General features: G+C 38.6%; 3 protein-coding genes, 1 non-coding gene and 1 pseudogene across 8 annotated transcripts; 2 read left to right on the top strand and 3 right to left on the bottom strand.

The window, feature by feature from the left end:
- Nucleotides 1-1,594: 1,594 nt before the first annotated feature.
- Nucleotides 1,595-54,475, bottom strand: DPP8 (dipeptidyl peptidase 8). Of its 5 annotated transcripts, XM_054565274.1 has the most exons (22): nt 54,242-54,475; nt 52,241-52,373; nt 49,766-49,964; nt 48,990-49,259; nt 44,711-44,823; nt 42,523-42,696; nt 41,545-41,713; nt 34,412-34,522; nt 33,000-33,128; nt 32,167-32,228; nt 27,805-27,905; nt 26,983-27,160; nt 25,961-26,120; nt 22,044-22,123; nt 19,363-19,515; nt 18,955-19,090; nt 17,159-17,304; nt 12,082-12,228; nt 10,696-10,848; nt 9,183-9,325; nt 8,519-8,630; nt 1,595-5,792 (listed from the first exon to the last, which is right to left on the bottom strand). In XM_054565274.1, the coding sequence occupies exons 4-22, from the start codon at nt 49,246-49,248 to the stop codon at nt 5,670-5,672; spliced, it is 2,649 nt and encodes an 882-aa protein (XP_054421249.1). In that variant the 5' UTR covers nt 49,249-49,259; nt 49,766-49,964; nt 52,241-52,373; nt 54,242-54,475; the 3' UTR covers nt 1,595-5,669. The 5 variants fall into 5 exon arrangements, with proteins under 5 accessions (XP_054421249.1, XP_054421247.1, XP_054421248.1 ...); XM_054565272.1 differs by lacking the exon at nt 49,766-49,964; XM_054565273.1 differs by lacking the exons at nt 49,766-49,964; nt 54,242-54,475 and adding an exon at nt 53,856-53,935.
- Nucleotides 12,581-12,709, bottom strand: LOC129064467 (small nucleolar RNA SNORA38). The gene has a single exon (XR_008528455.1). It is a non-coding gene; the product is annotated as a small nucleolar RNA SNORA38 (small nucleolar RNA).
- LOC129064413 (40S ribosomal protein S20-like) lies at nt 37,707-38,064 on the top strand (annotated as a pseudogene).
- Nucleotides 54,476-61,280: 6,805 nt separating the features above from the next.
- HACD3 (3-hydroxyacyl-CoA dehydratase 3) lies at nt 61,281-92,741 on the top strand. Its single transcript, XM_054565269.1, has 11 exons — nt 61,281-61,526; nt 73,584-73,626; nt 75,678-75,751; nt 76,155-76,319; nt 77,761-77,812; nt 80,032-80,142; nt 84,728-84,855; nt 86,289-86,401; nt 87,374-87,480; nt 88,265-88,396; nt 91,073-92,741. The coding sequence occupies exons 1-11, from the start codon at nt 61,440-61,442 to the stop codon at nt 91,147-91,149; spliced, it is 1,089 nt and encodes a 362-aa protein (XP_054421244.1). The 5' UTR covers nt 61,281-61,439; the 3' UTR covers nt 91,150-92,741.
- A 433-nt stretch (nt 92,742-93,174) lies between these two features.
- INTS14 (integrator complex subunit 14) lies at nt 93,175-124,391 on the bottom strand. The gene is made up of 12 exons (XM_054565268.1): nt 124,347-124,391; nt 120,715-120,994; nt 119,233-119,340; nt 113,940-114,095; nt 113,030-113,148; nt 112,460-112,602; nt 110,210-110,302; nt 108,088-108,232; nt 106,607-106,740; nt 98,177-98,295; nt 96,118-96,183; nt 93,175-94,035 (listed from the first exon to the last, which is right to left on the bottom strand). The coding sequence occupies exons 2-12, from the start codon at nt 120,934-120,936 to the stop codon at nt 93,784-93,786; spliced, it is 1,557 nt and encodes a 518-aa protein (XP_054421243.1). The 5' UTR covers nt 120,937-120,994; nt 124,347-124,391; the 3' UTR covers nt 93,175-93,783.
- Nucleotides 124,392-124,944: the final 553 nt, after the last annotated feature.

Genomic DNA, 124,944 nt, shown 5'->3' with positions numbered 1-124,944 from the left:
AGGGCAGGGCTTTCCAGAAACTAAATGCACAGAGGACCTTTCTGCAAAGAGGTATCACCCGTGAATAGAATGTTAAAAAACTATGCCATTTCTGTAGGGTGCTTTTCCAGAAAAGGTGGGAAGGGGTGGGAGGAATTAACTATCCTGTTTCCCAAACTTTGATTTCAAGAACCCAAGTCTGGGAGCCATTTAGAGAGCATTTTTCATTAGGAAGCACACAACAAACTCAACAATTTCATTGCCTGTGTCAAAGCTCAATCTCATCCAATCCATTTCAATGGGGGCTCCACGTTCTCCAGCACGGCAGTGCCAGGACACCAGATCTGTGGACAGAACTAGGCTGATGGACACTTGAATCCTGGTACTTCCCCTAACCACTCAAAACCCTATGTAAAGTTATGGTCGTGCATCTCATAATGCAGCTGTTTCAAATCTGCTCACTCAAATAATACTGTGGGATCGAACAGTTTCCTCATAACCACTGAGTGGGTGAGGTTGGGCCAAACCGAAGTCCCTTCAAGGCCGCAGCTCTTGCTCTGGTCTGACTGGGGCACTGGAGTCCTAAAGACACTGAAAAGTCTGCACCTCAGGAGTCTTTGCAGAATGCTTATAGCCAGGTTGAAAGCTGATTTTTGATTAGCATTAAATCCATTCATGAGACCAAGGTAGCTAAGTTTCTCAGAATGCCATAAATGGATTATGGGTATGCTGAGATATTAATCTCTTTAGAGCTTGCGTGGGCCTGGCTGGTCACTTCTGGCTGTCTCAGGAGGTTAATAGGTTAAGCCAGTGTACCTCAGCTTAACCCAGAGTGCCATACAAACGTTTTTGTTTTTTTTTGTCATGAGGTGAAAAGGTTAGGAAGCATTGCTCTACAGCATTACTGTTTAAAGATCATCTTTATTCCTAATAATTTTTGTATACAAATTAAAAGTTGGAGACCCAAATACATAATACAGCAGTGGTTTTAAGATTATCCATTTGAGACTCTGATAAAGCCAAAGCCCTTCTTCCCAGAATGCACCTCCACTCATTCATGAAATATTTTGCATACAAATTCAGAAGGTTATAGAATCCCAATTGTGTCTGTTCTGGAAGGACTTCCAGATGAGTCCAAATTTATTAATTTTGTAAGATTTCTTCTGCTTCTTTCCCCCCACGCTTTCTCTAGTACAGCTTCAAAAGACCAGAGAATTGTCAAAGAAGAATCTGAAGAAATGATTACACTGAACTTCCTTAAAATCTCCTGGGGAACATGCAGAAACCACTATCTACTAAGTGGTATTCCCAAGAAATGCCCAGCTGTTCAGGGAGGATATGCTAATTACTGGCTCCAAGCACTGGCTCTCCTTGCTGTACCAACTGCTGGGTGCTGGGAACCACTCGCAGGTATAAGGAGTTCTCTGCATACCTCCCTTTGGATTGGATGCATTTTCGGTTAGTGTGTATAGTACTAGAAGCCCCATGTAACCACTTTACAGTCTCCCTTCTCCACTGCAAGCACATGATCTTGTTCATGTGTATCCACCACTCCACACTTGCCACTAATCAAGGCAAGACTGTACAAATGGAGAATACGGGAAAAAAGAACATTTACATCAATTAATTTTAGCAGCATCTTTATTGCAACAAAGAACCTGTAATAAAATGCAACAAAACTAAAGTTTTGCTTTACATGATTAAAAGCTATGTAGCTGAAAATGAGAAAACCCATAAACTTACTGGTGTGAGACATGCAATTCTTTTTATACAAGTCAATGCTTAAAACAGCAGGCACTTTATGTTCTAAAATTAAAAACCTGAAATCCAATTGTGCTGAATACAACATAAATTTGTATTTGGGTTATTTAAAAACAAACATACAAACACTACTTTTTCTGTCTGCAAGGGACTTCTGAAATGATTATCTAAAGCTGTCTCTTGACAAAATAAGCAGGAGCCAGCACCTTGCACTAACATGTCTCCATATTTTAGGTTGCATGATGGACAGGTGAGGCTGGGAGAGGCCGGGGAGGTGGAGGTTAGGGAAGTTTCCTTATTCCTTTATGTCTGCTGGGAATGAACACTAACATATCTTAGTTCAGGTAGGGCCATGTCTCTTCTTACTTCAAACAGCTCTAAGTTAAGCTCCCAGGCTTAAGCAAGCACTCTATGTCCCAATCTCCCCCCTACACCAAGGAGGACACATTTAGTACAATTTTAATTAACTTCAGAATGTCATATACTAATGAGAAGTACTGCTTCATTAATAAGCATGCTTAGCATTTACTTTAGAATGGAAAAATTAACCATTTTATGCTATCTTTAAAATGTTTCATAGGAATATATTAATAAATATTTCTTTAAAAATTTGCCTTTTCTACATATTTAACTACCATGAGTCAGGACATCTGAATGGAGTCTAGTACCAACTGAACACTGGCCATGGGTATATATTCTTCTTTCTATATATGTAAGTTCCTCTTCTAACAAAGAATATTAGATTATATCAAAGATATAATAGCTTGAAAAATGTATGATTCTATAATAAGGAGATATCTTATAGGAATCATTCCACCTAAAGATAGAATGATGTTACAGAGAGGTGGGATACACCTTCTGTAAGGAATAAAAAAAGTGAAAAAAAAAGTTAAGCATTATTATCTATATCTCACTCTTTTAAAAAGTAATGCATGCATTGTGATTTCATCCTCTTGTATGAGGCTCTGGAAACAACCCAGGGATGGCATACAGGGGAACACCTTCATTCCAAAAGGACTCTCCAGACAAAGGGGATATACAGTTAACGATACCTTCTGTTTCTTTTAGAGTGAGATGGGACCAATAGTTATCACAGATGAGCAGCTGCCTTGACTGTTGTTTTAGGTTCTTGTAAATCAGTCCAGTGGAAACATCGTCTATTATTTTCTTAATCCAACTCCATTATCTATAGAAAAGTTTCTTAAAGCAGCTCACAAATGACTCGCTTTAGAACCACCTGGAAAGTGTCTTAGAAATAGATTCCTGGACTCCATCCAATAAACCAAATCCAGATTTCTAAGAGTGAGGCTCAAGACTGTATCTCTTTTAGTTAAGTGTCCCAGGTGAATCTTAGATTTTGAGTCCCACTGGCTCAACAATGCACAAGCAACTATACCTGCCAATGTTTGATCAAGTGCACCCATTTATCAAGCCTAGAAAAACACCGTTTGGTGTTTAACCTAGTTCTTTTTGGCTCTCATCAAGATTGCTGATACTTTTCTATACTCTTGCCTTGTAAATTATTACTTGTAGCCAGGGGACCTACAGTTTTTGTGATAGTTCTACTGATTGCCTGAATTGACTATGTTTTCCACATAAGTTTAAAAAAATCAAATTCAGTCAAGCTGTATTTCTGCAAGGGAATTCAGTCAGGTATTTTTCCCCCTACAGAAGGAGACTGGCATTTAAGTGACTGGGAATTATAACAGAAGTATTCCTTGGGGAAGGAGAAGGCAAGATTGAAAAGGAAAACCTGTGAATTCCAGAGTGAATGAGGTTTTTTTAAGGTTTGTTTTCGTAAAATAGGAGATGCTATTTTAAAAAAACAGCCTTAATGGGTAAGAGGCTTCAAATGAGTAGCTGTCTAAAAGCCACTGTCCTTACCATTTCTACTCAGCATATGATAAAAGGATGAGATCTTTGGAGGCCAATCAGGCCACCAAAAAAAAAAAACCCAACCCATTTTCAACCACCAGATATATACTTAATTCATGTGGGAAAATACTTTCTTGGGGAAGAAAAGTTACCCAAATCAATTTAATTTAACATTGAAAAAATATAAACAAATCTTGGCATGGGAAAATATCATAAACAAGGAAATCAATACATATACAGACCAAAGGGAAAAATGTGGCACCTATTATACAGGATAAATACACAAAACAGCAAAACCCAAGCCCCTTCCCGAGGACAGAACCACCAGGTCACCCTGCCATTTCTGGCTGCCCTCCCACCCCACACCTGGCCCTCAATGAGGAAGTCCACCTCTAACGCACAGTCGCCACTCTTACTAAACGAGGCTGTGCCCTCAGTGGGAGAAATCTGCTCTGCGTAGTGGTGAGAGGGGGAAAAAAAAGCAATTTTTTCCCAGAGCATTGTTTAAAAGTACTAGTAACAACTTTCCAAACACCGAGACTTGTGATAAAAAGAGTGAAATTCGCAGGTGTGTTCTCTGCCCCTGACTCCAATGTGACCCATCTAGCTCCCCAAGACTCTAAGGGGACAGATCCCAATCAGCACCTGAAAGCCTATGAGCTCCCTTAATAGCCAAATGCTAAGGCTAACCCAGGAAATGCCACGGCCATTCAACAAATTGTTTATGGGCTCTGAACACTGAAAAAGAGAGACATGGCTTGTCGGGATCAATTTATGGTAAAGAGGTTGTTCTGGAAACCTCTTTAAGCTCACAATATCTAAATTATGCTCAAACAATTTAAAAAGGATGAAGGCAGTTTAAATTTGTAATGTTTACAAAACTAAAAGAAAATAACAAGAAATTAGAACTTAGAATTATGAAAGTAACTCTTAAGAACTTTTCCTCTCCTGAATAACACTCGTCTGTAACTGTGTTGGCAAGAGAGTAATTTCTAAATTCTGGTTTCCGTAACATTCTAGGAATTTAAATTTCACTTTGCGAACTTTTCGTGAGCACGTCTGACCAAATTATACCTCTGCTTAGCCCTCAGGCAGGCCCTGGCCTTCCCCTCCGCCTGTCACTCCCCATGGCCTGGTCTGTCCCACCTGACCGCAGTTCCCGCTCATCTCCTTGACACGCTGGGACATTTTAAGAAAATACCCAATGGAAACTGGCACCACTATTTTCTGAAGAATATGAGTGGATGTGTACTTTTTCCTTTTCCTAAAGGAAAAGAAATTGCCTGTAAATATTCAAGCTCTAATAGTTTGATTAAAATTTTTCTGCCTGTAATTATCAATATTATAAGACTAAATCCATGCTACATATAGTTACTCGCCTTTATGCGAAAGTAAAAACTCACTCTGTCGTATCGTTGAAGAGAACTATTTATACTAGATACAGTTAAAATTGGCTAAAAACCGGTCAGAGCTTGAAACAATTTAAGTGTCTTTAGGAGGCCACTACATTTTCCTTGAAAAATCATTAATGACTGGTTAAGTCATAGGTTTAATAGTGATTAATTCATAACATGCTGGATACACCCCAAGCAATGAAGCATAAGCTATTCAATTACACTTAAGTGCTATCAAATCTGTAACTAGTCATAGATTCTGGAATTGAACCAAACCAATCACTAATATCATTATATTTTAACAAACTCAGAAGTATATTGTAAAAATACACTAATTAAGTCCATGGGGTTTATAATGCTATTAAAAGTGAAAATAAGGTAACAGGGATACATAGTGCTAATGTCTTACTTCTGTCAGTAATTCTCAAGGTATTGCTGGATCCCTCAGAAATATGTCATTCAATTTTCTGTGTGTATGGTTAAGATATTAGATTACTATCCACAAGCTGGAGATGTCTGCATGGCACCAAATATACTTCCGGAAGTAGATGTTACATGTCAGGAATCAAAATGTGATGATCGATTCTATATTCTCTATTGATTAAACCTTCTCATTTGGTTAAACAGCCAGTGTACACCACAGTTCTACACAGGTCAAAATTATATCACTTTCAGAGCAGCAATGCGTGATCCAAGGTTTTCTTGAAGGTAGTGCAAAAGATGCAGTTCATAATGTTCTCCAGATTCCGGAACCCTTATGCTGTGTCTCTCCTGAGGATAGATCTTAACAACAAAAAAATTAAAATACAAAAAATAAGAATTTAGTAATACACCTTCTTCCAAAGCTTTCTAGAGATTTTCCACAGGATTAGTAACATAAAGCATACCACCTCAAAGACATTACACACATATATCCTATCTAAAGGCCCATCTCCTCTTTTTAATTTTTTAATTGCATGTTATTTTGTGTTAGTTTCAGAAGTACAGCACAGTCGTTAGACAATCATATACGTTATGAAGTGGTTCCCTCAGTATTTCAAGAACCCACCTGGCACCTTACATCATATCACATCTCCATGACTATTTTGTGACTACTGATTTGTACTCCTCACTCCCTTCACCTTCCTCACCCAGCCCGGCAACCCCCCTTCCCTCTGACAACCATCAGTCTGATTTCTGTATCTATGAGCGTGCTTCTATTTTGCTCTTTAGATTCCACATACAGATGAAATCATATGGTACTCTGTCTGTCTGACTTATTTCACTTAGCCTAATATCCTCTAGGTCCATCCATAGTGTTCCAAGTAGTACTACTTCATTCTTTCTAATGGCCAAGTATATCTCACTGTATATATGTACCACAGCTTTTTTATCTACTTGTCTCTTGATGGCACTTGGGTTGCTTCCATATATTTGTTATTGTAAATAACGCTGCAAGTGGGGTAAAGACAGTCTATACAATAAATGGTGCTGGAAAAACTAGACAGATACATGCAAAAAAATTAAACTAGACCACCTTACACCATACAAGAATAAACTCAAAATGGATTAAAGACTTAAATGTAAGACCGTCTCCTCTTTTTATAATTCCCTATATACTATTAAGCTTATAGAAGGATTTATGTGTAGACCAATGGTTCTTCAAGTGTGGTCTGCAGACTTCTGGGGGCCTAAGGAACCCTTTCAAAGGATACACAAGGTCAAACTGCTTTCCGGACAATACTAAAACATTATTTGCCTATCCTCCCTGCGTTGGCATTTGTACTGATGATGTAAAAGTAATGGTGAGTAACGGTGCTGGTGCCTTAGCGTGAGTCAAGGCAATGACATTAAATTGTAGAAGTCACAGTATTCTTCACCACCAAATACTTGCAGTAAAAAGAAAAATGCCAATTTCACTTAAGTCTCAGTAAAAATAAGAATTTAATTTTATTACATTGCAACTCTTGAGGAGATGTCTTTTTAATATTCTGTGGTGATAAAATGGAAGAGAATGCATATAGTACTTCTGCTATAGGATGTCTCAAGAAAAACTTGTGCAACTGAGTTGCAAGCTGAACTATCACTTTCTAAATGGAACTTCATTTTTAACTTGAGTGGCTGACAATTAATGGTGATTCAGAAGTGGGTATCTGGAAAACATTTTCTCAAAAATGAATGAAATGAGCTGGTCACTTCAAGGACAACACTGATAGTATTTGTTGCCAATGGTAAATTTTGAGCTTTTTAGGGAAAATTAGAATTCTGGAAAACTTGCATCTACCCCTATTGGTTCATGAGCTTCTCAATATGAACTTAAGAGATTCTTCTGATGAGATCAGTGGAATTTTCATGTGAATTTTAAAACATCGTATAATGAAATGAGTCACCATTTAGAAGACTGGAACATAACATAGTGAACCAGTAATTTCCAGATGACCAATGCATGGATAAAAGATCCATTTGAAATACAAGATCCAATAGATTATAAGGTAACATAGTATGAAAAACATAAATATGGCTCAGGTTCCACACAAACTATCCTTTAAGAAACTAACATTTGTCCAGTTTTGTAGTATCAAAGAAGGATATTCACAATTATCTGAAAAGGCTAAACCCTCCTTTCTTAAATACATATTCTGTGAGGCTGAATTTTCTTCATATACTTTAGCCAAAACTGCAATTCACAACAGACAGCATCTGGAAGTAGCTATGAGAATGCAGGTGTCTTTCTGGTTAAGCCAGACATTAAGGAGGTTTACAAAAATGTAAAGCAGTGCTATTTTTCTAAGTAAGTTTTGTTTTGCTTTGGAAAATAGTCTCCCGTCCCCATAAAAATATGATTTTTGTTAGCATGTAGTAGTTTCTTATTGCTATTTTTAAATAAATATTTTAAAAGTTTCAATAGTTGTAATGTTTATATATGAGAAATATGATAGACATAACCCACATAAACAAAAGCTGTTTGGTATGTAAAGGGGATCAAAATGCTTGGTGACTGCTGCTTTAGACAAATATCTCATAGTTTACCTACAAAAATGCCAAATTAAAACACAAAAAAGGAAAAAGTAACACTTGTCATTTCTTATGAGCATATAATCTATGTAAGAAGTAAAAAGGAGAAAGAGTTTCTCTTAAAATTTTTTTATGTGAATAATGGAGCAATATAATCAGGATCTAAAATTTTTTTTTACAACAATGAAATCAGGTAACATTTTGTCACCCTTCCAGCGGAAGAAGAAAAGCAAAGGAGGACAGTAAATGGACTCCTGACATCTTTTTCCATGATTACAAACTGAAAGAAAATACCAATACACAAGTCATGGAATCCAATAGGCCAGGTTGCAGCCTAACTTCAACAGAATCTTAATTTTTATCCAACTAGAGGCACTACTCATTATGCCTATCACTTTAGTTCTCTTAAGCAAAGAATGGCCACAGCTGAAAATTCAGCCTTACTCCATAGTTTATTGTATTTCTAAGTAATCAATCATTAATCATTACCTATTTTAAAATGTAGGAAACCTCACCTGTAAATCATATGGCTTTCCAGCCCTCACTAAAAAACTCAGTAATATACTGGTGTGTGCAAAGTGGACATTCTCATCCAAGAATCCATGTAAGAGCAGTAAACGATTTGGTCTGGAGAAACAGAAATATTACAGGATTAGGCAAGAGAGAGTATTTGGGACAACCACTTAATTCATTTAAATTAATCACAATTAACTGTGTTACCTTCCTTATTCTCTAATATTAGAATGAGGATTCAAAATTTTCAATATTATATTTGTAATGTATTAACCAGATACTACATGTATCAAAGATTAAATAAAAAGATCATGTGTATAATTTCCTATTAAAATATGAGCACACATCAATAATGATAGCATGTCCCCAGAAAAAGAATAATCATAAACACTATTTGTAAAATAATGCAGAAATAATTTTTTTCCACCTTACATAGTAGTGCACTTAAAATTCTTTTAGCACAAGCAAATTGTTTCAAATATAACTTGTAGAAAAAAACAGATGAACTGTCCTATAATTCAGCTTTGAGAAACACCCATGCCATTCTAGTATTCTATAAAATATTAGTCTTGGTTATATATTTGTAGTTTTCATTATTACTATTAAAGGCAACTTTCAAAAATACGATTTTTAATTTATAATCTTAATTTTAAAGCCTGAACTTACTCAGAGGGGAACTTTTCTGCTTGCATGGCCACAGATCCTAAATAATAGCCCTGTTCATTCTGGTCTGGGTGACCCATATAACGTTCCGTGTAGCCTGTATCATAGAAGATCCACAGAGTGACTGGGGCCCCAGCAATAGCAACCTGCATAAGGCAACAGTGATAGTCAAGTGTGGTCCAGAAAAGAATGGCTAGCAACGAGAATTTGTAACTGCAAATTCACAGGCTAAAATTATCCTTAGGCTTTAGCCCCAGGACTAGAGCTACATGGCCTCAGGCCACTGAAAAATCAAAGTGGAGTGCCAAGGTCAAGAACTCGATACTTTGTGAGTTAGTTAACATTTTGTACAGGCATGCTGTACACCAAACCCCTAACCTCGCCTAGTTGAAATATAAACATGTTTGTTAAAGGGATACACTGAACTAGAACATATGAATGCTTCAGTGTAAACTCATTCCTGCTACTGGGGGAAAAATGTGCAAGAAGGGTCTGTCAGCTTTATATACATAGGAAAAGCAGTCATTTTTTTTTAAAGCTTCTGTTGACAGTACAGGATTTAAAACAATGAAACATATTTAAGCACCAAACCTCATTTTAAGGGTCCCACACAGTTTTATACTTAAATGTTATAAATACATTCTCGACAGCTGTAGGCCTAGACAAATTATGACAGTTTTCAGAGTTCATGTTATGTTTATTTTATTAAAGGTTATCTGAATATAACGAAAGAACAAAAACCCTATCATTTTTATTCTTAACAATAATTTTTCACTGCATAAAATAAAATCATGTTATTGAAATACAGGGTGGGGAAAAGGTAGGTTTACAGTTATGAGTACACAGAAGTTTATTCTTGTATTTTTATTTATGAATTACTGTATTATTTTCCATACAAACAACTGTAAACCTACTTTCCCCCATCCTATATAAAAAAGAAAACCACTACTCATAATTTCCACTCCCTTAACAACTGTTAGCATTTTTATATATTTTCTTCTAGCACATTTTGCTAAGAAGTTGCTTACAGAATTGTAGCTATCATTTATGTTTAATAATTTGTTCATTTAATACAGATTTAATTCAGACCTATAGATGTGTCAAGCATCATGCTTAGCTGTTGAGGATACAGTGATACAGTGCATCTGAGTGACAGATAGGTACCTCAGAGCTTGCAGTCCAATAATTAAGCTAGTAACTACAATCCAATATGTATATGTATATGTTTTTACTAGTCATAACTAAATCTCATAATCTTTGGCATATGTCTACAAATAACCAGTAACTGGTCACCAAGTTGACAAGGAGTTTTTTTGTAAAATAGATAGATATGTAAATATATAGCTCACACGGATTTCACAAGTTGACAGATATTTCTATTATCTCACATTGCTATTAAACAAAGAAACCCTAATATTCCATAATACTACCAACTCTGTACACATTTAGAAAAATCAGCATTTTTCTCATATCTTCACTTTATCAAAAATCCTATAGTACAATGTAAGTCACATACCCTGAAGATATCTGATCTCTGGATTAATGCCATCAGGGAAAGGTATCCTCCATAGGACCAGCCGTGGATGCCCACACGATCTAAGTCAATGAAATCATACCGAGAAGCCAGATACTGGAGTCCTTCTACCTGGTCGTCAATTTCTATTTGTCCCTGTCAAAAAAGGGAGAACATTTCACTGATTCTGATGAATCAAAGTCTCATTATAAGAGTGCTTTTAAAACTAATAAAGATTTTTACTAAAAATACCTGTTTTTTTAAGATTATAATTCATTATCAATTGAGATTCTGTTGCCCCCCAAACTTTTTTTAAAAAACTATTTAGAGATAGGAGCCTATAGCTTCTGTTGCTAGCCTGTCCTAGAATTTAGTTATCCATTAGTCATAAAGTTCTTTCCTGTTGTAACCCAAACTGCCCCTTGCCATATGGGTATTTCCCATTTCCGTTTGTTCTGTTGTCTGCTAAGAGCCAGCATCTTCCTTGTAACAAGCCTTCCCATACCCAAAGATGAAAAATTAGCCCCTTCGAGAGGGTGACTAATTTCATTTCTCCTTTTTAAAATGTAATGCAATATAGCAGAAGGAATTACTCTTGAGGCCTGATCCTCCTATTTTCCCGTAGTCTACCTCTAGGAACTGAACACACTATTTCTTTGAAGTCCTATTAAGTTTTAATTCCTACCACCACCACCCTGACTGTATTACTAGGCCTGCCAGTGCACACAATCTCACTTCACTGAGCAAAAACAAAAATAAAAACAAAAAAAAACTTACATGATAATACAACATAAGTTCAAAGAACTGGCTGTGGGAGAAAATCCCCATGTCTTACTCAGCATGTCCAATACACTGGCAAACACAGTAACTGCCTTACTGTGCAAAAGGAACATCGGATTCTCATCATTTCCCAAAGCAGCAGAAAGGACATGGGGCATCTCTAAAAGGTAGCATTTAAAGCTTCCTGTAGAGAGAAAGAGGCTTGTCACAAGGAAGGCACTAACCAGTTGGTTTCTCTCTTCACAGAGGACAGAACAAATCTCAATTATCCCTCTCAATAGTGTAAAGGATGCTGAAAGCTAAATGGTGCTGCTGTCTGCCTAAGCGAGACATACAAGAAACAAAGAGAGGCTATTTCTATGTAAAAGTTGTTCTATCTCAGTTCCTCAGAGTTACATACAAGTAAACATGAGTTAGCCTAGTGAGTATTAAGTTGTATCTTCCCTCCTACCCCCAAACTTTAACACACACACACACTCTCTCTCTCTCTTTCTTTCACTCAGAGCCCCCCCGCCCCCCCTCCCCCGCCGCCTTTCTCTGGGATTTCACACCAACCAATGCACCAGAAAATGTGTCTTTAAGAGAAAATATGTTTGTATGTTCACACACCATTTTATATTTAAAGGCGCCTTCAAATTTAAGCCCTCGGTGACAGGATCCTCTGTTGTCTATCACTACAACCACATAACCCAGAGAGGCTAGAGTATTCAAACGGAAATACTTGACTCCTTTAAACCGATTATTCACCAACTGCACCTGAGGAAGAAATACAACTTCAGTGAAATTTATTACATGGTAGCATACAAAAGCATAGGAGAGGCAGGACACTGTGAAAAGCAGAAAGCTTAAATTTTTAATATCATGTTTGCCGTTAAAAAGACATTTTATTTTCTTGTGGGCAAAAACACTTAACATGAGATCTACCCTCTTAACAAAAATTTAAGTACACAATATGGTATTAGTTATAAGACAATGCTGTACAGCAGAATTCTAGAACTTAATTCGTCTTGTGTAACAGACTTTATGCCCACTGATGAGTAACTACCCCCTCATTTATTTTTAAATTAACTTCATTTTTTTCATGTTTATGGTGCTTTTTTTCCCCTTTCTATGCAGCATGGTTGATCTTGAGCCTGCAAGGAGCAAGCTGACCACGGATTCTCCAAGTCCACATTTCTTTCCTCCAATTCTTACGTGCCCAAAGGAAGGGAACCACTGACACCCCTTGAAAAGAAGGGAGGCACTTCTTTTATTTTTTTTAATTTTACTTTTTACTGTATTTCTTCCATTACCATTTATCACCCTTTTCTTTCTTAACTTCACACTTAATTTAGGGCAATTACCTAACAACTAATGACTTTAAAACTATAACCTACGTATTAATTATATACAAGTGATTTAATCTGTCCCATAGAAAAAGTTACTAAAATGATTGCTTCTGCCCTGAAGAACTGTGTCATTCAAATGACTTAGACAAGAATAAATAGATTGTTTTTCTTCCCTACCCATCTCTTCTGGGACTGTCTCTGACCAGCAGCAGGAAAATTTAGTATTTTAGTAACCAGTCCAGCTTCTTTTTTCCTGTCACACAAACCAGTATAAAAGGTAGAATAATTCTTAAATACCTTTATCTCCCTAGAAACTATACTTCAAAGTGGCTGGGAAATTAAATGTAATTTAGTGTTTCACCAGAAATAAACTACCTAGTGAAAAGATTAGTGGGCAGAAACTTACAGAAGTTCAAGTTTGGTGGACACTAAGGCAGATATTAAACAATAACAAAATAAACATTCTGGTAAATGAGAAAGAAGTTTTCTCCGATTGAAACCAATGGAAAAACCAAGTCAGCCAGGAATTAAAGAAGAATCAAACTTGGTCTTGATCAGATAGCTTAGATGGTTAGAGTATCACTAAGGTTGTGGGTTTGATCCCCGGTGAGGGTACATTCAGGAATCAACCAATGAATGCATAAATAAGTGGAACAACAAATCGATGTTTCTGTCTCCCTTCCTCTCTCTTTAAAAAAAAAATCAACCAATAAAAATTAAAATAAATAAATAAACATTAAGAATCAATACTATCCTTACTCAATAGCTACTGAGCATTTATTGGCTTAGATTTGAGGAAAAGTGTAGAGAATCTTCTCTTTTTGAACATTTGGATGTTAGTACCACTGGTCTTCCTGTTTCTATTCTTGTCCTCCTACAGTCTGTTCACACAGTAGCAGAGTAATGTTTTAAAAATGTAAATCAGATATGAATTCGTAGCTTTGCTCCCTCCGTTGGTAAAGAGTTTAGATTTATACTCCTTACCACTGCCTTTTGAGACCTTTCATTATGTGGCCTTCGGCAATTTCTCTGACTTCATCTCACACCATTTCCTTCCTTATGCACTATCTTTGAACTGTGTTATCAACTACTGATTCTAACCCCAGGACCTTGCCCTTGAAACTTACTATTCCCTGTTTGGAACTGCTCTTCCCTCAGGTCTCTAATGTGGCTCATTCCTTCTCATCCTCTGTAGAGACCTTTCATGTATCAGAACTTACATTTCAGTCACTTTGCCATCCTCTTTTTGAACAATTATTCATAGCACTTCCATTTATGAATCTATATATTTTTTATCTACTTATTTTCTTAATTAAGCTCTATAAGGGTGGAGCATTAGTCTAACTTGTACACTGTGATATCCTCATTGCCTAGAATAGTTCCTGGTGCATAATGGGAATTTAATAACTATTTAGAGAGATAGAACTGTATCTTCCCTTCCTATCACAAGAGAAGTTTGGTAGGTAAAGGTTTTTCTTTTTCTTTTCTTCCCTCTCTCTCCTCCTGTTAGGAAGTAGGTTAAAATAAGAAGTACTATGTATAGAAGAACATAAATACAAGGATTTAAAGAGAACTACCTTATTTATTTGCCTATTGTCATAGGAAGATGGCCTCAACTGCCTGATTTTAAAAAACAAAAAAACAAAAAAAAACTTCACCAAAGCTGGTGTTTCTGCCTTGCAGCCTGGAGACCTGCTACTTCTGGAAGGAGGTATTTAAACATTGTGCTCTTTGTCATTGAGAATTCGCAAGTTTCTTCAGAATCAATTCTTCAAAATCTGTGTCCTGCTATCACTTAGTCTGATCTTTTGTGCATTTACATTTGCAGAACAGTGTCTGGCACTTAGGAAGTGTGGCTCAGTGTTTATTAAAACAGACATTTTTAAACATAGAGCTGTTACCAATGAAGAGTTTAAAGAACTAAGCCTTGATGACCTTAATGGGAAATATTTGTTGCTTTACTTTAGATTTCACCTTTGACTACAGACATTGTTGTATTTAGTGACAAAGTAATTTAACTCATGTTATGAATTGTGACATTTTGACCTGAATATACACCAAGAAAGAACATGGACCACTGATATGATTTAATGAAATTTCATAAGGCCATTTAAAAGACTTGTCTCACATTAAGGAACCTCTTCATAACTATCTCAAATGGAGTGATCCAACAAGAGGATGAACTGCGGGGTGAGGTGCCAGAGGCATTCTATCATGCAAAGTCCTCTAGGGAAATCTCCCTGTAAACTGAATGCCAGGTTCTCCCAAGGCCTCACCAAATGTTAATGTTTCCAAAAAACACTTTGAGAAAGGAACTGTTTCTACAAGTACAAGAAAGCACAGTTATGTTCATAAAGTACTCCAAACAATTAAACAATTTTCTTTTAATTGCAGTGACTAAGATACTTTCATTATGGTAAAATATACATGACATAAAATTTATCATTTCAACCATTTTAAGTTCAGGGGCATTAAGTATAGTCACACTGTTGTGCAACCATTACCACTATCCATTTCCAGAATTTTTTTAATCATCCCAGAGACTCCATACCTATTAAATGGTAACTTCATATTTCTCCCTCAATCCCTGGCAACTTCTATCCTACTTTCAGTTTCTATGAATTTGCTTATTCTAGGTACCTCATACAAATAGAATAATACAATATTTGTCTTTTTATGTCTGGCTTATTTCACTTAGCACAATGTCCTCAAGGTCATCCATGTTGTATTTCCTCCTTTTTTAAGGCTACATAACATTTCTTTATATACCACACTTTGTTTACCCATTTATCTGTCAATACACACTTGATTTGCTTCTACATTTTGGCTACTATGAGTAATACTGCAATGAACATTGGAGTAAAAGTGTCTGTTCAACTCTCTGCTTTGGGTATACACTCAGAAATGGAACTGTTAGATTGAATTGTAATTCTGTTTAACTTTTTAAAAACTGCCATATTGCTTCCCATAGCAGAGTTCTAATTTCTCCACACCCTTGCCAATATTTATTCCCCCTCCCTTTCTTTTTTTTTTCTCCCTGAAAATGACTCTCCAAATAGGTATAATGTGGTATCTCACTGTGGTTTTGATTTGCATTTCCCTAATGACTAAGTGATATTGTGTATCTTTTCATCTGGCTTAGATTTTTAAAACTTAATTATTAATATAAGGTGTCTCTTAGTCTTAAAATCTTGATAACCAGATAGTTTTTATAGTGTGTTTTTCACATATTTCACATATAATTTCTTCATTGGAAATGAAAAATGTGCTTCTTACTTAGCCTTAATATCAATAATATAGCAAAACATATAAAGCTTCTGAGAGTGTCCTGTAATTTTCTTTTGAACTTCTTTGTATTAAACCTTTTTTTAAAGTTTACAAAGACTTGGCTTCAAGTTTTTAACAGAAGTTTAATTGAACTTTTTCATGATTTATGTGTAGATAACTATTAATACAAATGCAAATCATGTTTGTTTGTAAAACATACTTAATGACTGCAAAGTGATTTAACTTGACATATCAAATAGCTTACCACTGAGATTTTATGGCTTATGTAGTTATTTTACTTTTATATTTTGGATAGGTTAAAATCTAGATATATTTCCAGATACTAAATAACAAGGTATAATTATAAGGGATATTTACTGTGTCTAAGAGTTACAGTGTAAAACCAGTGCAATTATATTCTAATTTCTTCAATGGCTCAATGTACGATATATAATCAACAATAAACATTTTAAAAAATTTCTAATTAACAAATTCACCTACCCCAAATACTTTACTCTGATAAACAAATTTACTTAATACTTGCATGCTATTATTTTAATAAATAAAAGAGAAAATAAAGGTTAAATTTCTAAATAGTAGTGTAACAGTTGCCTTAACTAGCTAGTAAAAGTATTCTAATTTTCTTAAGAGATACAGCCTTAGAATGAAGGGTAGGGGAGAATTCATCAGGCTACCACAGCATTCTAAAAACAGCTGTTAAGACTCTTTATTTACCAAGAAATTTAATTATTTAATTTCATTTCCCAAATTTCTTTAGATAGAAAACATATTTACCTACTGACATGAATATCCCATTCCCCATGACAGTTACAGTTCTTGTAAATTAAGAAAATGACAATGAGTTACAAATTACATATCTAAAAAAACCCAGCTTCCTGAACTCCTAAACTGGATAATTAGAACATAAGCCAGAGTCAGTAACAGTAGAGGCTCAACAATGCTCAAATCTTAACTTAAACAATTGACATTCAAAAAATAAATAACCTAAAAAATTATATATACATATGTGAGTGTGTGTGTGTGTGTGTGTGTGTGTGTGTGTGTGTATGTGTGTGATAAAATATACCCACCTGAGGACCACCATATATGAATAACACAGTTGGGTATTTCTTTCCAGGTTGTAGATCATGAGGTTTGTAAAGCATACCATATAATGTAAATCCAGTAGTGCTTTCAAAAGAGAAAATTTCTGGAGGGGTATAGTCAGGAAGAGGACCTGCAAGGAAGTTACATACAGAGTCTGTAAGAGAAGTTGTTATTGGGAGCTCTAAATCTGAGAGCAAGGAAAAGATAAATCTACAACCTCACAAATAACTGGCCATCTCTCTTTCAGGTGATAGGCAAAAAATTAAGCAGCAATATTTATATTTTAAAAAGAAAACCTAATGAACGTATCAAATTATCTATTTCAGAAATAAACACAGTATTCTGATAATCCTTGGAGCCTAGGAGGTATTTATATGCAGAACTATCCAAATACTTTGTGCTCAGTTCAGTGTAACTTACTGATGGTTAATACATATATCTGATTAGAAACTGGAAACATAAATTTAACTTAGTCAATTTAAATTGCTCAAGGCAGGTGCTTAATAAAATTTGTTCCTGATTATTAAAGAATAAGCCTAACCAGAAGCCAGAAAAAAAGAAAAATCATTGCCCTAGCCAGGCAGCTCAGTGGGGTGGAGCACCATTCCTGTACACCAAAAGGTTGCGGGTTTGATTCCCGCTCAGGTCGAGCATGGGAGGCAACTGATTTATGTTTCTCTCTTACATTGATGTTTCTTTCTCTCCCCCTTCCTCTAAAATCAATAAACATATCCTCAGGTGAAGAGAGACATATGTATGTGTGCGCTTGCGTGCGCACACACATGCGTGCGCGCACACATCATGGCCAGTCTTTGGTTTCCCAAAGCTGTACAGGCCTATCCTAAGTCAGTGTGTATTGGATGATATTACAGTTTAAGCAGAAACCATCATCATATTATAAATTCTACTTGTGCCCGTTAAAACACACCTATAACCCTGTGGTTTTATACTAATTCTTAATCCCTTGCAAATATTAATGAATGAAAATATCTAACAGGAAAAAATTGGGGATATAGTGGATTAAACGATACATAAAATCAGTTGATTTTTTTAAAGAAATTAAGCATTTTAAAAATAAATAATTCACAGTGCTCTTCACTCTCATACAGGACAAATGTTCTTTCTACCTTTTGTTAAGATGGCCACTGCAAGTGTTTTAAAAGTTTAAGAAAGCTACTAGCTGGTTATTCCCTAAAGCTGCAGTTTCACTGCTCAAAGAGTATGACTAGTTCAGGGTACATTGTCCACAGTCATTTGTTCATCTGGAAATTCATCCAAATGTGTGAATAAATGGTTTCCTGACTGATATACTAATTTAACCCTACTTTCAAAAAGGCCTGCCAGCCCTGGCTGGTATGGTTCAACTGATTGGGAAACACTCCACAAAACAAAGCGTTGATGGTTTGATTCCTGGTCAGGGCACATACCTAGGTTTTGGGTTTGGTCCTCAGTCAGGGCACATAAAAAGGCAACCAATCAATGTTTCTCTCCATCTCTTTCTCCCTCCCCCACCAACCAACTAACCAACCAATGAATATAAAATGGGCACCCAGCCAGGCTGAGGATCCTCACATAAAAAAATAGAAATTAAAATAAAAAAACCCACCCATAGTACTTGGTAGTTGATAGGAGGGGTGGGGTCAATCAGAAATCCAGCAGCTCAGGAATAGGTAGTGCTGAGAGGTAGGAAGCCTCTGTCCAGGAAATGTGGACATACACATAGGCTCTATGGTACTAATGTACTAATCTTATTTACAATCAGGTTTAGAGAAATAAGTACCTGCTGAATCCAAAATGGTGGCCCAAAATTCCTTTGTTTTGCAAGTTGGGTCATCTTCAGGACTTGATAGCTTGTAAAGGGACACAGAGTGTGGATTCTTCTGGTTACTGAACTTACTTATAAAGAAGTCACAATGCTAAAGAAAGGAGAAACAGTTACTTTTTCCCTAGGGAAAACTAACAAAGGTTATCTGCTACTACATTTGCACTGATACCATGGAAGAAGTATTAGAGTATTTGTGTACATACAGAATGCTGAAGTTAAGGCTAAACTTTTCAAAGTTTTTCCTAAGAGAATCATACTTCCGCAGGCCAATTTGCCAATTTTCACATTACTCCAAAGGAGTATTAACACGAGTAGATGTTTTTTCATATGACACTAAAAACTTTTCAAACAGGGACTTAATACCCGGCTGATGCAGCAAGAGTGGGAATAGCCACGGTCGGTCAGCCTTGTCACTTCTCCAGGATTTACATAACTGACCACATACAGGTGATGTTCTAAAGGAGAATCTTTGGTGCCTTCAAAATATACCAGTTTTCTGACTTCATCAACCTGGATCTGCCAAAATGACAACAACATAAAAATCAGTGCTAGCAAGACCTTGGCAAGGTCAGTGATTCAACCAACAATCCCCAGTTTTATTTAGAATTATTTGAGCCACCCTTTGATTTGTGCCTCTTAAAAAAAAAATATTTCCACAAATGTTAATAAACTTGTTGGTTTTGTTTACGACTTATAGCTAAGAACAGAATTTATCCAGAAGAACAAAGGATACAAGATTTGCACACTATTGGTATAGTTTCCTATATGGTCAGAATGTGTGCTTTTCTTAAAATACAAAAATTATTCCATTAAAATGACAACCCTCTACAGAAAAAATAATAGCTATATTTCAGCTCAGGTTGGCCATTCATGCACACTTAACAGAATCTAGTTTCAGCATCTTATATATTCCTTAGTTAGTGCAGTATTATCTTAGTACTTTTTGGTCTTTTGTATAAATCTGCAAAAGTGTTTTATCTGTTGGGTTGGGGAATAATTGAACTCAATCACAATTTCAGTACTGGTATAGTTTATAAATAAGTATCGACAACATCTTTTAAGTCTTCATTCAGAACTCAAAAAAAATTTCAAGTAAATTCATAAGATGAATTCATTCAATATTTTCCCCAAATCACAAGATTCTAAATACATAACTTTTATTGTTTCTTTTAAAAGTTTTTTACCAGCCCACTCAAACAAGTTTAATAAAATTCAAAAAAACATTTTTTTTTTAACAAACCAAAGAAAACATAGATATATTTCTAAAAGCAAATATTTTTAAATGTCACTTTCTCCAGGAAGCTTCTTCTTCAATAAATACAATTGAGATTCTGTATATAACATATACAGAAAGGATATGAGTGATAGGAGATGGAAGAACAAATATTCATGAAGCTTCACATGTATCTGTTAATCTGTGCAAAAGGTTGGGACTAGTTCTGCCTGTCCTAGCAGCTGGGAGTCAGGCCTTTCAAAAGTGAAGAAACTGATTAATACCTCACTCCCTGACTTTATTCAATGGAAGTATCAGAATCACCTGAGGGGTTGTTAAACCACTTGCTGAGTCCCACTACCTGAGGCTCTGGTTTAGGAGGTCTGGGGTCAGGCACCAATAATTTGCATTTCTAAAAAAAGTTCCCAGGTGATGCTGACAGCCTGATGCTGACAGCCTGCTGCTGGTCCAGGGACCACACTTTGAGAATCACCGCTCAAAAATTAAGGGGCACACAGGCTTAAAAGTCTCAAATCTTTACTCAATTATAGCCATTAGGAATCTTTGCGCAGGGGCAAGGACACTGGCAAAAGTAGAGGAAAAAAGATAACTTAAAAAAATAAAGTAAAAATAGAGGAAAAATGCAGAAAAGTAAGAGAGGCACAAGCACATCACATAAAAAAGCATGACATAAACAAAGAAGAAAGTTGATGCACATAATGGTAAGTAGTAGAAAGACATTTAGTTGCCTAAATAAGGTTCAGGTCAATGTAAATACAATTTGGGGGGTTCCTTAGGTATTACCCAACCATTATATTGCATGAAGTTTACATTAGTGTGATTTTTTTGTTATCAGAACTTAGAATTCCACAAAAAAGATTTTTCTCATTTGACAGTTAACATCCAAGGTCCCTAAACGGGGAAAAATGGATATATAACCAGAAAGCCGTAAGAGGCTCTCAGTGAAAATTAGACTTTAAAGGTTGCCTATGATATTCTATAGCTTTTACCAACAAAAACAAACCTGAGACCTGGATCTTCATTCTCTTTCCTTAGTAACCTTGTGGCCTGTGAGTGATTTCTCTGAGTAGCCAGTATACACAATCCTTCAATAAATCTCCAAATCAATTTGAGGAAATCACAGGCCTTCACTAAATCCTGGTATTATACATCAACTTAACTGTGTTACTTTGTATGTGTAGCACACATATAAAGGATGGAGTTCTTAGAGATCTCATGAAACTGACACCTAACTGAAAGTCAAAACAAATATAAAGTACTATGAAAGGCAAAAGAAAAAAATTACAATTCATTAAATAACCACAGAAAGCTATATGCTAAGAAGGTGGGTGGATTTCCCTCCTTTTCCCTATCAATCTGTGCTCTCTGTTAAACATCACTCTTTGCAAATGGTGGATGAAACTTAAAATTTGTGAGATAAGATAAACAGGTGAATGAAAGATAATCACTAACTCAAAAGTGGTAATGTAATTGCTAATGTAGAAATGACACGAGTAGTTTATAAAAGATTTAAAAGTAATTTTTAAACATCTTAATTTACAATTTCAGCTAGACTTGAGAAGTATGTAGCCCTTCCCTTATTAAGTAACAACACTATATTTGAAAATAGTGATCTATAATAACCAGTACACATCTAATACCAGGGCTATAAAATGGGTGAGATTTATAATTTAAGATTCTTCTTTTCCAACAACTTAAGTTCTTTGAAGCCTGAACTTAATTTTTCAAAACACTGGAGTGATGTGAAGTTGTTAGTACTGATTTTCAGTAGCAGAGTTTGACCAACCGTCAGCAGAATAAAGGAACATACATTAGATCCATGCCGGCCAAGAACTTCCCATTCACCACTGGTAATTGCTATTTCCTCTTTGATAGGACACTTGAAATCACCTAAAGATAAATACAGTTATAATTCAGCACTTTATATTAGACTATAAGCAAGTGAAACAATAAAGAATAGTATACTCCAAACTTTTTGTCCAAAAATGTACATTGAAAATTTCAATTTATGTTTGGGGTAATGAAAATGTTTTGAAACTAGCCCTGGACAGGTGGCTCAGTTGGCTAGCATGTCATCCTGATACTCCAAAGTTGTGGGTTCGACCCCTGGGTCAGGGCACATACAGGAGTCAACTGGTGAATGCATGGATGGGTGGAACAACTAACTGATGTTGACCTCTTTCTCTCTCTCCACCCCTCTAAAACCAATAAATAAAAATTTTAAAAAAAGAAAAATGTTTTGGAAACAGTTACAGGTGGTGGTTGCGCAATACTGTGAATATACTAAATGTCACTGTTCATTTTAAAATGGTTATAATGTTATGAGAATTTCACCTTAATTAAAAAAAGATCTACACTTAAAAAAATTCCAAATCATGAGTTTCACAATACTTTGAAATAATAATGGAATGATCCATGTAAATAAAGTGAAAACAGCAAAACAGATTCTCATGGCAAAGCCAGGAAAGAAGTCAAAAGCACCCGCATTTGTAGACCTTTGGTTAGACAAACAAAGTCTAATGGGTCAACAAGTCATTTTTTCTAGAAATGCTACAAACTACTTTAAAAGCCACAGGAGGAAAATTTTAATGAAATTGTTTGTCACTTGCCAAAAACAAACTGGGTATTACCATATTAAATGCCAACATGTCCCACTTGTCTTTACAAAATTCTGTCCTGGCAGATGAGGCTCTCTCAGTGACTTAAGGAGGTTAAGAAATGGAAATTATTTCTCACTGCCTAGCTGCTGCCAACTAGGGCCGAGGAAGTGACAGCTGTGGGAGGGCGGAGATGATGAGCTGGTACAGGGTCTTAACTAGCACCACTCAAGTTGGGCACAAAAATTCAACCTAGTACTTTAAATCTGATGGCCAGAAAATAAATATTATTTTATATACACATATATAAAACAAGTACTAATTGTTTTCACATTATAGCCACTTAAGAAAAGAGAAAGGAGGAGGAAAATAAAGTGGACATTAAAGAAAAGGAGAAAGACTTGGAGCAAGCAAGACTAAGAAAAAAGGAGGGACTGGGAAAGTAGACAAATTGAAGGGCCCAGAAATAAATGCTGGGAGGGAACAGTGCCTAGGTATTCTGAGATGAATATTAACTGAGGTAACAGATTTTTTTTTTTAAATTATCATCTTTTTGTTATTGTTCTCTAAGTACTTTAGTTAATTAACTATTCACAGCTCTCTGATGAGTCTTCATCACTACACTATCTGGAATTTACACTATCTGGAATTCCATACATGGATTTCATTTCTGAAAAACAGATTTGGTAGTACCATTTCACACTAAGGGCCACATTAAACTAAGGCTCTCAGGGAAGAAATTCTCCATCTTAGATACATAAGACCTTGCCAGTTTGTAAAAGAAATTAGGCTAAGAAAAGGAACAGCGTCATAGGTAGTATTTACTATGCTAGCCCTAGGGTGTAGCTGTTTCCCAAATAAGAATATTTAAAAGGCCATGCTGAGTGCTGGCTGGTATGGCTCAATGGATTGAGTGCCGACCTGTAAACCAAAAGGTCACCGGTTCAATTCCTGGTCAGGGCACATGCCTGGGTTGCAGGGCCCAGGGTCCAGTTGGAGGTGTGCAAGAGGTGTGCTACCGATGTTTCTCTCCCTCCCCTCTCTCTAAAAATAAATAAATAAAACCTTAAAACAAGTTCCTTTGTCCTCTTAAAAAAAAAAAGGCCACATTTAAAAAACAAACAACCCACACTTCTCCAAAGATGATACTCAAATAGCCCATAAGCACATAAGAAGATGCACAATGTCCCTAGTCATTAGGGAAATGCAAATCAAAACCATAATGACATACTTTACACCCACTATGACAGCTCTTAAAAAAACAAAACACAACAAAAAAACCCTCCAGAAACTAACAAGTGTTGGCAAGATGTGAAAAACTGGAACACTTGTTCACTGCTAATAGGAATTGAAAATGGTGTAGGCACTACAGAAAAGAGTATGATGGTTTCTCAAAAAATTACAAATAGAATTACCATAAGATCCAGCAACTTCCCTTCTGGGTACATACCCAAAAGAATTTAAAGCAGGGTCTCAAACAGATATCTGTACACCAATATTCACAGCAGCATCATTCACAGTAGCCATAAGGAGGAGGCAACCCACGTGTCCATGGACAGATGAATGGATAAATAAAATGTGGTATATATGTACAATGGAATTTTATTCAGCCTTAAAAAGACTACTTTCTGACACATGCTACATGGATGAAGCTTGAGAACATTATGCTAAGTAAAATAAGCCAATCATAAAAGGATAAATACTATATGATTCCACTCAAATGAGGTATCTAGAATAGATGAAAATGCAGATACAGAAAGTAGTTGCCAGGGGCTGAGAGGAAGGAAAGAATGAGGAGTTATTTTTCACTAAATTGCGTCTTTATTGGGTAGTTTCAGTTTTGGAAGATGAAAAAAAGCTCTGGAGATAGATGGTGGTGGTGATTTCATAGAAATATTAATATACTTAATGCCATTAAACTGTACACTTAAAAATGGTTAAAATAATATATATTTTAAAAGATTTTATTTATTTATTTTTTAGAGACATGGGAAGTGAGGGAGGAAGAGAGGAAGAGAAACATCGAGGTACAAGAGAAACATCAACTGGTTGCCACTCACACACGCCCCCAGTAGGGGACCAAACCTGCAAACCAGGTATGTGCCCTGACCAGGAATTGAAGCAGCCGCCATCTTTCGCTTTGTGATATGATACCCCACCAACTGAGCCACACCAGTCAGGGAAAAAGAGTAAATTTTGTTATGTATATTTTACCACAATTTTTTCTTTCCTTTTCTTTTTTAAAAAGATTTTATTATCTATATTTAGAGAGAGGGGAAGGGAGGGAGAACCACAATTTCTTTTTAAATGGATATGTTGAGCCTGTTAAGTTACACGTAACAGTTAAGCATATAACATAACATCATAAAGTGCCCACTATTTTAAAACAAACTATTATTAAAGTAGAAAACTATATCTCAATTTTTTAAAAGCAAAGAAGGATTCAATGTACCATTTCATTATTCCTAGGCTTACACATCTACTCTGTATCACATTTCCCAGAATGAAAACCATCACTCTTTAAAGACGAGTGACAGTTAACTTCAGCTGACACAATATTTAATTTCACTTTGGGTAACATTAATAATACCAATCTGAAGGGCTCTAACTATACATAAAGTTCAGTGTAGATGACAACAGTATGAAAAAAATCTAGTATGTAAAAATATCTAATAACTATATATTTTAAAAGTAGCTTTTTAAATCTAAAAATGATATGGGCTCACTGTAAGTAAATTAAAAATTACAGTTAAGGCAAAAGTAGAAAGTAAAAATAAGTAATCCCACTACCCAGAGATTATCTACTATTAATTGTTTAGTATATATCTATCAAGAACTTTGTCCTATGGGACACAGTTAAGATGGTAGAAAGGATGCCAACTCAACTTCTGGAATGTAATTTTCCAATTAGGTTTTGCAAATATTAGAATGAACCTATTTTAAAAACAGAGCAAAATGCCTTTGTCCTATATGTTTTTACACATGCATGTATTTATATTTTAGTTTATATTGAGTTTAATGAGGCAGTATTGATGCTTATAAAGTATATAAAAGAGACCATATATTACCCTACCCCTCCCACCTTCTGCCCCTAACATTTTTCTTTTTAAATAATAAAAGGATTTCTTACTTGGGGCAGGCAGCCCACCACTGGATCGTTTATATTTGCTCTCCTTTAAAATGGATGTAATTTTATATAAATGACGAAAACCTGTTTTGCATTCAGAGGCAAAAATAAATTCAATTTCATCTTCATGACTTTGGGGAAAAACATGAAAGATGTCATGGATCTGTAAAATGAATAGCTTAGTTTACTATACACATTAATGATATACTACATAAACAATTCAATTAAGCCAGAGAGAGACTTGATAAACACATTCTGAAGTATAAATAACTGTTGGTGCTAGGGGCTATGATATATTTACAATTAGAGATTTTGCCTGGGACTTTCAAGATTTATCTTACTTTAGTTAAAGACTTCATCCATTGAGAAATAAATGTTTCCAAATGGAGAAGAAAATGCCAGAAACTTTTTCTTACTCGCCATTTCTGTAATCCTTTGAAACATGGCAGGAGGCTTATTTAAGGACATAAATATTATTATAGAAATGATGAGGGAAAAAATTTTTTTTACATTTTTTTTCCCCGAAGGGAATAGTCTAACAGTTGAAAGGAAAACAGATGTTTGTTTTAGGTGAATCTTATAAAGCCTATATTCAGCAAGGGAGTGAGCCGGCTTTATTTCTTTTGTATCTTAACCTTTTCCTACTAAATTGGAAAATACAAAATTCAACCCCAAAGTGGTATATTTTGATGTAGTTTGCCAACAAAAAGAGAAACTCTTTTTTAGACAGGACTCTTATGGTCCTCTAAGGGTACTGATGAGTCTGTGTTTTCAATATCTGACGTGTAGAGGAAAACGGGTAAACCTGCAGCCACAGAGATGTTATTTCAATGGCATCTGCTATCTACCTACACCCTTTCATTATTCTAAATAGAATCATCACTCCAATTTGAAATGTCAGAACTAAGCAAATAATATTCATAGTTACTTTGAACTTAAACATTCATTTTGATAGTCTGCTATAAACTTCATTTGCTTTAGCACCCCGAGAAAACATTTAACCAAGCACAGGAGAACAGGCATACATTTATCCAGATGTCTGTTGTTTCTTCATAGATAATCAGTGGTGTCACAGAGTCAGGCACTGACTCAATGAGTCTCTGTCTTTCCATGGCATCATCTTCTACTGGGATAAATAATTCAGGTGAGATCAACACTATCTGTAGGCGAGTTTGGGAGCGATCTAGCAGGATGGACCAAGCACTATTTAAACAAATAAAAGAAAAGCACCAAAAATAAAGCAAGCTCTCAGAAAATGAAAATTCCCCTACTCTTTCCCCTAGCACCCACCAGTTATTTCTATAATCATAATGAAAATATGGCTAATTAAAAGCATTAACTTATTCTATATTTATTTTTGAAAGTCAAGCTTGAATAGAGGTTTTAAAGTGCTTTTCTTTAAATTTCCAAAATCACAAATGGCCTTTGAAGTTTTCTCCCTTTAGTGTTAACAAATGCCAGCCTTGTCAAACTCCTGATGTCTACACTAGACACAAAACTATATGTAATCATCTTCACATAAGGCTCTACAAATATTTCTGCTTAAATTATACAATTAAAAAATACACGCTTACATCTGAGCATTAAAGTCATATTACTTTTAATCACAAATAACAGAAATCATGACTGATTAAGTAAAAGTCAATTAAAATGCAATGCATCTATGCTTAGAGGATTACAAATCCAAAAGTCCATTTAGTTTAAAAAAATTCTTTGTGTATAAATGACCACAATACAAATTTACATGTGAAGGCAGCTCCAACTGAAAGGCAAACCTGAGAGCACAGACATTTCTGAAGTTCTGGATCCTAATTATATGTAAAGAAGTGACAATTTAACATACGTACTATTTTCCCTCTGGAGTCCAGCCAGCTCTGGCAATATATTCAACACCTTCAAACAGAATCTCAAAAGGCTGAATTAGTTCCTTATCTATGACATCTATAATCTATTAAAAAAGAAAATAAAATCCAGTTATAAAAGACTCAGATGAATAATTAGCTTACTAGTCTACTTAAATCATTATCTTTATTAGCACGATACTTTTTCAGACTTAAGGCATTTAAAAAACACACAGGGTATGGCAAAACCAGCAGTTATGGGTTACCTATGCAGGCGCTCTTTATGCCTAAAAAAGTTCTAATCACAAGAATTACCAGTCTATGATGGTTTCTGGAGGGGAGTGGGAAAGGTTGGGGAGCGGGGTGAAAAAGGAGAAGGAATTAACAAGTACAGATTGGTATTGACAAAGTTGTCACAGGGATGTAAAGTACAGCATAGGGAATATAATCAATAACATTTTAATAACTATATATAGTGCCAGGTGGGTACTTGAAAAATCAGGGGAACCACTTTGTAAAGTATGATTGTCTAAGCACAATGCATATACCTGAAATTAATACAAAACACTGAATGAAAACTGTAATTGAAAAATAAAATTAGCCCTGGCCAGTGTGGTTCAGTTGGCTGGAGCAGTGTCCCGTAGACCAAAAGGTTGCAGGTTCGATTCCTGGTCAGAGCGTGAATGTACCCATGTTACAGGTTTCATCCCTGGTCTGGGCGTGAATGAGAAGGCAATCAATTGATGTTTCTCTCGCTCTCTATTTCTCTCTCTCACACACTCTCTCTCTCTCTCTCTAAAAGCAATGAAAAATGTCCTCTGGTGAATATTAAAAAAAAAATTAAATAAAAAAAAAATCAGCACAGTCTAAGTGTTTTTCCCTGAGTTTATACTAACAGAACCCTTGATAACAACTGGTAAAAAAAGGTCTAATCCCTTTAGACTCTAGTATCTATAAAATAATAGTTCTCAGTTTCCTATATAATAATAATTCTTAGTTCCATATATTTTATTTTAATTTTTTACTTTTTAACACTTTTATTAAGAGTGAACCAAGCCCTGACTGGTGTGGCTCAGTGAATTGAGTGCCGGCCTGTGAACCAAAGGATCACTGGTTGGATTCCCAGTCAGGGCACATGCCTCGGACGCAGGCCAGGTCCCCAGTGGAGGGCACGTGAGAGGCGACCACACGTTCATGTTTCTCTCCCTTTTTCCCTCCCTTCCCCTCTCTCTATAAATAAACAAAATCTTTAAAAAAAAAAAAAAAGAAGAGTGAACCAGTATCAATATTCCTAAACTGTGAACAGTGGAAAACTGAAGTATCAAAGGAAACACATTAAAGATCATAAATAATAGACAAAACCCCTTAAATTTTCTTACTGTCTTAATACATCAATGTATAATATTTAAGCATAACTTAATTTCTTATTAAGCTAACACTTTTGCATACACTACCTTCTCTTTATCTTTCTGTGCCTTTATTTTTTGTATGACTTTCAGCAATTATGCCTGGTTGGCTTTATCTTCCTGTGCAATCTCCTAAACTTTCTTAATCCCAGCCAATGTTTGGTCATGTTCTTTTAATCCTTGCTATCCTTGAGCTCTATGGTACAGTGCTTGGGTATTTGATGGGTCTATTTCAAGAGCCTCCAAAAAACTGTCAACTGCTCCCTGTGAATTAGAAATCTTCAGTTTACAAGTGCCAATATTCGGCAAGCAGCTTAAAGCTACAGGTTACAGCCTCAATCTATCTGCTTCTCAGTAACAGCCTTTGAACCTTCCACGTATCTTAAAACCTCTGAGTATTATTTAATGGCCATCTCCGAGTTCTGGAAAACAAGTACCAAAAAAAAGTACTTCCAACTGTTTTTAAGTCTTCTGTTACTAATAATATTTTATCTACATCTTTTAAATCTGTATCTGCATCTGTGGGGAAATCTGGACTGTCACCAGAACCATCTTTTGGAAAAATTCCCCAATCGTCCCCTTCCTTCAACACTCCACATTCTGCAATAACACACAATTTGGCAGGTATTTCACCTTTCACGTTTACATTTCCAGAATCCTTGCCAAAACACCATTCCTTTATTACTTGGTCAAATATCACATTTTCCCCATCCAAATGAGTAGTTGGAACTGTGGTGATAAAGAACTGAGAACCATTTGTACTGCAGTCTGCATTCGCCATGCCCAGTAAACCCTCCTCGTCATGGTTTTAATAGAAATTTCCATCTTCAAACTTTTCACCATAAATATTTTGTCCACTTGTCCCATTATGATTTGAGAAGTCTCCACCCTGAATCATAAATTTCTTAATAATTCTATGGAATGTGTGTCCTTTGAAATGGAGAGGGTTCCCAGTGGTGGGTCCAATGTCTTTTTCTCCTGTATAAGTGCACGAAAATTTTCTGCAGTTTTGGGTACAATATTTGCAAACAATTCTAAGACAACTGGACTAACTCGCTCGCCCCAGATGTCTTTGTCAAAGAAAACTCAGGGGTTACTGGGGTTGGAGGGCTTAGCTTGAGTGGACCAGGTGATATTTTGACTTGCAAATGTGTTTGGAGGTGGATGTAGGCCCCTGACAGCTGAAACCCAAACCTAGTTTCCTATATTGTAGCCTAAAATATTATTTTTATAACATATTAGTGAAACAGTCCTGGGTTAGCAAGCTTTTTTCCTTTAAAAGTCTAGCCAATGCAATTTTAAAGAGTTGTGTTTTTTTTAATGGGCAAAGATCTGATTAGACAGTTCTTCAAAGAAGATATACTAATGGCCAATAAGCAGATGAAAAGATACACAGTATCATTTAGCCATCAGGAAAATGTAAATGAAAACCACAATAAGCTCTGGCTGGGTTGCTCAGTGGATCGAGCACTGGCCTGCGAACCTAAAGGTCCCCAGTTGATTCACAATCAGGGCACATGCCTGGGTTACAGGCCAGGTCCTTGTTGGGGGCCTGCAAGAGGCAACTGATGGATGTTGAGAGAAACATCAGTGTTTCTCTCCCTTTCCTTCTCCCTCCCTTCCCCTCCTATCTCTTTCAAAAACAAACAAACAAACAAACCCACAATGAGATACAACTTCAAACCCACTAGAATGGCTATAATAAATAAGATGAACAATAACAAGTGTTAATGAGGATGTGGAAAAATTGGAAAACTTATACACTACTGGCGGGAATATAAAATAGTGCAGCCACATTGAAAAACAGTTTGGTCGTTCCTCAAAAGGTAAAACAGAGTTATATGACCCAACAATTCTACTCCAAGGTATCTAGCCCAGAGAAGTAAAACTGTATGCCCACATAAAAATTTATACACACACATCCATGATAGCATTATTCATAATAACCAAAAGGTGGAAACAACCCAAATACCCATACTGATGAGAAGGTAAATAAAATGTACTATATCCATACAATGCATTATTAGGTGATAAAAAGTAATAAAGTACTAATACATGATGCAACATGGACAGAGCTTCAAAATGTGATGCTGCCCTGGCAGGGTAGCTCAGTTGGTTAGAGTGTCATCCCAATATGCCAAGCTTACGGGTTCAATCCCTTGTCAGGGCACATACAAGAATCAACCAATAAATGCATAAATAAGTGGAACGACAAATCGATGTTTCCTTCTCTCTCTAAAAATCAATAAATAAAAAATGAAAATGAAAAAACATGATGCTAAGTGAAATAAACCACATTAGATACTATATGATTCCATTTATAGGAAATGTCCAGAACTGGCAAATCTACAGACAGAAAATAGATTAGTGGTTGCGAAGAGCTGGGGCATGAGGAGATTGAGGGGTAACAGTTAAGGGATGTGGGGTTTCTTTTTTGGGATGATGAATACATTCTAAAATTGACTCTAGTGATGGTTGCACAACTCTGTGAATATACTAAAAGCCATTATAAACTTTAAATGAGTAAATTGTATGTGAATCAGATCTCAATAAAACTGTTTAAATAAGTCTTAATTAAGTCTATAATTAATCTTGTGTGCATTCAGCTTATAAGCATTTGACTGTCCAAATGGAAAGCAGAACTACAAATGTGGAATATATAATATACTATAAACATATATCTAACACAAAAGGTAATTCATCAGTCAGTAACAAGCATTTTTAAAATATTGATGTGGAGGATTAACAAATGCAAAGAGGGGAAGCTACTGGAAAGTAGTAGCGTGTGTGCATATCCCCATATTCCTATTTTGGGAACCAGCAGAAAGTTTTCAAAGCAGAAAATAAGGTCAACCTGAAATCATGATCAACAAGCCCCCAAAATGGTAGTATACTTAAGATTTCTACTAGACTGACTAGTCAAATGACATACAAAAAAATCAACTCAACATTTTATACTTACTCTTCCTTCAGGATCAATAATTATTTCTGACATCTTAAAAGTGACTTTTGGATTTGCCGTGCCTTTAGAAAGAGACATAAATGAATAGTAATGCATATCCAAAATTATTGAAATTTTGCCAGATCAATCATCTTTATACTTCTTTACACTAATTAAGTCAGACTACTATAGAGTCAGAGTTTTATCACTTAAGAATTTCAGAACTCCATCACAAAATCTTAGTTTTTAGATTAAAAAAAAGAGGCTGCCTAGCTGGGTAGCTCAGTTGGTTAGAGTGTCAACCCAATATGCCAGGATTGCAGATGTGATCCCCTGTCAGGGCACATACAAGAATCAACTAGTGAATGCATAAATAAGTGGGACAACAAATTGATGCTTTTCTTTCTCCCTCTCCCTTCCTCTCTCTAAAAAAAAAAGAAAGAAAGAGAAAACTAAAAATAAGTAAATAATTTTAAAAGAGGCTGAAAAACATCAACAGTTAATATAAAATAAAGGGAAATTTTGTATTATTTTGAAACGCTATAAACAGCAAAACAGGAAAAAAAACCTACCAATTTATTAAAAACTTACTCCCTTTAAAAAATCTTAATTTCCTAGCAAAGACACATTTTTATTCACTCCTTGAAATGACCGATTTTGTGTACTTCTCCACCTTTGAAAATAAAAAAAAGCATCGGCCTAAAATTAAAATATCTACTCAGTGATACTTAACAACCCATCCTTATGAAGGGTGTAAATAACTAACGTTGACCATAACTTCGGATGACTACAGAGAGATTCTTGTTTGGAAAGTAGAAATGAGTGAATATAAAAATGCCAATGGAATACAGTACCTGTTTTAGGATAACGAAATGAATCTGCCCTTCTTGTTTCCAACATAGGAGATGTAACATGAATAATTTCCACCTCAGATTCATCATTTTCTTCATATAAAATTCTAAGAATTTTGTTGCCACTGGGAGCTTAAAAGGAATTTAAATATTAAAAATTTAGAATTATGCTAGACAGCAATCATAACTGATCATTCCTTCTAATATTATATTTCCCAAGGGAAAAACAATTTATATAAAAATATGCTACTTTTTATGTATGAAAATATCACTAGTTTGCAGTAGCAAGATGAGTTACTGCTAAACCATTCTTACTAGTTAATAACCATTAACTCCTTTGGAGGGGAAAAACTGAAGATAATTCTATACATATACATAATTAAAATAGGGAAACACAAGTTAAAAAACTTTGGTCCTTGCATACATTAACGTGCATTCCTTATTAAAAAATGAATTATTTAACTACATTTTTAATACTTCCTACAACAAACTACAGGCTATTTAAAAAGAGTCCAGTTTTTTGAATAGTTTCTCTAATTCATGTCAAAATCTTGCTCATAAAAGTACAATTATAGCAAAACATTTTACATCTTAAAATGTCCAAATCTAAGACAGGGCTTAAAAATAATTTTTCCATAGTCCCCTAGACAAGTGTTCAGATGCTAGCTATAATCCATTAGTGAGTGAGTCATGAAATCTATTAATTAGTCATAACCAGTTAAAAAATACAGTAAGAATGAGTTCTAGTCAAGATGGCAGCATTGTCAGACATGGCTTGCCTCTTCATACAACGACATCAAAATTACAACTAAAATATAGAACCATCACTCAGAACTGTTAAAAAATACAACAACAAAAAATATATACATGAGTATGTTACACATAAGGATAAGTATTGCTTCATAAAATATTTTCTAGTTTTAAAGCTACAGTATATTGTATAATATATTAGAATATAGAGCAAACTTTTCACTGGGTCATGGTCAGCCACTGCTTTAGACAGCTGTTTCTCAAGCAGTTGTAAATTCACCAAGAAAAAAGAGGAATTTGTGTCTTTTTCTGACCCATTCATACACTAACTGGGCCACTTGTTCATAAAGATTTGCTAGTCAATCCTACAACAAATTAAGGTATGGTATTTTTGTATTTTGCCATATTACCAAGACTAGCTTCTAGATGAAAAATTGGCAAGGGGAGTTAAAGGGCCTAAACCAATGAACCACAATGCCATTGTTTTTATTAGACTTCATTATGGTGAGATACAGCCTTTATATTCTAAAAAACACTAGTAGAATTCAATCTTCATCACTTAGGAATCTATGAATCAGGATTTAGAATCTGTTCACTTAAGGAATTGGTAATTGAATCTCAAATACTTTAAGTGAACTAAAACATACTATTTTGAACCCTCTTACTTGTTTCAGCTTCTGGACACCACCAATAGCCAGAATATCTATCAAATTCTTCTTGAAGAACAAAGGTAGCAACTCCAGCTGATCTGGGATCCTCTTCCATGTTGGCTAGTTCTAGACAAACATAAAAGGCAAAATTACCACACGAAGTTTTCTGCCTTTTCATGGGTACAAAGCAGGACGATTCAGTTTATTTTCAAAGGCTGTTGTAGTATAGTGGTGAGCTCTGGAGCCAAATGGACTGAATTCAAATCTGGGCTCCAACATTTACTGATTGACCTTGGGCAAATCACCTAATCTCATTCCACTGAAGTGTCCCATTTGTAAATGGGAATAAGAACCTACCTTTTAAGGTTGTTACGAGGATTAAATGAATTAATTCACATAAAACATTGAGAACAAAGTCTGAACCATTGTATATGCTTCATAAATAATGTTATTTTCCCAATTAGCTAGAATCATGGAAAAACCATGTAAAGGGCCGTGTTGCTTGTAACTCTCCTATATGATCTTTAGACCTAGAATGGGTCTTACAGATCATATAATTCATGATTCCTCCTCCCTCTCCTTTAACTAGAGCAGCTTGGCTCTGATCTGTTTTATACTTACACTTTCCAACAAATAGTTCAAAGGGAACTTGTGCTTTAAAAACAAAAACAATAAAACCACAAAGCTGGACTTCTGGCCAAGACAGAGGCATGGGTTAGATACACTACCTCCTTGCACAACCAAAAGAAGGACAACAACAAATTTAAAAACAAAAAACAACCAGAACTGCTAGAAAACTGAACTGTGTGGAAGTCCAACAACCAAGGAGTTAAAGAAGAAACATTTATCCAGACCAGTAGGAGGTGCGGAGGTGGGCAGCTGGGGCAGAGGATGCGGCAAGGTGATGGCTGGAGGACTGGGCAGGCGAGAAGGCAGCTGGCAGTCTCACATTTGCATGTGGATAAACCAAGGGGAACAACAGGGGACCAAGACAGAGCAACCCAGGGTCCAGCATGGGAAAAGAAAGCCTCAAAACCTCTCACTGTAAAAACCTGTGGAGGGTTGCAGGGGTGGGAGAAACTCCCAACTTCACAGGAGTGTTCACTGGAGAGACCCACAGGGTCCTAGAACATACACAAACCCACCGACCTGGGAATCAGCACCAGAAGGACCCAATTTGCTTGTGGGTAGCAAGGGAAGTGACTGAAGGCGGAGAGAGAGAACCAAGCAAATGGCATTGTTCCCTCTCTAACCCCTCCCCCACATAAAGCGCCAAAATGCAGCAACATGGGTTGCCGGGTCCTGGTGAATACCTAAGGCGCTGCCCCTTACAACGTAACAGGTGCACTGAGACAAAGAAATATGGCCCAAAGGAAAGAACAGATCAAAACTCCAAAAACAGAACTAAGTGATGAAGAGATAGCCAACCTATCAGAGTTCAAACTCTGGTAATCAGGATGCTCACAGAAATGGTTGAGTATGGTCACAAAATAAAGGAAAAAGTGAAGGCTATGCAAAGTGAAATAAAGAAAAATATACAGGAACTAACAGTGAAGAGAAGGAAATCAGGACTCAAATCAACAATTTGGAGAAGGAAAAAATAAACATTTACCAGAATAGAATGAAGAAAAAAGAAGTCAAAAAATGAGGAGAGACTTAGGAACCTCCAGGACAACTTTAAGCTTTCCAACATCCAAATCATAGGGGTGCCAGAACGAATAAGAAATTGAAAGCTTATTTGAAAAAATAATTAAGGAGAACACCCCCAATCTGGCCAAGGAAATAGACTTTCAGAAGTCCAGGAGGCTCAGAGTCCCAAAGACGATGGAACCAAGGAAGCACACACCAAGGTACATCATAATTACATTACCCAAGATTGAAGATAAGGAGAGAGTCTTAAAAGCCGCAAGAGAAAAGGAAACACCTACAAAAAGAGTTTCCACAAGACTATCAGCTGATTTCTGAAAAGAAACTTCACAGGCAAGAGGGGGCTGGAAAGAAGTATTTCATCCAAGTCATGAAAGGCAAGGACCTACGTCTACGATTACTCTATCCAGCAAACCTATCATTTAGAATGGAAGGGCAGATCAAATGTTCCCCCAGATAAAGCAAAGTTAAAGGAGTTCATCATCATCAAGTCCTTATTATATGAAATGTTAAAGGGACTTATCTAAGAAAAAAGAAGATCAAAACTATGAACAGTAAAAGGACAACAAACATAACTATCAACAACTGAACCTAAAAAACAAAAACAAATTAAGCAAACAACTAGAACAGGAGCAGAATCACAGAAATGGAGATCACAGGGATGGTTATCAGTGAGGAAAAGGAGGGAGAGAATTGGGGAAAATGTACAGGGAATAAGAAGCATAAATATAGGTACAAAATAGACAAGAGGAGGTTAAGAATAGTATAGGAAATAGAGAAGCCAAAGAACTTATTTGTATGACCCATGGACATGAACTAAGGGGGAGAGAAATACTGATAGGAAGGGGGACAAGGCAGAGAGGAATAAAGGAGAGGAAAAAGATGGGAGAACTGTAATAGCATAATCAATCAATATACTTTAAAAAAACCCCACAAAGCCATAATGTAATTACATAAGGATTCATGACATGGGGAAATGTTTACAATATTTTTGAATTTTTCAAAAAGCATATTACAAAATGGTATGTACACTGTGATTTCACTTATAAAAATGTTACACCAATATATATGTTAAAAATGTACTGGGATTTAAACTAAAATGTGATTTTCTCCAAATAATGAGACTATGGATAGGCTTTTTTAAAAAACTGGTTTATGATTTATAAAATCTTTAGTGTACGTTTTATTTTTTGAAAAATTCATATGCTTGTATAACCATACCCTGTCAAGACACACACTTTCAACACTTGAGAATGCTTTCTCATGCCCCTTCCTAGTCAATGGACTTTTTGCCCAGAAGCAACTGTTGATGTGATTTCTATCACTCTAGATTAGTTTTGCATATTCTAGGATAGCATATAAATGAAATTACACAGTATCTATTTTGTGTGTGTCTACTTTTTGAGACTCATCAATGTTGTTGTATCAACATCATGTTATATCAATGTATCAGCAATTCCTTCCTGTTTATTGCTGAGTGGCATTTCACTGTATACCACAGTTCTTTTATCCATTTATGTTAATAAACATCTGGGCTGCTTCCAACTGTTGGCTATTATGTAAGTAGATGGTATGATCATTCTTCTATAAGTATCACTGCAGTTCTTTCAGGAAGATGCTGTAGCAGCTGCAGCAGAGCTCTATTCTGCCCACTCCTGCAGCCATGACTTTTAAAGAGACTGGGAAAACACCAGTGGAACCAGAGGTGGCGGGTCACCAACTAGAATTACTCTAACCAACTGCAACATAGTATCTTTGGAGCATATGTGTGCTGACTTGATCAGAGGTACAAAGGAAAAGAACTGGGAAGTGAAAAGACCAGTTTGGATGCCTACCAAGACTCTGAGAATCACTATAAGAAAAACTCCCTGTGGGGAAGGTGTTAGACTTGGGATTGTTTTCAGATGCGGATCCACTTGGACAATCCTTCTGTTAAGCAGATTACTTCCATCAGTATTGGGCCAGGACTCGAGGTTGAAGTAACTAACCACTGCAGGTGCTTAAATCACCCTTTTAAATAAATTGACCATCAGTTGCTAAGAAAAAAAAAATCTTTGAGGATGTGTGTTTTTATTTCTCTTAAATAATGACTTAGGAGTAGAATGGCTGGGTATTATGAGTGTTAGGTTTAACTTTCAAGAAACTGCCACAGTTTTCCAAAGTATTTGTATTATGTCATATTCTTAGTAGAAACGTATGATGAAAGAGCCTTTCCAATCTTTGATGTTCTTTTTCTTTTTGCTTTAGCCAGTTTAATGGGAATGTAGAGTAATATCTCATAGTGATTTTAATTTTACGCATTATTTCTATCTGTATTTTCCATATATTGTCTGAAATAAATACGTAGTATAAACCAAAGATCCCTTATCCAAAATTTTTGAGTTCAGAAGTCTTTGGAGCACTGGCTGGTGTTGCTCAGTGGGTTGGGCATCATGCCACAAGGTGAAAGGTTGCCAGTTTGATTTCTGGTAGGGGCACATGCCCAGGTTGTGGGCCAAGTCCACGGTTAGGGGCATGCAAGGGGAAACTGACTGATGTTTCTCTCCCACATTGATGTTTCTTTCCCCGCCTCTCCCTTCTTTCCCCTCTCTAGAAATAAATAACGTCTTAAAAAAAAAAGAACTGTTTGGAACTCAGAGTTTTGGGGATTTTTCATGTATTCTGTATCTACCATATAATTATGTAACATCTCCAGGGGGGTAATCAAATACCCTGTTATCTAATACACCAATATTCCTGCAGCAAATATGTGAATATGCACACTAAGTAGGATTAAGATTATAAATATCCTCAGGTTAGTTCAGGTCAGGTTTTACCACCAAATGAATTTTAGCACCAAGCTAATGAAAACTAATTTGAGTTTTTAAAGTTTTCTAAATCTTGGAATTAATGATATAGCCAAAACCAGTGATCAGTTTCCTTGGATCTTTCAACTACCCCAAAGTTATAACCTCAAAATTGTTTCATATTGTTCTTTAAATATGAAAATAAGTACCACTCATTTGTAGCTCCCTATTACTTATTACAGACCTTAATTATTAAGTTATTTATTAAATGAATAAATGTTTATCATCTTCTCTCAATAAGAAACATCACTTGATTGCAAAAGGTAGTATTAATATTACCTTTAAGTTCCTCTAACATTCTATGCAGAGAATAAACACAAACACACACGCACATGCTGACTGACTAAACTCATCTAAAAGCATCCTTTCACTTGAAAAGCTATTGTGAATCAGAGGAATAAGAATGATGATGTTCACTCTCTACTTACCTTTCTATCTAAACACAGACATAGCACTTACTATGTTTCAGACAATGTCCTAAACACTTCACAAATATTAACTCATTAAAAGCTCATGAAAACCCTATGGGGACATGTTATTAATCTTTTTTTTTTAACAGATATAGAAACAAAGATATAGGTTACATAACTTAAAGCCATGGTGGTAAAAAATGGTAGATCTGGGACTCAAATCTAGATGGTCTGGTTCTAGACTGTATTTTTAACAACTATACTAATCCTGAAAATAATAAATATACCACATACCTACACGTACACAAAAGAAAAAAATAAAATCACTATTACAAAATTTTACAGGGTTTCAGTGCTGTCTACTTTGAATTCTGCCGATCTTCACAATAATGCTGGGTGGAAAACAATTCTACAGGCTGAAAAAAAAAAAAGACTAAAGCATGCTTTAGTATAGATTCTTGAGGGCCAGAACTACATCTTACTCAGTTCTGTATCCTTCGTTCCTGCCACATTGCGTGGCATACAGGAACTTAATGTATTTTTGTTGATTGACTGAATAGTTTGAACAGATTTCTTGACTTTTAATTAATCTGTCATCAGAACTTTGCAGTCCCAGCCTCAAGTACAATAACTAGGACATAATGAATATTCAAAATTTGTTGGAGACATAAAAAAATTGCTAGGATTTCCAATCTAGATTTACTACCAGCCTAATTTTCCTACTGCCATTAGTATATGTTCCAATTCCAACTCCAAGTGGAGAACCATTAAACACCAAAAATGTACTTTTTACTTAAAATTTTCCCTACTCCACCCCCTTCTCTCTATCCTATGTTCTAGTTTTAGGCCATAAAACCTGAATAATTGCAATGGTCAAGCTTGTGTGTCCCTGTCTCTAGTCTTGAGCTTCTCAAAACTTTCGCAAAGTATTTTGAACAATTTATTTACACTATGACTCTGACCATACCTCTCAACTGCTAGAACTTTTCAATGGACCCCCCATATAATAATAAAGACCACATTCATTTATATGAGATACAGTCTACCCTTGTCCTGGCTTTTCTTATCTGCCATTTTTACCTATTCCCACTTCTTGACTCATGCACTGTGCTTTAGGATCATCACATTGCTTCTAACTCCTCACACACACCATGGTACCTCCTGCATCAAGACATTCCTCATACAGTCCCCTCACCTGGAGTGTACTAGCTATTGTGCAGTCATTTAACACCAGTTAAGGTGTCATCTCTTCTGAGACGCCTTTCCTGATCACTACCCCTCTATGGTGCTCTTATAACACTCTATATTAGCTTATCATAATTCCATTTCATTGTCATTTGTTTATATGGTTTCCTCAAGGGCCAGATCTATGGTTTATTCAACTCATTAGCTCCTGTGACAATGTCTGGCACACAGGAACTTAATGTATTTTGGTTGACTGACAAATAGAACAGATTTTTTGACTCCTAACTCAGTGGTCTTTCTATCAATTCTTCAGGAAAAGGCTTTTTCTACAATACTTACTATTCTAAAGAAGAAAATATGTTTGCTGTCATTATTGTATTTTAAAAGAACTTATTAAGGAAGATGCCTAATAAATCAACTTTGTGAACATTAAGCAAAAGTTGGACAAATAAATTTTCAGAGTGATGATTCTTCATTATGGAGTTTATCTTTAAGCTGTTTCACATATTCAAAGAAAAAGCAATACATTATTTCCCATCTTTCATTTGCGTGAAAGCTTTAGAGGAAAACATCCATATCTTTTCTGTGCTGTGAGTAGTGCTTAGAATTATTACAGTCACCTCAATAAAAATTAAGTATTTCCACAATGCACACAGTTCTACAAAGTTCTGTATTTCCTATTATGACAAAATAACTAAGTAGGCTCTCCAAAAAGGGGAGATAAATTTCCAGGTAGTTCTTATAGTATTAGTTTATTTTCTGTTTAAAATTTTATGTTAAACAGCTCGGGGAAATTTTGGCACTCTCATCTGGCTAAAAGAAGAATCATGTCAGGGGCGCTACTACTGCTGTGCTGTCTGGAAACAAACATTAAAACAAGGTGGTATTACACAGGTAATACATACCACTTACTCTCTGCGCTGTTTTCTTTTTTAATTTCAGTGATTTGAATTTAAAGTATAAAGATTATCCACTTTGCTTCATTTTCAAAATGTAAGCAAAAGCAAATTACATTTTAAAAATACTTTTCAGAAAAGTGGATTTCAAGAACTATCATTACCATTGTGCACATAGGTGAGCCTTCTTTCTTCTCTGGTTACAATGTTGGATATCCAAATATCATTGCTATGTATAAAAGCAATCCAGTCTGGATCTGCTGGGCATAATTTTGGATCCATCCTAATGTTGGGGCAACTAGTCTCCACTAAATTTGGCCGTAAGGGTTGTTGCTAGAAAAGTAAACATTTTAAGGCAAGAAACAGGTTAATACATACATACTCATTTGACAGTACTCTTCCTGTAAAATAAACAATAATTCCAAGTAAAATGTCAACCATGATAATTGTACCCCAGAAAAAATATTTTCATATACCTTAACTTATAAGGAAGGACTCATTTTTTTTAAACTATAAATTAGAAAGCTGAATATAACAGGAGAGGATATAAAGATGATATAATAGCCCTTCATAAATTTTATCATCCAACCCTGTTTAATAGAATAGTTATTATCTATGCAATACTTTTATTAAACACTTATTTATTAAACATTTCAAATTAATTTTACCAATATAAAATAGTTGGCTCATAAAAATGTCATGAAAGCCAGGATTATCACAATTCTATCAAAAGAATAGTTCTAGTAGCACATAAAAAGTTGCCTGGAAAAAAACCAAACATTTAAATCATTTATTAAGATTAATTAAGCTTTTAAGGATACCAAAAATATATTGCCTTGTGATAGTATCCTCCCAAACCTCTCTCAGCACTTACTTGGAAAGTGGGCACTGATGCCCTCTACTACATTTTCTTAGGTAGCAAGTGTTTGTAGCATTTAAAAACTGTATATTAATGTCATTAGAAAAAGGAACTCTTAAAAAAATCGGGAATTAACACCCAAATTTCTTTTCTTTACTAATAAATGTAGTAGTCTTAGTTGATGGGTAAACAGAATATTTCGGTTTGATTTTCTGATTTGGGTGTAAATAACCTTTAGGACCCCCAAAACAGACTGATTTAATGAGTAATATTACCAACTTACAGTAAATCCCTGTGGCCCTCCATCTTTTACGTGATATATTCCACTACCAGCTTGAAAGAGAAATGTTCCACTTCCTTGGTGATAATCGTAAGAAGCAATTCCAACTGTCCCAATGCGTTTTCTTTCTCTTAATAGTTCTTCTTCTCGAGAATACATTCCATAATCTAGTGTTGCCTAATGCAAAAGAAAAATCACCTGTTTCAATCTTCTGAAAACTTGCTTTTTGCTTTTAGCACTGAAATTCTAGCATTTCCAATATTACTAAGTCTACATTTTGAGTGACCCCAAAATTTGCCAGCAACTTTAAGCAGATTAATTTGAGGAAGTCTGCTGAAAGATTTCTTGGTAAAGGGTCTCTAGATGATTGTTACATACATTTGAGAACAAGAATTACATCTCATCACCTTGGCTTGGCATTCAGGATCTTTTACATTACTGAAATGTTACTTGGTGGTTTCACATGCAGTTAGGAGGTCTGAGTCTAGGCTTTGACCCTCAATAGAAATCTGACTTTGAGCAAGGAGCTTAATTTCTTCAAGAAGGGCACAAACAAGAATCAAAAATAAATAGAACAAATCAATGTTTCTCTCTCTCAAAATTAAAAAAAAAAAAGAGAGAGATCTAGATAATGTACTTCTTGTTAAGAATGTATCACTCCGAAATTAAGCCAATACACTGAAAGCAAACATTGTTTTCAAAGATGGCAAATACAGAGGTGTAATTGCAAACCTGAAATAATGTTAGACAAGGTTAAAAAAGGAACAACCTTGGAATCCTGGTAAAAGTTCCCCTAGCTTCTTGTCTTCATTGTATCACTTCTTTTTAAATATCTTTCTTTAAATCCTCACCTGAGGATATGTTTATTGATTTTAAAGAGAAAGAAAGGGTGAGGGGGTAGAGAGAGGAGATGTGAGAGAGAAACATCAATCAGGTGCCTCTTGTATGCGCCCCAGCCAGGGATCAAACCTGCAAACTAACTATGTAGCCTGACCAATAATCAAACTACTGAACTTTCAGTTTACAGGCCAACACTCCAACCACTGAGCCACACAGGCCAGGGCTCTTACTGTACCTAATTTATATAAATTAAACTTTACCAGAGGTATACATAAGCTGTAGCATATGTATAGGAAAACATAGTATATATAAGGCTCAGTACTATCTGTGGTTTCAGGAATCCATTGGGGGTCTTGGAATGTATACCCTACAGATAAGGGTGGGAGGTGGAACTACTGTAAAACCACACAATGGAATATTAATCAGCCATAAAAATAAATGAAGTATTGCTATTTGCTACAAAGAGGATGAATCCAGGAAATACTGTGTTAAGTGAAACCAGTCATGAAGGCCCACATATTGTATAAGTAAATCTATAGTGACTCAAAGTAGATTAGTGTTGCCTAGGCCTGTGGGTAGAGAGGGTGGGGATATGGGGTGTGACTGCTAATGGGTTTCTTTTGGGGATGATAAAATGTTCTAAAATTAGATTGTGATAATTAATGTATAACTCTGTGAATACACTAAGAACCATTGAACTGTACACTTAAAGTGAATTTCATGGTATGTGAATTATATCTTAATAAAGCTGGTTAAAAAAACAGAAGAATGCAAAAGAATATTACATGTTAACATTAAGCAAAAGAAAGCTGGAGTGGCTATATTAATATTAAAGTAAAATTTCACAGTAAAGAATATTGCCACAAACAAAGAAGGTCATTTCCTAACAATAAAGGACTCAGTTTATCAGGAGGACACAAAAATCCCATCCACTTATGAAAGTTTCAAAAGAATAAAGCAAAAACTAATAGAACTACAAGGAAAAATGGTCAAATCTACAATTATGGTGGGAGAGTTCAATATTCTCTTTCAATAACTGATAGAACAAACAAAATCAGTAAGGACACTGAAGACTCAAACAATATAATACACCAATTTGATGTAATGATCATTTATACACCCAACAATAGAAGAACACATATTCTTTTCAAGTGAACACAGAACATTTACCAAGAAGAACCATATTCTGGACCATAAAACAAGACTCAGTAAGTTGCAAAAGATTCATATAATCAAAGTATGTCCTCCGATTCACATCTACTTCAAATATAAAAGCCCATTTGAATTTCTGCCTCTAAATGAATGCTAAAAACATACATCAAATCACAGGAATAACAATGTCTAATCCTACCTGAAAAAGATCCAAAAGAGGCTTCCAAGAAAGCAGTAAGACTGCTGCTTTGTTGATGGTTTTGGGAATTTCAGAATAAAACAGTGTATTTTCTCTGTTCTCACCAGACATAGCTATAAGAGAAAACAACCTTTTTAAAAATAGCTATCTACTGCAATCGTAGTAGTAAGTACCTAATGCATTCTATATCTGCAAATTTTTATACTCTATGGGATCTATAACAAACATTAACAAGTAGGAGATGCACGTGCCACATGCCATGGGAATTTGCCGCAATAAAACTCGGACTTCACAGAAAATTGCTCATGATTCATTCTGATATTCAGATTTTAGTCCCTCTCAAAACAAACATAAAAGGATATAAGTTGGTATAAGGACAAGTATCATTTTAGTTTTTCTGAAAATTGTTAGTCTCTTACAAGGTGGCAACAGATTCATGAGATTCCAAATGAGTGTGCTTTGTAACAACCTCAGATTATACTAAATTTCTTCTTTTTCTGGGCCGTTAGAGAGAGAGAGAGAGAGAGAGAGAGAGAGAGAGAGAGAGAGAGAGAGAAGAAACTAAATTCTAGTTTTTCTTCACCATAAATGTAATCACTAATGAGTTTCAAATGAAAGTGTACTCAAAACAGCACAGAATCTGCTCTCTGATTTGCTAAAAATCTCTTTTATTGGGGAACGGTGAAGGAAAGAAGTCTGTATTAAGTAGAATCCAAATCTGTCATGCAATAACTGAATGGGAAGATCACAGCAGTGTACAAGGAGCTACATACAAAAGTAACAGAAATATTGACACACTTTGGTTTTGAAGATGCGAACCAACAAAAACTCAAAGTAAAAAAAGCCTTTGCACCCTAAATGGTGTTAGAAAGGTATCACCTCCAAAAAGCTAGGAGAGAGTGAAAGAAAGAGAAAATAAATCTCATAGATCAAGAAACTCTTCAGTGGAACAGAGTCTCAGCATGGTGCCTCTTTTAAAGGCAGAGAAGATAGTATGTGGAAGGGCATGGTAACTTCCACATTAACCCTTGCAAAGGTTGAAGAGCCCTGAAACATCCCTATCTTCCTTTTCCCCTTATTCTCCTAAACTTTTCTTAAACCTTTTAATTGGTGTTGCCTTTTGGAGTAAAAACTTAAATATCAGCTGACATTTACTTCAGCACACGCTTTTGCCATAAATCTACTTTGTATATTCCAGAGCTACTCTGTTATAGAATTCTTAAGATTGCAGTTACCTATCTCTACCACTTATAATTTTACTACAATAAATGTGATCATATCCTCCTTAAGCCCTCTCCTAAGAGCCTTCAGCTCTCAAATATGAAAAAAATTGCTCCTAGCTGGTGTGGCTCGGTGGATTGAGTGCCAGCCTGCAAACCAAAGGGTGGTGGGTTTGATTCCCAGCCTAGGGCACATGGCTGGGTTGCAGGCCAGGTTCCCAGAAGGGGGCACAGGGGAGACAACCACATATCAATGTTTCTCTCTCTCTCTCTTTGTCCTTCCCTTTCCCGCTCTCTGAAAATGAATAAAATCTTTTAAAAAAAGCAACAAAATAATTGGTTCTCAGCTATCGTCAAATGAGAGCCATTCCCCGTAATCGTTTCAGTTGCCCCTCTTGAAACTCCTCCTTATTCTGTAATGTTTTCCTCGTCTTCATCCATGAACAATACACATTTCCAAGTCATGGTGTCATGGGTGGGGAATCGCTTAAGTTCTATACATGTCTAACCACTATGCTGTACACCTGAAACTAATATAATATTGAATGTCAACTGTAATTTAAAATTCTTTAAAATTTCCAAAGCATTCTATAAACACACACGCCATCTGTGTAGGCACAAAATGGGCTTTTCCCACTGCTTCTTTTCTGGTAATATACTAATTATTAACTGTTTGAAGTATATTAGAAAATTTAAAACGATGGATTTATATTGAGAAAAACTTTTAAATTCAAATGGATATAAGAGTTGAACAAATAAAAAGGCATACAACTTTTTGAAAAGCTCAATATTCTAAAGACTGTCACTTTCCCCTAACTTTATCTATAAATATAATGCAATCATAAGCCATATAAACAGAATTTGGGAGAAGGTGCTATACAAGCTAATTTGAAGTTCACAGAAAAACAAGCAAACAAAAATAGTAAAAAAAAATTAAATAAATAAAATGAAAGAGAGTGATGAAAAGTGGCTAGTGCTATCAAACAGTACAACATATAGAGTTACGACAATAATAATAGCAGCATAATATTGGCACAACAGACAGATCAATGGAACAAAATAGAACATCCAAAATATATAGAGATTTCTTGCCCTGGCTGGTGTGGCTCAGTGGATTGAGTGCCGACCGGAAAAGGTAAAGATTACTTGTTTGATTCCCAACTGGGGCATGTGCCTGGGTTTTGGGCCAGGTTCCAGTTGGCAGCATGTGAGAGGCAACCCCCCATGTTCAAGATGAATCTCTTGAACACAGGTATTTTTCTCTCCCTCTTTTTCCCCTCTCTAAAAATAAAATCTAAAAAAATAAACACATAAAGATTTCTTAAAAAATATATTGTTAGAGTAGGGAAAGCCTCTGTAGATATGACACTAAACTACATAAAAATAAAAATTTAATTCCAAAAAAAAAATCAAGAGTTTCTACATGGCAAAAGACATGAAAAGGCAAAAAACAAATTAAACCTCAAAGGAAAATACCAGAATGAATTAATTACCTCATTTATACTAAAAAATGCTTTAAGTTAAATAAAAAAAAAAAAACCCACAACACAGTAATAGACAATGATTATAAATGGGTCACAGAAAAAGAAATACATATGTATTCTAAATATGTGAAAAGATGTCCAACCTCATTCATATGAGAAATGTAAATTAATACTGCAATGGGATATGGGGATGAAATATACAGCATGTTGACTATAGTTAATACTGTATTGCATATTTGAAAGTTGCTAAAAGAGAAGATCTTAAAAATTCTAATCACAAGAAAAAAATATTTTTTGTTAACCATGTAAGAAACTAATGTTAACTAGACTTACTATGGTGATCATTTTGCAATGCATACAAATATTGAATCATTATGTTGTATATCTGAAACTAGTATGTTATGTCAATTATATTTCAATTTAAAAAACCTACACTGAGACTGCTGTTCACTAAACAGACTGAAAAAAAAAGATAAAAAATTTTTATTACTCTCTGTTGATACAAGTGTGTAGAAATATACTCAATGCTGATAGAAATATAAACTCTATAACCTCATTGGAAGGGCAATTTGGCAATATCAATCAAAATTCAGAATATATGCACTTTTGTCCCAGCAATTCCACTCTTTAGAAATAGTTCTATAAGTAAACTCGCACATATACAAAATGATCTAATACAGTGATGTTCACTCATTTTTTTTTTTTTTAATAGAGAGAGAATCACTGTCGTCAGTGATACATATCCATCAGCCACCCCTCACATGCACCAACCAGGGACTGAACCTGCAACCCAGGCCATGTGTCCCAACTAGGAATCAAGCCCATGACCTTTGGGTTCACAGGATGATGCTCCAATGGAGCCACGCTGGCTTGGACCCTATGTCATCTTTTGTAATATCAAAACAGAAAAACCTAAATGCCCATTACTAGAGGTCTGGTTAAATAAAATATGGCACGATTATATAAAGGAATACTCTGGAGTTGGGGTTTTTTTTTGTTTTTTGTTTTTTTAAAAGAATGAATCTATAATTACCAATATGAATTTCTGCAGAGAATATCTCTTAAAATACACACACATGAGAAAGAAGAGGAAACCTGTTTAAAAATTTAATAAACAAAAAAATTAATCGGTGGTATAATATATTTAATTTAAAGACCTTAAACATGGAGTGAATGGACTTAGGAAGAAGAGATCAAAACCAGTCTTGGCTTAAAAAAAATGAAAGCAGTACCTGTTAAAAGTGGGAACAAACTAATGGTTTTACAGTTTGTATTCCTAATCTGACCATTACTAAGGAAAGGCATTTTTGAACTAGCTTTAGGAAGGTAACTTCTGGCATCTTTAACTTTGATGTTGAAAATACGATCATGGTCAATCTATTTGTTACCTGAAAGTAAAATAAAGTTTATGGGACAAATCAAAATTAAAACAGCACCAAAACTGTAGTTCTTCAAAGCAGCTTTTTTTCCTTTAATGGTACCATCACTGACGCATTTATTTATTCACCAATTGTATCTATCTTCTAAGTTTGAATCCATAAAGCATTTTCTCTCAGAAACTGACTTCATACTCACCAAGGTAATAGATCCTGTCTGAATGAGGCCCATCTGGATCATTCCTCTTCACAAACATAAAATCATGTGGCGCCTTAGCCATCATGTAGCCATGATACTTTCTGGTATCAGCAAGCAGCTTTTTAAGCTGACTCCAGGAATATCGCTCAACATAAAACGGCTCTAATTTAGGCCGATCCCCTGATTCAATATTCTCCTCACACTCTGCAGTTTCAAAGATCTCAACACCCAGCTGTTCTGTTTCCATTGCTGCTGCCATGTTGCATTTTCCTAGAAAAACAAAGCACATGAAGCTGTCCTCAGGCCTGCCTTCTCTTATACTAATCAGAATGACAGTCTGACAGGGACATCTGCCTAATCAGAATGACAGTCTGACAGGGACGTCCACCCTACCAGAACGAATGCAATGGGAAGTCTTTGGGGTTGCAGTTTGAAACTTTCAAATGTCATCCTGAACAGCAACAGGTCTGCAGAGATGTGTTTTACCTGCTGACAACAAGCCTGTTTACTCCTAGCTGACTTGGCACAGATTGTGTAAAATTCATTTGTAAGGGCTATTAACATATTCACTAATGTTGGGACTTTTCAAAGCTCTACCAGTTTTTTGCACCCATCCCCTCAAAAAGAGACAAGGGAAAAAATGCTTTTCAGCACAGTTGCAATGAAACCTAGTAAGAAAAGCAATAGCTCCCCCTTCTCCATGTTGAGTTGAAAAATGAGATTAAAAAAATTGAGGTCATGTCTATCTCACAGTGACTATAAATCCCTTTGCGAACCTTTCTAAAAGGCTCTCCTTAGGTATCTCTTGCCAAAACTCCTTTTTTCTTTCCCACACTGGAAGGAAACATGCCATATGCCAGTTGGCTGTTCAGCTCCATCTGAGGGCATGTCAACAGTGAAGCTAAATGTGCCAAGGGGGTTAAGAGTTTCTGCACTTTGAGAAGTGACACATTTAATAAACGTGGACTTCTTCACCTAAGAGAAAAAAGCATGACCAATTAGAACAGTGATAAAATTGTCGCAAACAACATACTTTTAATAATTTTCCTAGGGCACCTACCTAAGATAACATAAATACTGTTTCCCTTTAATTGGAACTCCAAGGAACAAAATAACAAAAGACTTAACTGGCTGGTATGTTTTTGTCTTCTGCTCTTTCCTAGACATCGCTATCTTATGATCGGTTGTGGGACTCTAGACTATAAGGAATTTATGTGGCTATTATTACAGATTATATTAAGTATTACTCTCCCAATTAAATGAAAGGAAAAAAATGTTCCTATCTTTAAGTGACTTTAATAGTTGAAGTAGTTGATATAGAAACTGACATTTATATTATCAATATTTTGATAAAACTATGAGCCCAATTTACCAGTTCAAACCCCAAACAGTGTTAATATTTCATCTATTAATGATGTTTCTTGTCATGTTACAAATCCAGAAGAGGATGTATTTTTGCTTTATCAATATTATAGATATTATCAATATTATAGATAAAGGAAAAATACATTTTCTTTTGGTTCAATATTAAAATGTAACAGGAGCAAAGTATTAGAGAAAATAACAAGCAGTACTTTGTATTATAAGCCAGTGTGATATTCTGACATACATTATTCAGGACATTACCAAAAAGAACCAACCCATAAACAGAAATTCTGGGGCAAACCACTCTTTTTAAACTATTAAATAAAAAAAACTTGTGGACTTGAGAGAGTGCATTTATGTAAGCAATTTCACATAATTATTAACTATTTCATGAACAACAATCAATATATGGTGTATATTTAATGTCTTTTTAAAAGCTCAATTTTGCAGGTTAAACAGGAATTCATAGTAAGAACTACCAACCACACAGAAAAAATAATCAGCAAATGTGGGTTGTGAATAGTCCATCAGGAATGCATTATGGCAGGGGTCCCCAGCCTCTCCCCTCCCTGTTGGCAGATGCCACTCTAATTACCATTTGTGCTCCACCTCCTGTCTCCCCCCTGCCCCCGGCCCCACCCCAGTTTGTGGAAAAACTCTCTTCCATGAAACGGGTCCCTGGTGCCAGAAAGGTTGGCAAAGTTAAATGAGATAAACAGTGTAGCCAGAATACCTAGTCTACCAGTTGCAATGTAATAGTAGCAAAAATGGCCAGAAAAGCCATTGGAGAGTTATATAAGGTATACAATGTATAACATTATTACTACTTTATATATATTACAACAGAGGCATTTACAACCAACGATTAAAATCCAAACAGCTCTGCAGAGAAAATGTCATTTAGTTCAACTAGTATTCAGCACACTGATACTAAGTGGCAGTACCTGACAAAGGTGGTTGTTTTGTTTGCCCACCTAAAAGCTACTGTAGGCTTACTTTCTAAGGAACATGTCATTGATTTTCAACTGGTGTACCACAAGAATTTTTAAAACATGCAATACCTGACTAGTCAGGGGCATTGACCTCTTTTTGCGTAGGTTATCAAAAAAGGACAACAGCCAACACAACAATAGGTGTAAAGTGTGAATAAATAAAAATTATACCTTTTTTTGGGTCAGATCAGCAAAAAATAGATTTTTTTTGGTGTGCTGCAGAATCTTAGTAATCAGTTTACGTGTGCCATGAGATGAAAGAGGTTGAAAATCGCTGAAATATGCCAATATACCTAGCTTTGTTTTTAACGGAATGAGAGAAGCAGCTACACAAACTGGGCTCATTTTTATCAACTCCCCTTGTGTTAAATTTGGAACTGCACCTCCAAGAATAGGCCTAGAGAATAGAACAGGGAGCAAAGCATACAGATTTCTAAAGTCTTATTGCCCAGCTTCTTGAGTTATCATTCACTTGATTGACATCTCTCCCATATACAAGTAGCATTAGCTTGCACTTAAGCAAAATTATTGGTATTTCTAAATTGTACAAGGTCCTGGATTACTTCTCTGCCTTTCTACACACACACACACACACACACACACACACTTTACAGTTCAAATGACACTACTACTTCATGCTTATGGTAAATGTATATCCTGCATTTTCTAGGTAAGACCAGATATATATTTTTAGTAATTTATACAAACGTGTAACAAACTGATTTAATTTCCAAATTTCCATAACATCTATTATACAGATACATTCTCAAAATAGGTGACTCGAGTTTTCTAATTTCAAAAATTAAAAAACAGGGTCAGCATACATTGTCAGTACAGGACCAACATTTTACTACCCTACCTACCCCTCCCTTAAGGCCCTTCCCTGGTGCTTACCTGATTGTATTTTCATCTGTTCAGATCTCTTCCACATTCAAAGAGATCTTTTTCAAGCAACTCAACTTCAAGCATAGATCCTTCTGGTCATCTTGCTCTCTTCTCACAGTCTTCCTTTCCTTACCATCCAATCCTGTTCACCAAAATAATGACATGAGCTATTAGGTTGCTGATCATTATTAAAATGAATCACAGTTGGCCCAAAAGTTCAAATTCTAAAAGTCTCAAATAGAACTTTAAACTGATTCAGAAATATTCTATTTAATTAAAATATAATGCCTGAATTATTCTGTATCTGCATTTTAGATTATAAAATTATTTCAGAAATGTATAGCTCAATTCACTCAAACCAATATCCTAACAATATCCAAACATACATTAATTAAAGTTATAGAAAAGCTTTAAAAACTGTAATAGGCATACAAACAGATGTGAGGTTTCTCTTGGCTATTGCAAGTTCTCAAAAAATGACTGATTAACAAAATTAATTTCTATGGAACTGTTCCTGTCTTACATTATACACTTCTCTAATTTTACATAATACGTATTGAGCTGGATGGAGACAGAATACGCTCCATAGAATAACCATTAAGAATTAGACTAGGCCCTGGCAGAGCTCAGGTGGTTAGAGCATGGTCCTGATAACCAAGGTTGCAAGTACCATCCCCGGTCATGGCACATAAAAGAATCAGCCAGTGAATGCATAAATAAGCGGAACAACAAATTAATGTTTCTCTAAAATCAATAAATATTTTTAAAAGAGGAACCATAGAATAGGCCTACATTCTTGTAGAAAAGGAACTATTTTGCATTTAATAATTCAAGATTTTTCACAAGATAAAGAATGCACTATCCATTTTAAGTGCATTCCACTTGTGCTTCTTTCCTTTCTATGTGCACTCTGAAAATAACTGAATTACGTAGCTTTTCTGGAAAAGCATTCAGATTGTTGAAATTATGGCTTAGTCACAGAAAAATAAAGGAGGGACTGTGATTACATCTGTTATTGTATCAGCTTTAATTCTGGGCTCTGCTTAACCCAAGGGGTGGTGTTGGAGAGAGATGTGGTGAGAAAAGCTCCGGGGCAAATGGAGGGAAAATGGTGTAGTCATGATAGCACCGCAACCACCTATGATGTCAAGACACCTTCCAATGCACTATAAGCCTCTCAGAGAAGCGCATACTGGATTAGAAAACACCTTCAGTCAGGGCTCTTGAATTTGGACCCACTAAAATATCATCTCTTTATTTTTAATCCAAGGGCCAAATCGCCGTCCTCTTAAAACACCCCAAGCCTCACTAAAGCCTAACTATTTCATTCTTCCGGATCCACAGCTAATTCAGAAGTTCATTATCAGAAAGTGGGCAAAGATTTTGAGAGCTATGAATGAGGAATGTCAAGAAGGGGAATTGGGGCGAGGCCAAGTCTTAGAAGTCTTAGGTGAAAAAAGTGTGATAAGGGAAATTTTAAAAAAGGAGTATCCTGCCTCAGGTGGGTGAAATAGAATGCGAAGGGTCTGGTGAGCAGGGAAGGGGATTCGACCTAGAGTGAGGCAGTATAAAGAAAAGAACACCGACTGGGAAACCAGAAAGTCTCAGTCCAAATCCGATCTACCACAGTCGGGCTTCAGGCAAATCCTGTCGGCTCTGTGGGATTCCGTTTCATTTCCTCACCGGTAAACTCGGACAATACCCGGCTCCCAACCCCAGCGAGGCTCAATTAAGATAACGAACGCGTAAGTCCGAAGGCCAGCACCCAGCGCTCAGGGAGTGCCTAGTGAACGTTGGTTGACTCGGAATTTGAGAGCCTCAGCTTCCTCTTCCGGCAATTGGGGCCCCGCCACGGTCTCCGGCCCGCGCAGAGAAGTGCGCCGGTAAACCGCAAAGCGGACTAACTGGAAGAATGCGCCGGGCGCCCCCTCGGTAAAGCGGAGAGGGCCCAGGTGGGCTGATGCCCAGGCCTCGCGGGCGAAAAGGAAGGAGAGGGGGCGGATACTGCACCTTCTCCCCCCACCCAGGCCCCGCCCGGACCGTCCCGACGCGTGTTACGGAGCGGGCCTGCGCCGCTTCATGCCGCGCCGCCTCTTCTCCCGACCCGGCTGCGGCAACTTCCTCCGCGCCGACGCGGCGCCGGTGGTAACTCAGGCGGAACGCGGTACTTAAAAGCAGCGGCGGAGACGGCTGCCGGAGCTCCCGCGGCTTCGGCACTTCCGGTTCCTCGCGACCCGCCCTTCGACCAGCGAAGGCGTAAGGGGGCCAAGAAGGGCGCCGGTCCTTGTTAGGAGGGGTTGGTTACGACAGTGCCTCCTCGTGGCCGGAGGAGCGAACGGGGCGTGGGAACGAGGCTGGGATGCGGTAGGAAACCAAGATGAAATCCAGAAACGCACAAGCGACTTGCTGGAAGGCACGGGACCAGTAGTGTCGCGTCTCTATCATCCGTTTTGTTTTTTTGTTTTTTTTCCATTCAACTATATATCGAGTGCCTACTCTGTGCCTGGCAGAGTTGTAGGCTCTCACATTACAGCAAGGAGCAAACCAGGCAAAAATCCCTGCACCTTCATGGAGAGTACATAGAGATGGAGGACCAGGGCCTTGGGGATCCTCTGAGTGTCTCATTGTTACGGTGAAAAGAAACCTGAACTTCGAGTCAGAAACCTTGGCTCTAGTACTAATTAGTGGCCTTCAGCAGATCTCACGAAGTCTTTGAACCGGTTATCTGTAAAAGAAACACAATAACATGTCACTTAGTTGCAATTAAGGAAAACTATGTCCATCACACTAATACATAAAAATGGAGAAACTGGGACCCAGGGCAGAGAAATGAGTGACACTTGCTATAATCAGAACCAGAGGCAAGTCCCTTGACCTACAATTTCTTTCCTAGTTTACACCATCATTGGCTGAGAGAAAGACAAAAAGGGAGCCTGGGAAGCTGACCGAGGAAGTGGTCAGCTAGAACAAAACTGGGAAAACCGGGCCTCTGCTATTTCTATTGTTACAAGGAACCATGTGTCAGAGGTGGATGTCATTAAGATTTATTATAATAGCACTAATAAAAGAACCACTGGGGTGCCGTTTCCATTCCTCAGTATGCTATAATTCACTCCGAGGTTAAATGAGCCTTCCTCAGATTTTTTTTTTTTAGTTGAGCTCCCCTAAAAGAAAGGTACAGTCATTTTCACTGGAATTCCTCTATGAATTTGCTGCACATTACTCAGAAGTAGGTTTCAAGGCTTTGAATGCTCAAACTAACAAAATACAATGAAATAATGTGCACTTCATTTCTTTCATCCAGCAAGTGTTTACTGAATCTCTGCCACATGCCTGTCCCTGTTCTAGGCACTGAGGCTACAGTAGTACCCAAGTAGGCAGAACACCTGTCTTTGTGCAGTTTACATCCTAATAAAAGGAAAAAGACCTCCTGAAAAACAAACAAAAATATATAATTTTATGGATTTTTTAATAAACAAGCCCTAAGTGCCTAAGGACTTGCCGAGGACATGGCTAATTTTTTATTGAACTAGAGTTGAATTCATGTTTCATGGTTTTCAGCCTTATTACCTTTCTTCATGGCAGGCTTAAAAAGCCTCAAACCCTGAGAAAGCTGCAGGGGAACATCTTCACCAGCACCTGGCAACCTTGCATGTATCCATTTAGGCCTCACAGGCAAAGGTTTGAACCAAAGCATATCTGAGTCTTAGTAGAACGACTTATGATCTTTCCAGAACAGGAGAGGATGGGAGGCTTATGAAGACCTCAATCAATCAGCAACATGTACTAATATCTTCCTGGATTGAGAGCATGACTCAGATCAAAGGAAGAGAATACTCTGGGAACCCTGGTTTTGAGAAGGGCATGCTCAAAACCTTATTGGACAGCACTGCCTGCACCACCTCCACCCCACAACAAGCATCATTCTTTCAATTTGGATTTAATGTAGACACAATTTTTGACATCATTAAAGAAATATTCACAAATAATAAATCCTACCATACTACCATAACTTTTATTTTGTATACATATTTTACATATGTAGCAGGAGCAACATTATCAAGCCACATAGAAATGTGCACATACATTTTATATCCTTACTTTTTCTATCATTCAATCCAACCTTTATTAATATGACCCATTTCACTATATAGTAAAAAGTATAATCTTGATTAATTCCAGCCAAACCCAGTCACACAATTCAGGATCTTCCCTGGTATAGGGGATAACGACCAGTCCCTGGTCTATATCATGACCAGAGCACGTAAAGAAGCAACCAATGAATGCATAAATAAATAGAAAAACAAGTCGATGTTTCTTTCTTGCTCTAAAACCAATAAAATAAAATATTTTTTTAAAAAAGAAGGCCCTGTGAACACATAGGGGAACATACAATCACAGAGAAGGCCTTATGACAACAGAGGCAAAGATTGGAATGATGCTGATACAAGTCAAAGGATACCAAGGGCTGCCAGCAACCATCAGAATCTAGAAAGAGGCAGGAAGGATTCCTCCCTAGAACCTTCAGAGCATGGCCCCACTGACACCTTGACTTTGGACTTCTAGCCTCCAGAATTGAGAAAATGAATTTCTACTGTTTTAAGCCACTTGGTTTCTGGTATTCTGTTTTGTCCCAGAAAATAAATATGCCAGGTAGTCCTCAGGTATGACCTTTCCCCCCTTTATGCACTCAGTTAAATATCTGCTATCCATTAGTTTCCGTTGTCAGTTCACACTCTCTGTTCCTTTTCACTCCAACTACTGGCCCTTCTCAGATACTCCCTGAACCTATACCTACACCCAGCAAGCCTCAGGCCTTCTCTTGGCAGCCCTCAACCTCCATCTGCACTGACTGCTGGTATACTAGGGCACTGCTTCTCTAGGGCCTTGCACTAAACTTGTCATGAGAGGTGGGGATCTATCAATACTATCCCTTTGGAGAAGCCTTTAAAGGGAGGTGAGGGCAAGCTCAGGCTCCTTCTCAAGAGGGATAATGCTCTCTTACTTCCCTCTTGACTTTCTCCTCTTTCCTCTACTTGAAAAATTTTTTAGTCTACATATTATTCCAAATATTCCCTGTCTTGCATGTGTAGCTGGGCTTAAAAGAGAAGAATTTGATTATTTGTTCTCTGGTCCTATCATTACAACTTTCAGAAGACAACGGTTGCCCCATGTTAGCTCCCTAAGTTGAGAAAGAACAAGGGTTATAAAGGAGGAAAACACAAACAGAAATTACTTCCCAGTATTTACCACTATATAAATCAGAATTATAAAAATTGTAAACTATAAACATTTTTAATATTGCTAATTTCTAATTCGTCATCTTGCATTAGTTATATAGTTTTCCCATTGTGTAGTTACACTACAATTCAATTGGTCATTCTTGTTTAATTTCCATTGTTGCACCATGAAACAGCATAAACACCTTCATATATACATCTTTCTTACTTGAAATTATTTTATTAGAATAAAATCTTAAAAGGGAAGTTACTAAGCCAATTAGCATAAACGTCTCCATCTTTCTTGGTAGGTATTGCAAAACTGCTTTCCAAAATGATTCCATGGATTCATTTTGCCCTTATCTACATTTAGCACGTGTGCCAAGTTCACTAAAATTTTTTTGGCCGTGGCCATTATCATTGGTAAGTATATTTTAAGCATCTACTTTATGACACACATTTGTGCTAGATGCTACAGGATACCAAAAGGAGGCAATCTGTGTTCTAGGAAGATTTATAATTTAGTTGAGGAAACAGGTCATAAGTATATAACAGACACAATCACAGCCGTTGACTACAGGAGATGGGGGGCTAGGGTTTGTTTTTCCACGTCCCCCAATTTTTAATCCCTTTTGGGGGGTATAGTACAAACAAAGCTGCAATAATAAAAAGCATTTTGCCTTCATTTTTTCATATTTAAGTTTTTAAATGGGTAATACTATTATATGATTCAAAAATTTTGAAGTATAAAAGGCTATAGAGTAAAAAATGTTTTCTCATCCTGGTCCTCCAATCACCCAGTTTCCTTTTCCACAAGAAACTTACGTTGTTGGTTTCTTGCATATATGCTTTCCTATAATATTTTATGATATATAGACATGTACTTGTGTATATGTCTATATATCTATATAAAGATGTATGTATTATTCTTCTCACTAGTTAGCATTTTTATGCAAATAGTAGTATACTTACCCACTGTCTGCCCCTGGCAACCATGTGGGCAGCCCAGGGAGCCAGAGCTTATCAGGTAGGTCAAACTGAATGGGGTTAAAAGCCGTCCTTCATCCCCACAGACAGCTGAGCCTGCGGTGGGGTTGGGCTGGGGGGGAAGGTGGGCATCTCTGCACATGCTTCTGAAGAGTGATGTGACAGGCTGTGGACGACTGGCTGCACTCTCACCCTCCTGGCATAGTTAGAGGATGACAAGATGCTGAGCTGGGTGCCCACCATTCTGCAGGAAATGCCTGAGCTGACCCAGCCAGTCTCCTTTTCCACTCTTACCTTTGTGCTGTCTAGATAGAGAAATCTCATTTAGGTTAAGGGTATCTGACTGGGTGATTCTGGGTGAGGCACAAAACAGCCAAATTCTACAGCTCATTTTCTAAAACTTCTCCCAGGAATGAAAAAATCTTGTAAAAAGGTGAACGAGAATATGCATGATCATTTGCCAAATGTAGAAAAGTAGTGTGAAGCACTGAGCTAGTGCTTCCTCCAAAGCAAACACTCAGCAAATGCTTCCTTGTGGCCCAGAACGGAGAGATGGCCCAGGGCCAAATGGGACTGGGAAAGCAGAACACAATGTAAAACACAAGGCAGGACTGCAAGGTAGGGCACAAAGACAGTGCTTAATTTGCATTTTCATTTCACTAATATTATCGTAAAACCCCACCTACTTCAGCTTGGCAGTTCCTCTTGGTTCTGCTTTTTTATCCCCTCTGCCATCTTTTAGTTTTATGGTTTACCTGGGTGCTACTCTTTTCCCTTTCCATTTCATTTTTTTTTCCTGTCTTGATTTTCCCTGAGGAGAGGGTGAACAATAGTTAGCCTCTTTGCAGAAAAATTCAGAAATCTCTGGTAAGAACATTGGAGGGGATTGAATCTAACTCTATAATTTGATAGATATGGAAACTCAGTCCTGGAGAAATCGCCCAGTAAGTTAGTGGTGACTGAAGCAGGCTGGATAGGCCCCTTGAGGCAAAATGTCAAGATTCAATCTCCAGCCCTGCGAGATAGTTTAGTAGATTAGAGCATCATCCCCACATGCCAAGGTTGCAGGTTTGATGCCTGGTCAGGGCACACGTAAGAATTGACTGATGAATAATAAATAAGTAGAATAACAAATGGATGCTTTTTTTTTCTCTCTCCCTACAATCAATACATTTTTTAAAAACTTAAAAAAGATTCAATCTCTTTGTTTATCAATAGCTTTCACCTCAGATAGAGGTCAGTTGACAAGTCTCAGATTCAATAATGCTGGGTTAAAATTATTTCATTTTTTAAAACACACCCACCAGAATGGCTACAATTAAAAAGAATGAAAATACCAGGACTTTCAAACATTGCTTGTGAGAGTGTAAATTGATCAAAAACACTTTGCAAATCTGCTTAGCAATGCTTACTAAAGCTCAACATACATTTACCCTATGATGTAGCAATTCCACTCCTGGGTATTTACCCAAGAAAAGTAAGTACATATATCCAACCAAAAGACAGGTACATAAATGTTAATTGTAGCTTAATTTATAATAGTTAAAAAACTGGAAAAATTCAAATGTCCATCATAAGGAGAACTGCCCTACCTCTGCTTCTTCCTCTTATCAAATTCTTCCTCACATGTCATTGTCTAGCTCTCAAGGATTTGCTCTCAGAAGGCCACCCATGGTTTCTACAACCCTCATTTTCTACCTTCCTGCCTCCTTGGGAACTTAGCACATCTCCCATATTAAAACCTTCTGTATGTTATACAATCCACCCCCTGAGCTAAATGTTTCTTGAGAGCTGATACTATTTCTCTTTCATTTTTGTATCCCTGTGCTCAGCATTTTGGTAATATATAAATGAGCACTAACAGAACTGAAGTATAAATTCCATTTTTTCCCAGACTTCCAGTTTTCACAGTAATGTTATTTTCTCACAATGGCAGGCTTGAAGATGAAAGTGGATTAGTGTTTTCTCTAGTATGTGTTTCTCTTATTTTAAGAGAGGCAAATCTGCTCTATTCAATAGAATATGTGGACATTTAAACTCATTGGAAGTATATAAAATTAAATATTCAGTTTCTCATTCTCACTAGTCACATTTCAAGCACACAAATGCATCGTGTGGCTAGTGGCTACCGTATTGGGCAGCTTAGAATGGAATATTTCCATTAGTACTTTAAATCTCTAACCTTTACACTTTACTGCCCCCTCTGAGAACTCTTCCATCCTCTTCCCACACTGCTTCCCTTATAGCCATCATCATCCTTATTGTCTGTAATCACCTGCGTCTTTGTTGTTTTAAACTTCATAAATGCAACAAATACTTATTGAGAACCTACTATGAAGTTTGCCAGATATAATATAGGATGCCCAGATAAATTTGAATTTTCTTTATCGTTGACACTATTACAGACGTCCCCCACTCGCGTCTTTGAAAAGACTGAGGGTTCCAGTTGTCAGGAACAGTTTCTTAGGGTTCTATCAATTGCTCCAGGGTATAGCTTTGTGGCCCAGGCAGATAAGTAGGCAGTCAGTAACTGTTTAATTACGAAGTGATAGAATGGAAGGGGGACCTTCCCGATAGACCAGTTCCAAGCTCTTTCCCCATGCTGACCGGTTCCTCATAAGTCTCCGGCGTTTCTTATTTTTAAGTTTACTTATACGCATCGTCCTAAAGAACTGAGCGAGGAGTGGTGCACCTGCGGGGACTACCACTCCCGAGGCTGCGGCAGCCAGCGAGGGCGTCCTACGCTCTTGGGCCCGCCCCTTCCCGCCTTCGCCCCGCCCCTCCCTCACGTGGCTCTCGCTAAGTCCCTGAGCCCGCGCCGCCACCGCCGGCTGGTCACTGCGCAAGTGCGGCCGGAGAGCGTGGGGCGTCTTGAGGCTACGGGCTGCGGACCCTTAGGAGCGCGGGGGTTTGCGGCCTGCGTTCAGCAGGCTCCGCCGCGCACTTTCAGAGGCAGCAAGGCGTGAAGAGTAGATTTTCCCTGCGCCCTGGGCTGTGTGGCCATGGAAAATCAGGTGCTGACACCGCACGTCTACTGGGCTCAGCGACACCGCGAGCTGTATCTACGCGTGGAGCTGAGTGACGTGCAGGTAAAGGACGGGTCCGGGCGGCGGGACGAGCGCAGGGCCGGGGGCTCCCAGGACTCACCAGGACCCACCCGGATCCCCTGGTCCTTTGTCCGGGTGCGCCCAGGAGAACCTGCCGTGCGCCGACGGGATCTGGGACGGGGTGCATTCACGGTCCAGCGTCGGGTAGGAGCTAGTCCTTGTCGAGGAGAATCTGCAGGCCCTGGCCACGACCTCTGAGAAACGCAGGTACCTTCGGGTGCTGCGTGAGTTTCGCGGGGGCCTCCGAGTCTGCCCTGGGCCTCTTCTTTGTTCGTAGTCTTCGGCCTGATGGAGCCCGAGCCCGGCCCTGGAAGCTTGGCGGTCAGAGTTTGGGTTTGCTGAGGCCGTTGCGGGCGTGGGATGAACTCGTGGGGTGAAGGGTGCAGTGTGACAGCGGCTTGCTGGGCCGTGGTTAGAAGTCTAGAGCTGGCCTGGGAGGTCTGGCCAGTTCTTTCGGACCTCACGAGGCCTGCCGCTGCCTCAGAGGGGCCACACCCACCCCCAACCGTTCAGTGATGGAAATCATTCTTGTTAATTTTCAAGTCCAGAAAACCTCGAAGAAATGGTTTTGACCCCTTGTTCCGAAGTTTGTGAGCTCAGGGTTGCTGAGTTGCATAGAGAACTTAAAAATTATTTTAAGTTACATTGAACATTAATGTTTGATCTCCTTGGCTCCCTCTATGAACAAGCTGAGGCCTCCTCAATGGTAGAGATCTCTGGACCTGAGTACCCTCATATTTCTGTCCAGACCGTCCACGATTCCAGTCGTTGAGGAACTGGAGTTTTCAGTCTGGAATGTTCTTTCTACAGTCATCCTTACTCTCTACTCTCCTAGACATCCCTGGTACTTTGCAACCTCCTTTATTCCACTTAAACTCTCTTTGAATTTATGTTTGGATCTGTCGTCCTGTCTGGCATAGTGTCTTGCAAAATGTATCGTCTTGCAAAGGGTGTGGACTTGAATTTTTGAATTTAACCTTTACATCTGGAATATAAGCCTGTTTTCCCATTGAAAGATAAAAGACAATACTGGCCAGAATTCCTTTAAGCGGGCTGTGACATTGCACAGGCCCAGCATTTAATATGTTAAATCAGGCCGAATTAAACTTTTGCCTCAGAGATTGAGTGAATGTTTTGTGTTGTCTGTCTCTTCTCTGCTTCAGGGTATGTTAATAAAAAACAGAGAAAACAAAGATTTTGTAGACAGGGACCAAAACCTACATTTAGAGAGGGCTTCTTCCAGTAATCCATAAGAAAAGTCCGGTGTGTTTTGACAGTCTCTCTCTTTGTGTCTAGCATTATGTAGACTAGTGATTTTCAACCCGTGTGCCACAAGACTTTTTAAAACATGTGATATCTGACTAGTCAGGGGCACTGACCTCTTTTCCCTTAGATTGTCAAAAAACAAAGAAAAACAATAGCCAACACAACAAACAATAGCTGTCCAGTGTGAATGAATCAAAATTATAGCTATTTTTTCTCAGAACGGCAAAAAATAGAATATATATTTTGGTGTGTTACAGGATTTTAGTAGTTAGTTTATGTGAGCCATGAGATGAAAATCGCTAATGTATACCAATTAAATAAACTCAGTCTCTGCCCTCTCTAGAAGTCTGTCATGTAATAAGGATGCAATATTCTGAGGTACTTCTGAAGCTACAAACCAAAAAGTTGTTTTTGGGGGGGCACACAAGTGGTGGTGGTGGAAAGAAGTGGAAGTTAGTTGGGCAAATGAAAGAATACATTATATTTCTATTTTTTTCTAAAAGATTTAAACTTTAGTTAAGGAACATGAGCACATGTCAGTCCCATTTGGTATATTTATTTATTTTTATCTTTATTTTGTTAAAAGATTTTATTTATTTATTTTTAGACAGAGGGGAAGGGAGGGAGAGAGGGAGAAAAATATTGTGTGGTTGCCTCTTGCATGTCCCCTCCCTGCTGGGGACCTGGCCAACAACCCAGGCATGTGTCCTGACTGGGAATCGAACTGGATGCCCTCTAGTTTGCAGGCCAGTGCTCAGTCCACCGAGCCATACCCACCAGGGCCTATTTAGTATATTTAAAAATAAAAAGTTATATGTTTAAACTGTAGTTAAAGTAAAGAAATACAAAGGTGGAGGAAAAAGTGGAATTTTCTTTTGGAGAGAGAAATCTGTTTTTTAACTTTTGGGGAAAAAAATAAATCTTTTTTCTCCAGTTGAGTCCCCCCCCCCCGCCCCCTGCCCCGCTGATATTTCCTATGTGTAATTCTAAGGCATCCATTTCAGCTACCATTATTTTAAAAGCAACCTGTTCATACCATTCAAAAAAATCTTCTACCACATGTGAGATAATGCAGATGCAAAGAGATGAATTAGACAGATTTGGCTTTCTAAGGGCATCCTACCTAGAAGGAAGCACAGTATATACAATCAAAAAATTTTGTACATGGGTATGTTTATTGATAAAATTGGAGTTGAATGTTCAACCAGGTCCCTGGTGCTAAAGGAATTTGTTACTTCTCTTTTGCTTAGTTAGAGATTACTTTCAGAAATAAGATGAAGCATTCTTGTCAAACTGAGATTGGGAGAAGTTTCCAGGCAGAGAAAGGCATAGACTTAGATTATCTAATTTGTACCGAGTGAATGCCCTCCAGCCTAAGACTGCCAGGAACACACTAAAACAAATTGGGGTTATTACTCTTTTCAGCAAGGAAAGGCATACCTCATGGAGAAATATGAGGTGTTTTAAAAGGGTATTAGAACTGTTATAAGATGTGGACTTTGGTGATTCAAGGATGGTCTAAGGAAGCAGGATTTGCTTTATATGCTGTTATAAAATGGGGGCAATTCTGTGGTTGATCATCTGAATAAATCTTATCTATGGGGAAGACAGACTAGCACAAGAATAAAACTGTTCATAGTTCGTAGGAAAGTAGAGAGGAAGAGTATCTGGTATCTTATGGATGACAGTGGTCATATTTTTGTCTGTGCTTACACAGAATTATGAAATGGCTTGTGTCTCTTATCAAGGTTTCAGAATAACCTTGTCGGAGGTTGATACTCTCTGAGATTGTGTATGTCTGGGAGAATAACATGCCTTAGCTGTGAGTGCCAAGCCAGCTTTTGAATGCCAGGGCTGCCTTTTATTTTATTGTTTTTTAAAAATTTCTTAATTCGTTGGTCTATGCAGGACCTGTGAAACCGGTAATTCTGGCTCAGGATGAAGCAATTCATGTATTTGTTTAGTGAAAACCATTTGTGGTATGCCTGCTCTTATCTCCCATTAAGCTAGGTACTGGGTTTTTGGACAGCTTTCTCTTGCTCTCTGCTCTATCTAGTTAAGTCCCATAGCTTATGTATGAGTTTTAGTATTGAATTCCAGTTTAGGGACATCAGCCCTGCTTCTCTCCCCTTTTGAGACAGAACCCTTTTCTTTCTTTCTCTCTCTTTCTTTCTTCCTTCCTTCTTTCCTTTCTTCCTTTCTCTGTTTCTCCCTTTTAAAGAGACGGGTAAATTTGTTTGAAAATACAGCTTACAAAAACTCACATCCCTATTCTATTTTGTCTTTGGAGACTTAGTGGCTGATGAGAAACCACTACTGATGTGAGGAGAAATGGTGCACAATAAAGATTTCAGCAGCAGCATTGTCTGTATTTGAGGCGAGCAGTAGCAAAGAGGCTAGCTGGAATCTGGGGGGCTAGGGTAAGGTTACTTTCAGGACAGAGTTTAGTTTCGGGATAAACATAATGGACAGATTTGTGTCAGCAACCATAGTCGCTAAAGCATTTGTTCACTTATCCAGGCTTTTGTTTTGGTTGTGTGTGGACAAAGTATGTAGCTCTGGGACTGTTCTTGTCCTTACCCAGGAGAGTCTGGTGAGAAGAGTGGTAACTGAAGTTAGGAGATTGGGTCCTTGCTCTTCTACTTACTATCTGGTGGCCATGGATAATTCACTTAACCTTTTTGTATGTTGGCCTCTTAATCCAAATAAATGTGAATAGTAACACCTTATTAACAGGACTGTTTTGAGGTTTGAATTGGATATTGGATTTGAAAGTCCTTTGTGAATTCTAGTGTGCTATTCAAGTGTAAGGGATTATTATTGTGATAGTAAACCTTAAATGCGAGAAATACAAAGAGCAATAGAAGAGAATAGAGTCTATTAGAAGATGTGTCCATAGATTAAAACTTACTGCACAACAGTGTGGCTTTACAAATTAATATGGGAAAGGATGAACCATTCAGGAAATTGTATTGGGACAATTGATAATCCAAATGGCAAAAAGATAAAAGAAGATTACCTGCGTATAAAACAGTCAATCCCAGGTAGGTTAATAACCTAAATGCATAAAGCAAAACTATTAAAAGAAAATATAGGAGACTGTATGGTATTGGAACAGGGGAGAATGCATTCATCAAGACACAGAAGACAAAAACCTTAAAGAAAAGATTGACAAATTTAAGACAAGCTTGAAGCAGGTATTGGGGAACATGTCTCTAACAAATAACTGGTATCTTGACTATATAGAGACCTACCTACAGGTCAGTAAGAAAAAAGATATATTACCCAGTAGAAAAAAGGGTAGATAATGAAAGCAGCTTAGAGTAAAAGGAAACAGGAATGGCTAATAAACCTGAAAAGATGCTTGACCTCACTTATAATCTGGGACATTTAATTAAAATGATAGGACACTATTTCTCACATTAGATTGTGAAAAGTGAAAAGTCTAACATTACCAGCTGTTGGCAAGGATGTTCAACAATGGGACATTTTTATGCAGTTGGTGGTGGGAGTATTCATTGCTAAAATTGGTTTGGAGGAGTTTGACATGGTGTAGTTAAGCTCAAGGTGTGCATATCCTGCCCTTGCTGGTGTGGCTCAGTGGATTGAGCGTTGGCCTACGAACCAAAGGGTCACCAGTTTGATTCCCAGCCAGAGCACATGCCTGGGTTGCGGGCCAGGTCTCCAGGAGCACACAAGAGGCAACCACACGTTTCTCTCCCTTTCTTTCTTCCTCCCTTCCCGTCTGTCTAAAAATAAATAAATTTTTTTAAAAAAGATGTGCATATCCTTATGACTTAGAAGTTTTGCTCCTTAGAGAAGCCCTTCCATTCATGTACAAGGAGACAACATGTTTAGTGCAGCAACAAAAAAAATTTGGAGGGAGAGGGGAAGGTAAGGAGAAAGAGGAAGATAAATGATGTGGGAGAGAAACATCACTGTGTGGTTGCCTTTCACACAACCCCAGCTGGGGACCTGGCCCGCAACCCAGGCATGTGCCCTGACCGGATATAGAACCTTTAGGTTCGCAGACTGGTACTCAACCTACTGAGCCACACCAGCCAGGGTTGCAGCAAAAAGTTTTAAAACAATCTTAATTCTTATCAACAGAAGAATGGATAGATTGTGCTATATTTACACAATGGCACACTGTACAATAGCTAAAATAAGTGAAACCAAACTGCACATATCTATAAAGATAAAGCTTAGAAATATACTATAAATTAGAAAGCAAGTTGAAGAATTATGTTATAGACACTGTGATACCATTTATGTCACACGTAAAATGAAACTATAATAATGAATACCCAACATATTATAAGTGAATAAAGAATTACAGCAGGGATGATAAGCTCCAATTTTGGAATAGTGGGTACCCATGAGGATGGGATGTATTTGAGAGAGAGAGAGAGCACGCGCGCAGAGAGATTGAGTATTTGTTTAAGTGTACCCATATCTCTTCTATTTTTAGGGGGGGGAAACCTGATGCAAGTAAAGCAAAATGCTAATAGACAATAGGTACAGTGGTGTTTGCTAAATTTTCCTGTGTGACTGATTTCTTGAAATATTTTATAACAAAGATGAAGTAAGTCTAAGCTGTTTAGAACCATAGTGCAAAAACACTTATAAAGCAGTTAAGTAAATAATTTGATAACTCTTGAGCACCCACAATGGGTCAGGCACAGTGGTAGCTACTAGGGAGTCAGTGAGCCTCATACTTAATTCATAAGTCTTTTCTGCATTTGTAGTAATCACACATGCCAGCAAAGATAAACACTAACAATTCGAAATTGAAAGGAAACCACTGTAAGGAGTTAGGTAGCAGATAGTTCACGGAACTCTAGTTGTGTCAGAAATTGTGAAAATGGAGTAAATTGATTTAACTTCAGTCTATTAAATAGTAATTGAGGCATTAGGGATTCAGAGATTAATAAAAGACACAGTCCCTACCATCAGGGAACTCAATTCTAGAGGGGCAGATAAAGCAATAGACAATAATTACAGAACAGTGTGATAAGTATTATAGTAAAGGTGAAGACAAGGTAGTAAGAAAGCTATCAATTTTCATGTTGAAGTGAGCAGATGGGAAAGAAATTAACATTTTGTTAGTGTAGGTAGCTAGATATTAATAAAGGAAGGAAGCAAAGGGAAACATTATTATGCATAATGAACTAGGGAACCACAGCGCCACACACTCCCCAGGGTATTGCAGCATTGCCCCCCACCTTCCCACCAAGGGGATTAGCTCCCCTTCCTTCCCTGTATAGGGAGGAAGGACTGGCTTTCCAGTCTCCTCAGGGTTCAGCTGGTCCGCAGGCCCATATCATGGGTTGTGAGGAGGAATAAAACAATAAAGGGGAATTCCTCTGCTGGGTGCATGCCTGGCAGAAGCCAGGATGGTGCAGGGGGAGGTCCTTCTACTTTGAAGCATGCACAGTAGGAGCCAAAATTTTGACCATAAAGGCCTGTCTGTCTAGCCTATGAAAAGGATTGGTAAGGCACTCAGTACACCCCCCACCCCAAGAACTAGGAAATGGATTGATCGGGGGAGAACCGAACACCAGCCCCCAAAGGACTGGGAAGTTGATTGGTTAGTTTGAAAGACCCCCTGGCCCTTCCCAAGCCCAGAATAATATAATCAGCTTAATAAAGGCAAGACCGCTCCCTCCCTCCTCCCTCCCTTCCTCTTCCCTGTCTCCCTCCCTCTTTTCCCATAATATGTGTTTGTTGGTAGGCTCATGTGTTCTCTCTCCTTAGCAGCCATGTGGGCCTTGCAGCTGCCTGTGGCCCGGCAGCTAGGCAGACTCCAAGTGCAGGCTCCAAACACCAGCTGGAGTGCAACCAGGAACAGAGACTGGATCCTCCAGATGGGAAGAAAGGCTACACTGGACTAAGCTTTGGCATGGAACAAAATATCTGGACACTGTCTCTGTTTCTGGGCCTGATGAAGACAAGACTGGACTTTTTCCACAGTGGGATGGACAGAGATGAGACACTGGGAACTTAGGGACAGCCTTCCATTTCTATTCCAATACACCTTACCACTACGTCTCATTCTTTCATCTGTGGGTCTCCCAAAATGCTTTTCTCATGACTCTGTAAAAGGACTCCATATCCACCGGCAACAATTTGACCTGGACTTTGAAAGATGAATAGAGATGGAAGCTTAGAAGAGCGTTCTAGTCAGAGGGAAAAAAGCAACCATAAATGAGTGCTTACTAGATGCCAGACTCTTTGTGTATTATTATAGTTATCACAACAATCTTGTGAAATAAGGGGTTTTATTGTTTTTGTTTTTTTTAAATGGTGACAGTTGCTGTGGTTTGGAAGTGAATGATAGAAATAAGTGCGTTATGATTAGGATTTGTACCAGGTCCATTTGACTTCAAAACACCTTTTATTCTTTTCCTTATTCACTTCTCTTTTCATAAGCAAAGGCACAATTAAATGTCTAGTAAAAGATGGGCTGAGTTGAGCAAATCAACCTTTCTGCTAAAAATAACTAAAAGTGTTCAATATAAATCTTAAAATCATCAAGGAGTCAACAAGTTAGAAAATAAAGTGGGAACTCAGAGAAGTAAGCTGAATTCTGAAATCGTTTTTGCATTCAGAACATTTGCTCAACTGCATGAACTTAAACTTTGATTTTGACAGCCTGGCAGTGCAGGGGACAGAAGAAAGATTAGATCCTACCAGAGATGCAGTATGTAATAGGAAACCCTTACTTTTCCCATAATTGTACTTCAGAGAACTACACACTTATAGAAGGATGAATTAGAGGTAAAACCATGCCATCTTCCTATCCCCATGTGCATTGGCACTGAACAAAGTAGAGGAAAAGGTCCTTAAGGACTTAAGAATGTTAGTTGGCTCTCAAAAGATTATGTAGCCCAAATTTACACAACTTTGGAGGTCCAAAAGCCTTCAAGACACAAATTTAGTTTAAAGTGGTCTAAACTGATAGAGCCCTTAGGTGCCTGGCAGACACAAATGCAGATCCTTGTGGTATAGCTGTGTTGATGGATCAGATAAGAGTCTTAAGCAAAAATGCATTTTTAGAGCTAAAAAGGTACAGAAAGTTCATAATGACAAGTTTACATTCAGGACGATATAACAATATTAAACATATATAACTAGTAACATGGCTTCTGTAATAGTGAAATTAACAGAAGTACAAAGAATAAAAGTTTAAAATAGTGTGATTTTTTTAGTAATTGATAGAATAAGAAGACAAAATTCCATAAAGATAGATTATGTGAACAAATAATTATTGGTAAATCCAATGGACATATATAGAACATTGCATCTAATAATTCCAAAATAAATACGCATTTTTTTAAAGTTTACTCAGAAATTACAAAATTTTACTATGTACTGCTTCCTCAAGCAAGTCTCCACAAATTTGAAATAATTAAAATTATACAGAGAATGTTCTTTGATCACAGTGTAATTGAGGTAGAAATTAATAACAACTAGAAACTCCTGTGTTTGGCAATTAAACACTTCTCAGTAACCCATGTTTCAAGGGAAAAAATCAATAATGTAAATTAGAAAATATTTTAGAGTGAATAATGAAAATACTACATTCAGAGTTTGAGAGATGCAACCAAATTAGGAGTTAGCAGGAAATTTATATTTTTAAATGGTTAAATTTAAATTATTAATTAAAAGAAAAGAATGAAGTCTGAAAAATAATGATCTCTGAGTTAATTTTTTTAAAAAGAATATTTTATTTATATATAGAGAAAGAGATGGAGAAAGAGAGGGAGAGAAACATCAGTGTGTGGTTGCCTTTCAAGTACCCCCAGCTGGGGACCTGGCCTATAACCCAGGCATGTGCCCTGACTGAGAATTGAACTGGAGACCCTTTGGTCCTGAGGCCGGTGCTCAATCCACTGAGACACCAGTCAGGGCTTCAATTTCAAGAAGTTAGAAAAAATAGCAAATTCTCTTAAAAGTTGAAGGAAGGAAATAGCGAACAGAAATGGAAAACAGAGATAGAATCAATAAAGCCAAAAGTTCTTGAAAAGACAATTAAAATCTCATGATAAGATTAAGACATATCACATCAGAATGAAAAATCTTAACTGCAGAAGCTACAAACATTAAGAAGCAAAGAGAATATTGAATTTATGTCAGATAAAATGGATAAATTTTCAGAAAGTAAAGATGGATTCTATCAAAGAGATAGAAAACCTAAATAGCACAATAACAAATAAATCAGTTAAAAAAAATCTTCCCACAAGGAAATTTCCAGGTTTGAGTGGCTTCACAATTGAGTCTACCAAACATTTATAGAAGTAATTCTATTAGTTATCTATTGCTGCATAACAAATCACCCCAAAATGTAGTGATTTAAAACAACAACAATCATTTATCGTCTCTCCTGTGAGTCCCTCAGGAAGGACCTAGGGTTGCTATGGCTTGAGATCTCTTCACGAGGCTGTAGTCAGATGCCAGCTGTATGATAGCCTGGGGCATTCACTTCAGGGATATCTTACCTTGTTGGCAAATGATGTCCACAAGTTAGTTTTCCAGGCTGGCCTTTACATGGGCCGCTTGAGTTCTCATTACATGGGCCCAGAATGAACAGTCCAAGATGCCTGTATGGATGCTTCAATGACTTTTATGACCTAACCTCAGAAATCACATTGTTGTTTCCATTATATTTTCTTGGTTACTCAGATTATACCTGACGTCATTTAGGATGAGGAAACTTACGCAGGGTGTAAATACAGGGGGGAGAAGCTCACTGGGGGGCCTTTCTGAAGGCTGGCTACCACATCAGACTTGTACTTACATTTCCGGACAGGAGAGGGAGATGGGGAAGGGGGGTGTATAACACTCTCCAATTCATTTTACGAGGCAGATATAAGAGAGAAATATTATAGGCCAATCTTTCTTACAAATATAAGTGTGTGTGTGTGTGTGTGTGTGTGTGTGTGTGTGTGTGTGTTTTATCCTCACCCCAGGAGATTTTTACTATTGTTTTTTTTAGAGAGAGAGGAAGGGAAAGAGAGAAACTTCGATGTGAGAGAGAAACATTGATTGGTTGCCTCCTGTATGCACCAGGACCAGGGATCGAACCCACAACCTAGGTATGAGCCCTGATGGGGAATTGAACCTGCAACCTTTTGGTTACAGGATGATGCTCCAACCAACTGAGCCACACCGTCCAGGGCAAGATGTTAATTTTTTTGTTGCTTCAGGGTCTCATCCTAATTTTGAACTTGTTTCTGACATAAGCATTTTTAACTGAAATATTCCTCCACTGCCACTGCCTTTAGAGAAGCTGAACCTGAAATGCCCAGTGCACTGCTGGGTAGGAGCTGCCCTGTTATTGCTGACTTAGCATCTGAAATCTGGCTCACAAAAATGCTTAATGAGCTTGGGGACTTGTGCTGTGGCTAGTGCCTGAGACATTGGTTGCACACATTTCTCTGTCTCAGGAGAGCAAACTGGGCTGCCAAACCTCCATTTTTCTTTCCACGTGAATTAGGGTGTGGGAAACAGAGTTGGGCAAGAAGTGATAGAAGTAGGAAACTTCCAGGACATCCCAGAAATCTAACTTTCACAATAATATTTACATCAAAACGTTGTTTCCCTTGCTGAGGAACCATATCCCTGAAAGCGTAGCCTTTTTTATTTGGTTCTCTAACTCCCTCTTCCTGCCACAGAGATTGTTATCCTCTAAATAACAATCTAGATTGTTATCCTCTTTGGGCGAGCTTCTCAGCCTGAACTTTACAATCCCACTGGGGAGGTTCTTAACCTAAAGCTTGGCTCAAATGCTCCCCCTACCCCAAGCTTTCATTATTCCCCTTTTCCTAACACTCTTCGCTCTGAATAGAGCATGTAGGCTCCCACGGTGACCTGCTGTCTGTCTCCTTGATTTCCTTTGATTCATGATGGAGCACGGAGAGCTGAGCCTACAGGAGAAATAAATGAACTAATTATGGCACTGAAAACATGCCGCTGCTTCTTGCTTACTAACTTTGAGCTGGGAGATAGGAGATGAGTTGCTTCTCACCCACTGGAAAAAGAGTTAAGTAGTTTTACTTTAAATTATGCTGCTAAAGGCACATAGCAAACTTCTGGGAACAAGTGAACCACTTGGAGAATTTCGACCTCTTTTAGTCTTCCTGTTGGGACTAAGAGTGTGGGGCCTGAGGTGAAGGCCCTGCATGTTTCATTTTCAGCCAACCTCTACCTATTGGAGTTAATTTATTCTTCATGTTGGAACACAGGTCTTAACATTTGGTGAAGCTTTCCCCAACCATTCTATTCCCATTGTGCTTGTTGACTGAACCATAACGCAGTGTTTTTCACTACTCTTTTGGTCTTGAGTGTATGTTATTTGATACCTTCTCACTGGAAATGACTCATCTGTCCCACTAGATTCCCTGCCTCCAGAGCTCAGGGGCTGAGTCTTAGAGATCTGTGTATTTCCCTATAACACCTCTCACATAGCACCTTGCACTATTTGCAGTTATCAGAATGGATTGGCTTAGTATCTGTTTGTTTGGCACAGTTAGAGCAGATTAGGGTCCTTCTGGCAGGAGGCTACAATCTCAGATGGGATTGTAGCAGGTGGACGTAGAGAAATCCTACACAGAGATGTGAATAAACAACAAAATGTATTCTCTGGGGGAGGCCCAGGGTAGGACGTTGAGTCCCCAAGGGGGAAGGATGGAGGGAAGTAAGCCCCTGGTTTTAATTCCATTTTTTCCCTCGTTAAAATCCCCTTCTCGCATCCTTGGTCTCTTTTCACAGAATCCTGCCATCAGCATCACTGAAAATGTACTGCATTTCAAAGGTCAGTATTCGGGCAAATGCTTCCAGCTCTCCCCACAGTTAAAGAAGCATAGCGGTGGTTTCTTTTTATTTTCTCATATTTGTTATATTCACTTTCTATTTATGCTTACCTCTCTGATATGCTTGGGGTATACTAGATTATTTTGAAATATATGGTTAAGAAAGCCAAAGAGTTTGTTTAAAATCCTGCTTTCCCCTCAGAGAGACAGTAGATATAGCGAAAAAGAATCCTGGGCTAGAAATAAGGAAATCTGTCTTTTAGCTCTAATTCCGACAACTTTTTGACTTCTCTGGACCTGTAAAATAGGGCATTGGGTTATAAGTTGTTTCTCAAACTTGAGGACCCACAGACATCTGAGACTGTGTCCTTAGCATCCTCCAGGACCATAGGCCCAGGTTGAGAAACATGTTTAGAGTTAAATATGATCACTTTAAGTGATAATTTGGCTTCATTGAAGCTGTGAACACAGATGTAAACACAGCCACTGAACTTGTGTGGTGGTACTTGCTTATAAGGGAGCCATCTAGATCAGGGGTCCCTGACCCCTGGGCCATGGACCAGTACTGGGTCAGTGGCCTGTTAGGAACCCGACCTGCACAGCAGGAGGTGAGCCGGGAAGCTTCGCTCTCGTTACTGCCTGAGCTCCGCCTCCTGCCTCCCCTGCACCCTACCCCTGGTCTGTGGGAAAATTGTCTTTGTGAAACTGGTCCCTGGTGTCAAAAAGGTTGGGAACTGCTGATCCCTTTTTTTTTAAAGCTTAAATGAGACCGAAAAATAGAAGTGTTCTTAATGAGGTGTGTGGCTCCCTGGTAATTACACTTTCAGAGCAGTTTAGGAAACACTTAACTCTGGGTATGTAAGACTTTTCCAGCGACAGTCTTTGATTCTGCGAATCTGCCTCCATCTCCCTGCTTCTCAGTTCAGCAGCACATTCGCTGCTTTGCCTCAGGGTAGGTCTGGGTTCATCGTTACCCAACAGGGTGGGATTCTCCCTAATCTCTTTCTGTTCTAGTTTCTCAGAATGTCACTAGTAATTGACTAGGGTCATGGGACATTGACGAGTTTCCATTTTACATCAAATTCCATCTGCCTTAATATACTTGCATGAAAGCAAAGCCTGACTTTTTTATCTACTTTTCGAGATGAGGCAGTGGTGGTAGCAGCTCAGGGTTTTTGTTTTTGTTTTTTTTAGGAGTTACACATTTGAAAGGATGTTAGAGTGATATAAGTGTATCTTGCCACTTGGAGCTTATAGCTTGTCCTGTCTGAAGGAATTCAGGGTATCTTAGGGAACAACAGCTACCTGTAGCAAATATTAGGCAAGTCACACTACATATGGCCAGATGAGGGGAGAGAGCCGAATTGACAGACGAGTCAGTCAGAGGGGCAGGGATGCCCTGCGGTCACTGGCACCGAGGCGTGGCTAGCTTTGGGGAAAGGAGCCCTGTCAAAGCACAGGGACGGGGTAATGGTCAACCCCAGCGCTTTCCTCCCAGTGCCATTTGTCCTCCTTTAGGAATGAGCTGAGGAGATTATTTTTCTCTTTTTTTGTTCCACTTGGGATGTGTGAAAGGAGACGTCACCTTCACCATTTTCTCTCCCTGGTTGGGAGGTGTTACGTTCAGAGCTTTCTTGGAGACAGTCCAGCACTTCTGGGTATCCTGCAACTTCCCTTAACCTGAGTTTTCGCTGCTTTGGATTCAGCACCAGAACGTTTAACGTTTAACAAGTGAACGTTAAATTTATATCTATGGGATACCTTTGGCCTTGCTTTCTGTATTCTTTTTCCTGCCTATTATTTGTACTGGGCATCGTCAGGGCCATCTTGGAGGATTAAGTAAATTCCCTGGAACTGACCATTAGAAGGACCAATGGAGATAAGCTTTTGTTCAGCTTTAGCTTATCGAGCTGTTGAGTAGCTCTTCTCACAAGCCCTCACTCACTTTGGCAGGACCTGTTAATATTTGTATACTTCTGAAAGAACTGCACTGAGCTTTTGGATGGCCTTTCTCTGCTCAAGTTTGCAGTAACCCACATTTTTTTCTTTATAGCTCAAGGACATGGTGCCAAAGGAGATAATGTCTATGAATTTTACCTGGAGTTCTTAGAGCTTGTGAAACCAGAGGTATGTTCTTCTCTTTCTTTTTTAGGAAATAAAATACTAGCAGTTTAGTGAAAGGGGGAGCAAGGGTTGTGGGAAAGAAGATAAAAACCAAAGGAGAATATAGTTCTTTTATTTGGAACATGTTTTGGCTGCTGAGGAATGTGGAAGTCGGAGAATCTGAGGTGAATCTGGGGTCTGCCACTTATCAGCAGTTTGAGTCCCTTCGCTTGGAGTGTGTTTCCTTATGTGTTAAATGAAAGATTGGAGAAGCGATCTCTAGGATGTTTTCCAGCTCTGATCTGTTTTTTCAGGGATCCTACCCGGCAGCTTCTTTGTAAAGTCACACTGGCTTGGGACAGGTTCAGGGGAAGGAGTGGGGGGTGGGAAGGAGAAGGCATTCTCACATCCTCCTTTTCTTTCTTAGCCTGTTTACAAACTGACCCAGAGGCAGGTAAACATTACGGTACAGAAGAAGGTGAGTCAGTGGTGGGAGCGACTCACCAAGCAGGAGAAGCGCCCACTGTTTTTGGCCCCTGACTTTGATCGCTGGCTGGACGAGTCTGATGCGGAAATGGAGCTCAGAGCCAAGGTCAGTAACGACCCTAGGACCTAGACAGAAACCATGAGGAACCCAAATTATTTTGGCCATCTCAGATACTTACCAGGATCTGACAGAATAAATATAAAGTTACAAATTCAGGTTACAGCCTGGTGACATGGTCATCAATTTTGAACAGTGTGAACCTCTCTATGGGATTTGTTTGATCCTCCCCGCCCCCATGACTAGACTAGGGTGATTTGTTTTGGGGGAGGAAGACCTCAGAGGTTTCTCATTGTGTCATGTCATGGGTACAGACTGTGACTTATCACTGTTGATATTGATCTTGCTCATGTGACTGAGGTAATGTTTGTCAGGTTTCTTCACTTAATGTTACTGCCCCGCTTTTCTTACTATACTCTTCAGAAGGAAGTGACTATGCATAACTGCGCCTCAGGAGTGGGGAGGCACACGCTTCCCATCTTCAGGGTGGAGTGTCAACGTACTTATTGGAATTATTCTGCATTGGAGAGTATTCTCTCCTATTTATTTATTCAGTCATTTAAAAAAATATCAGTATGGACATGAATATTTATTTTATAGTTTGGTTTATAATTCAATACTATGTTATTTTGTTGCTCAAATTGTTTCAGATTTGGTGGTTAGAACTCTTCCCATTGGCTCTTATGTCCCTTTGACAAAGCCCAACGCTCCATCGTTGTGGGGCTCTTCCCCCCTCGCGCCCTCCCGCGCGCCCTCTCTCTCCCAGTCCATTCCCACTCTTCCTTAATTTCTGGCAGTAGAAGCTGCTCCAGGCTTATTTTGTATATTCTCTGCTCCAGTCCTAGAACCAGCCATTCTTCAAGGAGCTCTGTTCTTTTTATTGGAGGGAACAGGTCGTGAACACCAAGATCTGGGCTCACATATGCTTGTTGCTCCTGGGGTTCTGTCACTTCCAGGCCCTCTGAGCTGACAGAACAACGAGCTATTTGTGTGCATACTACCCTGTGCATATACCTATATCTATAAATATTTCTATACGTAACCTTCTATATATTAACCTAATATGAGTTCATACTGGGGTGAAGACATGATTTTAGGTTCTGGAAAAGTTATACCAAAAATCTAGAGGTGTTAAAAAATAAAAAAGCAATCTATTTTCTGCCTTAAATTTCTGTTTTGTTTCTACGACCGTGACAAATCTGGATGTCTTTCCAGCTCTGAGATTTCAAGACCACCCACTTTGTAGTTTGGAAGCCAGCTGACTGGCCAGCTCTGTGAGCCTTGGATGGGCATTCTCTGATGCCAGTGCTACTTAGCAAGGAGGAGTCAGGCTTTTTGGCTCCATGAGCTAGGACGTTTTCCCCAATGAAGCATGAACGCAGCTGGAGGTAGCTTTTAGAGAGTGAGTTCACTTATCCAGCACGTGGACTTTGGCAAGCATCTGGGAATTCTAACTTGTGTTCTTGGAAAACTTCTGTCCAAATTCTAGGAAGAAGAACGCCTGAATAAACTACGAATTGAAAGCGAAGGCTCTCCTGAAAGTAAGTTGCCCCCATGGCTGTGGTAGTTACCAGATCATGTGTGACAGCGATGGGTACGGGTGAGTGTGCGGTGGCAGGAGAGCTAACGGGGTGTAAGGGAGCGGGTGGGCGAGCCTTAATGTCCAGGGCTTACTCTGGGCACACCCACATCAGAAGCTTTCCTTTTTATGTTTCCCTACTGTTTGGAGCCTGACATCGTCTGAGCATAGCAGGCTGGTATAGCAGTATGGAAGAACCTTATACTCCGGGGCAGGCCTAATGTTAGGTGGCAGCGTGTACTGTGTGGATGTGTGGAAATACCATGTATTTCCAAGGCTATGCGCCTTCCAGCCTGGCGTTTTTCTCCCAACCGAGATCTTAAGGGCTGTGCCGCAGATAGGTGTGGTCGTCAACCTCAACGAATGCGTTTCTATTTCTATCTGTCCAACCAGTTATAAACAAGAAGTTCTGTAAGTGTATTATCTTCTGGGTGACATAGATTAAAGTCAGCAGTTAGCTATTAAGTTATTGCTACGTCGAATACATTGTGCTAGTCCCTTGCATTTGGAGCTGATGAATGCGTCATAGCGCCTGTGCTCTAAGGGCTTCCATTTGAGGAAGGACTATGACGGTCTGTAAGGTAACACTAATGCTGAAAAAGCAATAAAATACAGGTTCCTCATTTGTCCATACTTTTTCAAGTTTTAGTGGTGCTTATTTGGTGTGCCATAAATGAGGAAGTGGAACGTTGTAGAGCAGTGGTTTTCAAACTATGTTCCATGACCCGCCCCCGGGGTTTGCTGAGGTGCTTTGGATGCATAGGCCAACCGAGCCGTTCGACTCTCGTCAAGACAGCTCAGCTTTTGTGTTTTATGTTTTGGTGTTGTAAATAAAGTTTCTCTTGAAAAGGAGGTTTCGTTGCTCTTTAAAAAGATGTGAATAACTTAATTTAGAGAAATATTCCCTTAGAAAAGTAAAGGAGGGGAGACAGTTAGTGGAGGGAAAGAATAACAACAGCATGAAAGGCCATCTAAGATTTAAATTAATTTTTTTGGTTTTAGGAGAATAGACTTCAAAAAAATGCTTATATGTGGATTTTTAGGTTGTTAGATAAAGGTTTAATTGTTTTATCTAAATTCATAAAGTTTCCTGATGAAAGAAGTTTTTTATGCTGGGGAAGTGTAATAAACTTTTGAAGTTTTAAAGAAAAAAATTTTATTAGTTAAATGTTGCCAAAAGCCTGGCTTTTTTGGCTCCTTAGAATAAGATTGATTTTGCTTAGCCACACCGCTGCGTAGTGTGTTTCTCTGAGCATCAGCCAAGTGTGAATGCAGGGTATCTGGAGTCTAGGAGTAAATTTGCGGCAGCAGAATCTGAACCCCACAGCTCTTCTCTTGAGAATCATCCTTTCCTATATCCAACTCCGTTGACTCAACCATGACTCTGAGTCCTCACTCCCTTCTTCACTCTATTAGCTGTGTGTTTGCAAACCTTAGGCTGCAGACAAAATAAATATCCCTTATTCTCTTGCCTTTTGGTTTGTAATTTTCCTCCTTTGGTTATACCCTCATGCTACCCATCCTCCAAAGCCCAGATCAGATACCTGCCTGATTCCCACTTCCCCCAGCCTCTTGTCATTTTCTCACCTTGAAATTTTCACAAGATGTTACCTATTACTCTATCTTGTATTATGGTTTTAGATTGTAAGTTCTTTGAATCCCAGTAAGGCCCCTTTATACTTTGGACATCGTAGGTGTTCAGTTAATGCTCGGTTGAATGAATATATGATCGAATACCAGAATTTCTTTCATTATTCTTTCTCTCTCTGAGCTAGTATGACCTGTATGGCCTTAAAAAAATTCCAGAGAAGTAACTGTAGATTATATTAAGATGATAAGAACAGGAGCTGGGTATAGCTTTCTCCCCCTACTTTAATGCCTCCTAAGATATATTCTCTTTTTTGGATTTGTTATGTCTGTATATTTATCCTTTAAGGCTCTGAGGGCAAAGACTGCTGAAAACATACCTTGGAGTCCCATGTTCCTCACAATTTTTCCTTATTTGTTTCTCTGTGGGACCAGGAGCCAGACTGGTGCAGACCTGGGCCAGATATTTGTGGAGGAACTTGGGGCACCCAAGTAGGAAAGAGGGATGAAGTTATGCTGGCATACCCTCCACACCCCTCTCCTGCTGTGACTGTGACTACTGCTTGTGACATACTGCCTTCCTTTGCGTTTCAGCTCTTATAAGCTTGAAAAAGGGATACCTGTTCATGTATAATCTTGTGCAGTTCTTGGGATTCTCCTGGATGTTTGTCAACATGACTGTGCGGTTCTTTATCTTGGGAAAAGGCAAGTACCAAATTTTAATGCTGGTTTTCTTTTTAGAGTAGATTGGCTGATTGTTCCCTAAAGCTGATACTGTCTGCCTTTGGTGTTAGTGATAACCCCCAATATTTGTGTAGCATTGCTTGCTTTTCATTGTACTTTCACACCTGTTATTTCCCATGGCCTCTGATCCCAGGCAGGCTGGTCTCCTGTCTATTTAGCAGGTGAGGAAACGGGCTTAGAGATGGCCAAAGAAATGGTCTGTGTCTACACAGCCCCCCAGGGGTGTACTTTGGGCTCGCATCCCTTTCTCTATTCACTACATGAGAGTTTATAACTAAAGAAATTGATGGATACTTCAATTGCCAAACTTAAGCAAGTCCAAAAGGCATGTCATCCTTTTAGAGCCTAAATAGATTCTCAACTGAGCTCTTCTAAAATGGAATGAAAAGACTATCATGAAGATATTAGTTCTTGATAAATTAATTTGCATGTTTAACAGAATTCTGGACAATGTAAATGACAGTGGAAAATATTTGAGAATGTGACCCAAAGTATTCTGAAATTTTATTGTGAACAATAAATAGATAATTATGTTTTGGGGAAAAAGAAATGGGAGAGGACTTTCTCTACCTGATGTGAAAGAATGATAATTAAAATAGTACAGTCTTAGTGTAAGAATAATCAACAGAGCAGATTAGGTAGCCTAGAAATAGCTCCTACATTATATGTATATCTGAATTATATATGATAAAGGAATCATGAACTGATGGAAAGGAAAATATCCAATACTTTTTTATTGGATAAATGTTTCCAAGGAAAATTGGTTAGGTTTGGGCACACGAGGGAGCAAGGACTCTGGCTCTTCTTCTCCACACCGTATACAAAAATAAATTCTGTCAAAGGATTTAAGAATTATGTATCAAAAAGTTTAACCATAATAGGAGATACAAGTAAATGTTATAAAAATCTCATGTGAGAGGTTAGGCTTTTCTAAGAACTTGGAAGAATCATAAAGGAAAAGGTCAATATATTTGACTATAATAAAATATCTGAATTCCTATATCTAAAAACACCTCAGCCAAGAGAGCATGAAAGATTAATAGTATATTGAGGTTAGCAGCGTGGAGACTAAGGGTTGGTGGAAAATTGCAACAAATACCTGGAGGAAGGGTTGATCTCTTTACATAAAAAGAACTTGCACACATTGATTTAAAAATGTGAAAACTCCACCAAATAGATAAATAAAATTATGTACAGGAAATTCATAAGAGGAAATAAAACTAATTTAATGTAGTGAAAAAAATGTTTAACTCAGTAATGATGAAGAAAATAAAAAATAGCGACATTTTTTATTATCAATTTTGCAAAGTTAAAAAAGATATCTAAATCAAGAGGACATATGCTAAAATAGACACACCAGTGGCTACTGTGAAGGTACACAATTACAATGACTCTTGGGAAATCATTTGGCAAAGTGAATCTAGAACCTTCAATGTCCATGTCCTTGAAACTGGTCATTTCATTTCTGGAACTGTCTTTTAAAGAAAGAATTGAAACTACAAGAGAAGCTTTTCAGAGAGATAGACATTATGGCATTGTTAATATAGTGACAAAGTAGAAGCTACCTAAATGTCCACTGAGGGATTGATTTAGAATATTCCCTCAGGGGCATGTTGTGAAACAAACATAAGGTATTTAAACAGTTCATAATAACATGGAGAAATACTGATGACAGGCTAAAGAAGTAACATATAAATTTGTTTTTCCATTTTGCTCACACCCATATAAAAGGGAAAATGAACCAAAACATGTAAAAGATTGGGAGGAATGTGGATAGTTAAAAAGCTTTTTCTTTATTTTGTGAAATCAGTAGGAGGAAAAACATAAGTATAATGGAAAAATATAAACTATTTAAAAAGAGGAAAAAAGTTTGTAGACTGTTTCATTCTTTACTCCTAAATTTTTCCGTCTGAGATTTGTAGAAGGTGAATCGTAGTTAGCTCTAGAGTCATTTGAAAGAAGCGCTCATTTTTTCCAGCCTTCTTAACACCTTGGAATTATGGAAATCACAGTTTAAACCAACACAATTAGATTGATTCTGTGTGATGTCGTGCAAGGCTGCTGGCTGTTAGGTGGTATAGTCCAAAAGCTAATAAGTTATCTGGGTCGTGTGTTGAAAGTAAGCTGCCTGAATTTGTAATTTCTGTTTTGGCTCTGAGCCCCTTCCTAACCACCTGCTGGAATGGAGCTGCTGGTTTAATTCTTCCCTTATCAGTCCTCAGAGAGGAGTTGGGGCTTGGTGCCCAGGCTCTTAGTTTGCCCTTTGCAATTTTTTCCTTTTGAATAATGGATGTTGGTGAACGGCAGATTCAACACAGGTACTTTTTTTTTCATGTAAACATGTATTTGCTAAAGTTCGTATGCTAAGGAAACAGCAGAAGACTCTTGGGCTTAATGTAGAAACTCTTGTTTGAGTTTGTCTAGGTCTCTATTAAGCAATACCTTTTTATTAAATAAATTTTTAACTTTTTCCTAATTATAAAAATGTGTTACAGAAAACAAATCAGAAAATAAAGACTTAAAAGAAAAAACTCTACCATAATCCCAACTCTGACAGCAACAGAGTCTTGGTCCCTTGGTTCTTGGCATCTTTCCCACATAACTTCTTTGAGAACAATTCCTGAAGTGGAATTGTGAGATCAGAGGACAAATTGTTTTTAAGGATTTTGATGTATACTGCCCAGAAAGAGTATATACTATTTTATACTACCACTATTTAAATCCATGTTCCATTAACATATGAGTGCCTTTTCCTAGTTTCAAAAATCTTTTTTTCAAATCAGAAGATTAAATGTACCTACTTAAGAAAGTTTGTAAAATGGGGAGAAACGGGTGAAGGTGTGGTGGAGGAGGGGGAGGTGAATAAGCCATTGTCTATCACTATTAATATTTCCATACACTGCCTTTTAGTCTTTTTTTCTCCTGTTAAAAATTGTAATCATACTGTATATACAATTTTGCATCTTGTTTTTAAAACAATATTCTAAGTAGTTCGATGTTAATAATATTCTTTATAACTATCATTTTAGAAGTCAGATTTCTATTCCTGAATTGAAACAAGGATCGATTTCCCATAAAATAAGAGGCAAAAACCATAAGATCTAATTTTTGTTTACCACATGCCAAATCTTAAGTTACAACTTTCTAAGTATGAGAGGTTGAGAGGCCCTCACTTTTCAAAGGAGAAATGCCACTGACAGTGAATCCCCCTCTAAAGGATGCTAGAATTTCATTGTGAATGTTGATAAAAAAGTTAGATTGGGATTTTGTCTTGAAAAGAGGGCATTTAAAATATGAAAATAAATTTTTACTGTATACATCGCAAATTTAAATTGTAATTTTGCATTAGTTCAAAGAAAGTAATTAGTTAAATTTTGAGCTACTTAACTGGTGGAATTTTCCTGGTAAAATTATACATTAACAGTATATACCATTCTTCATTTCACATTTGACTTTGTAGCAGGACTATAACATGAGTCATTTCTGCAAAAATACTTTAGGGGGCTTCTTCAGTTTTTGCGAGGGCCTCTTTTATCCATCTGGTGTTTAAACCATACTCTCTGAGGCCCCTGCATTGTCACCGTTTTTGGTAGCTGTCCTGACTCTCAGATCCTTGGAAGCACTACTGGGCTTTAGCAGGCAGCCAAGAATCGTAAACTTTCTGTGATGTGCAGGACAAACATTGTCTTAGCCAAAATGTCACCGGTGCCCTGGCTGAGAAACGCAGCCAAGAGGAAAGTAGGAACTCAGGACGTCAGGTGGGGACCAGTGTGGGAAGGGAAGGCTTCTGCGCTATGGACTGCTCAGAATTGATGCCACATTTGCTGACCTCATATAAGCAATAACTGTTATTTTAAATTGTTCCATAATATCCATGAAGCAGATATACTGTAATTTACTCAAACTTCCCATACCCTTAGACATTTAGACAGTTTCACTTTTATGCACTTAGAAATGTTTCAGAAAGCAGTCTTATTTCTTGAGTTCTTTTTCATTTTAGATTTTTTTTTTTTTTAGTTAGGATAGATTCTCAGAATAAGAATAATTAGGATTAGATATGTAAGCACAGTTAAGTTTTTTGAAAGTTACTTTCATTCAGTACTTTTGCACCTCTGTATGTATTTATGGTTGTATAATTTTTGACATTTGAAAAGGCTAGATTGCATTCAATATATGTGATAAAGTTTTGGCTTTAAATTAGATGAGGTAATGGAGCTGAAAAGAATTAACACTGTGCCTGATACATAGATTTCTCAGCATATAATGACTGCTTGGAGTCGAGGTGTGCTTTCTGCCCTCGCCTTGTAGGATGGGAAGTACACGCGGGGCCTGTGTGTGTTCACTTTCTGGTGACCAGTGGGGTTGAGTGTTCACGATCCCACAGTCCTGCTTCCCTCTAGCCTAGTTGGTTAGTAAACTTGAATCTGACTGGATGTTTACTTACCTTTCTTAAAATTTCTTTTCATTTGAGGAGTTACATAGCTTGAGAAGTAATTCTCTTGGAATTTGCCAGTTCCTTTACCCTTAATGTCTTTGTGTCCCGCAGAGTCCTTCTACGACACATTCCACACCATGGCTGACATGATGTATTTCTGCCAGATGCTGTCAGTGGTGGAAGTGATCAATGCGGCGATTGGAGTCACCAAGTCACCAGTGCTGCCTTCTCTCATCCAGGTATTGAATACTTGATCTCGAGGGTGGGGCATGAAAGGTTTCAATGTTATTTAGTAGGTACGCCTCAATTTGCTGAGAAGTCTCAATGAGTAAAAACACCTATTGGCGCAGGAAAAGCATTGTTTTACCTGAACAAGGAGGAAACATTTTAAGCCTCAGAAATATTTTCTAAAGTAAACTTTTCCCATTTCAGGTTGATTTCATTGTAACATCGTCAAGAAATCACAGTTATACAGAGAGCTGTAAAGCTAAGGAAACTTGATTCTCAGGCAGGAGAAACTCCTACCCTCAGTCTTCTTAGAGATATGCTTGGTCTCCCCCGACCTTGGGTAGGTGAAGGAAGTGAAATAACTAGTAACGCCTCGTACTTTGGACTTTCTTTCGTATACGAAGGTGGATGCTCTGACTCGTATGGGGATCCCTACCCCTCAGTGCATCTGTCTTTTCCTGATATTTGGAAGATTGTTGTCGGGAACAGGGCACTAAAGCCCTGAATCCTCCTTTCTGTTTCCTAGCGATGCGATTACGCACCATTAAATACCACCTACGCAGACACGGGGGAACGAGGCGGTTGATTATTGGCTAGTCTTTTGTGGAGTAGTTTGTGTCATTTTCCCCTTCTGTGGTGCACCAGCTCTGGCGTGCCAGTAGTGTCAGTGGCGTGGTATATGATAGCCTCGTTATATCCAGGTTTTCTGCCCTTGGAAAGAGGCTACTTTGTTCAAAGAATAAAAAGGGAATAGTGAGTGACCCCCTAATATGGAATAATAGATATTTCTTATATCAATGACTAGTACAAATGAAAATTAGGGTAGGATTTTTAGGGCAAGAATTTCTAGGTTTGTTATCACATGGCATGGCTCCAGCAAGTGCCATTCATGTAGAACACAGTGTGGATGAAGCTTCCGGGAGCTGGACAGTGGGGATGAGTCTTGGGTGACACTGAGGAAGAAGTCTTGGAATAATACATATAGCATGATTTCAGCACATTTAAAAACAGGCCCAGTGAAATAGTACGCTGTTTAGGAATACATACATAAGCAGAGTGGTCATGGAGTGGTTAACACAGGCAGTAGTTACATCCATGGCGGTGGGGGGCGGGGGGCCTTACTGGTAATGTTCTGTTTCTTAACTTGGGTTATGCAGACACAAATGTTCATTTGGCAGTATCCTTGAAACTGTGGTTGAATGTGTGTATATTTAAAAAAAATACTATTTATGATGATACATTTATACACACATGTACACTTGTATCCAGAAAGACTGGCTTGGGTATTTAACTTGTTCCAAAACTGGGGCAGAGGATTAAACCAGTTGAGCTCAATCTTTTTCTATTTACCTCGAATTGAGTTGGGTTAGGTTTCAGGTAACACATGTATATGGTTTTTAAACGTATATTAAACTTTTTTCTCTCTCTCGGGTCCTTTTAATAGCTTCTTGGAAGAAATTTCATTTTGTTTATCATCTTTGGCACCATGGAAGAAATGCAAAACAAAGCTGTGGTATTTTTTGTGTTTTATATATGGAGCACAGTTGAAATTTTCAGGTGGGTAGAAGCGCTAGGGTGGTGTTTAAATGCTTCTCCTGTGGATCAGCTCTCTTTTCTAGCGAGTTGCTGTCTCATCCAGAGTCTGTCTTGGTTTGGGAATCACGTTCCAGCCGTGGAGAGTTGTAGTTGGAGCTGTGTGCTCTGTAAAAGTGAGGCATGGTTTTTTTTAAAGCAGCCTTTGGATTGTGGTACCAGCCCGGCCACTGGGGAGTGGAAGGAGAGACCCAGAGAAATGAAAAGACCTATTTTACCCTTCAGGATCTTGCTGTCTTGTTGGGAAGAGAGGGCTCATTCACAAAGAAAAATTCATGAAAGGGCTGAAGAAACATGAGGTTGAAGGAAGAATCCAGGTTGGAAGGAACAAGTGATGGCCAGCCTTCTAGAAGGGATAGTAGAGATGAATCATTTACTACAAGATTTTTGAAGTTTAAATTGACCTCTTATCTGATTCTTCCATTTTCTTAGTTGTCAATAAAAGAAGTATATTAAAAAAAAATTCAATTAAAGTAGATATATTCTTCACTACCAGGCCATATATGTTCCATGTGTATGATTCAGGGTTAAAGGACTTTGGGATACTTAAGTGTACTTTTGTATACTTACTTTGATAGCATCCATTTATCCAGAGATGAAGTGTCTGTCAATGTGTCAGTCATCCTTATCTACTTGGAATGTTGATCAGAACTAGGAATAAAGTTATAAAGCTTCTGAGCATCCATTCCACATACTGAACTATTACAAAGAGGATTCCTTTGAGACCTACACTTAGGCTGTCGTTAAAGAGAGTTCACATCCTTTGAAGATGGGGGGAGGAACATGATAGGAGTTTGTAGATAGAGCAGGATGGTGTTACTGTTCTGAAGAAGACACGTGTGGCTAATGGTGAAATGGTTCTGTTTGAATGGTGATCTAGAGTTGCCTTCAGAACCTGAAGTGGCTTCTAACATCTGAAATCCTTTTTTTTCATAGGTACCCCTTCTACATGCTTTCCTGCATTGACATGGATTGGAAGGTGCTCACGTGGCTTCGTTACACTGTGTGGATTCCTTTGTATCCTATGGGATGTTTAGCAGAAGGTACTTTCAGGAGCTCTAGGTTTTATAGCTTAGCTCCAAGGGATAGTTAAGTCCATAGGCCAGACAGTTCTTCCTCCCTCTGCCAGCCTGAGTCAATATATGGATGTTAGACTTCTCAAGATTTTCTTTCCAGTGGTTTCCTTCCATAATACTCCTGGTATCCAGACTATTCTATGGAAGGTACCTCATTTGGAAGCTGGGAGGTCATGTATCACATGCTTCCTTTTTATATGCTAGTTTTAATTTTCCAAAGCCAGTTCATATTGATGATTTTATTTTATTCTGTCAAGCAACTAGTAGGTGAGTCAGGTAGGGATTTTTCTATCCAGTTTATAGAATAGGAAACTGAAGCCCAGCGTTATCAAATGACTGTTCTTCATTCATCTTCTGTTGTCAGCTTGGAGGTTCATCTTTTAGGAAAACTGGGGGGAGGGCAGGAAGAGGCATAGCCGTCTGTATGAAGGGAGGAGGAAACATTTTCAACAAACCCGTGAATGGGGGGCAGGGGGAGGAGGGTAATGGGGGAAAGAAGGGGAAGGGTCATCAAGGAACATGTATAAAAGACCCAGGGACAAAGCCACAGGGGTAGGATTGGGGGTGGGGGAGGGGATGGGGGAGGGTGGTATGGGGAGAGTAGAGACAACTGTGCTTGAACAACAATAAACAAAAATAAAATTAAAAAACAAACCAACTCGTGACTGAAACTTGGCGGGCTTAGAAGGCTCTGTCACTAGATGTGACTGTATTTTATTTGCTTCTAACAAGTTCTTGTTTCTGCCTTCAGCTGTCTCAGTGATCCAGTCCATCCCGATATTCAATGAAACAGGAAGATTCAGCTTCACATTGCCATATCCAATGAAAATCAAAGTTAGATTTTCCTTTTTTCTTCAGATTTATCTTATTATATTATTTTTAGGTAAGCATTGGCTCTGTAATACCCTCTCACTTCTTTTACAGCACGGAGTGAAATAATTTCAAGTTTTGAAAGTGTTTAGGAATCGTATTTCCAAAAGAGTAGTGTCGAGCTGAGAAAGAGACTGCTTTGCAGAACAGATGCTCCAGGAGAACACGCTGCGTATGGGAAGCATTTCTTCCCAAATCCCCAGTGGTCGAGTTATTGGTCATAGGGAACTCACCATAATATATTTCATGCTTAAAACAATTTAAGGTGCTCTTTTAAAATAGACTGGGAAGCTCATTTTACATTTACTAATTTCAGGAGCACGTCCCTTACGCAGGGCTTACAGGGCGGCAGCCCGAGCGGAAGCAAGGGGTGGGGAGCAGCCTAGACCCGCACGAAGCCTCTGCCTGACCATTCCTCACGGGAGGCCTGCTGGCTTATTTCTTACTTACTTTTATAGAAAACAGAAATTTGTGCCTTAATTCATAAAAGCTAAAAGGGAAAAATATGTAAACCTAAATGATTGCAAATATGAGAGATTTACAAGCCTTCCTGAGTATAAGGACTGTTTACTTTAGATACAGTTCTCATACATTTTAATATGCTTTATGTATTTATCCCTGCTTTTTAGTTCACAAAAAGCCTTGAGGTGGCCCTAAATAAGTACGGCTTTCTGGTCTCCTAGCAACAGAGGATGGGACAGCAGATAGTATATTAATCTATTGCTGTGCAACAAATTACCCCAAAACTTAGCAGCTTAAGACAACAAACATTTATTATTTCACGTGGTTTCTGAAGGTCAGGAAGCAGCGCGGTCTGGTGGCCCTGGCTCAGGGTCCCTCATGAGGTTTCAGTCAGGCCGTCAGCCCGGCTGGGGCAACGGTTTCTGCAGGCCTGACTGGGGCCGGAGGCTTCAGTTTTGGGCCACAGCACTTCCTCATGTGGCTGCTTGTGACATGGCTTCCCCACCCCCAAGCAGGTGATCTGAGAAAGCCATAGGCCACACTGCCGTTTAAAAATTTTATCTATTTCATTTTTAATTGTAATATACTTGACATACAACATTATATAGGTGTGTAACGTGTTGATTTGATACATGAATATATTGTAACGTGATTGTTGTTGTAGTGATGAGCCCCTCTGCCATGTCCACACTGCCTTTTATAACCTAATCTCAGAAGTGACATACTGTCACTTCTCATATTCTGTTGGTTAGACCGACCTAGTACAGTGTAGGAGGAGCCGCACAAGGGTGTGCAACACTGTCACTGTGGGAGGTAGGATCGCTGGGGCCCATCCTGGAGGCCGGCTCTCCCGGACGGTGAGAGGAGGACCACAAGGAGTAAACCCCGGAAGCCAGGGGCCCAGCCGTCTTGGAGACTTGGTGCAGGGGAAGAGGGGGGTGCTCAGGACGTCAGCACACGGCAGAAGCACGGTTCGGCAACGTATGTTATGGGTGTAGGTCATTTGCCAAAGGCTAAATTTTATTTCATTTCTTATTTTCTATTTCAGAAAGGGTATAATATATTTCAGAAAGATTTCTAAGCAGAAGTGTTAAAATGGTTGGTCGCTGAGGGGAATAAGCTTCAATTTGGAAAAGGCACTCACTCATTAAAAGAACTCTTTACCTCTGTTACTGGATAAATCTGCTATTACTGTTCTGAGACTCCCTGAGGCGGGCATGCAGAAGGTGTTAAAGAAGAATAAGTTTTGGAAAGATCCTTATGCTTTACAAATAAAGTTAGGAGGGTGGAAGTATTTTAATGTGCACGAACCCTAGTGGCCCTTCTTCATGTTGTTTATGTTGTCACATACTCAAATTTTCAAGGTTTTACACTCATATTTAGTTTGCCTACAATGAATATATACTTGTTCTTATTCTTCAGAATGAAAGAAGTTTTAAATTTGCGTAATTTAGAAGCAGTATATCAATCAGTTACATTTGTACACAGATCAAGTTACTTTTCTAAACCTACATTCTCTCACAATAAGCCTGTAAAGTAAGTGTTTTTAGCTCTCTTGTACAATGAGGAAGTAAAGGTGAGGACAAGCGACAGAATAGTCAGTGGTCAAGTAGAGTTGAAACTTGTTTTTTCTTGACTCTGAAATGCTGTGTTTTCCAATTCACTGGATTGTGCTTCCTAGAAAAGTGTGTCATACCTTGTAAAATATAGCTTAATGCAGGTTATTGCATAGCCTTGAATTAAAAATTGGGTTGTTTCTATACTTTAGATTTACATATTTTTGTAAGTCTTACTTAAAGTGTAAAAAAAATACTCCAATTAAGGAAATGTTTAGGGATACTGATGTCTGTAACTTTCATTGAAAAACATCAAAAATGAGATGGGAATGGGTATGTGATAAAGTAAATGCAATGAATAGTTAAAGTTTAAATCTAGGTGGTATTTACTGTACAATGATTTAGGCTTTTTGTAGGTTTGAAAATTTTGGTAATAAAATACGGGATAAAATTAAATTGTAAACCCACTGGGAAAAAATTGAGTTGTCTCTAGTACATAGTACATTGTAATAACTTGTTAATAAGTTGTTAATTAGGTTGTATTTCCTGAGCAGCTGCAACAGGTATAGAGTATGAAAAACAGGCAACTTGAGATCGTCCCTGCCCTCAGAGCTTTGGTTATAAACAAAGACAAAGATTTTCATTTCTAATTGGCATCTTTTCTTTTTCAGGGTTATACATAAATTTCCGTCACCTTTATAAACAGCGCAGGCGGCGCTATGGACAAAAAAAGAAAAAGATCCACTGAAAAGAGATTTAGATGACTTCTTGCCATTTAGACTTTTGAGCCTACTCTATAATTCTTACGGTTTTATCTTCTTGTATTGATGTAAAAGTTTTTTTAAAGTTAAATGATTAAATTCTAAGTAAGGCTATCTTCCGTTTCCCCCAGTGACATCCTGAATTTACTGTATTATCTCACTGTAGTACTTGCATGACATCTGATGACAGGCTCGTTCTTTTGTGTTCTGTTGGTGACAGCAGATTCAGCCCTGCTTCCGCCCACTCCATGTTGTCAGTCAGTTTCACACAAGCCAGAGATTTCTTCAGTGTCCTGAATCTGCTGGGTACTGTCCATGCTCACAGTTGGAATTTGTTCTTTTCAGCTGTTGTGTGAAGGGGCGGGGGGGATGAAGACTGTTTTGCTCTATAGGAGGCTGTGAAAATGACTCGGGCAGGACCTAATATATTCTGTACCCAAGGGGTTACTTGTTAAGTAGGGTGGCATTGATTTTTTGAAAATCAATTCAACTCAGTCATTGCTAAAACATTTCTGAGTCCAAATGGGCCTAGAAAACACGTATTACCTCTGAATTTGTCGGCCTCTCTAATGCTAGCCTCTGTGGTGTGATACCACGCTTACCTGTGTGGGCACAGAATGATTTGAGAGAGACCAGTCAGAACCTTGGAACACTATTAACACTTCCTTCATTCTGAGATAAAGCAGAACTATGTTCAACACTAAAGAAAGACGAAACATTAGTTAGAAAATAATGAGATGATAAGAGTTCCAAACCCAAATGGCTCCAGGGATCAGAAGGATCAAACTGGCGGTAAGACGCTGGCAATGTAGCCTGTAGCAACCTGGGAACATGAGAGTAGGCCAGACTAAGTATGCGTATAAAACTGTCTTAGGCTGTGCACAAAAACTCAATCTTCCTTCCTCTGCACTGGCTAAGTCCGTGTACTTGTGTACCTGTCAGAGTAGGTGGTGGGATTGTCTGTTTTGAACGGACCTCAGAAATACCTTTTATTCTGCCGCTGTTTCACCTTTCCGCAGTAGGACAGTGAGCAGAGAACTGGCTGGAGAATCACCAGCTGGTCTTTTAAGAAAGATTCCTGGCAGGAACCCACCAACAGAGGAACTGAAAAAAATCTCGGCATTGTGAAGTTTGGCCATTGTCAAAGACATCAGTTTCTTTTACCACATTCCAAGCAAACTAAGTAAAATGGGTTAGAAGTAACACTAGGATAAAAGAATTTAAGGCCAGTTAGCTCTTCCTGTTTTGCCATTCCCATTGTTCCTGGGGGAAAGGGAACTAAATGAGTTCTGCTGTTTCTCTGAGCCCAAAGGGGAAACTTGGTTTCACCTAAAAACATATGAGCTTAGGCTGGATGATTTTTTTACCAATTCATTGCACTGAAGGATTGCATGTCTTAACTTCTGTCGTACTTGTTTGTATTAACTTCTGATGTTCTTTCACCTTTCTGTGTGTAACTGGGCAGATGAGCTTTGCAGTAGATGGTGCTGCATATGTGGCAGAATCTTACATTCTTAAAAGCCCCTTTGTTCCTGTCTGAGAAAGCAAAAGATTGTGTATTTCTATTAAACATTTACAGTCAAAATCCTAATAACTTGTGTTTAAAGAGCATTTATGTATCCTAATGGTTTTCAGATTGTTAGTGATAAAAGTCCTTTGTTCAGACAAAATATTATGTAGCTGTTCAGCAAGTTAAACCGAAAGTGGCTGCTCAGGTTGAAGCCTGAGGGAAGTAACACCTTGGGCCATCCACAGCAATTTGAAAAGCGCTGATTATGTAAATACAACCTAGAGAAGCTAGCAGACTTGCCCGGGGTCACGCAGCTGGCCCGTGAATTGGAAGGATAGCTGACTGCAGTGACCTGCCAGGATCTAGCCTCCCCCCGCCCCCATTCAGGGTGAAACCAAAGGTAACCCAATGATTTATGAATCTGTGCCACAGAGGAAGCAAAAATTATATCCAGATAGGACAGAACAAAAGGCCTAAAGACAGTGGTTTCCCAATGAAACCATTTTATAGAAAATCAAGTAGTATTTTTATTTAAAAAAATTGGGAATAATTTTACACATTTATGGTTGCTATTTAAAAGTCTGTATCTCAAGACATACCGAAGGCACCTAAAGGTTACCACCAAGTTTTGCCCAAGTTCTAAGAAAAGTTCTGAAACTTGGTGGTATAGGTCTTGCACTTAGAAAGTTTGAGACAGTCTGTGTTGCTCATTCCAAGGCCAGAAGCTTGAAAATGTCCTTACAATTGAGCAAAGAGAAGATGCCTTCCAGAAATCCAGAGGACCCTTGCAGGTTAGGTTTCCTGAGGAAGTGGGAGACCTCTGTGCCCAGCAGACCGTCAAGCTTCTCAGTAGATGTAGCCATAGTGGGAGCAACAGGTGTCTTTTGGGCTGAAAGACTGAGCACTAGGAAGTTAAAGCCCAAGCAGCCAACCACCCTTCAGGGCCCTTCTCAAGAGTGCAGCAGTCATTCAAATCAGCAAGTGGTGCTTCTGAGGCAGCCTCTGGGAGGTCTCTGGGTGGTCAATGCAGAGGTAAACACTCTGGAGAAGTTTTCACTGCCACGCATATTCAGTTGAAATGAAAAAAGAAGGCAGGCTCCCAAAGTCGGCTTCACATTCTTTCAGTGCTGCTCCCAGAGAAGTCTGTCTGCAAAGGTGTGATGTTGTGGTCGTAGCCGGCGTACTCGGAGGTGCCGGTGCTGGCCAGCTTGAGCTGCTGGGCAGCGTGGGTCAGCTGGAACGCAGCATCGGGGTGGGCTGTGTCGGGCAGCAGCGTGCACTCCCTTTCTAGCATGTCAGCCACCCCTTTGAGCAGGTCCAGGAAGCCAAAGGCCAGGGCAGCCTTTCGTAAACGGTTCAGCTCCTGAAATGATAAAAACAAAACAATCTTAAAATGCTTTTTCTTCATTACATACTTTTTTTTGACAGTGGAGGTTTTTTACTTCAAAGTTACAACTGAATAAGTAGATTTGTTTGCAACCATTATTGTGAAATGCTTTTTAAGAAAACGCAGCCAACTTCTCTGCAAATAGACACATACCTCAACTATGATGACCTAATTTTTGGTGGATAAGGTACATGGTTAGGCATAAATAGGTAAGCTCATGGGTAAATTACCTATTAAATTCTCAGTCAAAACTCCATTTGTGGTTCTCACTTCTTGGTTCATCTCTATTCCCACTTCATCTACCATCTTGTCTGCTTCCTGACCAACTGCCTAGTCGACTGTCTACCTGATGAGCCAGTCCAGTCACTTGAGCAGCTCATTTGGAATTAATCACATAGTCTCTAAGTGCTCAGCTTAGAGTAAGTTTTCCTTGGCCCCTGAACTTGAGTGAGCATTTTTATATAAGAAGAAATGTTTGTATGGAGATGCCTATGATGAGAGTGTGAGGACACGCCTGAGAAGCGGTTCCTCCGCAGGTGAGGGGATGCTGGGCAGGCAAGAGAGCGGACTGCAGCACAGGTCGCCACCCGCAGCCAGTGAGCACGTCAGCCAAACGTGCTGAGGCACTTGCGCACAGTTTCATTTACTCATAACAAAGGAGGGTTACTTTTCCTCCGTTACTCAGCTATGGAAAAGGCTTGTCCCAAACCTTAGAGGGCTCTGAAGCCTCTCATGCCTCTCCGGCTGGGCCTGCGGCTGCGGGCCATGCTCATGTTTGGAAGGGGCTCTGGAGGAGTCAGGAAGTCTGACCTGAAACACTGCCACAAAAAGAAAGGTGGGGTAGTGAATGGGAGCAGAGAAACAGGAAATGCCCCATCAGCCACTGAGCAGCGTGATCTGGGCAAGTTGTGTAGCCTTGCTGGGTCACAGTGGCCTCATTTACAAAAGTGAAGATAACCTCTTCCCTGCCCCCTGCAGAGGCTGGTGCAATTGCTTGGCAGAGGCCCTTTCTGGCTTTGATGTGTGGGATTATATAAAACCAGAATAAAGAAATGGGCTTTCTAACCACTGGTAACAAGTGAAAAGTTCAAAAGGCCAAAGTACAAGTGTGTCACGTTGAATAGATGGCTGATGAGCGTGTGTAGAAAGCTCTGCAGGGAGAGGGGATACAGCCAAAGAGTGGTCCTTCAGGGCCTGTGTGAATTACCGGCGTCAGTTGAGGGGCCTGGGGGCAGATCAACTCTCTGAGCTCTGATTAGGCTGTTCTTGCCTGGTTTCACCAGCTCACTACATAATTAGGTTTGAATACAATAGTGACATAAAGGTAATGAAATAACATCCAGACAAAGTAGCATGTATGTTCTCTGGAAGAAACACTGGCCTGGGGCTGGCTGTGTGCCTGCATCTTAAGATTTACAGCTAGGACACAACTGACAACACCGCGTACCTCACACTGTCACTTAATTTGATTTCACCCAAACACCAGAAGGACGGGAGAAGGGACTGAACTTAAGTGCCCAGTACTCCACCTCAGCCCTTGTAACTTTAGTCCCTCCATCCATGGTTCTGGATTAGCTACGTATGGTTTGCAATTCACAAATGTGCAATTTTAGAAGTCACTCCTGAAGCAGCTTTTCTGGTACAGTAAGAATGTTCCGGGCGATCGCCATCCCAGGAAGTCATACCCAAAGGTGGCCTGAGGTTAGGCTGCATACCCACATGAGACGGTGAGAAGGGTTAAGAGCTGTGAGGGTTAAGGGCCTTTCAACGCCTTCAGCCTGTCACAGCTGCACCAACACCGAGGAGCCCTTCAGCAGAGACCAGGCCGTTTAGGCACTTCCAATTCTTAGGCACTTCCAATTCTTAGATTTTAGGGCAAAAATGGACCTATCATTTCTACTGACTTTACTGATGAAAAACAACTGAGGCGGAAGCCATACATTTCTAATCCTCATCGCTGTTCACTCTGCTGCCCCACATGAACAATGGTGAACCATTTGTTTTCTGCAAACATCCCAGGGCCTACCCTCTTCCACTGTGATTCTGATATAGTCTCACCTTATAGAATGTCTGTGTTTTTTCAGGTAGTTTCCTTGCATTTCTTAAAATCTTCTGTACATCTGTCTATCAAGGGTAAAAATAATTCAACATTAGAATTCTGTGGTAAAGGGGAGAGAATACAAAAGAACGGCTCTAAATGTTTAAAGAAATGAAAACATGCACAGAGCCACAGTGTCAAAATGAGGATCCCTTTTGAGTTAATGCCACTGTTCTGTTCAATTGGTAGAGTGCCTCCCTCCTTCAAAGCACTTGATAATAAATCCCTTGGTGACAGAAATGAACTCAGCTCACAAAAACACACCTAGTAATCATGTATATATCTCCCGCTGCTTTTTAAACAAGGGTGCCGAGACCATTCAGTGAGGGGGAGAGTAGTTTCTTCAACAAATGGTGCTAAATAGCCACATATGTAAAAGAATGAAGTAGGACCCTTCACACCATATACAAAAAAGTAAATCAAAATGGATCAGAGCTACAAATATAAAACTCAGGAGAAAACATAGGGGCAAATCTTCATGTCCCTGGATTGGGCCATGATTTCTTAGTTACAACAGCACAGCAACAAAAGAAAAATTAATCTGATGAATGTTCATAGTAGCACTACTCAGAATAGCAAAAATGTAGAAACAATCCAAATGCTCATCAACTGAATGAACAGATAAACAACATGTCACATAATTATACAATAGAATATTATTTAGTCATCAAAAGGAATGAAATATTGATATAGACTACAAAATGAGTGAGCACTAAAAGCATTATGCCTAGTGGAAGAATGCTCAACAACAAAGGCCACATATTATATGATGCATTTATATAAACTATCCAGAATAGGTAACTCCATACAGACAGAAAGTAGTACAGTGGTTGCCAGAGGCCAAGGGAAGATGGGAAATGGAGTGACTTACTTAATGGATACAGGGTTTCCTTTTGGGGTGGTAAAAAAATGTTCCGGAACTGGACAGTAGTGATGGTTGTATAACTGCGATTGTACTAAATGCCACTGAAATGTGTATTTTAAAATGGTTGAAATGATAAATTTATGTCTATCACCACAATAAAAAAAAATACACCCAGGCTTAAAATAAAAATTTAAAAATAATTTTAGAAAAATTCAGAAAAAGGAAAAGAAAAATTCAGCCATCCTTCCCATAGGGAAATACTGGGGTCGGGGATGGCTGAAAGGGGGAGAACCTGATTTTCAAACAAGGAGAAGGGACCCCCATCCCCTCGGCCATGCAGGATGTCCAGTCTCCATGGGGGCAAGGAGAGACTATGCCATCAACAGAGGCTGCTTCTGGTGCCAGGTGGCCTGATGCCTCTCCTCATCTGCCTGAGGCTGGACTCCTTGGAGGAATAAAGAAAAAAATAGTACTCAAATGAGAAAAGAGGCTCAAAAGTGATTTTTAAAAATAGGTATAAAGAACATTATGTCAACAGAAGAAGAAATGTCACTCAAGTACCGTGCCTGAAAGTAGCATACCGTGGTGATAGTATACTCTCAGGGTCCCATGAAAGTGTTTTTGTAGCATTACTGTGTAAAATGCTATATGGTCTGGGCTCTACTCTGGGGATGGAATAACCACATGAAGGTCTTTCTCAAAATTGTTGTAAAAGATAACACCCATTACATTAGTTAATGCCTCAAAATTCAATGCCAGGAAAATGTGTGTCTCTAGAACTGGCCTGCTCCTTTCATCAGACACATAACCCTATATAACATAAAACCCTACATGTGTCTCTTTCGACCTTGGTAAGAGAAAGCTCAGAGCCAAATTTCTCAAATACGATTGTCTTCTTGCCTTGGGTTCCTGGCACAATTGTCTCCTCCCTTCCTCCAGGTTTTGCATTGCTCTAAATTTTGTAAAAAATGATTTTGCTATATATGTTTTTTACCCATAGGCCACCTCAAATCCTTTCTGGAAATAATGATAAACATTAGGAGGAAATGAATTACTAAGTATCAAAGGAAAGGAAAATCAAATCAAATGTCTGCGGGCCTGCCAGAACCCCTCCTCCAGCCCCCAGGGGAAAGCGATGAGAATGGTAATGTTACCTGCAAGCCGCTGGGTTTGATCCAGACAGTTACATTCTGGGCGTAACTGCGTTTGTTTTTGGGCTGCAGGGGGAATGGGCTCTTATTGTCATCCTCACCATAAGGGTTTTCTTTAGCATCTTAAAAGAAAAAGACAATCTTGAAATGACATCTGGCAGAACACAATCAATTACATTTCCAATTAGGCTAGAAGCTCCTTAAATCATTCAATCTTCTATATCCTGTTACTTCCCTAATTAAAAAAATCCATTAACTTAAGTCAGGTTGGGGAACTTGTTATCAATAAAAAGCCACTGATGTAAGAGACCAAAAAATCAACTAAGGCTCCTGTAAATGAAAAACAACTTAATGTTTTAAAATAAACAAGCTTCATTTATTTGCTTCATAAATTAAGTCAGAGAAGTTAAAACTAATACATACAATACTAGTGTGCTATTTAAAAAAAAAATAAACATGCATACTGACGTTCTGTCAGTTCAGCCTAGCATGCTACAACAGAACTTTCTGCGATGACAGAATGACAGCCACTAGCCCACGTGGCCACTGGACACTCTCGTGTAGCTAGTGTGGCTGAGGTACTGAATTTTAAATTTTGTTTCATTAAATAGCCTTATGTGGCTACTGGATTGACAGCATAGGCACAGGCATTGAAAAAGTTAAAAAGGAAAATTATATATATCCAAATTGGGAAGAAATACTTTTGGTGAAACATACCCCACCATATTATGGCTTATTTGTTTATTGCTTTCAAAGAAATCAAAACCGTATTAGTCACGTGGATAAACGAGGGTTCCTGTTTTCCTACCTGCTTCGTAAGCCAATGAAACTGCCACAAACTTACAAAGCATACTTACATCAACTAACTGACTTTTCCTTTATTACTATCACCTTATGGGGTAGGCAGGGAGCTTAAGTCCCCTGCCTAAACGTTCATGTTGAAAACTGCCATTGGCCCAGTTTCTCTAACTGAGGAGGAAGCTTTCTAACCCTGATGTGGTCACTGATTTAAGTGCCTCACACAGGCCGCAAACTACCTCTGTCAGTCCTTCCTCCTCACCCCTCCAGAAAGTGCCGACCCAGCTCTCCAGGAATATTTCCACGGACACTCGTCTCCATATGAAGCTTTGCAGTCAGGCCAAGGTCCCGACAGCCCTTTCCCTTGCAGTGTGCTCATTTCCAACTTCCCGGCCACTATTTCCGTCATCTCCCCTCCTGGAATGCCCTCCTTTCCCCATTCGTTTATTCCCTTACCCACTTATTCATTTATTATCTATACTAAGACCCCACAATGTAGCAAGCACTGTGCTAGGAAGTATGGCTAGAGAAGATATTTTTCTGGCCTCAAGAAACTTATAGAATAAAAAATATTCATTAAATCCCAACTATACACCATACATTGCACATTTACAACTTCCCTCTATACAGCAGCCCTAGAGGGTAGATATTATTAGTCCCATTAAAGAGGAGGAAACTGAGGCTCAGAGAGGATGGACCTTCCCAGGTTTTTGCAGTGATTCAGCTGGACCCAGTTTGAAGGCCAACACTTTTTCAACTGCTCAACACCGCTGTTTCTCTCCTACCTAAATTTACTTACGTTCCAGGTGAGATCCTACTCTACCTTCAACATGAAGTTGTCCCAAGTTTTTCTGGCAGACAGTGATCTCTCCAGACCCTCCTATTCGACAACACTCAGTATTGGCACCGAACATTCCAACATCTAATCTTAGCCCATCTTGTACTGTCTCTAACTGTTTAGAACCTGTATGTATGTGGTAACTGGCTTCGCAGACAGAAAATACTGCATTTATGAAAAAACAACAGGAGACTCTTAGAAATACGAAACATGATAAAAGAAATTTAAAAATAAACAGTTGTAAGATAAAAGTTGAAAATACCTCCCAGGAGGTAGAATAAAAGCAAAAAAAAAAAAAAAAAATGGGGAGGAATAGATACAATTTACGCATACACAAACACAAACCATAAATATATGTTACAGAAGGGAAGAAGAGAGAATACAGAGAGAGGACAATCAAAGACATAATTCATATTTCCAGGACTGAAGAACATGAATTGCCAGACGGAAGGGCCTAATGAGCACCCACCACGATGAACGAAGAGATCAACAATAGGTACATCGTTCTGAAAATCCAGAACATCAGGGTCACAAAGAAGAGCCTCAAGCCGCACAGAGGAAATACAGGTCAGGTCAAAGGCCAGGCAGTCAGCATGACACCGACTCTCAGCAGCAACACCGGGAGCCAGAAGAGACAACAGAGCAATGCTTCCAAACTCTAAGGGGAAATTATTCACAACCTAGAACTCAATATCAAACCAAACTATGAATCAGGTGTAAAGGATGATACAGAGACATTTCCAAATACGCAAGATTTCAAACCTTTACTTCCCATGTACCCTTTTCACGGGAAGGTTCATGAAACAGGAGATCCGCAGGAGAGGTGTGGAGGGAAGACTCAGAATGACACCTGTGTGACGGGTTGACAGAGCCACCAGCCCATTTCATGAAACAAGAGGAAGAAAGGTGACTTGAAGGAAAAAAACAGAAAGTGACAAAAATCCCTGAAGATGTATTTTAGACAGGAAGGAATTAGTGATAGGTACACAGAAAACAGCAAAGAAAAAAGAGAAGAAGAGGAGGTGGCCGGGCCGGCCGAGGAGGTGGGGCTGCGCTCTGCCGCTGCGGGTCCCTTGCCCGCCCCACGGCCCAGCTCTTTCCCCAAAGTCCTGGGCGACCCTCAGTGCCTTCCCAACACAGCGTTCTTTATAATGGAAGTTAGAATACACTTACCTTGCCTATTAGAAAAAAAGAAAGAAATCTAATTGGGAAAGGGGACAAAGAGTTGCAAAACAAAAGAAATATAACTGGTATACTACATGGCTTAGTTGTAAATAACATTTACATTGTCTTACAAGGACAGAATATTGATTTAACCAAAAGAACACTATAACATTGCAAAGATAGAGGAAGGAAAAAATGTAGGTGGGTGAAAATGGTAGTGATAAGAAAGCTAAGTAGTCATCCTTAGAAAGTTAAAAAATGCCATTTTAAGTGAAAAATCAAGAAACAGCTATACAGTTACTTAGAAATTTAAGTAAATACCAAAAGAAACAAAAGTTGAAAGCAGTTGTCACTAGGAACAGAATCAGATGTAGGAGGGATAGGTAAAAATAATACTATATTGCATGCTTTGCTTTGATTAATAAAAAACATCAGGATGTACCACTATTATGTGTCCACTGTGTCAGGCACTTTATATTTATTTCCTCAATAAATTCTCTCAACAACCCTTTAAGGTAGGTTTTATTATCAATTATTACTTGTTACCATAATGACAACTCCAACCTATTGTGAGAATTAAATGAGGTGATACATTTCATTGTGTCTAGCACAGTGCCCAGCATAAAGTTAATTTCAATAGAAATCTCTTACAATAGACCTAAATTATAATCACCTAAAAGTATGTATATATGTACTTTAGTAAATATATGTATATGTACAAAGAGTAAAAGGAGAGAGAATTTCTGAAAGTAAGATTCTTCAAAAGCTGCCATAAGATGATCATGTTTCCCAAGACAACTGGAGGGAACCTAACACATCTATTGTGGCATTATGACATGATTTATTATAGGTTTTTAGGGTGTTGCTCAAGGTCAAAATGGACATTTCACTGAAATATTTTTCAACTCCAGACAAATACTAATGTGTACGCTGAAGAAATTAGTTTTTCTTATCCAAATGAACTGATATAATGTATTTGGAACACTGGAAGTAGAACTTTTTAACAGATTGCTCTGAGGAAAAAAAGACTCAAACTTTCTTTCAAAAGCACTTGCTAAAGCAAATGAGACATCTAGTTTTTAAATTAGGCATTTGAGATAGACTTTAGAAAGAGAAGCACTGATTTCTAAGCTACCATATCTTTTCATCGCTTTGTAAAATTGATCTTCTTTGCCGATAAGCTGCAAAAGATAGCTACATAAAAAGATAGATGGAAAATAGCCCTGGCTGGCATGGCTCAGTGGATTGCGCACCGGCCTGCAAATTGAGGGGTCACTGGTTCAATTCCCAGTCAGGGCACATGCCTGGGTTGTGGGCCAGGCCCCCAGTGGGGGGTATGCGAGAAGCAACCACACACTGATGTTTCTCACCCTCTCTTTTTATCCTTCCTTCCTCTCTCTCTAAAAATAAATAAGTAAAATCTTTAAAAAAAAGATATATTAAAAGCATATAAAATAATTTAAGGGTTTTGTTTTTTTTTTACCAAAAATTCTGGCATTCTTTTCAAGAAGGAACTAGACAATATTATCCTTAATAAGACAGCAGATTCACACTCTTTAAAAAGAAGTAATTGCAAAATAACACATATTGTATGGATGATATTTGGACTAGTATATGGAAAAGGTATTGTACCCAGTGATCACTGCTGTTTTAACTGAAGTCAATCAGAAACCGAAACAAAGAGAAAGCTTCAGGTAAAACTCACAAAGCAAGACCTTTAATAAACTTTTTAAATTAAAAAAAAAATTACGGGTTGGGGAAGGATTGAATGTGGAGAGGGGGCGGGCAGAGCAGGGGAGAGTTATTGGGGGCGGGGGGAATGGGGACAACAATGAAAAAAAAGTCAGCTCTTACCACTTTCATTGAAAAGAAGAACAGACCCAGAGGGAGGAAGAGAAAAATATGAACATAAAACAGAACAAACAGCAGTTCAGTGTCAGTGGAGAGTGCCTCCGACACGCCCAGCGCTGCCGGAAGGGAATCTGAACGCTGCTGCCTTCAGTCATTGACAGGCATCCGTGGAGAAAACTATCACAACAGTCTAGGTCGGGGGTGGCCAAACTTGTTCTGTAATGGGCCAGACTAAATATTTTAGGCTTTGTGGGTGATGTGGTCATCGTCGTAACTACTCACCTCTGCCTCTGGAACAGGAGAGTGGCCGCAGGCCGTATGGAAAGGAACAAGTGTGCCTGTGTAATAAAACTTTATCTACTAGACAGGCAGTGGGCTGGTTTGACCTGCAGGTCATGGTTAGCTGACCTCTGATCTCAGTAAAAGGTAAAGAAAACCAGAACAAGGCAAGAGCAGTGAGAATGAAAACGGAGAATGAACGTGAGAATGCCACAGAAAGTCTCAGTGAAGGAGGTGAGCAACCTTTCCGTCCTCACGCACAGGCACACACACTTCCTCTGCCATTGTGTTCTCCTTCAGGTGCTGCCCTATCTCCCTCCTCTTGGTGGCCAAACTTGTCCTCTTCTTTTTCTCATATGAAATACATCCCTCTGCTTAGGTCCTGGCTAACCATTGCTGAAGCCACTTTTATGAGGTCATCAATAATCTCCTGTCAAGATCAAATGACTCGATTTACGGTGTCCTCTTCTTTCTTCTTGATTTCTAGTCCTTCCTAAAACTCTTTAATCTTTAAAACAAAGTTCTCAAGGTGCTAATCATTCTGTTGGCCTTCCTTCAAAGGAGATAAAACCCTCCCACGATGTGAAAACTTTTTTTCTGGAGACATCCTTTGCCCTGGGATGTGGAGGTATTCCCACAGAGCCATTGTATTAGCTTTTGGAGGAGGTACCAAGCGTGTCATTGCTTCAGAACCAGTTTTGTGTTGTCTGGTTTCAGAAGCACCCACTTCAGAACGAGTAGTAGCAGTCTGCACGGTACAGGGCTTGGACTCCTATTTCCCATAGATGTTTATATTTCTTCATGCCTAGAAAAGTAGGTTAGAAAAAATGGGTAGAATTTTTCTTGTCATCCTCTCACTGAAGAGGCAGACCTTCTATATTCTCAGCTTTACATGTAGATATCAGTTCTTTGTCTTGTTTGGAAGCAAAGTCATGTCTCTTGTCCCCGTGGGACTGTGAACCCCTAGCCCCTGGGCCCAAGCTCAAGAGTTGGCAAATTATGGTCTGTTGCCTGCTTTTAAGAATGGTTTTTGTATTTTTAAATGATTTTAAATATCAAAAGAATAATACTTCATGAAATATATATGAAATTCAAATTTTGGTTCCATAAACAAAATTTTTTTAACATAGTCACTATCACTTATTTACATATCATGCTACAATCGCAGAGTTTAGCAGTTACGACAGACGCCATATGGGCCACAAAGCCTAAAATATTTACTATCTCGTCCTTTTTCTGAACAGTTTTGCTGAAACTTGGCCTAGCTTCTAGGGCCTGTCTTCAGTCAAAAATCTTCTCTAGGCTTCAATGGCAAAAGGCATCCTCGGACCTTCACGGACATTCATACACTCGTGTATGAGACACTGTCCTTTCTCCTTGAGTCTCTTTATGCTCTTGGCTCCTGCGACATCACTTCGATTGATACTTTTCTTCTTTCATCTGCCTATTCCTTCTCATTTTCCTTTACTGGCACCCTTTACACTATCCCCAGCAGTTGGTCCTTTCTAGAGGTTTGATCCTTGGCTTTCTGTGTTTTCTTAATCTATACTTTCCTGGGGCTAGGGCTCTTAAAGTGTGGTATGGATCACCAGGGTTGTAATCATGTGGGTAATAGTGAAGCCTCAAGTTCCTGGGCCTGAATCTTGACCTACTGAATCAGAATCTCTGTGGGTGGGGTCCAGGAAACAGAAATTTTATACAAATTTTCCTGGTTTATTTTTGTACTCAAAAACTCAAATTGGTGGACCATTGCCGTAAGTAATCTCCCTTATTCTCACCATTTTTACTATCAGTGATATGCTTATAATGAAAACTTTTATTTCCAACTCTGCCCTTTCTCCTGAACTCTTGAGGAACTGTCTCTAAGTGCCTTCACCTCAATCTCATAGATACAAACTTGCCACGCACAAAAGATGTTCTTCCAAACCTACTCTTCCTCCTCTGTTCTCATTAATAGTACCACCTTCCACCCTGACGCCCAGGTCAGAAACCTGGGATCACTCCCAGTTCTTCTCTTTCCTTTATTTTACCTTGTAAATATGCTTCACAGGGATCCCGTCCTCTCTGTCCCCAGCCACTGCCCCTTGTCCTGGCTCTCACCTTCACATCTCTAGGACTAGGAGAGTCACCTTTGGACTGCAGGGTGCCCTTACCTTTTCAAATCCACACTCCAGTTATCTTTCTAAATGCAAACTTCCTACCATTCACTTGGATTTCAGGCATATTGTACAACACCAGGGAGCACCAGTACCCAGGATACAAAGTCTCCTAACTTTGTATCTCCACTGTTCTCGTTATAGCCAGAAGCATCTATTACTCCCCTTCAGTGGCGTCCCAATATTGTCAGAATCAAGCCTCAGCTCTTTACATTTCAGAGGAGGCCTGCCCTGCTCTAGCCACTGCCAACCTCACCTACACCCAGCCCTCCAACCCCACGGTGTGTGCTCCAGTGTGCCTTTCCTTTCTGTGTGTGTCCGTTTGTCCTTCATGGGCTCACCAAATTCCTCTCGTTTTTTTCCCTTCAAAACTTGGCTAGGGTATCTGTCCTCTGTGAAGATTTTCCCGAGTGCTCCAGGCAGAGGTGGTCACTCCCTCCCACAGGCCAGCTTGGACATTGTGTCCGTCTATGCTTATTATTCAACTTTCCACTAGACTGTGAGCAACTTCTGCTAACTATTTTATCTCCTAGACCTGGCACAAAATGGGCTGCTTGGTAGATGTTCCTGAAACTGAAATGGACCCAAATGAGTCAATGATGACTCTACAGTTGGAACCGGAGTTCCTAAGAGTACAAAGGCCTCCATCAGGAGTAGGAAAACCAGAAGAAGGAAGCGGGGGAGACAATGGTTTCTGTAACAAACATACTGAGCTTGGGGCTGTGGCAGAATATCCAGGCAGAGAGGTCCAGCTGGGAACTGGAAATACAATATGCAAATTCCAGGGAGAAATCAAGCAGGACCAGAGTTACAGATCTGGGGGGAGACTGGAGCTATCATGGCTGATGAATAACCACGAGAATATTTATGCAATAGAAGTAGACAAAGAACAACATCATGAAGCAAGAAAAAGAAAAGAAGACAAAGAAAAGAAAAATTGCCAAAGAAAAATGTTAAATACCAGGCAAATGCAATGTTAGGAGAGCCAAGAGAAAACACATTCAAGACAGAAGGTACTCAAATTATCGAGGAATAACTGGGAATTACCTGGGTTGAAAATTACACTAAGGAAAATTTACATTAAGGAAAAATAAGTGTATGGAGAAGCCGCTTTTCACTTTAAGCAGTTAGAGCATTTATATGTACTTAAAGCAGCCTAAATGTTAGTCTCCCCTGCGCTACACAGTTAAAAGTTCAAACATCAAACTCTCTAGGGTTCTCCATCCAGCATCAGAGACCATGGCATACCGTAAGGAGATCACACAGCTCTCTGACTACACAGTCAGAGCCTCAGAACAGCAGAGAGAAAACAAAGTCAAGATAAATAAAATCTGATCTGGGTTATACCTGAAATAGGACCCAGCTGTGCCATTTTCCCTAGCCATGGGAGAGGTTCTGGGCCAGGCTCAAAGAGAGACATCATGAGGTTTGATTTCTTCTTGCTGTCAGCTTGGGAGTACAGCATTCCATGCCATTCAGGACTAGATGGAGAGAAGATGGAAGATCAGAAGAATATCAGGCCTGCGACTGTCATGTTAAATAAGTCTAACCTGTGTTTTTCTCTTGAGCAACATGGGCTTCAGCTCTGAAATCAGGTGCATTACTTTTACTAAAGCCAAATCCTAAACCTGAAGATGCTACTGCTGCCCCCTAATAATACCATTCCCTTGGGACATGTATTTTTATTCAGTTACGTAGATATGCCACTCAAAAGCAGTCTTAAAAGAGACAAAAAAATTCACAAAGCGGGTGGGGTAGCTGCAGAGGTGTGAGAAGTAAGGGCTGTGACCTGCAGGTCTTCTCAGCTGCCTGCCTGCCTCATGCACAGCAGCCCCGACACAGAGAAGACCGCGTAACAAAGGGTGCGAAGCCATCACCTAGCTCTGCTCCGACTTCGCAAAGGGCCCCAGGTGGTCTCCTATTCAGAACCAGTACAAGTAGCTTGGGTACCAAGAAACACAGCAAACTAACTCCTAAAGAAGAACCGCATTATTCTTTTCGGACCAGCTAATTTTAACTCTGGCAGACATTGAGCCATGCTTCCTCTGAGTACTCCTAACCTCTTACCTCTTACACCAGTTTCCCCAGGTAATGGCCAGAAAATGATCAGTCACCTCTTCTTTTCTAACAACAGTTACTATAGGAAGGGAAGCAGGTAGGTTTGCAAATTTCGAGACTGGAGTGAATGTGGAAACTAGAGGGCTTTCCTTGTAGGGAAGGAATACAGCAGGGTGGTTACAAGCTTGGGCTCTGGAGCCAGGATGCATAGCTAAGAATCCTGGCTCTTTCAGTTATGACCTGTGTGATCTTGAGCAAGTTCCTTTACCTCTCTAAGCCTCAGTTTCTCATCTACAGAATGGGGAAATATCAACACCTCCTGTACGGTGTTTGTAAGGGGTTAAGTAAGTTAATGTATTTCAAGTGCCTAGAGGAATACTTGGCATATGGTAAAATGTTCAATTTTATCAGGATCTTTTTTCATCTTTCAACCTCCTCATTTTATAGCTGAGGAGTCTGTGAATGCTGCATAAGGCCCTACAGCAAGTTAGTAGCGCTGCTGTAACTGCATTAGGTTTCCTAGATAGAACAGAAAAGAGGGAAACTTAGGATACAATCTAAAACCAATATAATTAAAAGGCTCATTCTTTACTCATTTTAGGGTATGATTTAAAGAGTAGTTTAGAAGGTCATGGTAGGTAAGAAGGGTATGCCAGGGAGAGGGGAAGGGTGACAAGGACCTTTCTATTTCTTTAAGAAAAAGTCTGGGAAATGCTTTGTTTTGTATGATTCTCCCTTTCACTCAACCAAAGGTAAACGAAGTTCCTTACCCTAGCTGAACTATCGCTACCATGCCTTCCACTTTTAGGCTGCCATGGAGGAGGACACAAAAGTTGGGTATTTTGCCTGCAATCTGATTGGCTGAATTTTCATCTTCATTATCATCAGTTATGCCAGTACCCACCTCATCACCTTCTGTGAAAAGAAGAGAAAACATGTCAGATTGAGATTTACTACAAAAATCCCAAACCCCAATTATACTGTTGGCTGTTTCTAGCCTTGGAAGGAAAGTATATGGAGTTATAAAAGAAACATATAACAAGTAAGAAAAACTCATATTCTGGTTTTCCCCTGTCCATATAAAAATCAGTTTTCACATGTTATATGAATTCCATTTATATGAAACATCCAGAAGAGGCATGTCTACAGAGACAGAGAGGACATTCGTGGTCACCTGGGACTGAGGGAGATGAAGGGCCAGGGGTTTTAAAATTCTGATTCTAAAATGGACTGTGGTGATCATTGCTCAACTCTGTAAATACATTTAAATTTACTGAATTGTATGCTTTACATGGGTGAAGTGTATGGTATGTGAATTATATTTTAGTGAAACTACTATACAAAAACATCAGTTTTCCACAGTTTCTACTGGGATACTCAGCTAGGTTCTCTCTGGGGGTTTCAGGTACCATCCAAACAGAACCACAGATTCAGAGATGTCAAGAGTATTCTCAGCTGATAGCCTTCGGGCAGCACATGGATGGGTGCCTCCCAAAGGTGAGCAGTGTTACTTCAAAACTTCTTGATTTCACTCTTCACCTCCAGGTTCTCTTATACACTCTGCTGATAAATGAATCGTCCTACAACTAACTTCTCTCTGGAACTATCTGTCTGCTCAATCTCTCTCAAAGACTTTCTAGTTCAATAGGAAGAATCTGCCCAGTTCATCCTGACATTCAACAGCCCTTAAAACATAACCCCATTCTGCCTTTCCACCCTGTTCTTACCACTGTTCCCCCAAACTCTTCATTTTGCCCATTCTTTCTTGGCAATTTATATGGGCATGCACAACCCCCCTCACCCCTCAAGACCTTAGAAATAAGGGAAACCTGGTTATCAATATTAATGTCAAGAACAATAAGGTAAGAAAGTCAATTATAAACAATAATCACAATAACCCATCTCTGGACAAATATCAAGATTCTGTCTGTGAATATGTGATGGAGGGTTATGGAATACCCAGTTCTACAGCTGAGATAACTGGCGAAAATAGACTGTGATCTAACTCAGTGAGTAGAAACCTGATTAACTAAATATACACTTCATGGAGAAAGCTGGTGAGTATAAAGTGGATGGTTAGCCTAGAACAGAAAAAAGAGAAGTTTAAAGTCCTAGAGACTAGCATTTTCCAGAGAGATGCTGAATTTGGGTTCATGATTTGACAGTTCCTGGAGAACTTTAGTCTTAATAATGAAGTCTCACAAGGGGCTGGATTCTTCCATCTATTCAACAGTATTTACTGAGTATCTACTATATGCTGGGTGCTGGTAGAGAACAGATATAGTTTCTCTCCTTATGAAGCTATATTTGACTCCAACTTATAAGGCAACTTCTGAAAATAACTTTGGCTTCCTCGCCATGCTCCTTCCAGAAAAGGCAGAGCCCTGGAATAGTGACAAAGCCTTCTCATCTCTAAAGAGAACTTCCACTGTAAATTAACAGAGCAATACACAATAAACCTGTGTCAATATGCTTTTCACAGCGTAAAGCAGCACAATTAGCTTTCTAGTATATTAGACACATTCCATTTTAAAAACTCAATCCAATCCAGTAACTATTCCTTCCCCCAAAATTCTGCAAAATATGCTACCTTACTACTTTAAAATAATTTTATTATTTTAATCCTAACCCAAGGATATATTTTTTTATTGATTTTAGAGAGAGAAACATCGATCTGAGAGAGAAACATTGATTGGTTGCTTCCTGTACATGCCCTGACTGGGGACTGAACCCACAACCTAGGTATGTGCCCTGACCAGGCATTGAATCTGCAACTGTTTTGGTATATGGGACGGCATGCCAGCAGAGTCACCCAGCCAGGGCAAAAGAATAACTTTAGATAATAAGACTTGAGATGCTTCATATGCATCAGTGAATAGGAAGAGAACTCACCTTTGTTAAGTGCTATAGGTAGGACCAGATGTCTGGACAGAACTGGGGGACTTGAAATATCAGCTATATCAATAAATCCCACTATTTCCAAATCTGAAAAAAAGGAATCAACATAGAATTAATTAGTTCCATAGGAAATTACATTACTTTCTATGTACTAAATTTCATAAATACAATGTTTATTTTAGGCAGGGAATTCAAATATGATGACTAGGAAGGTTATAGTTTTTCTTGATATCTCTAAGAAATTTTCATTTAAGTAGCTCAGAAAATAAGAATCATTGTCTTTATTTAGTGAATTGAAGTTATATGACAAATCAGCTAAACTTTATTTCTATGAGGTTAGGTCCCCCAGAAAAGGCAAAAGCTTAAAGATCAAATTACTCTGTATTATCTGCAATGTTCAAGCCACCAGGGGTCGTCATTGTCAAACATTTCCACAACTACAATCAACCATCCTTGCAGGGTAAAGCTATTCTGAGAAATACATTCTCTACAAAACCAAGGTAGCAGTCTAAATATGAAAATGATTTCTTTGTTTTATCGAGGCCTATTAAAGATTCAAAGTATTTGCTGGAAACCTAAAATAAGTAAAAAATAAAAGTTGTAATGCAAAAAACTCTTAAAAAGTTAACAAAGTTTTTTTCTGACTATTTAAGTAATATAAAAGCACCCTGGCCAGGTAGATCAGTTGGCTGGAGCATCTTTCCAACATGGCAAGGTTGTGGGTTCGATCCCCAGTCAGGGCATATACAAGAGGCAACCTAAATGCGTAAATGAGTGGAACAAGAAATTGATGTTTCTCTCTCTCTCCCTTCCTTTCTCTCTCTAAAATCAATAAAATTAAAAACAAATTTAAATAGTATAAAATTTAAAATAGTTAAATTTTACTAAAAATTGTAAAGAAGAAAAATAAAGGCATTCATTGTTTATCACCAAAGGAAACCTCTATTAATATTTTATTCAATTGCTTTTCAGTCTTCTTTCTAGGCATATATCCACTTATATCTTCAAAACAATTTTTAAAAAACCAAGCTCATGGTAAGTTCATGATACTTCTAAGACATCAGGAAATCTGCTTCTCTGGAGTTTGCCATCATTACCTTCTTTAGCTGAATAACAAATGAATCGGCATAAGCAGCTACTTATTTTTCATTTGAGTAGAAAACGGTTTAAATATAAGCTATAACAAAGATCTTGGACTAAAAGTTTACATAAGAAAGAAAAGATGTATTCAAAGTTACTCATCAAAAAAGGATGGGAAGGAAGTGGACTCTAATTGGTTTGAAGAAAACAAAACATTTGACATAGCTTAATATACTGCTGCGTAGGCACAATGAAAGGGATAGATGTCCTACTTCCAAATAACCAGGAGCTAATGGCACAAAAAAATAAAAAGACTGTGCTTGCTTTACTCCAAGACTCCTAAAAACTGTGCACCCAAGAATGAAATGAACATTTACTGTGCACTTAATTTTAATCATCTGTCGACTGGATGATTACCTGGTCAACATCTACTAAGCATCAGACAGTATGCTGGGCACTGAGGGTGCAGGGGTGACTGACACAGCGATGGTTTAATATGTACCCACAACTCAAGGAGTCTACCTTCCAGCAGAGGACAGCTCTTCTCCCCATTATTCCTTGTTGCTTTAGACTCTTTGCTTTGCCAGTCTTAGCTAAGCATAGCGCTAGCAACATGAACCAGGTAAAAGCAGAGGCACGCTTCTTTCTTTTAGTCCTCATATAAGCAGCTGGGCTAGAGAGGTACAGTATATCAGAGCTGAGACATTGGAGGCCATCACTCACCTAGAGATTCCACTCACCTAGCCAATAAGAACTAGAGGATGTGACTTGTCCAGGGTCATGCAGGAAGAGTCACCCAGACAAGTCTAGAAGCCAGCCCTTCATATCTGACCTGAATTATGATGCTAATCAATCTTAGTATCTGTTAAGAATTACCGCAAGGATTTCAGTGCTAATGAACCTGGCCATGATTTCCAACTCTAGAAATTTGTGGTTATAATTATCTAGTATTGGAAATTAATTCATGACCTCACCATCACCACGGAGGACCACTTAATCTGCCACCCCTTAGGCAATGCATCCTCCCGTCCAAAGTGTATAACTGAGGACAACAGCACCCTGGTGTCAGAATTTACATTTCTTTTCAATGCTCCTTAATAGAGAGGAGTAACAGTCAGAAGTCAGGAAAAAGTCAGGATAACAGGAAGTTTTAAGAAGAGTTACCTGTGTTAATGACTTTAGGGATTGGGTCGATTTCTTCATCTACAACAAAAGGTTCTGGCCTGGGGAAGACTTGCACATCAGCAGTCAAGTGGCCACACTTGAGAACAGCATGGAAAGGCGTATATGCCAGATCTATCAGTTTTCTAGAATATGAAGATTAATTGTTATAGGAAGAGTAATATGGTACGTATAATTTTTTTCAATATGCTGTTTGTTTTCCTTCTGAGTTGACTCCCAAAACGATGTGACCATTTTGAAAAAGAAGAAAATCTGACAGTTTTGGTGAGGAAATTTCAATTCTGAAAAGCCCAAAAACGAGTTAATCTTTGACATTGCTGAATCACTGTAAGGAAGTCAGTATCTATAGGCATTATAGATTTAGTCACATTTAATTCAAAAGGAATAAACTTTTCAAAATCACTACTAACAAGCATGTTAAGCTGAAAAATGTGAAACTTGGGGAAAATGAAATGACACAATTAGAAATAGTAAAATAGATATTATTGCTGGATATCGAATTATAAAGGATTGTATGTAAGAAGGCAAAAAAGGCGCTAAGTATGTACTCACCCAAACATAGATTGTACATTTTTCAAGCATAGGGGGCCATCAATAGTAAAAATCTGCCCCTCACCGTTGTTTAAATCTATGAGACGTTCAAGGCAATCCAAGGAATCAGTGCTCTGAAGCTACAAAGCAAAACAGAGGCCTCATTTAAAGTGGCACAAAATGCCAGATTCTTATCAGCACACCAAAGTCACACCCATCACAATAACACAGGCAATAAATATAACAAGATGATTTTTTTAAAACAATGTGAGAAGGAAAATAACCATAACAATTTGATTCAAGGTTACCAAAGAGGAGATGTCATGTAAAATGATACCAGCAGAGCTATTTCATTTGGATGTCATTTTGCAAAGATTCTCTGAGGTGACCACAGTAGGTATTTGCACAGTATCTTTCCTACAAAGTGTTTCTAACATCTTTTGGTAAGTACCATTGTTATCTACATTTTACAGATTAAAAAAACTGAGATGAAGATTAGGTTAAAAAACTTTCCTGAGTAAATGGGAAAACCAGGAAGTAGAATTTTATAAAACATGCATCAGAGTAATGTTACTTTACCAAAAAATCAAAGCACACTTCTGTCAACATTTCTGGTGGAATGGACTTAAGAATTCCTATGAGGGAAATATCCAAAACCAAAAAGAACATTTCAGCATCTGAACAGTCTTTGTGGGAAGTAAGATGAATAACAACTCTAGCTATATTTTCCAAGATGGGGCAATACTTTGAACTTTCAAAGAGCATTTCAGTTCATGAGTCTTTTCAAAGATAATTAGTGACCAGCTGAAACCAGTGCATTCAATGTTATAGTATCTGCAATATAATACTAATGGAATATACACACTAAAAAATAAACTGAGTCCTAAGATGAATCTAATCAAACTAAAAAGAACCTACTAAAAAGCATTACCTCTTCCAAATTGGCCATGCACATGATGTATAACTTAGACGGGAAAGGAAAAGGTAGTGGGAACCTGTTGCTATCACTTCGTTGACTGTGAGTAGCTAGGGAATGCCGCAGTGACCCTCTGCCAATGCCAAGACAGCCATCTGTCACCAGAACAACCTATTTGCAAAAAGTGAGAGAAGGATTGTATATAAAATGACATACTCATTTGAAGCAGTCTCATTTAGCAATTTCATTTCTCCCTAGTTGCATTTACACCCAAAAACCTACCTCTGCAAAGACATAAGCAACAATGTGAATAAATCTCAAAAACACTGTCAAGTGAAAGATGACAGACACATTGTATAATTCTACTTATATGAAGTTCTAGAACAGGTAAAACAAAGCTAAGATAAACCAAACAGGGGTGGTGGGCAGGCGTGGGGGGAGGGATGCTGACTTAGAAAGGGGCAAGAGGAAACTGCGGGGCAACGGCAATGTCTATGTTTTAACTGCAGCAGTGGTTACACAGGTGTATGCAATTGTCAACACTCAGTGAACTGTGTACTTAAGATCTATGCACTTTACTGTATTTTATCTAATTAAACCTTTATAAAGGCACCTACCTATGAATACTTTAAAAAAGGACAAAAACATTCATAACTAATTCTTAGTTAATTGTATTAAAACTAGACTCCTAGCTCTTGGATATGGAGGCAGCAACCTTAGGAGCTGATGTCAAAAATAGCATAAGGGCTGATTTTACATGTCCCTAGAAAGTACCAGCCCAGAATTCTGAACCTTGACTCTTTATTTCCAAAGATGACAAATTCTACCCCTGGTCAACTAGAATGACAACTGCTTTAAAAATATATTTATAAAAGTCATTTAACTACACTTGTACAAAACATTTACAATGAATTCTTAATCAACCTGTAATTTGAAAAAGCCTTCAAAATACCCTAACAATAGACCACAATTACAAAACATTTTCCTTTTCTTCATTGTTTCAAAAAAATCCTGTAGGGCGGCAGACTTTTCCAAGTATTTCAGGGGAGGATTCTTTGAGCTTTCCCTAGCCTATCCTAGTAACTTGATAATAGCAGGCCAATAAGGCAGTATTAGGTGGTTACACCATGTGAAGTACCAAGATTGGCACTTACTTCTAAAATCCAAGAATGCTTAATAGAGGTCCCCTGGAGCACTGTCATCTTTTGGGAAGATAGTCGAATGACTACAAGGTAATTTCCTCTTTTAGGTACCAATAATTGCTATATAATGATTTACTTCTGCCGCTAGCTTCTTTAGATACTGTATGATAATGAAATATTTCATGTAATGTTAAAGTGAGACAGATTTTACTCAAATAAGAAAGACAAAGTCCAGCTGTCTCAAAGGTTAGATTAAAATACTCCATATTAGACTTCTGGTCAAGATGAAGGTATAAGTAGATACACTTCGTCTCCTTGCACAAACATAAGAAGGATTACAAGTACCCTCAAAACAGCCATGCCTGGTGTGGCTTAGTGGACTGAGTGCCAGACTGTAAACCAAAGGGTTGCTTGTTCAATTCCCAGTCAGGGCACATGGCTGGGTTGTGGGCTGGGTCCCCCGTGGGGGGCATGTGAGAGGCAACCAAACATTGATGTATCTCTCCCTCTCTTCCCCTCTTTAAAAAGTATTTTTTAAAAAAAATCATGTACAGAAATATTTAAAGAAGACATATTCCTCCAGATAACTAGGAGGCGGTAGAGCCAGGGAGCCAGGGTAAAGTTAGGTGGCGAGGTGGTGGCTGCAATGGCTGGTGGACCAGGAATCCCACATTCACAGGTGGTGGATAAAAATCAAGAGAAATACTTGTGGAGCAAGTGATCCCAACCCCTGCCCAGACCACATAACCCAGGGTTCCAGAGTCAGGAAATAAAGCCTCAAACTTCTGGTTGTAAAAACCACTGGGGTTTGGGGTGGCAAAAGAAACTGCTAGTCTCTCAGGAGAGTCTGTTTAAAGGGTTTGCACGGTCCTAGAAGGTATGCAAACCCACCCACTCTGGGAACCACTGCCAGAGAAACAGCTAAAGGGTGCCAGTTGCATACGGGAAGTGGGTGAAGTGACTGGAAATGGGGTAAGCACCGAGTAAGCCTCTAGCAACCAGGCAGCGGCAATGTTCCCTCTCTGATCCCTCCCCAACAGATACAGAGCGACAAAGTGGTGAAGTGGGTTGCCCCACCCTGGTGATTACCTAAAGCTCTGCCCATACAACGTAACAGGTGTGCCAAGACAGGGAGTCAAAGCAGCTCTGCCTAGACACAGAAACAAATACAGAGAGGCTACCAAATTGAGGAGACAAAGAAATATGGCTTGAATGAAAGAACAGAACAAAACTCCAGAAAAAGAACTAAACAAAACGGAGACAGCAAACCTATCATATGCAGAGTTCACCAGATAAGGATGCTCTGAGAGCTCATTGACTATGGAAATGCATAGGGAAGACATGAAGGCTACAATAAGTGAAATAAAGAAAAAGCCACAGGGAACCAACAGTGAAGGGAGGGAAGCCAAGGTTCAAATCAATTATTTGGAACATAAGGAAGAAATAAGCAGGCGACCAGAACAGAATGAAGAAACAAGAATTCAAAAAAATGTGGAGAGAATAAGACGACTCTGGGACATCTCCAAAAATGTCAACATCCAAATCATAGGGATGCCAGAAGGAGAAGAGAAAGAGCAAGAAATTGAAAACTTTTTTGAAATAAAGGAAAGAAAACTTTCCTAATTTGGTGAAGGAAACAGACATACAAGTCCAGGAAGCGCATAGTCCCAAACAAGGTGGACCCAAAGAGGGCCACACCAAGACACATTGTAATTAAAATGCCAAAGGTTAAAGATAAAGAGAGAATCTTAAAGGCTGCAAGAGACAAGCAGAGAGTTACCTATACAAAGGAGTTCTGATAAGGCCATCAGCTGATTTCTCAAAAGAAACTTTGCAGGCAAGAAGGGGCTGGAAGTATTCAAAGTGATGAAACATAAGGCCCTACAACCTAGATTACTCTATCCAGCAAAGCCATCATTTAGAATGGAAGGGCAGATAAAGTGCTTCCTAGACAAGGTAAAGCTAAAGTAAGTTCATCATCACCAAGCCCTTATTACATGACATGTTATAGGGACTTATCTAAGAAAAAGAAGATCAAAACTATGAACAGTAAAATGACAACAAACTCACAACTATCAACAACTGAACCTAAAAAACAAACACAAACTAAGCAAACAACCAGAACAGGGACAGAACCATGGATATGGAGATCATTTGGAGGGTAATCAGTGGGGACGGGGGAGGGTAAGAATGGGGGAAAAGGTGCAGGGATTAAGAAGTATAATTGGTAGGTACAAAATAGACAGCGGGATGTTAAGAACATTATAGGGAATGGAGAAGCCAAAGAACTTATATGCATGACCAGTGGACATGAACTAAGGGTGGGGGGATTGCTGGAGGGAATAGGGATGCTGGGCAGAGGGGAGCAAAGGGGGAAAAATTGGGGTAACTGTAATAGCATAATCAATAAAATATACTTTAAAAATTCCACATTACAACAAATCTGTTTAACAGTAGTTGATTATAAAATAATCCCTAATAACTTCTACCTCTAGTCCAGTGTTTTGGACTGTTCACCCCAAAAGTCGTGAAGTAAGTCTAAGTAGATTCAGGTCCAGCCCCTTTCCCTCAGGGTACAAAACATCTCAAATTCAGATTCTTCCTTTTTGTAAAGGAAGAAAAAACATTAAAGGGCAGAAGCTTTTCTTCTCTAAAACTACTGAAGACTATGGTGACAGAAGATTTAATGTTGGGCAGTGGGGCCACAATGCAATATACAGATGAGCTATCATAGAATTGTGCACTTGAAACCTATATACTTTCATAAACCAATGTTACCCCAATAAATTTAATTAAAAATAAAAACTACTGAAGAAGTAGCAAATGAAATTGTGTTACTTGCTAGCTTCCAGTTCAGAAGCTATTGGCAACAAAACTTCATTTATTCAGTACAGTGTTAGGAAATTAGATATTTTATATGCCTGGATTTACCAAATAAATTATGTTTATGAAGTATGGTGCTAAACATTTTTATTTCTGAAATTAAGCAAAAGGCATTTATTGGCTTTTTAAGCAAATATCCACTAAAGTGATTTGATTTAACCTTTTAATAGTAAGGGTCTTCGTTATCTCTCAAGTTCACACTCTATAGGGTGGTTTTACAGTAAAACAAGATTTTTAAAAAATTGGGTATATTGAGATAACTGAGATACATACAATAAAATTCACCCCTTTTAGTATACAGTTCTGAGTCCTGAAAACTGCTTTTAGTGATATAACCACTTCTGCAATCAAGATAAAGACCAGTTCCATCGCTTCCCATATTCCCTCATCCTTCATGTGAGTCAACCCCTTCCCTCCCCTTACCCAGGCCTAAATACCAGTGATGCCACAGACACTACAGAGGAATCCTGTGTTTGACCCTCTAATAAAAATCAGACATTGTGGCCCACTGCCTATTTTTGTAAATAAAGTTTTACTGGAACACAGCCACGCCCATTTATTTACTTATTCTCTACGGCTGCTTTCATGCTATGACAGCAAAGTTGAGGAGTTGCCACAGACACCTGCAAAGCCTAAAACAGAAAAAGTGTGCTGACTCCTGAGGCCTGTTGCAGACTACAATGTTACAATTTTCCTTTTAGCAACCTTTTTTCTTCTTAAAATATGCTACCACTTCTTAAAGCACCTGTATATAACAAACCTCCAGTCCTCTTTTTCAGCTACTACCCTGCTCTTACTTAATGCTAATGTGGATGTACTATGGACTCTAAGTAAAGGGCAACCAATTTTATGAATTTGTACTCGTCACTTTTTAGATAACTTAGATAGAGATGGTTAAAAGTCTGCTGAATAAATGCTACACTGAGATAGCAAAGATAGACTACATTGTACTGATAGATAGATTTACAATTCTGTCATTCCAAAAATTAAAATCATTCCTAGGGAGTGTTGTAAAATTCCACTGTGAGCCCTTTGTATTTTATACAAATAATACCAGTTTGCAAGAAGTCAATTTACTAGGAGGATGTTTTCCTTAAGGTATAATTGTGCTGCTTTCTGAGCTGTTAGCGTTGATTTAGTGCCTTCTTTTAAAAAGATACTGACAGTGTATAACGTAGTTTGTAAAAATGATAATGCATGCTGTGTTAGAGCTTGAAGAAAATCGAAGAACCTCAGTGGTTGACGTTTTTAAGTTAGGGCACTGAAAAAGAACTGATAATTACCTGGCAAGGAATTGCACCCCCCCATTCTTGCTGAACGATGTTGCAAACACCAACTAATGCAGACTCCAAGCAGGTTTTATCATAATCATCCATATTACTTAGTGCTTCCTAATTGAATAAAAAATAAAATTGCTCACTTTAATTTATCAGAAAACAACATAAACTGTTAAAAGCATGAATGTTACACAGGAGACAATGTTTCTGAGAGTCCCAAAGCACAGGTTCTTAAAAACAGTAAAACAGACTTCCTCAGCTGTAAAGGATAATTAAAAGAGCTTCCCTTTATTCTGTCCGCTGATGAAGTGGAGTGAACAGCCCACCGCGTTCATATCTTTATAAGGGGCCTTGAAGGAAATAGTTGAAATTAAGCACTTTTAAATACATTACAAAAATGCCAAAATTTATGGAGGGCTAACTATATTCTAAACACCACTGTAGGTACTTTACATTCATTTAATCATCACAACATCCCATATAGTATTAACCTATTTTTAAAATTAGCAAACTAAGGTAGAGAATAATTAAGATAACCTTCACAGCTCTCATGCCTAGAGGCGGCAGGCCTTAGATCTGAACCCAGTCAGTCTGACTCCAGCACTCCTGGTGTTAACAATTACTCTGCGCCACTTCTGTACAATTCTCTAAAGTTCAGGACTGCTGAACATCCAAAATCCTTAGTTTACTCACCGATAAGAAATCCAGTGCAATTAAAAAAAAAGCTTTTGAGTCATTTAAAGAAAGTGAGGTAATAAAAGGAATGGTTTAACAAACTTGCATTACTTATATTTTAAAAACCAAACTACATTGATCCTGGATTTCTAAACTGCCTAGCAATTATTAAACTATTCAATTTAATCTCACAAACACTGACTGCTCACTATGGGTAAGGCATTGTGCTAAGCACTGTTGGAAATATCAATGATTTAGAGGTATTCCAGAAAGTAAGTTCTTGAGTATGTCAAAGACAATCCCTTTGGAAGATAACACCTGTTAATTGAGGTTTAAAAATTATAATTCCTTGGCATCTGTATATCAGAGGCTATTTATTTGTTGGAGAGGAAATAGAATTTTGAATTACTCCAAAATAAAAGGTGGTTTTTTGTTTTTTTTTGTTTTGTTTTTTGTTTTTGTTTTTTTTTGAGGAAGGGTTATTTTTCATCTCTACAAGTTTTATAGGAAAAAAAGTAAAGTGTTGAACCTAAAGATCCTGAACTTTAGGGAACAGGGCACTACATCATGAGCGAATTCCAGAAAACCAAGAGAAGAAAGTAAGGCAACAACTCACAGCTCTAATTCATAGCTCTACCAAAGGCATAAAACCTGCTGGTTGTGAATCCTTGTTTTATAGCTGTACTCAGATATTATACCCTTAGACTTATCATGAAATAATTCCAAGTGCTAAATATTCAGTACAATATGATAACACTTTTGCTCCTTGTAAATTTGGACCTTGTACATACAATACCTCATTCCTTTTTGTACCTGAAGAGTGTTATAATCCCTAGTGAAGGGAACCATCAGCTCCCAGAGTGATGAAAAAACCACCAGGGCTGTGAACTCAAGCTTGTAATTTGTGGCCATGTGCTCAAACAGCATCGTCAAACCATGGGCTGCGAGGTGCTTGCGCTGATATTCTTCAGACCCCTCAATTGACACAGGTCGGGTCATGGAAAGGGACACGTCCATTACCACCACTGTTGGCATGATGACAATGACCCCGATGTTCCCAGTCAGAATGCAAACAGCTATAAGTAGAAAAATGCTGTAGAAAATAAATATGGTTAGGCTTATGTCGTGGAAAGTAAAAAGTATATTTTTTTACCATAATTTTAACCAAGCTTTCCAAAAATGAGTCAAGGCAAACCCCATTCAAGTTGAGGTGTGGGCAGATCTGCAGAGAACTCAGTGGGAGGGAGGGAAGCAAGCAAGCAACCTAGTGAAATCACCTACTAAAGGCCATAAATCAAGGGCAATCTTGAGTATTTCTATTTTTATAAAAACATTAAATTTAGGTAGTCCTTGACTCTCACAGTTCCAAATTTTATACAAATTAATACAACAAACATTACTACTTCACCTCTCCACCACTTAATTTATTAAGGAATATTTCAAGTTATCATGTTGTGGTGCTTTTTGACAACCAGTTTTTTTGGGCACCATCACTGTCTTAATGGATACAACGGTATTTGTGCAAGTGTTTAATTATCTTCTTGCTTGGTGTCCTCCTTTTTTTAATTAAAATGAAAGCAAAATATAAAAATGATAGGGCTAGTAAATTCATAATCCAAATTAGACAAAGCTGGGAATCACTAGGTATGACAAAAGCAACATGCTGCTAGCCTCAGTAGGACTCTTTGAATGCAACCGGGCAACAAGCCTTTAACTGTGAAGGAAAAGAACAAAGTTAAAGAATATGTATGACAGCTGGCACTGTCTCATGAAATTGTGTTTAAAAGTCAAAATGTCAAAGAAATGGAGAAAACAGAGTTCTTTAAAATTATGGATTGAGAATTAACATGAAGAAACATTTCTGTGCTCAAAAATAAAGAAAAAAGTTCACAGACCTGCTTTTGGGAACACAGCTTATTGCTACTCTATTATTAAGCAAATTATAGTCTAGTGACACAATGAAATAGTATATAAATAAATGACACATGTAGATATGAGAAATATTTATATGAAGTATTAGTAACTGAGAAAAGCGGGTCACAGCATTGTATATATACACTGATTACAACGTCATAAAAATCATATTGTATACGTACCATTAGGAAAGACCGAATGGACATAAACAGGTTAAAAATTTAACATTCACTAATTTCTTTTTTTGGAACTTCAAAACACTTAACAGTGGTCAGGCTGTTTGTCTTAGTACAATTTCCAGCTGCAAATGTGTGATACTATAAAATTCCATGTGTGACTAGGCTGTGGGGAACTCATAACATATTGGTTCATGGAAACAATGTTATAAACAAGGGCCAGGGACTGGTGTCAGGTAGCAAAAGCCTTTCTACTACATAACGGCCTGAGATACATTTCAAATACAATAATGCCTCATGTATCCAACATCATTAAAGATTAAACTAGAAATATGTTAACCTTTCCAGACTCCTTAGAAACCCAAAATGTCTAACCATTTTGATAGGAAAAATTAAAATGTGTATCCCTCTTCTCTCTTAAACACCCTGTACTAAATGTAATTCATGCTCCCATGATGACTTGACATCATCACTCTAAATCCCAATACTGCCTAGCACACTGCTACTCTGATGTTTTACATAGACTAGCATTCTCTCAAGTGTGTGTTGCAGAACACTGTTCTGGAGGGATCCTTCAAGAAAAATGAGTTCAGGCCTTATTACAGATGCTGAGTCCGATGATAAGTAATCCAGTTTAATTTGCTGTTTCCCATTTAACTCTTCTTTATGTAATTACTGTTAAGGTCCCATGGAAAAAAACATAGTTTAGAAGATACATGGAAACGATGCCATACATTCAAGAAATCTACACTGTTGTGCTCTGTTTTGGTGCCATCCCTTTATGATTAATTTTAGACCATCAGCTTACATTCCACCTTTTCTCAGTAATCATCCTCCCTCTAATTTGCTGCTTCTTGGCTACTATAGGTTGGAAAGCCAGGTAATCAGGCTTGTTAAAACTGTGTCCAAAGTCGACGTTAACAGTTCTGAAAGCCTGTGGGTTTCTTCTAGTGTCCAATGCATCAGTTTAGATGTATCAACTTGGTACTACTTCATTTATTGTCTTTTTTATATTTTTTCGTGGTCTTAGTTGTGTTGTTCAAGTGAGGTCCTATAGGATATTGGTTCAGCCACACTGCATTAGATAATATGCCCAATAAGGGTAGGGACCACATCAGATTTTGCCAACCAGTGTCTCCTCAGAGATTATCACAATAAGTGGCACATAGTAAGTGCTCGACAAATGTTTGATAACTAATGAACTATCCCTAATTACCATATATAACATTAACTCTTTGTAGAACACCCGATGAGTTTTAACTCTGGACACCGTAAGTATATTTCCTCCTCTCCTTCTCATTCCAGCAGAGACACCAATGACTCCTATGCTTCTGCCCATGAATAGAGTTTATGCAGCTCCCACGGTAGTCCCATTCACGCACAAAGGCTTTTATGTTATTGAAAGTTGAGGTCATAGGAAGTATTGCCTTTGCCTCTTAGGAGACTGGGAGCCAGGATAGATCTAGATCAGGTATAAGAAAGCACTTCTGGCCCACGAAATCTGTTTCAACACTAGAATGGTGACCATAGTAGGCAGTCTTGCCTTCTCTGCACACACCTTTACTAAAGACAGCTTTCTCCTGACTGATGCGTTTGTGTCCACGAGCAAACACACCTCCTTAACAATGACGAAGTCATGGGAAACCAACTTAGTAACTCAGGTTACTAAGTACTGAAGTAAAAGAAGGAACTGAGTGTCCTTGATGTATGGATGGTTCAATCAAGCAGTCTAGGCCTGATGAAAGAAAATCCCTGCCCACCACAGTGCAGCAATTGTGTGAGAGCATGATGGATTTCTCACCTGGTGTGGACTCTGATCTGTAAGTCCCCCTCCGCCGCTCCCCTCCACCCCCGCAACTTTCGCGTAAGTACAGTTCACGCAGAGCGCGTGAGACAACTAGGGGTCTCTTTCTCAAAAGCAGTCTACTTCTAAGAATAGACCCGAGCCACCTGTTTGGCCCTAATGCTAAGCCTCCATTAGTACACATTATAATTCTTCCCTTAAGGTGACAATTAGCTCATTCATAAATAAACGATTCTCAGCAGTTTCGCTCTCAAAGCGTGAGAAAGATCTGGAAGTCTCTTATGGGGAGGTGGGAAGACAAGGCACAGAGGCCTGGGCAGGGGGCCGAAATCTTGTGTTTATGCGGAGTCGGCGACCCCGGAGCCCCAGAGAAGGGGGGAGACAGGGAGCAGGGCCCCGGAACTAGTGCCGCAAAGACCGCGCGTAGCGGCAGCCGCGGTGGCGGGAAGGTCGGGTGCGGGCTCCGCGTTGTTCCCCACCCTTGACCCCTGCTCCTACAGGTCCAAGAAGCAACGAAAGACAACCCCGGGGCCCCGGCTTCCCCCACTCACCCGGCGTCCAACGCCGGCACAGTCCGTCCGCATAAACTTTCCGCCCGCGCGCCACAGCCGGAACCAAAGGGCCGCGCGACAGAGGGACCCCGGCGCTGGGACCGCGCGCGGGGCTGGGGCGGGGCTTTCAGGACTGCGTGGGGCCGGGCTCTGGCTCGGCGGGGGCGCTGTGGGGTGCGCTTTTCTCAGCGCCTCTCTTGGTAGTGGTGCCGCCTCGGCGAGCCCTCTCCGCACAAATTGCCAGTTTCGCTGAGTCTGAGCTGTGCCCGCCCCTTCCCGTCCTCCCTCGCCATTCCCGGACTCTTCCCCCATTTACCTCTGGCCTCTTGCCCTCTTTCCCGTCGTTCCTGAACTCTGTGACCTACTCACCTGGGCCCGCTGGTGACATCCGCTCAACCTTCTTTGATATTTCCCCCTCTTCTCCGTCACTCTTCAGACCCCTCGCTCATATTTTCAAACAGTTGACAGAATCCTCTTCACGCTCTTTTTAAACTGTAATTCCTACCCGAGGAGTGCTCTCAGCATGTTGTGTATTTTTCTTATGTGGCCTGGGCCAATTTGCATGGCAAGGCTTTTCCCCTTGGTCTCCCCAACACAT

Source organism: Pteronotus mesoamericanus, unplaced genomic scaffold (assembly GCF_021234165.1).
Source record: "Pteronotus mesoamericanus isolate MK-2021 breed Mesoamerican mustached bat unplaced genomic scaffold, CSHL_Meso_final contig_164, whole genome shotgun sequence".
Taxonomy (NCBI): domain Eukaryota; kingdom Metazoa; phylum Chordata; class Mammalia; order Chiroptera; family Mormoopidae; genus Pteronotus; species Pteronotus mesoamericanus.
This window is presented reverse-complemented; position numbering and strand designations above follow the sequence as displayed.

Bases quoted from the DNA above. Each gene is read 5' to 3' on its own strand.
- DPP8 (XM_054565272.1), bottom strand. From the start codon at position 52,277: ATGTGGAAGAGATCTGAACAGATGAAAATACAATCAG. The intron at 34,523-41,544 runs GTAATGATAGTT...ATGTTTGTCTAG, and splicing joins GCTCACCTATGTGCACAATG to AACTAGCCAACATGGAAGAG. The intron at 27,161-27,804 runs GTACGTATGTTA...TTGTTTAAATAG, and splicing joins TGGACTCCAGAGGGAAAATA to TGCTTGGTCCATCCTGCTAG.
- HACD3 (XM_054565269.1), top strand. From the start codon at position 61,440: ATGGAAAATCAGGTGCTGACACCGCACGTCTACTGGGCTCAGCGACAC. The intron at 75,752-76,154 runs GTATGTTCTTCT...TTTCTTTCTTAG, and splicing joins TAGAGCTTGTGAAACCAGAG to CCTGTTTACAAACTGACCCA. The intron at 87,481-88,264 runs GTACTTTCAGGA...TTCTGCCTTCAG, and splicing joins TATGGGATGTTTAGCAGAAG to CTGTCTCAGTGATCCAGTCC.
- INTS14 (XM_054565268.1), bottom strand. From the start codon at position 120,936: ATGCCAACAGTGGTGGTAATGGACGTGTCCCTTTCCATGACCCGACCT. The intron at 98,296-106,606 runs GTATAACCCAGA...TTTTCTTTTAAG, and splicing joins ACAGCTGGGTCCTATTTCAG to ATGCTAAAGAAAACCCTTAT. The intron at 96,184-98,176 runs GTAACATTACCA...TACCCTTGATAG, and splicing joins TCAAACCCAGCGGCTTGCAG to ACAGATGTACAGAAGATTTT.